The sequence below is a fragment of the Oryctolagus cuniculus genome, chromosome 12 (genome assembly GCF_051225735.1).
Source record: "Oryctolagus cuniculus isolate XC-2025 breed Fujian yellow rabbit chromosome 12, ASM5122573v1, whole genome shotgun sequence".
Classification (NCBI taxonomy): Eukaryota; Metazoa; Chordata; class Mammalia; order Lagomorpha; family Leporidae; genus Oryctolagus; species Oryctolagus cuniculus.
Window position 1 is genome coordinate 74,150,448 of NC_142878.1, and position 121,896 is coordinate 74,272,343.

The 121,896-nt window shown below is 49.9% G+C and overlaps 1 protein-coding gene across 1 annotated transcript; it reads left to right on the forward strand.

Moving 5' to 3' along the window:
- Window positions 1-63,726: 63,726 nt before the first annotated feature.
- On the forward strand, window positions 63,727-121,210 carry GLDN (gliomedin). Its single transcript, XM_002717725.6, has 10 exons — window positions 63,727-64,298; window positions 92,353-92,404; window positions 97,239-97,256; window positions 97,539-97,646; window positions 109,579-109,725; window positions 111,773-111,901; window positions 113,684-113,767; window positions 113,859-113,984; window positions 116,473-116,623; window positions 119,411-121,210. Exons 1-10 carry the CDS (start codon window positions 63,936-63,938, stop codon window positions 119,886-119,888), a joined length of 1,656 nt encoding a protein of 551 aa, XP_002717771.4. The 5' UTR covers window positions 63,727-63,935; the 3' UTR covers window positions 119,889-121,210.
- The last annotated feature ends 686 nt before the right edge of the window (window positions 121,211-121,896 follow it).

A 121,896-nucleotide genomic window follows, 5' to 3' on the forward strand; every position in this document is an offset into this window, starting at 1 on the left:
TACGCACTTTCGAGCACCCCAAGTGGGTTTATAATTACATAATGTTAATTGAATGAGTACAGGTGAAATAATCATTTCTCATCTCCAATTCCAATTTTCTAGAAAGGCATTTAAGTGTGATTTTAGATCCCTGAGAAAACCAAGCAAGGTGCAGATGGTTACAAAATCTCCTGTTGTCACAGTCTTTTCATAAGACACTCGAAACAAAGAGGAAAATGCTTGCTTTTGTGCTATGAAAGAAAAACTAGTCCTTGAATATTTGCCACACAAGACCCACACTTGCTCCTGGAATTGACACTGGATTAAAGAGCTGAAGTTTGGCAGTAAAATTAATTTTGCTACTCTCTTAAATTTTAGCAGTTTAAAAATACACTAGGAAAAAAATAAACTTATCTCCCTAACTTGGAGTGACATCCTGCGTGCTGCTATTTGTGGCTTTTTTCCCCCTTTAAATGCAAATCTACAGAAATCAACTCTGCAAAGGATCCCCCCCCACCCTGCCCACCGCCACTTTCATTCTCACATCTATGAAATATTTTGAGTGAACTGTCTTCTGATAACAAAGTTCATGTCCAACTTGATTCTTAAAGTCGAGAGGCAGTTATTTACAAGAATACATCCTATTATTAAAAGTTAGCCAAGACAGCTTAGCAAGAAAAATGAAAAACTGAAACATGTTTCAAAGAATTTTTTTTCAATAGTTGCATGAGTTTTATTTTTAAATTTTATTTTCCAGGAAAATGTGCAAATATCAAGGTTACCTGAGTCTGCTGGTCACTTCTAGTTTTTGGACTCTTGAAGATAGATGGTGAGTTTTGCTAATGATGCGCGCGGCTGTTTAAGAACCGGTGGCTTTTCTGGCAATCACTCTTTGTGTGCCATCTTTTATAAAGGTGCTTCTTGTTGCTAAGAGATCAGTTGCTTAGAGACCACATCATTAAAAAAAATATATATGTCAGGGGCCAACATAAATTATAACCCAGTTTTGTCATTTCAGCTAGCCCTGTGCATCTTTGGTTTTTGTAATAGATCGGAGCGTACCAAGAGAAGCCAATTACTAGTCACAAAAGAGAAAACGGACCATGGGGAGGAGAAAAGATCTGTGCGTACGCTCCCGTGGACAGAGAGCAAGGCACAGGCTCCCTTCGGTGGAGTCACATTGTGCAAAGCTCTCGGAAACTTTGGTCCCAGACGTAGGCTGCAAATGCAGATTGACACACCCGGGTACCTGTCCCAGGCAAACTTGAGTGTGCTTTGGAGAAGTGTGGAGCTACTTTGCCAAAGGAAAAGGCTACACTTAGGAAAATGTAAGTTGCAAGTGTGAAGTGATCATTGCCAGATGTCTGTGCGTGGGAAGGTGTTTGTCAGTGCTCCAGGTGCAGGTGTGTCCATGCTGTGACCGGGAGAGCACGGGGACCGGGCAGTTACTTGGGTGACTGTCTTTTGTCTTCTCTGCTGTATTCAGATACAGCAGTAGCCAGAAGACAGGAATAAATACAGTTCGTTAAGTTGGGAGGGGGTTCAGCTTTTGGGGTGTTTCTCTCCCCACCCCCACCCCTTTGTTGTGTGACAGTGCCCATTGAGACCCTCTCCTCAAAATAACCCTACATACACCCCTTCCTGGGGATGCTTCCATTTTAGGAAAAGGGTCCAAGTTCTTTAATATTCAAAGGGATGGTTTCATTCCAAGCTTCCAAACAGGCAGGATGGGAGGCATGCAGGGGGCAAAAGAAAGCCAGAGCCAGCCCTTGGCTGTTTTAACTGCAGCTCTGCTTTTTCTGCCTCCTTTCCTCAAGGTCTCCTTGACCCTATGTTAGGTGAGAAGCAAGCAAGCAAATCAGAGACTCAGCACTGGAATCAGGAGGTAACACAGTACAGAGGGTCTTCGAGATTTTTTTCTCCTTTTCTAGCCTCCCAAGGGCTGGGCATGATAGAAGCCTTCGTGCTTCAGACGTGGCTGGCAAAAGCACCTTGTAATGGACCTGCTGTGAGGGAGGAGGTGAGGCTGAGGGCTGGGGAGGGGACATCGAGAGTCAGTTCTCAGTTCATGCTATGGCTCTGGCCTCTGCTAGTGGAGCAGCTCCCCAGTACTCTGTCCACAGTGGGTGAAAAACTGCAGGTTTGGATTTATCTGGTGATCTAAGTATATATCAGTAAAACAAAAGAGGGAAAAAATTCTCCTCCAAGGCCATGGGGCAGATGCTCAGGAGAGATTCATTGTGAGGACATGAAACCCTGGTTTCCCCTCACCTCCCACAAAACTGCAGATAGAATCGGATAATTTGCGGATTGCGGAATCAGGTACGCCAGCTAAACAGACAGTCACCCTCCAGTCTCCGTCTTCCTTCTAATCCCCCAAAGTTCTTTTCAATGGCTTATATTTGGGGAGAGAGATAGAAGCAGAAAGGGAAGGCATCAGAGCTCGCAGGTGTTAGGGGTAGCAAAAGGCAAGAGAAAGAACACTCCTGGCCACACAGTCAGTGCCTAGGAAACACTAGCTGAAGGCATGAGACAGGGCGCTAGACCCAGGAGCACACTCTCATCAGCCTGGGTGGAGGTGGGGGAGACGCACTGGACAGTGAAAGACCCATCCTGCACTGTCAGCGCTCAGTGTGGCTGAAAGAAGTAGGCTTGGCTCCATGAGAGCTCTACTTGCAAATGTCCCAACTGGAAGGCTTGAAAGAAAATCTGGGCACAGGTGGAACTGCTTGTTCAAAGAGTATAATCCGGTGTCGCTCTGGGCCCCCAGTGCAGCAGACACCTGTGCACAGGTGCCTGGACTACAGAGCCAGTCCCTCCCTGTTGGAAGTTGCCCAGCTCACATGAGCTCCATTTCCATTTTGGGAATAGGGGAGCTGCTCTGTGTTCTGTGGGAAGCCAGAATAATGGGTGCCATGGCGAGAGATCGAGCCCCCAAACCCCCTTGGTGAAAGCGGCTGCCACAGACAGGTTCCTATTAGTGGGAAACCAGTGTCTCCTGATGCCATTCCCAGCTGAGTATCTAGAGATCCTGGTGCCTGCCATCTCTTGCCTGCTGCCCACCTTCCCATAATTCTCCCAAAGCTTAGGCTCTTCCTGGCTGAAAACCCAGCAAACACCATTTCTGGGAAGGCGCACAGAGCCCTTTCATTAGCTAGAAGGTAGACAGGCTCCAGTCCTGTCCTGAAATTTTCCAGCGTAGGGACCACACCCTTCCTGTTTCCCCAGAAGAGGCCTACAGAGTGGCCTGTAGAGAAACCAGCCCCTATCAGTATGCAAAAACAAAAGCTGTTGCAAGGGTTTGGCGCCCTTTGTTGGGGGGGGGGGGGTTTCCAGAGAAGCTGAGAGAAGCTCAGGGGCTCCCACACAAGCTGCTCACCCCTAGGCCATTTCTTCTTGCCAGGTGCCTTGTGCCAGGCAGAAACTACTTTGAGAGGCTGAAGCACCCACCTCAGGAGGCAGAAGAGGAAGGCCTGGCCGGAGAAGTGACAGGCAGTTACCGGTCCAGGCCAGCAGCCACTGTAGGGGTAGGATCTGGGCTGAAAGGAGCAGGACACGCCTAGCAAAGCATGGCTGCCGCACGTTGAACTCCAAGGCAACTCTGGGATGGGTGCGGGACAGGGCAAGGGAGTCTGCTCTCCCAGGGGACAGGCACTTGTGCTGGCCAGAGGTGCTGCAACCAAGCTCCGCCCTGTGCTGGTTGCCTCTCTGGGCTCTCTGGCATGCCAAGACCTGAGGCCATGGCCCAGGGTCCCTGAGGACCACATCTCAAGACACGTGGCTCTGGTTGCATTATCAGATCTCACCTTCTCCCAGCCTCACCTCATCCTTGTAGTAGATGGAACCCTCAGGACGCCGTATTTCACAGTCATTTTTTGGCATCAGTTACCACAGTCCACCTTGCTCCCTGAATCCAGATTGCCTCTCAGCTGTGTTGGGCAAACATAGCTCCACACGCACAGCCACAGGGATTATTACCTCAAGAGCAGGGCAAGACTGTAGCACCTTTGGGGGAAGGGCTGTTTTTGGGGGATCTGCCTTCTCACCCAATAATGGGCCTTGCCTCGCTTTCCAGGAGAATTTGCCTATAACAGCCCCACTCTTCCTCTACCTTCCCTCTCCCTCTCCTCCCTTGCCACAGGAAATATGCCTTCCACTCCCACCAAATCCCCGAAGCTCTGATCACACCCAGCCAGCCTGTCGCTGGAGGAGCAGCAGCACCCTCTTCCAGGAAGGCCCCCAGCAAAGTGCACGCAGGCCACTCCTGGGCTCCAGAACGAGCACGCGTGCCCCTACTTCCCAAACATACAGGCAGGAAGCGTTGGGGCTGCAGCCCGTGTACGAGAGCCTAATAAGCAGCCTGGGACAGTCCAGTTTCATCACTTGTCTCAGAGAAAGAACCATGGTGTTCTTCTCCTAGGTTACTTGGCTGTGTTGCCCCTCTTCACGGTGGTCATTTATCTGTAGTTACTGCCTGACAATTCTCAGGTGTGAATTACACCTGAGTAGTGACAGTAAGACAGGCTAGGGGAGAAGGTGGGAAACTGGAAAGAATATGATGTGGTGGGGGCGTGTGGAAAAAACTAGAAGCCAGTTGTCCTCTCTTGAATTTACAAGATAACGTGTCCCGCGCAGGATGCATGCTTAATATCCCCACCAAGTCAATTCCACAAGCAATGTGCAACAATTAAGATGGGCACAGTGCTCACCTGTTTTCTTTGACAGGCAGAGTGGACAGTGAGAGAGAGAGACAGACAGAGATAGAGGTCTTCCTTTTCCGTTGGTTCACTCCCCCAATGGCCACTGTGGCCAGCGCACGGCACTGATCTGAAGCCAGGAGCCAAGTGCTTCTCCTGGTCACCCATGGGGTGCAGGGCCCAAGGACCTGGGCCATCCTCCACTGCACTCCCGGGCCACAGCAGAGAGCTGGACAGGATGAGGAGCGACTGGGACAGAATCCAGCACCCCGACCGGGACTAGAACCCAGGGTGCCGGCGCCACAGGTGGAGGATTAGCCTAGTGAGCTGCAGCGTGGGCCAACAGTGCTCACTTGTAAATCAAACTAGCTTCCGTTCTTCCCTCTGGCCTGACTTTCTGCAATCCATCTCCTCCTGTCTCCCTCTTCTACCTGTACATCCCACCCAGCCATTTGTCATCTGCAGATAAACACTCCCACCTCACCCTTCACCCACATGCTTCCCCCACCCCACACTCCTGCCTCCATAGATCACATCTGTAAATGATCTGGACAAAAATAAAAGCCAATAAGCCCTGAACTGCTCTGTCCAGTTACTTGTGTTTGGGGATTTGGGATTTTGTTTTATCTTTTTCCCTTTGAAGGTTGATTCTTCTCTGAACCACAATCTTCAGCCAGCAGGGTACCAAGTGCTTTTTATTCCACTTAGCATTTCAAAGCCAAGAGTGCCCAGACTACCAGGCATGTCCACAAGCTCAGACATTCTTCTTGGCTGGTAAAAAGAGAATCCTTCCCAAGAAGAGTAAAGACCCTCCCACCATGAGGAGGGACGAAGAAGCTACTCTAAGCTTCCTAGAAGCTACTCCACCCACCTCCCTCCTCCACTCTACTTCATTCCAATCCACTCCAACCCCATTTAGGGTTTCCCGACTGTTTCCATCCTGCAGACTTGCTGACTTGTAAGCACGCAGCAGGCAACCGGTAGAAGATGCACAAAGACCCCTGAGAGAGAAAGGAAGAAGGGGCAGGGAGGGATCCACACGTGAGAGAAACATTGCATTGGTCTCCGTACCCAGGACACCTTGCGAGAGGTAAGCCATGGCTGATTCAGAGTACACCTAGAGAAGGCCTCTTGGGACAGAAGGTGCAGCTCGCTCCCTTCCGGCTAAGGCTGATTTTGGCAGAAAGAGCTTAGATTCATCCTATAACATAACATTTCCATCCTTGGGGGGGGGGGGCATCAGTAGAGGACAGGATCAGCAGGAGTGGAACTTGTCTCCATATGTCCCAGCCATCCATAACTTAGGCTAGTGCCCCCCACCGTGCAGAGGGATGGACTCCAAACCAAAAATGTACCTGTGGAAGTGAGCTAGAAAATGTCAGTCTTTCCTTCCTTACCTGTCCTGTCCTTCCGACCCTGATCAAAATAATGGAAAAGGCATCTTCTGAGGACAGAAGGCTCCTTCTGAGGACAGAAGGCTCTGAGGTGCTATAGTCAAGAGAGCAGAAGGCCTCTTGGCTTCTGCACAGGGTCCGCATGATGGTTTCCAAGAGGCACTGCTAAGGCAACCTGCACCTGGGTGCAGGCATGTGCTCCTCTGGCAGATTAGGGCAGGGCTGTTTGGAAGGGGCCAGGAAACCAGGCCCGCTCCAATCTGGGGCTTCTCCATACCCACTGTCTTGGGTTCTCCAAGTGTGGCTTCCTCTAGGCTGCCACAGGCCTCTCTGGAATCCTCAGGGAGCTGCAGCTCAGACATTAGTACTTCTGCTCTGCAGAAGATGACTTGTCCTCATCTAGGCTGTCCAGCTTCTCCCCAGCTCCTGGGCCCACAGACCTTTCCCCTAACCCCGCCCTGGCCAGCCTCTACCCTACTCTTAAATCTCGTCCACCTTGCCCTCCTCCCCCACAACTCCAGTTGCTCAGTTAAAACCCCCCGAAGTGACTGTTCAGCTGACTTCCGATTTTCTTCAAAGATTCAGGGCTTAAGTCTATGAAATGAAGCATGAACATCCCCTCCTTGCGGTGCTGCCCAGAGCAGCTCCAGGCCGCCTTGGAGCCTCAACCCTGTGTGCATCATGGAGGTGAATTGAAGGTGGAATGTTAAAAAGTTCAATGCCCCTGATGACTGAACTTGGTGTATGAGCTAAAGAGGATTACTGTAGTGAAATGTAAGTAACAGAAAGCAGCTTCCTTAGGCTGAGATAAAAGCTCCATGAAGATGACTATGCTTCAGAGAAATGTGTATTTTCCCCAGTCTATCTCCCCTAAAAAATCATGAGCCTCTCAAGAGTAAGGACCATGTCTTACCCATCTTCCTCTCCTTGGCTGCCCATGCCCGTGGTGCTCAGCGGTTGTTCAGGCATTTCTGAATGAGTGAAACTGTTTACCCTTTGCATCCTGTCCCCAGCCACTCCCCTCCCTGGCCCGCTGAGGTCCTGACAGCAGAGTTATCTGCACACACCATCCTGCTACGCCCCTAGACCCATTCTGACTTCAGATGGAAACTGGGATTCAAGCAGCCTCAGCTCTGCCCTTGTGCAAAGAATGGCCCTGACTCACTGCCCACTCCCAGCAGTCTTAACGCAGTGCTTGATGTCCCAGAGCTGGAAACCTGGAGACCTGCTCCTAAGGCTTCCCTCAGGCACCCAGCTTCATCTAATCCAGTTTCTCCTTGTTCCAGAAGAGCAATCTAGAAAGATAAGCTCTCCGTCTCTGCCCTCCATACCCGTTGGCAGAGCTCCTGTGGCCACTACAGAGAAAAGCGTTCTCCTGTCCTCTTAGCTCCCTCCTTTGCTCTTCGTCTCCATTCACCCTCCCTCCCCACTCTTCTTCTCGAAGCAGAAGCCCTGGTCTGAACCGCTGGCCTGTCACTTGCACACACACCTCAGTCAGTACAGCTGCCTTTTTGCCCTGGCTCCGGGCTCTGCTTTGCTCCTCTCATCAGGCCAAGCCCCCATACCCCTCTCCCTCCCACTCCCTTCTCCTGATTTCCTGGTATTGACCATTTGTTTCAATCAGTGGTGGAGAACTTCTGAAGCCTTTGTCCTCTCAGCTGGTCCTCTATTTTCCGAGAGGATGGGTAGGCGCTGCACTTAGCATCTGGCCCATTGCGGGTGAGAAGGCTTATCATCCCCCAACCTTCCTTGACGGCCTTTAACGAGGCAAAGGAAATCTGCAATATGGTGATGCCCTCTGCCACCAACCTCACCCCCACACACCTGCATTTCAACTTCCTTCTTGCACTAAGCAAAAGGAAGGTGAATAAGTGTATATGTGTGTGTTTGGACTAGGGGGTGGGTAGAGGATGATTCTAAATGGAGTTACTGGTATAGAACTGGAAGTTGTGGTCAGTTACTTTCTCTGTAGCAGGAGAGATGGTACAGGTTCCCCAACAAACAGATGTTCTGATTGTTTGGGGCAGTCTTTGCTGTGCTTCTTCCATTCTTTTCCCTGAAGTCAATTTACAACTCAAATGTCTCCTTAGACTTCACCCAAAACTCCAACATTTCAAAAATAATTCCTTTTCAAATCATAAATTTGAGAAAAAAGAACCCCTGGATGAGTACCTGGCCAGGCTACTTTGTACAGGTTCCTGGGACAGTTCTGGGCATGAAGCAGCTCTGCCTGGGCCAGTGAACCTGCCTCTTGCCCCAAGGCGTCACATCCCAAGAGTCAAATGTCTTCAACTAGGGACATGAACCTGCCTCTTGCCCCAAGGCTTCACATCCCAAGAGTCAAATGTCTTCAACTAGGGACATGAACTTGGCTCTGCTTGCCCTCATTCCTGGTTCCTTCCCACATGAGGCTGCAAACCATTGTCCTGTCTCAGACTTGGGGGGACAGGTCCCCTTGGGACCTTCTGCCATGCTCGATGACAGGGATGTGTCGACAGGGCTCATCCCTTCCTTTACTCCCTTTGCCAGCCAGGTTTCCTGAATATCCTTGCCCCACTTCTTGCTGAAAAGTTTTCCTGAGTCATTCATCTCTTCTTGTAAATGGGAGGCAATCCTCTTAACCTGCACAACACTCGAATTATCTGCATTTTCTGCCTTTTTGGAGTGAATCAAGGAAGGAGAGCCCCCTCCCCCCACCATGGAAGGCATTTTTAGCAGTTAACCCTAAAGGGCACAAGCACGGGAGGGGGCTAAGGATAGAGAGGAGCTTGGGGAAAGGCTGTCTCCCAGCTCCCCTGAGTCCCACACAACACTCAAGATACAAGACTCAGCTGAGGCTGGTGAGATCCCCCTGCCTACCGCGGAGCTGCAGACCCACTGTTGAGTGAATGGACGATAGACAGAAGGCCTGCAATGGGAGTTGAGTGGCAAAGCCGTCATTTGAATGAGGTCCTCCCTGGCCAATCCCTGCCTCCATAAGCCCACGCTCTTCTAATTTCTCAAAGTTTCTCTTTACTCTGAGTTCCTAGACACTTTCACAGGAGCCACTAAGGAATGAGGAAATGTTTGCCTTGGCATAGTGCCTGGCACATAGTAAGCACTCAGTAAATGTTAGTTATTAGTAAAAAGAATAAATTCAAAATGGGATACATGAATGCTTGCATAGAAGCTTCCAGGAGCAGACAGGGGACTGGGAGGTAAAAGGAAGTTAAATTCTCAGGACACAGTGTGCCGTTCACAACGTGTTTCTCAAGTGGAGGGAGTTTCAGTTCTATTTAGAGTGGGAAAAGGATACCTCCTGGCCCAATGACAATGGTTAAGAGTCCCTAAATTTCCGGAAGAGTGAGCAGGGTTTTCTGCACACTGGCTAAGCATTGTGCCTGATGCCTAAGATGGAAATTTACAACCAGAACATCATTGCACCGTCTTCTGTCTTGGCTGTGAAAGTTCCAGTTGGCCAAATGATAGAGCTTTCATAAGATCTGGCAAACTGGAAATGGAAAGAGGTGAGTCTAGTGAGGTGTGTCAACCCATATTAGCAAGCACTGTTTTCAAGATCCCTGCTGGAAGCCAGGGAACAGAGAGAGCAGCAGCTGAGAGTCTGCCCTCAGAATCCAGAATTAGGCCTCCTCCATAAGCCCAGGATGGCTGTGTTGTCTTCTTTCCTCCCGCCGCCCCTCATGTTGCTCTACACAGAGGGTTGGACGTTTGCCTCCATTTTCCAGAGACTTTCAGGATTTCAAACTTGTTCTTTAGTGCTGCCTTGATTTCCAAGTTGCTGACCTGGGGCACAGGCTTTGACCCACTGCCCAGGACTTGCCATGCCCCTTGCCCGGTGCCTTAAGTGTAGGAGAAGCCCTCTCTTCACTTTGAGCATCCCTGAGACCCAATAGCACTACCTCCAAACGCCAGAGTGGGTACCTGTGGGTGGATGCTGACTGCCCTGGCTGCCCCAACCAGCCCCCTCCCCAGTTCTGCATCACTGTGATTGAGCCAGTTTGCTTGTCAGAAAACCAGGTTTGAGGCAGATGTTTAAAAGCCTTGAAAGTCGGAGGTTGGGATTGAGGGTGGGAGCCCTAAGGGTTTTAGAGCAGGGAATTAATATGATCATACCTGCGCTTCAGGTCATGGTGGCTGACAGAGACCATGGGCGGAGAGACTGGTTGCATGAACACAAATAGATCACTCTCAAGATGGAGAGACCAATGTGAGAGATATTTCTGAACAACTGACAAAGATTTGGAGATGCAGAAATGAAGGGAAGTATATGATTAAACAACTAGGCGATTCCAAGCCTGTTTTAGAAGAGAAATGTTCATGCTAATAGGAAGTGAGGAAGACAGAGGCCTACACCCTCTCTGCCTCCTGTGTCATGAGCACTGATGAACATAAGACTAAAGGGCTTGGCCTCTAAGGCAACACAGAAAAGTGTAGAACCAGGATTCCAACCTAGGTGTGTGAGCCCACAGTCTTTTAAAGTGGTTCTCTAAAGAAGCCAGAAGGAGAACGAAACAGAGGGGTGGAAGGGGGTGGCAGTTTGAACAGGTTGAGGGGCTGGGCAGGATAGGCAGCTGGTCCTGTGAGCCAGCAGTTAGAACCGTGAGCAGAGGTCTGGGGTGGGAATCTGGGAGTCACCTGCAGAGCCTTTTTTTTTTTTTTTTTTTTTGAGAGGTAGAGTTACAGATTGAGAGAGACAGAGAGAAAGGTCTTCCCTCCGTTGGTTCACTCCCCAAATGGCTGCCACGGCCGGCACTGTGCCGATCCAAATCCAGGAGCCAGGTACTTCCTCCTGATCTCCCATGCAGGTGTAGGGGCCCAAGCACCTGGGCCACCCTCCACTGCCCTCCCGGGCCACAGCAGAGAGCCAGACTGGAAGAGGAGCAACTGGGACAAGAACTCGGCACCCATGTGGGATGCCGGCACCGCAGGCAGAGGATTAACCAAGTGAGTCATGGTGCCGGCCCCTCCTGTAGAGCCTTTAACTATGGAATCCCAGGGAGTGAGCACAGTCTCCAACATGAAAGATGGAGACAGGGGAAAGTTCCAACTTGAGCCACAGGGATGCTGCCCTCTTAGGAGATAACAAGCAAACAGAAAAGAAGCCACCGAGTACAAGGAAAGCCAGGAGAAGGGTCATTTAGCTGGATTCCAGGAGGGCAGGAGCTTAGAACACTTCACGCTGACAAATAGGTGGGGAAAAATGAAGTGAGGCCAGCAGTTTCAGCAATTAGAAACACACTGGGGTCTCTCATCAGTCCTGTTTATTCAGATGGTGGGCAGAGAAGCTATTGAGACTCTTCTTTCAAGAAAATTGACAATAAAAGAGGGGAGAGACTGAAGAGAATATGGGCAAGGAGTGGAGGAACTCCCCTTTGGACCAAGTCTAACAAATGAACTGGGCAGGTATAGTCACTCAGCCCTTGATCCCTGTGGGATTCCAAGGGAGAAATCATCCTAAATAAAATATCTGTTCCAGGACAGACCACACTTTACTGGCAACAGTTTTGTAATGCCTTTGTTTCAACCCCAACTGCTTCCTGGTAGCAACTTTGCTACCATCATTGGCCATCTCCAAGGTAGTGCTGGACTCTTGGGGATTATCTGCTCTAGCCTTCCAACTCACACTTTGTAGGTGCAAAGAACTGACGGCCGCTGTGAACGTTTTCATCAAGTGGCAAGTCCTATCTTTCCCAGATTCAGCCTGTCACTTGGCTTCTGCCCATTTCTTCTGAATTGGGAAGGAAAGATCCTTCACTTTTGCATGCAGGCAAAAGGAGCTGAAGTCCTGCTCCTGACTTCATGCCATGCTTTGTGCCTGTCCAAGTGGGACACCTTTTCCTAAGCTGCACCAAGGAGCATTGAGCACCTGGGCCCTGCCTGCCTATACCTTTGCAGGGAGAGAAAGGAAGGGTCTTTCTGTACGGGCCAAAAGCAGGCTTCTCAAGAGGAGCCATTTTCTCTGACAGAGGCCCTTTAAAGGACACACGCCCGCCTGGTCCCCGAACACCAGCAGCTCTGGTTTTCCACTTGACACCCAAGAGCATGCCCTGCAGAGCTCAGACTGAGCACTTCCTTGGCCATAATAGTCCTGTGCAACAGAGGTCAGTCTCCAGAGGGAGCAATGGATAAAACTGGGAAGAGACCAAGGCAGTCTGCTGAGTTAAGGGAACAAGTCTTTGGAGTTCAATGCCTAGTACAGAATATCATCATCAACTCCGGGACTCACATAAATGGCTATAAACACTCGACTAGCAAGTCCGAGCCACCGACCCACTGGAATGAGCCAGCTGAGACCAGACAACAAGAGTTAAATCATGTAAAAACTCTCATTTTTAAAATAGAACTCCATTTAGTCAAGAATCACTTGTGTAGGATATGTCTTCAAATCAAATCTTGTTGCCATTTGCCAGAGAAAATGTGCTTTAATTCCTTGATGCCAAAGAATGTCTGATGCATTGTGTAATGAAACTAGAATAATTGGACTGCTTGTTCATCACAAAGATCTGTAGCTGAATACTCAAAATTCCTCAGCGGCCGAGTGGGCTTGGCGTGAATGAACAACCACTCTTTTAAAAAAAAAAAAAAAAAATTTAATTTTGAGGTAGGACACACATTTTACAATAGAATTTTTTGTGAGGCACGGCTGAATGCTTTTCACTCTGAGACGGATCACACACTATTCTTTGTTGATAATGCCAGGCTGATTCAGAAGGACAAGTAGATTAGCAAAAAAAAAAAAAAAAAAAAGGCAAAAAACCAAAAAATATCAACAAAGAAATTCCACAGAGAAGTGCCTCCAACCTCACTCCAGTTGTTTGTTCTGTTTCCTTGGGATCCATTACACCCCCTGGGCCCGTCAACCCCCCTCTATGGAGTTCCTGTCTCACGTCAAAGGCAGAGAAACAGCTGTTCCACCCATGAGCTTGTAGATCCTGTGAAGGCAGAGACCAGGCTTTATTAATATCCCAGTCATCAAAAGCATGCAGCGGAGTACTTGACACCTAAGATGCTCTCTGGAGGCACTGGTGTTGGGTGTATAAAATAGGTTAGAGACTTCGGAATCGAAAAAAACAATAATGGGAAAACCAAATGCAAACTCAGAAAGACTGATGCTTCCTTCACCCCGCCAGACATCGATGATGCACAGTCTCAACATCTTCCCATCTCCTGGGAAGATAAAGCCAAGTTCACGTCAGGCCAGCTCTATCTTGTCCAGGTCTAGCTAGCTTTGGGAGAGCTGCCCACACTCTCCATTGCAAAGCTCTGGCAGCAGAGGAGTTTGGGGAGTGGAGACAAGAGTCAGAAAAGAGAGGAGTGACACAGTCAAAAGTGGCCAGACCAAGAAAGGCAGGTGAAAGAATGTTTCAAGGAGGGAGTGTGGTTGTTTTAAAGACCACAGACAGGTTAAGGAGGAGGATGATGATGACCAAAGAAAGGCTCCTGGATTTCAGGAAGTTTCTGGCTGATTTTTCAGTTTGTCCCCAGAGAGTTGTGAAGCAAGGCAGCAAGAGGGGCTTGGGGCCTGTGGCTAAGCCCACACACTTCTACTAGAGTCAGCTGCAGAAGGAGAGAGTAGGTAGGTGTCTGGGCCAGACTGCACCTGCGGATGAGGAGTGGATGCTCAGGGTTTATTTTGGCAGCAAGCTTCTGGGAAGGGGTTATGGTAGAAGAGGCCTTGAAAGAAAGAATCCGAGGAGCAGAGGAAAAGCATATTCCTCCCCGAGGCTGGCAAGACATAGATAAGGAGGGCTATAGATCTCACGGTCCTGCGTGAATGTCCCTCTCTCAAGTCCAGATGGCACATGAGGGTGTGACGGAGATGGGGGCCTTTGCAACCAGCTCTTTACAGGGTGAACAAGTCTCTAAAAACAACAGACGGGCAGGTATACAGGTCCACGGGCCTTGACCAGATGACGGTGTCACCCCTAAACTGGTGATCCCAGTGTCAATCCACAGACCAGTGTCTGTGATAAAACTTGTCCCTAAAATAGGGACCAAGAAATGCCTTCTTCATGGAGCTAAAGCCAGTATCAAGCACAGTCATTGAGCTTAGTGTAGCTATACTCTCCTCCCTTTTTTGGTATTAAAATGTTCTTTACTGAACATAAAATGGTGATGATAGATCAGAGTTTGGGTTTTTCTCTCAATGTCTTTAGTGACATTAAAAAAAAAAAGTGTTCCTGATGGGTGCCCTCTCTGACCTCCACCACCACCACCACCATTTATTTTTCATATTCCTGTTTGTAGCAAATTGTTGGGGAACTACTGTTCTGAAACTCGGGTTTATACCCCCCCCCCCAAATACAGCTTTAAAAAGCATTGCTTTACAGTGAGGTCTTTTTGAACACTCAACGCAAGACATTTCTCGTGTGGTCCCCTGTTCAGGATTTACAACCTCATGCCAGTGTATCAGCTGGACTGTGGATCGTTTTCTGGGAAGCACAGCTTGGGTATGAGTGGGAAGCCAGTAGTTTTGAATCAACTATTTCCAAAAGGACCCGGAGATGACTTTTATGCACACTTCTCTCCCGACACACCAAGGAACAGGCTTGTGGTGGGAACTGAGTTCATGCAGCCCTGGGAAACAAGACCTTTAGACCTGGAAGGAACTTGAGAATCCATCCAATCTACATTATCTCACCTGAGGCCCTTTCAAAGGGAGCAGGTTTGCCCTTGGCCAGGCAACCAACTGGCTGCAGAACCAACAGAGAGAAATCTGTCTTCCAACACCCCAACCAGCCCTCTTTCCCAGATCTCAACATGTCTTTAGCTCAGGATTATGTCCAGTTCCTCTTCCTTAAGAGGTAAGCCTCAAGTCAAATTATGTGGGTCTGGGCCCAGCATGCTGGGTCTCCTAGAGGGGCCCAGAGCCCCATAGGGTTGAGAACATTGTCTCCTCTGTTACGGTGGCTGTTTGCCTCAAATATTCAATGCCTTCCTGATTGTGCGACTCAGAGCTGCTGCTCGTCCACGTGGGGCGTCTCTTCTGATCACCAGGGGGTCACAAGCCCCCCCCCCCCCGGCTCTCACAGGATACCTCAGCCTCTGCAATTTCCACAGGGCTTTCCTGCCCCCACGGTTCTACCCCTTCCCTCACCTCCCTGCTCAATCCCTACCCCCACAAGTGGCGCCTTATCTCTATGCCAACTCCCCTGGTGTGAGTTCCAGCTCTCTGATTTGACCCAACTTCTCATAGTACTTTTTGAGGCTGAAAAGCTCAGGAAATGTCAAAACACCTCTAGGGCTCGTGGTGGGCTTGGGATAGTGATGGAGAGGCCATACAGACAGTGCCACAGGGTGTTAGAAGAGGGAAGGATTTGGGCCACTCGTTTGAATAGTCAAGGACCCAGGAAAACTTCGCAAAGTAGACATTTGAGCTGGACCTTGCAGCATGAATCAGAGGCGGGGAGAGAACCTTATCAACCTAAAGTAAGAATCGGATTCCAACACAAAGCAGGAGGTGAAAGGGAGAACTGCACTCTGAGGCAGGGAGGCTCCAGGGGGTGGGAGGCAGCCACTGTTCAGGGTTGGGTGAGAACCAAATGACCCTTCTTTGTTGGGACTTGTACCCCAGCTGGTATTATTACAGCTGTCTCTCCACTGACTATAAACTGAGCTCTAAAGCCCAGATGTCATGTAAGTGACCATATTTTTGGCTTGTTACCTTGTTTTTAGAGTTTGTAGAATAGTTTTATGATGTCCACGCTACCAAAAAATGAAATTTAATAAGTTAAAGTTTTTAACTTTTATATTGACTAGTTTGGTGAGTTACATTAACATCTCACCCACCACCTATGCCTTTGGTGATGAAGGTTAAAAGCAAGGCTAGGGCAGGTGCAGAAGTCCTCTCTCGAGGACTGAAGTCTCCTGCGAAGGCGCTCAGCCCCCTCAGGGTTTGGCCCACAGCAGGTGGGAGGGGCGGGGCTCCTGCGAAACGTAGCTGCAGATTTACGTCTCCCACACCTGGGACGGCTTTCCTCAGAGGCGGGGACGACTCCTAACTGAGTGTCAATGCCATGCCACGGTGCTCAGGGCCCAGGCCTTTGAGGCTGAGATGGTGGACGACACTTCCAAGTCTCTCCTGCATAGACCAGCCCCACCGTCTCGATGTGGCCTAGAAACCAAGAAACAGGCCTAGACTTGAGAGCCATTACCTTTGGATTTTGTGGATCACAGGGCCACCCTGGCTTTACAGGAATTGAAAAACCATAGCTTCTATAAAATTGCAAGCCTTTGGATCAGAGAGTCCTATTAAAACAAGTATGAAAATAGCGGTTTGCACACAGACTATCCAGGGCTTCTATACTTAGAAGTATAACGTGTGTCCCATTGTGTTTTTTGGGAAGATACCAGGGATTTCCTGGGTCACAAATAGAAAACATAGTTTGGATGAGTGCTGCAATAAAGCTACAGACAATAGGCGGCGGGGGGCAGGGTAGTGATGATGTATGCTTATCCAGATAAGATATTTATTGTCTGAGGTATGTTGTAAGCCTCTTGTTTTTAAAAGTTTATTGACACTAACAAGAATCCAGAAATATATTCTATTGATCTTCGTAGAAAGAGCGTTCACATAAGCATCAGGAAAACTGACTTGGCTTCTAGCCCTGGCCTAGCTCCCAACACCGACTCATCCCTAAACCAGCACGGACTTTGCTTTCTCACTTGTAAAAAAGAAACAGTTGGGTAGGGAGGGGAAAAGATGGTTTCAAAGGATTCTTCAAGCTCTGCCATGTCTACGACTCAATTTAAGGGATTCCTTTAATCCATAGTGGCCCAGCACATTCCTTTGTGTCACACCATTCCTACCAACCCGTGTATATCCTGTACTTCTTAAACTCTGAATCCCTGACTTCCTCAGGAGCTCCTCACATTGATGGCTGGTTGACTCAAAAAATGGTCAACCACTAAGGATTGCCTGTCCCAGTTTATGGCTGTTGCTGAGAAGGAGCCAGCGGAGTGGGGAGGGGGAGTGAGAAAAGAGGAGCTGGGTCTGGGGCAGAGAACCACCCCTGGTGGAGTGGGATCACTGATCTTGCACAAGTTAGGAAACGAGGTCTGAGCTGGCCGCTAGGTGCTTTTGTCCACGTGGCTAGTGGCAAGTTGCAAAAGGAGCTAGCTGGTGCCAGATCCCCCCATCTGCCTTTCCATGCAGATTTGCAGAGCCAGCCAGGGCATTTTCTTGCTCTTTCAATCTTCTGCCTCAGAAGGACTTCAGAGGTGGGGGACCCTCCAGCCCGGGTGGGAATCCCTCCCTCTAAGGCCACACGTACATTGCTGATAGTGTCTTCTGTTTTAAGAGCAGCTGGGCTTGCTACCACCAGGGTTTCCTTCTGGTCCCTGATGTGCATGATTTTCTGTTGAGCAAATAAGCACACACACTTGTCCCCACCCCCAACAAGATAAAGGCAACTCATTCATAAGAACCACGGCCCAGCTGACAGATGTTTTGGCCTTCTTTGCCCAGCAGCCAGGCAAGTCACTGACCCCAAAGGTGAAAGGCTGTGTCACCCATTCTCATGCCCCAGCTGGCCAGTTGCTACCCAGGATCATCCAAGAATTTTGACATTTGTATTTCCTCTCCTACTCCTGCCTCCACAGCTCTTAGGACAGAGCCATTTCCAAAATGGCCTTTGACCAGGTCAGCTGGAGGATGGAAAAGATGGACCGTGTGGTCAGGGCTGCTTTGCCAGCTGCTGAAATTCTACGTCTGCCTCCTTGTGCCTTGGCAAGGCCAAGGCCATGAGGAGCCCTTTTGTGTGTTTCCCCACACACAAAGAGCAATCTCGACAAAAAGTCGCTTTCTAGGAAATGTAATGGCTGAACCAACAAGTGCCACCTTTCTGGCCTCTTGCCTCAATGGTGGCTGATCTTCCATTCGCTTGTAGTTCACAGCCCAGCAGCGGGGGGTCAGGGGTGAGGTGGGAGGGGATCAGACCTTCACTAACATGCTGTCTTGCTTTTGGAGTGTAGGGGTGCACCCAGGAGAATGGCTGTTGAGCCCAGAGGAGGAAATGTTGACTACCACAGGATAATCATGGAAGGTTCGACAGAGGAGGTGACATTTGAGCTGGGCCCAGGGGAGAAGTAGCATTTCACTGGGCAGGGATAAAGATGGGGGCATTTTCACTTAGGACGTTGCATCTGTGTGAAGGCAGGGGGATGCAGAGCTAATCTGAGCAACAGAGAGAACAGAACAGCAACCAATAAGTCGGAACCAAGGCAGCACAAATACGCTGCTTCGGATTGTCTGCCGGTATACCTACAAGTCCCAAGCAAGGAAGTATTGAGACCAGATGGACTAAAGCTCCTCTTTGGACCGTATTCTAAATACAAGTTTATTTTATGGAGGGGAAAGTAACCCCTTAAAAGAGAAAGCAACTCCATGATCTCAGTTCAGCGCACTGCTCATCTGGGCTTTGGAGCCTTCCAGAATTTTTCTATTTAAGTTCCTGGGTGCTCTATACTTACACCTCACAACTACAGCTAACCAGGGAGCTATAAGCAGCCTGTTAAACTTCTCATCGAGAGTTTGGACATCCTGGAAATCACCCTGGTGCCGTTCCGTTGTTTTCAAAGATCATCTCTGAGGCAGATGGTGGGGTATGATAGACGGTGGCGAGAGTCCCCTGTGGGAGCGTGGAGTGAAACTGACCCTTTGCTCCCCTGGCAATTGTCAGGGCAGAGAGTTTCAGCAAGACCCCAAGGGCCTGTTGCCATTACACCTGCCTGGCCCAGAACCCTGTAACCTCCTGTTCCACAAGCTTTTAGAGTCCAAGCAATGCCACTACCAATTCAGTTCCCCCCTCCCAGGTCCCTACCTTTCTCTCTCTGATGAGCCACAACTCTTCCCCCAAATTATATTCATCTTCTAATCCTTTCTGTTCCTGCAATGTTTTTGTTTTAAAAAAATATATAGTAACAAGGACGTTTCCCTAAGAAAATAATCACCCTCCAAGACAAAGTAACAGTAGGGTGTGAACTGGATACCAATGATTGAAGGCCAGCAAAGTGCAATCAGAGAAACAGCAGGAAGAGGAAGAGGTGACGAGAAGTGAACAGAAAGCTAGGAGGGGAAAGCGCCTCCCCTGGGAAGACAGTGCAACCGGTTCAGTGTCACGGCGCTGTCAGAAGAAAAGTCAGAACCAAAGGGAGCTGCCACATCGGCTGCCGAGAGGTACTTGGCTTGGGCTTGGAATGGGCAAAATAAAGTCAGGCTTTCTGAGGCAACCTGCTGCAGGCTGACGGAGCTGCAAAGACTGTGTAGAGGCTGAAGGAATTCCTCTGGGGGGAGACCCCAAAGAGGCAGTTTCTCAGACAACTTTGGCGAGGTTGCCACTTACACTTTGCCTCCTCTCTCTGATGCCCTGAGATTATTCACACTCATCTAGTATTCTTCCTGCCTCACTCAAGGGCAGGCAGTGAACATGAACCTGGAGTGGCACAAAGTTTCCTTTCCTCATGAAGTCAAATTGAGCTTTTCTGATCTTATATTGACCAGAGACAGATTTGGCCTTCTCTTGGATGTAGGGACTCTACACCTTCAAGGTCCCAGCTCCTTCCACCAAACCAGGTGGTCGAAACTATCAAGCAGAGAAAGAATGCTCCTTCCGTCTGGGAGCCTCAGATCGGGGGCCACAGCCCTGCCTATTGAGCCAACACCTGGTCTTCCTTTCCCTTTGACCATCCATGAGGGACTGAGACTTCCACTCTTTTATCTTTTGACTGTGCCTGGTTTATCTGTCAGCCTCCTTTCCACGAAGTATCATTGTGTTGCTTCATCTTTACAAGGCCAGGGTTCTTGCTGGTCAAATTCAGCTCACTGGGAATGACTAGAATCCTGGCAAAACCCTGGTTATGCTGAGATTTTAAAACAAAAGTCCAAGGGGTGTGATGGCCAAAGATTAGACAAAAAATATTCTGGAAAGTTGCACAGACTTTTTTTTTAGAAGTTAAAGCTTCAGTAATTATTTCCCTGCTAGAGAAAAAATTTTAATGATATCCACAAAATGGTAGAAGACATGTAGATTTCTTACACTTCCCTGTTTATTAAGTAGCTTCCCCCTCTTGACCATTTTCTGGGTTCTCCTCCTCCAGTGTTGCCATCAGTCCTCTTTCTCACATCTATCGGCCCTCATACTCCTGAGAATGTATGTCCATACTGATTTTCCTGGCAGACTTGAACTAAACATTGAGACCGCTGCAAATTCAAGTCAGTGGCTCTAAGCATATCTTTCTTTGGGGTCCTTTCTCCCATTATACCATGCAGGGGCATTATTCTCTTGAGGGGATTCACTGATGAAGAGATCTTTCCTAGACCCAAAGACGTGACCTCCTTCAAATCATAGACTCAGAGGGCTCTTTTCAAATCTACTGTGAGTTCTCAAATTTATCCTATAAACAGTGACCAAAAACGACAATACTTAGTGTCCTCTCACTAGAGAAGGTGCCTAGTGTCTCCTTGGCCAGCTCTGTCCACCTCCCACCTCCCATCCACTCCAGCCCCCACAGTCACAGCTTCAGACTGAAGGCACATGCCACCATAACCAGCACTATATTAGATCTCTGCCTGTGGAAAGTTCACATCATCTTCCAAGGTCCAGCTCAAATGCAACCCCCTGTGGCTAGCCTTCTTTGATGTCCAGCCTACATCATTTTCTCTTCTGAAGTCCTGTGACCCTTGGAATTGCCTTTGCTATGGATTTGGCACTTTGTACCACAAGGCAGTAGGCTCCTCGAGGGCAGGATCCATGTCTGATTCATCTCTGGGTCCCCTGCAGGGCTGGGCCTGGTAGACCCTCCGGGAGACGTGCAGAAATAGCTGGGGAACAGAAGGCTCTAGCTCTGCCCCAAGGTACCCTGCCAGTAGGCTGAAAGGAGCTCGCATCAAGTGTCAAGCTCCCACTAAGGCTGGTCATTCCCCTTCCCTCTCCTCTCACCCCCAACCCACTCTTGAAGTGCCTCTCTCTTGCCCTGTCTTCAGCCAACTGTCACCCAGGGACCGAGTCCTCTGGGAAGGAGTCAACTGTTAACAGCTTAGAATGTTGCTGTTCCCAGGGGTCTCTGCATTGAATGGTAGAGATGGGCAGGAGGTGGGCCTGGGGGAATGTTGGAAGAAGAAGAGGGTGGCAGGCACTCCTGTTGTTAGGACAGGGTGGGCAAAGGGGAATCTGGAGGGTGAAAGTGTGGATTCTTGACACCCTTGCAGTGCCCCTTAGTATCTGAGCTAACTTTCTTCCCCTTTGGCCCTTTGGCTGGCACAGAGTAGCCCTTACACAAGTATTAATTATTATTCTTATTGCCATTACTAGAAAGCCAAGAACATAAGCAACATAAACATGTGGAAACATCCATAGCCCACCCTCAACACATGAATGCTTGGCGATGCCAAGTCAGAGGTGTAGATGAGTTTGGTTAGGTAGAGCTTGGGAAAGGCAGTGTTAATCTGGGTTTTGACCTCTGCTTTCCTGGTGGTGAAAACAGTCTGAACAAAGACAAGGAAGTGAAAATGACAAGGTTGTATGGGTACAGGCAGTGGCTAGTGCTGCAGATACCCATACAGAGACCCATAACGAAGCTCATTAGAAGCTCATTAGAGGTGGTGGAAGGGGAGAGAGGAGCCAAGCTGAAGGGAGGGGCGGAGCTCTGGCATAGCCAGTAAAGCTTCCACCTGCGGTGCGGCATCCCATATGGGTGCCAGTTCAAGTCTCAGCTTCTCCACTTCCCATCCAGCTCCCTGCTGATGTGCCTGGGAAAGCATCAGAAGATGGCCCATGGGAGACTGGGAAGAAGCACCCACCTTCAGACCTACCCAGCTCTAGACATTGCAGTCATTTGGGTAGTGAACCAAAGGACGGACTCTCTCTCTGTCTGTTTCTCTCTCTCTCTCTCTATCCTCTGTGTGTGTGTGTGTATCTCTGACTCTCGCTCTCTCTCCTGTCTGTCTCTTCCTTTCTCTCTCTGTAACTTTGTCTTTCAAATAAAGTAATTTTTTTTAAAAGCTGAAGGGAGATATGATCTTTGAATTCAACTTTGAGCTTCAGCCAGAGGAGTTCATAGGTGAGTAAGAGGAAGTGTCTTCTAGGAACCTGAAGACCCCGGGCTGAGGATGAGAAGGGGCCACAGGGAGGGAGTGGATTATCCAAAGTAGCAAGAGCAATGGAAAAGCCAAGTTTGTGCGATGCAGTGGGCTGTTTGAGTGGGAGAGGCAGGGGTCATGATGGTAGTGGCAGTGGTGGCTGCAGCCCTTTCTTGTTTTTTGTTTTGTTTTGTTTTGTTTTGTTTTGCCAGGCAGAGTTAGACAGTGAGAGAGACAGAGAGAAAGGTCTTCCTTCCATTGGTTCACCCCCAAATGACTGCTATGGCTGGAGCTACGCCGATTCAAAGCCAGGAGCCAGGTGCTTCTCCTGGTCTCCCATGTGGGCGCAGGGCCCAAGCACTTGGGCCATCCTCCACTGCACTCCCGGACCACAGCAGAGAGCTGGACTGGAAGATGAGCAACCAGGACTAGAACCTGGTGCCTATATGGGATGCTGGCACCACAGGTGGAGGATTAGCCTAGTGAGCCACGGCACTGTCCTGCAGCCCTTTCTTGTTACCCATGTGCAGCAAGACATCCTTAAAGAAAATCCCAGGAAGAAAAACCTAGGATGAAGAAGGGGAATGTCATTAGAAACCTTCATGTGCTCTAAAGGGCAACGTTGTTAACGTCAGTATCGACCTTGTATTTATCCAGTTCCTGGTTAAAAAGTTAACATTTTTTTCCTTGTTTTCTGAGTTGGAAGGTATCCTAAGGAGTGCTTAAATGTTGCACTTCCCACTTGGCCTGTACCCTTTGGGGGCCATGGTTCAGACATCACTCTTGGCCCATTCAGCTCCCATCAACAGCCAGGCAGTACATCTTACCAAAGAAAATCACCTTTGCATGACTTGAGCTTCTCCTCCACCCAGTAGCACTAAGCTAACGTTTACTGAGGAGGAGTAAAACTCTGTCCTCATTTTTTTTTCCAACCAAAGCCCACTCCCAAGTCATGTTAAGAGTAGTTTTTCGGCCGGCGCCGTGGCTCACTAGGCTAATCCTCCGCCTTGCGGCGCCAGCACACCAGGTTCTAGTCCCGGTCTGGGCACCGGATTCTGTCCTGGTTGCCCCTCTTCCAGGCCAGCTCTCTGCTGTGGCCCGGGAAGGCAGTGGAGGATGGCCCAAGTGCTTGGGCCCTGCACCTACATGGGAGACCAGGAGAAGCACCTGGCTCCCGGCTTCGGATCAGCGCGGTGCGCCGGCCGCAGTGGCCATTGGAGGGTGAACCAACGGCAAAGGAAGACCTTTCTCTCTGTTTCTCTCTCTCACTGTCCACTCTGCCTGTCAAAAAAATAAAAAGAGTAGTTTTTCGGGAGGTAGTGAGATTATGGGGGAATGTTGATTTCCTTTATGTTTTATACATTTTCCAAATATTGCTTCCACAGTTAATTTTTTTTCTTTGTTTTAATGGAAGAAAAGTGAACTGGAGGTTCTTGGATTTATCAGCCTAAGTTGTGTTCTAGGAATCCTCCTAGGCCAGGAAATATGCAGTGACTTCCCCTTGATGTCTCTCAAGAGAAGACCCTCAGCATAATACTCAAAGTTTTCAATTTTTGTTTTCTGATGCTTAAAATTTTTTAGTCCAACATAATGTTTGTATTTATTTATGGGATACAGTATAATAATGTGACACCTGTACACAACATGCCATGACCTAATCAGCACAATTAACATTTCTCTCTGCTCAAATATTAGCCATTTTTTTTGAAAGCCATGTGAGCAGAAACTCAACAAAGGGGAGCTTTGGCACTGTATCCCACAGTGGATTGTCTGTTGCCCCAAGTGACTGCCTCTCCTCCTCGGGACATAGGGTATCACTCAAGGGACATTGCCTGTCCAGTGCACTACAGAGAAATGTGGACAATGCCTGCGCACAGAGTTGTGAGGACATGACCTGTGTCCTACGCCTGGGAGAAACTCACCAGGCAAGAGTGGAGAACATTGTCAGAAGGTCATGGTCATCTCAAAGCCAAATGCAGAAGGTATCAGCTCAACTCACAAAGCGCAAAGTGCTGCTCACTCAGCTCCCTTACTCACCCTCACCCCTGCATACCCAGGGCAGCCAATGACTCTCTGGCATCCCCACGCTCTCCCTGCTGGACTGCTGCTGGGCCTCCATTCATTGATCCAACCAGGACATGCCCTTTACTGTGGTTTGGCTCTGAAATGACTGAAATGGTTGTGACAGAGGCCTGGCCTTGAAGAAATCTTAGGAGCTACGGGGAGAGGCAGCCACACCAACACCCTGGTCAGCAGATCACTGCTGGAACGCGAGGCATGGCTGGAGGCTGGGGAGCACAGAGAGCTGTGAATTCTGCTTGGGAGGAGGGCTAGGGAATACAGAAGGAAGAGGGTCACAGAGGAGGGGACACTGTGTTGATTTTTCAGCTACACTGAGGCTGGGGTGGGAATGAGGTAGTTAGAGAGGATCGGGTAGGAGGCCAGAAGGGAAAGCAAGGGGATCTACCTGGAAAGAAGGGCTCAGAGATGGGATTCATTCTGCCCAGATGTGAACAGAAGGCTGAGTCCAGTTGACCTCAGACAGGAGTCAGGTAGATGTGACAGGCGGGATCCTAAGGTGGCCCCTAGGATTCCCGTCCTTGACACATTCGCCCTCAGCAGTGGGCAGGACTTAGGAACGTGCTGCAATTTCATTCCCACGGCGATGTCACCTCACATGGTAAAAGGGATTTTGGAGCTGTAGCCAAGGCCCCCTAATCAGCTGACTTTTGAGTTCATCGAAAGGGAGGTTTTCTTAGGTGAGTCCAACCCAAGCAGGTGACCCTCTAAAGAAGGCCCAGACCTTCCTGGAAATCCGTGTGATCTGAAACATGTCACAGATGGCCTCAACGAAGCAAACCTGCTGTGATGTAGAGAAGGCCACGGGTCAGACAGCTGGTCAGCTCCAGGACGGAGCCTGAATTCTGCCAATAAGCAATGAACTTGAAAGAGAACCCCAAGCCTCACAGCCCCCACCAGCACCTTGGTTTCAGCCTGGGGAGACCCTGATCAAAGAATCCAGCTAACCTCTTCCTGTACTCCTGGTCCATGTGAGGAATCATTTTTTGTTGTTTTAAGTTTATTAACTCTGTGCTAGTTATATAGAGTAGAAAACTAATACAGCAGGTAAAGAGATAAATAGATGTTGAAGACTGAGGAGGACATAAGATCTAGAGCCCTAGGAGAATCTAGGAAGCAAGAAAGCATCCTGGTGAGCTGAGGTCATCCCATGAGAAGTGTTGGAATAAAAAGCCAGAGTGCCCCCTCAGGAGGACTACTTGAGTCCATAGGAACTAGACCCAAAGTCTTCCCTTCCCAAGAATGCCCAGCTGGGTGGGTCTGGCTGCAGCTCCATGACTTCCGCCCATCAGGAGGCTGGTGCAGAGTGGCACGTGCACGGGGAGGAAATTCGCACTCTCAGAGGCCCACAGCGTGCCCAAAGGCAGGTGCTTCATTTCTTCCCATGAAACTCGGAATTTCAGAACTTTGTTGTTTGCTAGAACTTAACTTTCACCTTGGTGCTTGCTCCCAAAGGCACAGAAACAGCTCCCCATGCGTTGCCATTTCTTTCAAAATGTTAAACATATAAAAGATGTTAGCTTATCCCCCCCCCAAAAAAAAGAGCCAGTATTTGATCTGTCTGTCCATCTGTCTCTCTGCCCTGCTACCCTCCTTCTTTCCTTCTTTGTTTATATATTCATTTTTATTTTTGGAAAGGTCTCAGCAGTTTTTTTTTATTTGACAGGTAGAATTATAGACAGTGAGAGAGAGAGAGAGAGAGAAAGGTCTTCCTTTTCCGTTGGTTTACCCCCAAAATGGCCGCTATGGCCGGCATGCTGCGCTGATCCGAAGCCAGGAGCCAGGTGCTTCCTCCTGGTCTCCCATGTGGGTGCAGGGACCGAAGCACTTGGGCCATCCTCCACTGCCTTCCTGGGCCACAGCAGAGAGCTGGACTGGAAGAGGAGCAACCGGGACAGAATCCGGCACCCCGAACGGGACTAGAAGCCGGTGTGCCGGCGCCGGAGGCGGAGGATTAGCCAAGTGAGCCATGGCACCGGCCATGGAAAGGTCTCAGCAGTCACTGATGAATCATGTCAATGGTTGAATCATTTAAAAGGGGTTCAGAGGGACTAGTTTTTTAAACACTGAAAAAGTTAAGGGTTATATAATATGCACTGGAGGGACAAATAGCTTTCATTTAAAAATGTGCTCTTTTAAAAACATGATCTCCTAAGGTGGCTTTTCTCCTTTTAAAAAAATTTATTTATTTGAAAGGCAGAGTAACAGAGGGAGAGAGAGAGAGAGAGAGAGAGAATCTTCCATCTACTGGTTCACTCCCCCAAATGACTACAATGGCCAGAACTGGGCCAAGCCTGAGCCGGGAGCTTAAAACTACATCCAAGTCTCCTACATGGGTGGCAGGGCATCAGCCACAGCCTTCCCAGGTGCATTAGCAGGGAGCTGGATTGAAAGTGAAACAGTCAGGCCTCAGACTGGCACTCCAATATGGGAACACGTGCATCACAAGCAGTGGCTTAATCTTTGTCTTCGTCTTTTGCCACTGGAAATACTAAAACATTTATGGTTGCAAAATTATGAAATTGCAAAGCTTTAGTAGACTGAACAGTAAGATACTAAACACCTATTCTGTGAGGAAAATATGGCCTGTTGTGGCTGTCATGTCTGTGTGTAGACACATATCACGGGCATATAAGGAAAATTAAGAATCCAAGATGATTGCATGTGGCACAAGGAGTCCAGACAATCACGAGTGGAAATTCCTAGAACCTGGGTGATAGATTTGAGCCCGTTTTTGAGGAAAGGTTATCTTCTGTTAGTGATGAGGAATGGGAAGGAGAGGGCTAAAAGGGCAAAGGGTTAAGTTACAGGGGTTGGAGAGGTGTCAGCACATTTGTAGCAGTAAATAAACTGCTTGGGTCAGAGGCAAGATTGAGAACAGGAAGTCAAGGAGATGTTTGGACAAAGCCACCAACGGTGAAAGGTTTTGATTGTGGACTCTGGGACTTTCCTGTACAAAATGGAAAGACTCTAAAGGCTTTGGATCCAACCAAGGTCAACACTTCACAAAGATCAGGTAGTATTTGGTTTGAGTTGGTGACAGGGAGCCAGATGAGAGTTTATAGCAGAAGTGAAGAGGACCCAGCCAAGGCAGTAGCAGTAGAAAAGGAGAGGATAAGCTGGCATTCAAAATGCAATCACAGAATATCCAAAGGAGGTGGTGCTGGGCCAGCGCCATGGCTCACTAGGCTAATCCTCCACCTGTGGCGCCAGTACTCCGGGTTCTAGTCCCGGCTGGGATGCCGGTTCTGTCCCGGTTGCTCTTCCAGTCCAGCTCTCTGCTGTGGCCCAGGAAGGCACTGGAGGATGGCTCAAGTGCTTGGGCTCCTGCACCCGCATGGGAGACCAGGCGGAAGCACCTGGCTCCTGGCTTTGGAGCAGCACAGCGCGCCAGCCACGACATGCCGGCCACAGCTGCCACTTGCGGGGTGAACCAAAGGAAAAGGAAGACCTTTCTCTCTGTCTCTCTCTCTCTCTCTCTCTCACTCACTGTCTTACTCTGCCTGTCTAAATAAATAAATAAATAAAAAGGAGGTGGTCTGTCCCAGGAAACCCACTGGCATCACAGTGATTCAAAGGTTTTGGCTGGGCCCTGCCTACTGGATGGGGGACAAGTGGTCTCAGGCATCTGTCCTCTTCTTCCTGGCAGTGAGTTTACTCTGAAGTTCTAACCATAACTGGTTCATGACTAGTTGAGAATTTCAGAGATTAAGAAATGAGTCACATCTGGAACAGAACATTGGAGTAGTGTGAAAAAACTGCTGTGGGGCAAGTGTGGACCAACTTTTAAAGACACTCTTTGGATGCAAATTGGTGACCAAAGATGCTGCTTGAGTTCTGAGTCTCCACAGACTTCCACATACCTTCTTGCTTGGGGCCCAGGCAAGTTGTCAATGTCTTATATTCCTCCTTATGGAAATGGTACCTCAAAAGAGCAGAACCCTGAGGAATGTGTGTGAATAATTTCATGCTAACACATTTTCACCCCATCGTTTTGAAAGCATTATTGTCTCCTCTCCACAGCAATTAGGCAGCTGAGTGATTGCCCACTGCTTGGTACCTGGCAATGAGGGGTATGAAGGAGATGGAAATGGTAAGGGTAGCTCTCACTGAGCCCCTGGAGTGGACCAGGACCTCTGCTAGACACTCGTGAATATTTCAAGTGTTGGCATGGTCAAGGCTCAGTCAAGGTTCATTTCCTTTCTCCCTGCTATTAATTTAGAAAGAGGGGAGGTGGAAGGTAGGAGGAAAAGCGCTTAAAAGGCAGTTGGGAGACTGGCAGAGAAGCTTTGGCTGCTTGGGAATGCAACAAACAGATTCTCCCAGTCCTTCCGGGGGTGGGGGGGAGAAGCTGCCCCTCACTGACCACTCAGGAAGGAGAGGAGGCTTCCACATCAACACCCCAGCTCTCCTGTGAGGACAGGCAGGGAACTAGGGGAGATGACCTTGCTACCCTAAGGCTGCCTCTGGTCCCCACAAAGCAATCAGTCTGCATCCCCAAATCCCCCTGCTGACCAGAGGAAAGATCCTTGCCTTCCCTCACTTTTTCTCTCCTAGGTCCCATGATCAGTTTATTTTCTATTTATTAAAGAGGAGGGGTTAAGCACTTGCTTGAATTATACTCCAAGGAGATGTAGAACCAGAGAAGCTGGGACCTGGCTTCTTAGTGAGTGGACTTCTTCCTATCTTGTGAACCTCTGGACCCCACTGTCAGTGGTAGGGTCTTTTTTTCCTCCCAAACTTCTCCCCATTTTAACTCACATATTGGAGACTGTTGTGACTCTAGTGATATGAGAAGGGAACACATTCAAACCCCAAAGTCTTAGAGGCTGATGCAGGGGGAGAAAACAATGCGCACTCATTCCCCCCTTGGAATGCAGTCTAAATTTTATAGTTTTTACCCTGAGAGAAAGATCACATCACCTCTGAGTCTTGGTCTCCTGGTTTGCCCTCTAGGAAACCTAACACTTACTGCACAGGCTTGCTAGATCTTCATGAGCATGATCATCGATGATGCACAGAGCACCCTCGTGGACACATGACGCCAACCTGTGCCAGCTAAACGACTGGAACCCTGTTCTTTCCTCCTGCCTTCTACCTCCATGCAGATTCAATGTTCTAGGTATTACTTCAGTACAGAAAGGGAGGGCAAGTGCTTTCAGAGAGAAAAGGCAGCAGAGATGGGCTGGGGAATGTTGCGTCCCTCGCACCCAAATTCCTATGTTGAACTCTAACCCTCAATGTGGTGGTTTTAGGAGTTGGGATCTTTGGAAGGTAATTAGGCCATGAGGGTAGAGTCCTCATAACTGAGATTAGTACCCTTAGAAGAAGTGACTCCAGAGAGCACTTCAGTTCTCTTTCTGCCATGTGAGGATAATAGTAAGAAGTCAACAACAGGGGCCAGCGCCATGGCTCACTTGGTTAATCCTCCGCGTGTGGCCCTGGCATCCCATATGGGCACCGGGTTCTAGTCCCAGTTGCTCCTCTTCCAGTCCAGCTCTCTGCTGTGGTCCAGGAGGGCAGTGGAGGAAGGTCCAAGTGCTTGGGCCCCTGCACCCACATGGGAGACCAGGAGGAAGCACCTGGCTCCTGGCTTCGGATCGGCGCAGCGCCGGCCTTGGCTGCCATTTGGGGAGTGAATCAACAGAAGGAAGACCTTTCTCTCTCTCTCTCTCTCTCTCTCTCACACTGTCTATAACTCTACCCCTCAAATAAATTAAAAAAAGAAAAAAAAATTTTTTTTGACAGGCAGAGTGGACAGTGAGAAAGAGAGACAGAGAGAAAGGTTTTCCTTTTGCCGTTGGTTCACCCTCCAATGGCCGCCGCAGCCGGCGCACCTTGCTTATCCAAAGGCAGGAGCCAGGTGCTTCTCCTGGTCTCCCATGGGGTGCAGGGCCCAAGCACTTGGGCCATCCTCCACTGCACTCCCTGGCCACAGCAGAGAGCTGGCCTGGAAAAGGGGCAACCAGGACAGAATCCAGCACCCCGACCGGGACTAGAACCCGGTGTGCTGGCACCGCAAGGTGGAGGATTAGCCTAGTGAGCCGCGGCACCGGCTTAAAAAAGTCAACAATAAGAAGTGCAACCTGAAAGAGGGCCCTCACCAGAACCTGTCCCTCCTGACACCCTAATCTTGGACTTTCAACCTCCAGAACTATGACAATAGAAGTTTGTTGATTAACCTATCCCATCTATGACAGTTTATTATGGCAACCTGAACTACTGAGTCAGGGAGATAGTTCCTCTGCTTTATGAAAGATTATCTTCTTGGCAGATAGCCTCAGCCTCCCCCACTCTTTTTTTTTTTTTTAATATTAGATTCAACCTGTTTCCCACTTCAAGGTCTAATCTGGACACTGCCCAATGTCTTCAATTCCCTATTGAGTTCTAGAGGCTCATACCAGCCTGTGTTATCTAAGACTATGTTTACTAGGCCAGAAGATGGTTAGAAGTTGCCATCTAGACTTTCTGTAGATTTCATAAAAACTAAAAGTAGCATTTTATTTACTGTTGTGCGGAAATACTTTGATGTTGGTGCACCTCAAAGGAGAGAGGCAATCAAAGATGCTTCTAACAGGCAAAGCTCCAGAATCAGGCTTAGAAATGTTCTCTGACCATGAGTTGTGGTTCTGGGGCCACAGGACAGCATGGGGGAAAACTCTCTAGCTTGGATCCTGAATTTTTGATCCAAATTCCTGTCATGAGCTCTTAGAAGAAGGTACAGTCATTCATGTATGTCTCCTAAAAGTTCTCCAAAAGTTAAAAAAATCCACAAAGTCAAATTCTAATGGTATTTGAGAGGTAGCACCTTTGGGAGGTGATTGGGTTATGAAGTCTCTGCTCTATCATCAATGGGTTAATCCATTCGTGGACAACTGGGTCATTGCAGGATTGGCTTCATTAGAAATGTGAGCTCTCTGGGGCTCATTTGCTATGTCAAGCTAGCCATGTGATACCTTTTGCCATATTATGTAACAGGAAGGCTCTCACCAGATACTTAACAGTATGCTCTTGAACTCCCTACCCTCCACAACATTAAGATAAATAAACTTCTAGTATTTAAATTACCCACTCTGTAGCATTCAGTTATAAAAACAGAAAATGGACTAAGCCATGTGGGGAGCACATTTTAACCATTTTTTTCTATCTATAGTACATAGCACATGGCAGGCACCCATTACATTTTTGTTGAGGTAACACTGAAGATATTTAATCATTTCTTTCAAATATGTATCCGAATAATGTAGAAAACTTGGAAACATAGATTCCTGGGACCTGACACCACCAGGCCAGGGCATAGGATTCCCAAACACAGATCCTCTCAGTCGGCCTCATCGAGCAGAAGTGCTAGTGGTGGGGAGTACAAACCACAAGAGATGGATATCAAGTGTGTAGCCAGCCCTTTCCATTCAAATACAGGGTATGCATTGCTTCTGTCTCTCTTACTGATTACAAGTAGCACTCTGAAAAAAATAGAAAATGCAATTAACCTAACAGCTAGATTGAAGAGAGAAATCAAAATTAGAAGAATGACCAATAGGGCAGTAGTGAATTTCCTGGAACTGTTTTTCTCCTGGCTTTGACCCCATAGTAGCTGAATCATGAAACTGTGTGGCAGTCATGGACAGCAACAACCCCCAGAAACAGCCCATCTTTGTGGCCAGATGACCTAGAAAAAGGGTCCCTGCAAGCCAGATAATGTGGGAAAAATCTTTGACTTCTTTCCTCATTGTTTTCTCAGCTCAAGCTCCAAGGCCAGATACAGCCTAAAACTATATTGCCACCACCACAGCAGCATTTTGGGCACTAAAAAAATCCCTGGGAGAAAACCTGTCCCTCTGGTTAAAGAATCTGGGAAAGGGGCCCCTGTTACGTAAAGAGTATGGGGGAGTCCTGCCACTTTTCCCTGAGGGCAGGCCAAGTGACATGAGATTTTATGATATCATCAGTGGCTCTAACTCTGTGAAAGACCCATTTTTTTCTGGACTGAGGACCAGGGAAAGTGACTCTGGGAAGCTGAAGAATGTGAGGAAAATCTCATAGAGGAAAGAGTGGGATTCTGTGTGTGAACTAACATGCAAGTGGTGTGCATACTTCCAAGCTGCACCCATATGCAACATATCCAAACAGCATAGAAATGGCTTTGAAAACTGAAATTGCATTGGAACCACTGTCTGTAGAAGGTGAGACACAGCTTGAAGTCTGGACTTAATTTGTTTGAATGTATGCTACAACAAAGCAAGTATCTTAACAGAGCCCAGAGTTTCATTTATACACAATGTCTAGAATACAATCTAAAATCACCCAACATTATAAGAACCAGGAAAACATGCTAATTCCTGAGGGAGTAGACAAAACAATGTGGGAATATTGAGGAAAAATACCCTAAGGCAATTATTATAAGTGTCCTTCATGACAGAAGTGAATACTGTTGAAGTAAATGGAAAGGAGATGTTCCCAGTAAAGAAACCAACTCCAAAAAAAAAAAAAATGGCAATTTTAGAACTGAGAAAGACAATATCTGAAATTTAAAGACTCATTGGTTGAACTCAATAACAATGCATGAGAAAGAGTCAGTGTACTGGAAGGTAGATGAACTGAAATTGTTCAACCTGAAGAACAGAAAGTAAAGTTTAAAAATAATTATAGGGCTTTGGGGATCAAATGGTCTAACATGTCATTGGAATCCTTGAAAGAAATTGATATAGGAAAACACAATGGCTGAAAACTTCCCCAATTTAATGAGAGACATAAATTTACAGATTCAAGTCACTAGGGAGTCCCATGAAAGATAAACTTAAATAGGAAGTAACATCCTACCACTTCCTACCTTCTTAGTCACCAGTGCCAACTGGAGAAAGCACCAACTCCTCTAGCTTCCAATTTTGTTCTCCTTTGCCACCACCAAGATCCAGAGTCAATGCCGGAGCCCTCTCTCACCAGTGCCCTGCTTACCTGCCTGGACCCTCAAAGCACCCATGTTTTTGACCTTGGGGTAAGGGCAGGAGCACATGAAGAGCAGTCAGACTCTTGGGGATTAATCCTGGCTGAATGACCCAAGTGTGAGATCTAGAGAAAACTCATTCCCCTTCCTGGGCCTCAGTTCCTCATCTGAAAATTCTCGGGGTTGAACTAGGAATCCTCTAACTCCCCTTCAGCTCTAACATATCCACCCTTTATCAGCAACTATCTGGACATTTTTTGCTCAAAAATAATATCAAAACCTCATTCGACAAAATGAGGCACTTAGCACGTTTCTGCCAAATGTCTTTCTAATTTTCATAATGTGAGAATGGTCACAGAACAGAACCAAAAGTGGAGTTTCATAGCAACCAGGATGGAAGTCAGCTTTTTCCAGTGGGCTCCCACAGAGCCCCACAGGCACTACGGGAAGGCTGAAACTCATTGGAAAGGACAGAAAGCTCTGTAGCCAACTTTCCAGTGGCAATAAATACATAGCCAATGTCGTGTATTTTATATGCTAGAGAATGGAATATAATGGTCCCATTGCCTTGGATTCTGAGTTGGACATCAGGTCTGTGAGACTGTGTTAAGTCACCCATGTCTGTGAGCACATTGGTCACTACCATCTGTATAGCATATTCAGTTCTGCACGTTATTTCATCCTCCTAATCACCATCCCCTGAGGCTGGTGGTAGCAATCGTCTGTTTCCTCAGAGGACATAATCCAAGGTTAAGGGTTTTACTCCAGACTCTTTTAGCGTCAACTCTTCTAGCTTCCAACTTTGTTCTCCGTTGTCACCACCCAGATCCAGAATCAGTGCAGGAGCCAAGCTGAGCTGCAGCCCTGGGCAAGGGGCCAATTATGTCATGTTTGAAGAACAGACTGTAGTGGATTCAGATCCTCTCATTCCTCTAGAGAGGAACACGGTGTTGAGACTCCTTCTCTCATTCCCTGATCTGTCCCCCAGCCAGACTGCTTGGCCTGGAGCAGCCACTTGATGTTCTCATTCGCAACACCCCACTACCTCCACCAAGACCACCACCACCATATTTGATGGCTCTGTTGAAAACCCCTATGAGAATCTACTGCAGCTCTCCAGCTACATGAGAATCAACTGCAGCTTTAAGTCAGGTGGGCTTGGGAATTAGTGGTGCTTCTTTAGGTTTGCCACTGATTGGCCCCAATGTCTTCTTCCACTTGGCAGAGAGGACTCTACCAAGGAGCTGTTGTTCCCGCCCATCCGCGCACACTCTGCCCTGATGCACCCGAGGTCACTCTACACCCCTCCCTGAGCCACTTTCACCTCGTTTGGTCACATGGTGTCTTCCTATTTTCAAGACAAATGCAAAGTCGAGTCTGAGTATGAGAACTCTTGAGTCACTTGATACTGTCATCATTTCAGAACAGGAAAAGTCAAAAGGTGGGTGGGTTCTTCTCATTCACTAGGGAACAGACCTTCCCTTCTTTGTTTCACCCAGCATGACTCAACCTGAGCTAAAGCTGAGTAGTCCTGGCCTTCAAATAGGAGGCTGGGAGTGGGGGAGCAGCATGTAGGCACCACTGCAAGTGGGGTCACTGGCCCAGACCCCAAGAACCATGTTCATGTGGCATACAGTATACAGAGGAGACTGAGAAAATAAGAGAGAGAGAGCATGGTGGCATGCGGAACCCTTGTTCATATGTGAACTACAGTTTCCCCAGCTATAAAGACCGTAACATGATCATACAGGAGTAGGCTTGGGAAAGACTGGGACGCGTGGCCTCACTGTGGCTATAGCCTGGAATCACTGTGCTTTCTTACTTGGTACTTGGAACTTTGCTTCAGAGGAAAGTAGTTCAGTTCTCACCCCGGTTAGGAACCCGGAGAGATGGAGAGAGCAGGCTTTGGCGTCAGGCAGATGTGGGTTTGGATACCACCTCTGCCATTGCCTGACTCTGTGAACTTGGAATAATTACTTAGCCTCTCCAAATCTTGATTTTCTCTTTTATAAAAAGGGAACTGCAATACTCATCCTGGTAGAGCCACACAAGGGTGAAATATAACAAATGTGAAATGCCTAACAACACCTGCCTTGGTCAATATTAGTTTTTACTCACATACAGGATGGATAGAAGAGTGCACAGATAGGCCAAGCATTCTTGGACAAAGTCATTTCATATTTTAGTTTCTTCATCAGTAAAATGAAGATAATACCATGGGCTTTTGCAAGAGGGTTATGAGAACTGGCAATAATGCCACAGAGTCCAGCATGGCCCTGGGTACCAGGGGTACACCTATATAATTACACTCACCTTAGAGGTCATCAGCAGATCCCTAGCAAGGAGTACCTGGGAAGGTGGCAGAACTCTAGATCAGAGCCTAGAGCCTGGGCCGGAGGAGGCTGGGTGTGGATCTCGCTAGACGAGGACCAGTATCCAGAGGTATAGGACAGGGTGTCCAGGCAGGACATGGCGTCTGGCAAGAGACTCGCCCCTCAGGGCCAGAGCTGCTGCTTCACATACCCAGTTACACAGCCATGTCTTCCAGAGCCTTGGATTCATACACCCTCCCTTCATGCTCTGCGGGGAGTGAGGAATAGTGAAGCCATACCACGGGACAGAAGCATGCAGCACTGGGTAGGGGCGGGGGTGGGGGAGGGGGACCATTTACAGCAGGAGACCTGTGAGCATGAACTCATTACTCCTGGGCAAGGACATTTTGTCTTTTTCATGGTAGAAGCCGTGTCTGTGGGGCTTCAGTCATGCTAGGCTGTCTAAGTCATACAAAAACCCCTGGAGCTTCCTACACAGGTGGCCTTGGTATACAAAAAGATCTCTATGCCCTTCTGGGTGCACCATCTTCCTGGGCTCTCCTTTCAACAAGGGAGCTAGTACCCAACAGAGTACCAGTTATTTGGAGTTTTCCCAAAAAAGCCATGACCAAACACTCTGCTTAGCAAATCCCATTTGTTCTAACTTGCCTCATTGGTCAGCCTCGAATGTCCCTTCCATCCATCAAAATCCTACCCCCACATAGGGCCCAGCTCTAATTAGGAAGTTCTTTTTGGAAGCCCTTTAAAATCTCACAGCTGTTTTCCCTTCCTTAAAACACGTGGTCATACTGCCAACTTTGTCCTGCAAAACGCCTGCTACTGCTTTGTTAACATCTACCTCTGCTACTTTTAATTTTTTTTTCTTCTTGAGTGTTGGTTTCCTCCCTCTTTCTCATTTCTTATTTCCAGCCAGTCCCTGGATCCTGTTGCTTGTACTTCTCAAAGATCCATCAAATCCACCAACTTTGCTCCACCTTCCAGGGCTATTTCCTGGTTCAAGCCCCCATCACTGCCCGAGCCTCCTTCTAACTGGCCTCCCTGCATCTGGTTCTACCTGCTCTGAATCCATTTTCTACTCTAACCAGAGAACCCTTTCTAAGACTCTAACACAAAAATTGCTTCGAGCCCTTTATCCCATTGATCTTCAGGTAAAACATGAACTGTCCAGCGGGCCTTTCAGAGTCCTCTGTCTCCTGGTCCCATTTCTCAACATTCCTCATCCTCTTGTCCACCCCCATCACCAAGGCCTGAAACATCTCGGTCTCGGGCTCCTCACACATGCCACAAGCACAGACTCCAGCCGGAATACTTTTCCTTCCTTCCCACCCACCATGCCATTCATGCAGTGTGTGCTTGGCCCCACACACTCAGTCTGCAAATCTCCAGTGTTATCCTGCTAAGCCTTGATTTGATACCCCCCTACCCCAGTCTGGGTGCCAAACCTAGAGTGCCCTGTCTCCTCCCCATCACTGCAGTTTTTATTCTGCTTTGTAGCTGCCTGTGCCCTTGCCTCTGTCTTTCAGCAAATCACAAGAAATTTGAGAACCTTATTTGGACAATTTACTATTATATCTTCAGGGTTAGGCCCAGTGTCTACCTTCAGAGGATGTTCAAGAATAAACAAAAAGCAATGAATCTGTCCATCGGAATCCTCCTGTGTAGTAACCATTTCTAATGCTTCTTGTACCTCCTTTCAGTTCCTAATCCACAGGGCCCTGTGCATTGTAGGGTTAAAGGAAGTGATTATTTGCTCTTAGCAAAAAGACCTCATTATTATTTATTATGTTAATAGCATGCTCCTCTGTTTCTTGATGTTTTCCATCTGTTCCGAGTGAAAGTTTTTGACCTGTGTGCTGGGAATGCAGCTGGCAACGTGGTGATCTAGAGCTACCTATGGGGTGTTGGTTTTGTAGGGTCTTCAGCCAGGGTTAGGTGATTCCTGGCAGAGCCTGAATGAGCCACTCTTCATGGAATAGCTGGGAAGATCCTTGGGGGAGCCTAGAAACCCAAGTTCCTGCGCTGGTTCCTCACGGCTCCTTCACTATTTAGCTGCATGGCCCCAGACAAATCATTTAGTCGCTCTCTGATCTTTCCTCATTTTCAAAGTGTGGAAAACGGAAGGACCAGTAACTCATTTTCACTTACAAGCCTGAGTTACTGTCCTATGACAAAATATATCACCATGTTCCCATCCAGAGGGGAAGCAGGATTAGGCTCTTTCCAGCCCCCAAATCAAGACACACATATCATTTCATGAGTTAAGTGCTTTGTAGTAATAGTCTTGTGTGTCATACATAGCTTCAAGCTCTGTAGTGAGTTTTCATCATCTTCATTCTTTCCATAACAGTGTGGCAGAGACAAGTATGGTCATGTTCTGAGAAAAGTTTCAGGGGGCAATTTCTTTTTTTTTTTTTTTTTTTTTTTTTTTTTTAGACAGGCAGAGTGGCCAGTGAGAGAGAGAGACAGAGAGAAAGGTCTTCCTTTGCCGTTGGTTCACCCTCCAATGGCTGCCACGGCCGGCACGCTGCGGCCGGAACACCGCGCTGATCCAATGGCAGGAGCCAGGAGCCAGGTGCTTTTTCCTGGTCTCCCATGGGGTGCAGGGCCCAAGCACCTGGGCCATCCTCCACTGCACTCCCTGGCCACAGCAGAGAGCTGGCCTGGAAGAGGGGCAACCGGGACAGAATCCGGCGCCCCAACCAGGACTAGAACCCGGTGTGCTGGAGCCGCTAGGCGGAGGATTAGCCTAGTGAGCCGCGGCGCCAGCCCAGGGCAATTTCTTTTTGTGACTTTATGGGGGTATTTACACAGACCATGAGGGCTGTGGAGGAGGACGTTGGCCTAGAGGTCAAGCCATGCTTAGGATGTCCCTGTTCCGGATCAGGGTGCTTGGGTTCAGTGCCCACCTCTGGCTCCCATCTCCAGCTTCCTGCCACCCACGTGAGAGACCTGCCTTTAGTTCCTGGTCCCCAGTGTCAACCTTCTGGTGGGATGGGAGCACATTCTGTCTGTCTGTCTGTCTCTCTTTCTATCCCTCCCTGTGTGTGTGTGTATGTGTTTGTGTGTGTGTGTTGCTCTCTGTCTCTCAAATGAATAAATAAATGTTTTAATGATGGCTGGCTATGATATGACTAGACAATATAATCTTTTAAAAATATTTATCTGTTTAAAAGGCAGAGATAGAGAGAGACAGGGAAAGAGATAGAGATAGGGAGTGAGAAAGGGAGAGAGAGAGAGAGAGAGGGAGAGAGAGAGAGAGAGAGAGAGAGAGAATCTTCTCTATCTACTGGTTCACTTCCCAAATGGCTACAACAGCCAGGTCTGGGCCAGCTGATGCAAGGAGCCAGGAACTCTATCGTGGTCGCCTACATGGGTGGCAGGGGCCCAAGTGCTTGGCCTTCTCAGGTGCATTAGCAGGAAGCTGAGTCAGAAACAGGGTATCCAGGACTTGAACCAGCACTCCCGTATGGGATGCCAGCACCACAAGAGGCAGAATAACCCGCCGTGCCTCAACACTGGCCCCTAGTTGATGTGATGCTATGAGCCCATCATCCTAGCTGCTGTCCATCATTGACGGAAACGTTGTTACTAGCCACATTACCACATATGGGGATGCCAGTATCCATTCTCCCCCTCTTCCTGGTCATTGTATTAGAAATGGCAATCAATGCATTTAAAAACCACCTTTCACCACGCATCAGACACAGTGCCGGGTGCTTTGTTCACCTCGTCTGATTTACTGTCCTCCACAGCCTGAAAGAAAGTGATGCTGCCTCTGTTTTTGCAGGCGAAGATGAAGACACGGAGGCTCCACAAAATGAAACTGTCTGCCCAAAGTCACCCAGTTAATGGCAGAGTGGAGGTACAAAGCCACATTTGTTCAACTCCAAAGACAAGGCCCTGGAACCACATTCCGATGTCTCCCTAACCCCGGAAAGACAGAGCAGTCTCCTGTTCCTGCTCAAGTGGCCACTAACCAAGAAGGTATTTGAGCTCAACAATTACAATGCCTTACTTCCCACTATTTTTATAAACTCCAGCTTCCAAAAACTTACCTGGTTTGATGGGCTGATGAGAGCCAGGTTCCAGATCTGCACATGCCCCCTGCAGCCAGGAGTCAGAGTCCCATCTCTGAGTCGCAATGCTCACACCCTGCCCATGACCCCAGATGGCTCAGACATCTCCTGGAGTGGGGGCAGGCCCTTGGACACCCAATCTCCACAGCCTCAGTGGCTCCTACTCTTGGCCAGCCATGGACAGGGTTGTCAGCGTCCTCCCAGTCGAGTTCTAGAGTTCACAGATTGCAGAGGGCTATTCCATGGGATCAGGGACACGTTGTTCTTTGTGTCCTGTCTGTGGCTATCATGGTTCGAATGCATTTGTTATGATTCAAAGCCACAATCTTTCAGAAAACATGGTCATTGGAACTGAATATTCTATCATTGCCAACATTTGGAAAGTTTAATTTTATTTTGTCAGCCACCCAATGTGCATCTTTCCAGTAATGTGGTATTTCCAGTAGTCTAACATAAACCACACATTCCCCCAAGATGACCATACCCCTTTCTTCTGGAACGTCCACAGGGAACACCCTGAGATGTAACCTGCAGAGGAAAGGGTGACAGGTGGCCCCTGGCCCTCTTACTTTCATTGTCCCCAGTTATGGGAGGCTAAGCACTTTGCCAGGCTTTGCCCTGGGTTGTCACCAATCCATGCCATTTCTGTCTTGCACAGCCTGCCTTACCATTGGCCACATTTTACCATTCCTTTCCTCTCACCCCTTCACTCTCTCCTCTAATCAGGAAGACTCTGGAATGCACTCATCTCAGTGTACTATCATTCAATGCATCAGGCTTAGCCTAAGCTCCAGCACATTTTAGTAGGCATCAAGTGACAACCACCCGTCCGTTTCCTCATAAACACTGTGATCAACCTTCCCATCCTCACCTGCACCACTTGACGATCAGACATGAAAGAGTGATTTAAATTCATTCATGACATAGCTGTGAAGATATAGGCAGATTTTGTCAGACACAGAGGCACACGCAACTCTCACAAACACGGTCAGGCACTGTGATATCATCAGAGTACCTGGCCAGCGCTTGTCATCGCGCCTCGTAGACATTGCTCAAAACAATTCTGATACAATCTTCAGAACCCATAGTAACAGTCCGTGCAGTAGTTGCAGCCACATGACTACAAAGACCTGCCTCTTCGTTAGCTACAGCAATCTCAAGAAAACCGTGACGTACATGTTTCGTAAATAGCAGCACTTTGTGTTTATCATCCCTGTCAGCAGAAGCAGCAGTTGGTGGATATGAAAGGCCTTTGGAACTCGGTATTTCACTGTCCATCAGCAAGTTCCTCTTTTACATAGATAGCAAAGGACAGTGGCAGAAGTCAGGAGGGGCTCCGCACCCAGTTCCACCTCGGAATAACCATGGGATCTCCATTAGGTCATTTGTACTCTATGAACCTCAGGTTTTTTCTCCATCTGTAAAATTGAAATTAGAACAGCATCTGCCCTACTTTGAGGTTCATATGAGGTGAAAGGATGCAGGCCAGGAAGCAACAGTCAAACGTTAGCCGCTATCTTTTCACATGCATAAACTCCCAGCGTTCACAGCTCTAGGAAGGAGCAGATAGCATCTCCCCTACTAGAGATGCAGACATGCACCTGAGTAAGTACTTGGGCGCCTGAGGTCCTGAGTAGGAAAAACAAAGTCAGGTTCAGTTTCTCCTCCTCCATACACAGCACAGCTCACTTGTGGGACCTCAGAATGTCTCAGGATGTCTCCTCACCAGCAAGCAAGCAGTGAACTCAGCTGTAGCAGGTACCAGCTGAGTGCCACTGTCTATCTGTAGGTAGCATCATATGCCACAGGTTGCAAGCCCTGACCTCTGTCACTTCTGGTTGACCGGCTGCAAACTGGCGTTCCCTCCTCAGATTCAATTAATCTGCTAGAGTGGCCCACAGAACTCAGACAAGCAATATAGTCACGTTTACTAGCTTATTATAAAGGATATTTGAAAGGCAACAAATACACAGGCAGATAAAAAGATACCTAGAGCAAGGCCTGGAAGGATCCTGAGTGCAGGAGCGTCTACCCCGTGGATTTGGGCTGCACCGCACTGGTTCTTGTTCACCTTCCTGTAAGCCTGTGTGTGCTCAGTTGTCCAGAAGGTCTCCAGCCCCTGTCCTTTTGGGCTTTTATGAAGGCATGGCTGAAGTAGGGACAACCATGCAGCAATATGATTGGACAAAAAGAATGCAGTTAATGATAATAGATGGAGTAAGAAATCCCAGCAAGGCCTGTCTGTTCAGATTCTTCTTGGTCCCTCTGCAAAACATTCCCGCCCCCAGGGTATGGGGCAGGACCCTTTAGGATATGAGGGTCTTAAGATCTACTATCAAAGTGGGGTAGAGGATTCTTTTACATCTAGCTCCAAAAAAGGAAGGGAAAGAAATATTAGAATATGTTTTTAGTTTCTAGGACCCACATTAGGGAAGAAGACTCCAGTTTCCCTGACCTGCCTTGGGGAGAAAAGGGAACAGGTGAAAGACGGGCAGGGAGAAGTCAGAGAGAGGGTAACTCTGCTTTCTGAAGCCTGAAGTGCTCAGCATTTTTCTAGTTACTTAGGAAATAATGAGGACTTTGGAAGTTTATGAGCCATGGCTGATGGAATAATTATGTTAGAATTTGTATTAGTGTATAATACTGCTTGTTTATATTTCTATAACCCCAGGGTCCCACTTGATGCCCTTTTCCCTCTGTGCTAAGGTACAATATGTGACTTCCTTCCCTGGTCACAGGTACATCATCTGCACACTGCAGGCATCATATGGAGTCCTCGACCTGAAGTCTGGAGCAGACCAGTTGTCAAGAGCCACATGCTGGGCAGAGGGAGACCGAGGACAGCCAGCCCAACCTCCATGAGCTGTGAGTCCCACCTCTTCACCCAGCAGCCCAGCTCCCCCTAGTATGTTTTCCAAGCACCTAGGGAGCACTGGCTACACAGCTCTAGGTTGAGCAAGTACTGAGGAGAGCAGATAAGGGTCAGTAGCACTGCCCTGAGAGGTGCTTCAGCTTACGGAGGCAAGAACTCACAGACACAGGAAAGCAACAGTCAAGCACAAGACAGCACGTGGTCAGGTGCCAAGTGAGTGCCAAGGCCCGAGGGAGTTTCTCAGATGTCCTGTGTAGGCCACTGACGTCTCCATCCTTTATCCCATGTCCCCCACCGTCACCCCCATGACTGCCGACTGTTCCAAGAGCTCACCTGTGCCTTTCTCTTCCCAGCCTGTGTGCCCCTGTCTCTCTCTGCCTGGAATGCCCTATCTTGATTTGTCAGGCTCTTATTCGCTCCACAATCCCCTACCCAGCTGCCATCTTGTGCAGGAACTCCTTCCTCATCTTCTTTTTTGAAACCAGTTGGTCCCCCTCAACGTTTCCAAGCATTTCATCAGCCCTCTTTGAACATCATTTGTTCTGTGCATCAAGCAGTGTATTAGCTTTTCTTTGCTACAACAAAATACCCAAGACATCCAAACTTTATAAAGAAAAGAGGTTTATTTTGTCTCACCATTCTGGAGACTCACAGTCAAAGATCAAGGTCCCCATTGGTTTGACTTTGGATGATGGCCTTCCCACTGGCAGGGTCCCCAGGGGGCACAGAGCAACACATGGCAAGAGACTGGGAGCACAGGTTTGCCGATATTTATCCTTATAAAGCCACAGGGTTCAAACCTGGAGTCTCCACTCATGACCTAATCAGATCTCATCACTTCCTATATGCCCACCTCTAGTCAACATCATTGAATTGAGTTTTCACCCTTAGTACCATTAACATAAGACTCTGAGGACTAAACTCCTGAGGTCAGGGGGATAAATATTCAAATCTTAGCAAGCCAGTAGATGATTTCTTGGGTCTATCAGAAAAGACCTAACACAATGACATCTCTCCCTGTCTTGTGGGTGATTCTTTTTAATGATCCCATCCATCTCCCATGCTGGCCTACCAGCTCCACAAGATCAGATGCCCGACTTTTCCACTGTTGCCTTCTCCAGGCACAGACCAGGCCTGCTCTTCAGTGAGTATCCACTGAGTTGGGCAGATGTGAACACAGCAGAATGACAGCACTGGGGACCTGGTCACTGCCCCAAAGGCCCACGATGCGGGGCGGGGTGGGGGGTGGGGGCTCCAATCAAAAAGGAAACAAAGTTGCTAAGCCTTCGCTCAACAAGGCCACGAAGCCTTTGCTGGAGTTTGCCGCACTTCCGCATCCCAGTGACTCAGCGTTCCCAACAATCCAAGATGGCCTCCCGGGGGAGGTACCTAGCCTGACAGGAGACTTCCGTATTCGTGAACAGTATTTGTCCTCGGCTGTGATAGGCCCTTGAGGGCGTGCCCGGCTCGTGTCCTGCCTTACCTTTCTGCTGGTTGGCTCAGTTCCCTTGTGCCCTGGACAGCCCCCTTTCTGTGTCTATAAAAGCTTTTCCCCCTCCCAATAAAGTCGAGGACCCGGCTGCGCCCTTGGCAGTGACTGATCTCCCGGCTCTGGTGTGGTTCCTTTGCCGCCAACACTCATCATCCCGCTCGGCCCCCGAGCTCCCCAGGCTGGCCCTGAGGAGCTCTATCAGACCTGCTGCCCCGTGACGAGTAGCACCACGAGAGGACATCCAGGCAGGTGGTACTATGTCCTGGGTTGAGGGATGGCCTAGGCCCTCATGGAAAGAGGAGGAATCAGCAGAACTCCTTGGGAGGAAGAGAAACCCATCAAAGTCCTATGAACTAAATTGAGAGAAACTATATAGAGTAGGAACACAATGAATAAAACTCCTGATAGCAACAGCTTAAGTCAGGGAGTACTCTTCCTCTTCTGCAAGATAAAAGGAAAACAGAGCCACAGTTCCTTCCCCACGTGTCTGTCTGGTGTGCCTTTCCCCACCTGAGCCACGGGCCAGAGCTGGGCTCTGCAGACAGCAGGGTGTTTCCTGGACTTGAAGTAGGCTGAGTAGCAACCTGTTTGTCCCTTCCTGCCCTCTTTGGTTAGGGGGAGGAGGAAAAGGAGGCGTCGTGAGTTTGGAGACCCCCATCCTCTTCACAGGAAGGACCCTGATCACTGAGTGGGGCTGCTACTCTTCCCAGGTCTCCAACTGAGAGAGCCCAAGCAGAGAACAGGCAGAGAGCAAGGCTTTTCTCTAACCCTGCAGCCCTTACCTGATTTGCAAGCACAAAGGGACAGTTAATAGAGAACTACTTTATGCAAATGCCTCCCTTTGAATACTATATTTAGAGAAAGGAACTGATTTGGCATTTAGAGATAAATTTTATGTAAGAGTTTGCTGCTGCTGCTCCTGTTGTACTGTTAATCATCCAAACAATAAGAGCAAACTGGAAATACTCAAATGTCAGTACACCCCCAAATGGCTTAAAAATACATCCCAGGCCCCCTTTAGTTGTCACATTTTTTTAATTCTGGAAAAATACTTGGCATAATCCAATGCTTAAAATGGTTTCCAACCCTCCCTCTCCAATCTCCTCCATTAGAGTTTTACAAGGGCATTTGACCGCAGCACCTTGGGCCAAACTAACTCCACTGTGGCCATGGGCAAGTCCCTTACCTCTGGGTCTCACCCCCTGAATGCAGGCCCTCTAAGTGTCTCTCTTGCTGTGGAGTTCCTTCTAGTGCTGTGAGTCCAGGACCAGCGATCCATCCCACTAGGAAACAGTGCAGCCCCTAAACTTAGAGGTAGGTGTACAGGAAACACCACTTCTGACTAAATTGTTCCTGAACTGCTGCTCACACAGACGTTCCAAACTTTCAAGCCTAAGTAACGACTCCAAGGAATTTAGTGTTTTCTCCTTGAACCAAATGAATGCTGGAGCTGTAAGGGCCCTGGACAGGCCTTAGTTGGCCCACTAGCAAGAAGGAAATTGAACTTCCACCCTATTCCTGATGTCCCTTCCAGGGGCTTCCAGGACCACTATGCCTAAATGGCCTCCTAAGCCCCTATAAAATGTCATCACCATCCCTGGGGTGGCAAGCAGTTGCCCACCGCCCTCCCTCAGTCCCCTCATTCTCCACCTGTTGAGAAGCTACTGTGGAGGAGGCTCCACCCAGGTGGAAGGGCAGCCACGCTCCGACATAAAGCTTCCCAAAGAATTCAAATCAGATGTCCCATAGGAGGGAAAAAATCCAAGTTTCCAAAGAAATGAATTTTGAATAGTAGAACCTGAGTCCTCCCAGATGAACTGAGGGAAATATGTTTTGTGGCACAGGAGCTTTCCAATCCGCAAGTTTTTAGTTTGGGTGTGGTTCTAGTTTTTTCTTTATTCAATTGTGTGGTCTTGGGAAATCCATCTCTTTTTCTTTTTTTTTTTAAATTGATTTATTGGGGCTGGTGCTGTAATGTAGTGGGTAAAGCCACTGTCTGCAGTCACTGTCTACAGCGGCAGCATCCCATATGGGAGCCAGTTCAAGTCCTGGCTGTTCCACTTCCGACCCAGCTCTCTGCTATGGCCTGGGAGAGCAGCAGAAGTCGGCCCAAGTCCTTGGGTCCCTGCACCTGTGTGGGAGATCCAGAAGAAGCTCCTGGCTCCTGGCTTCAGATCAGCACAGTTCTGGCCTTTGCCACCATCTGGGGAGTGAACCAGCGGATGGAAGACCTCTCTCTCTCTATCTCTACCTCTCTCTATAACTCTGTCTTTCAAATAAAGAAAAATAAATCTTTAAAGAGAGAGAGACAGAGATAGAGATATCTTCCGTCTGCTGGTTCACTCCTCAAATGGACACAATAGCAGAGGGTGGGCCAGGCTGAAGTCAGGCGCCCAGAACTCCATCTGAGTCACCCACATGGGTAGCAGGGGCCCAAGCACTTAGGCCATCTTCCCCTGCCTTCCCAGGTCCGTTAGCAGGGAACTGGGTTGGAAGTGGAACAGCAAGGACTCCAACCAGTGCTCATATGAGGTACCAGTTTGGCAGGCAAAGGCTTAACCTTTTGTGCCACAATGCAGGCTCCTAGGGGGAAATCCATTTCTCTGACTACAAATGGCCATTTGTAGTCAAGATAACAAGAAAGCACTTGCAACAAAATGGAGGAATCTGGAACACATCATGCTGAGTGAAGTAAGCCAGTCCCAAAGGGACAAATACCATATGTTCTCCCTGATTGGTGACAACTGACTGAACACCAAAAAGGAAACCTCCTGAAGTGAAATGGACACTATGAGAAATGGTGACTTGATCAGCATAGCCCTGACTGCTAATGGACAACTTAATACATTATCCCTCATAGTATTTTTTTTGTCTGTTCTACTTAATATGACTGGTTTAATTCTGTAATTATCACACAGTTATTCTTAAGTGTTGAAAATTAACTGAAATGTGATCCCTGTTAAACATAAGAGTGGGAATAAGAGAGGGAAGAGATGTATAATTTGGGGCATGCTCGGGCTGACTTGCCCCAATTGGTAGAGTTGGAAACATACCAGGGGATTCCAATTCAATCCCATCAAGGTGGCATGTGCCCATGCCATCTCACTATTCCAAGTGATCAATTTCAGTTCACAATTGATCATAATGAAAGGACTAAGAGTCAAAGGGAGCACATAAACAAGTCTAGTATCTGCTAACACCAACCGATAGAATAAATAAAGGGGAGAGTGATCCAACATGGGAAGTGAGATACTCAGCAGACTCATAGAATGGCGGATGTCCTAAATAGCACTCTGGCCTCAGAATCAGCCCTAAAGGCACTCGGATCTGGCTGAAAAGCCCATGAGAGTATTTCAGGCATGGAAAGCCAAGACACTCTGGCAAAAAGATCTCTGTGAGTGAGATCCCAGTGGAAAGAACAGGTCTTCAAAGAGGGAGGTGCCTTTCTCTGAAGGGAGGAGAGAACCTCCACTTTGACTATGACCGTGTCTAAACAAGATAAGAGTCGGAGAACTCAAGGGGCTTCCATAGCCTTGGAAACTCATAACTGGTGCATAGGGAGATTACTGATGCCATAAACAGGAGTGTCAATTGGTAAAGTCAACAAGAGGAGTCACTGTGCACTTACTCCTCATGTAGGATCTCTGTCCTTAACGTGCTGTACACTGAGGCTTAATGCTATAACGAGTACTCAAACAGTATATTTCACTTTGTGTTTCTATGGGGGTGCAAACGATTGAAATCTTTACTTAATGTACACTAAACTGATCTTCTGTAAAAAAAAAAAAGAAAAAAAAAAAAAAGAAAAAGAAATTATCAATTCCCAACTTGACTCTCACTGGGATTAAACATGACAATAGGTCTGATCTGATTTCATCATCATTTAAAAAAAATCATCTATTATTTTTCACTTTATGTTTCTGTGTGGGAGCAAACTGTTGAAATACTTACTTAAGGTATACTAAGCTGATCTTCTGTATATTAAGATAATCGAAAATGAATCTTGACGTGAATGGAAGGGGAGAGGGAGTGGGAAAGGGGAGGGTTGTGGGTGGGAGGGACGGTATGGGGGGGGAAGCCATTGTAACACATGAGTCGTACTTTGGAAATCTATATTCATTAAATAAAAGATAAAAAAAAAAAAAAAAAAACAAGAAAGCACTTGCAAACTCTAAAGTTCAGCGCAGATTTCACCACCCAAATCCCCATCCCAGCGTCTGCCTCCTCCTCCAGGGTGTCTGTATACATCGCACCCATTTCATCCCCATCTCCAATCCAACTTGGACAAACTCTGCTCCAAGGAGGAGAGAGGTTTCCAAAGAAACAGGCTGCAGCGCTTTCCCTTCCAGCCCTCCCCCGCTTCCTCCCTCCCCACCACAAACTCACCACAGGGATTCCAAATGTGGTTTGATATGTGTGGATTTTTCTCCCAAAAAACACTCCAAGTTTCCAAAAGCTACAGGCTGGACTTTGCTGCAGATCTTCTGACACGACGACAATAAATTGCCAGGACAGAAGGAAGGAGGGAGCTTTTCTGTGTCATGGACAAAAACCAGGAGACATTGGGATCTGCCTCTTAGAAATTAGAGATTGCCCGTCTGCTGGCTTACTCCCTAAATGCCCACAACAGCTGGGGCTGGGCAGGGCCAGGCTGCAGCCAGGAGCCTGGAATTTAGTCTGTGTCTCCCAAGTGGGTGCCAGGGACCCAATTACGTGAGCCTCCCAGGAAGGCTGGAATCAGGAATTAGCAGGAAGCTGGAATCAGGAGCAGAGTCGTGACACACGCCCAGGCACTCCAATATTGGATGCGGGCATCCCGAGCAGCACGTTAACCACCTTGCCAAATGCCCGCCCCATCCCTCTTTTTGAAATATTTAACTTCATATACCTGAGAGGCAAAGCAACAGAGAAACACACACATATAAGTATGTTCCATCCGCTGATTCACTCCCTGAACGCCCACAACAGCCAGAGTTGGGCCAGGCTGAAGCTGGGAGCCTAGAACTCCATCCACATTTTCCACATGGATGGCAGGGGCCCATGAACCTCAGCCATCTGCTGGTCTGCAGGGTGCATTAACAGGAAGCTGGATCAGAAGCAGAACTGGCACTGTGATACGGAATGCAGACCTCCTAAAGGCAGCTTAACCACTGCACTGCCGTGCTCCACCACCTTTTGAACCTACACAGAAATGTGTCCCTCTGACAAGACATAGCATCGCTGAACATCCCAGGAGACTGGGAAGTGTAAGGACAGACATGGTCCTGCTTTAAACGCAAAAAGCACATGGCAGGGGGTTACTCCCACACACTGAAGGCCAGTCAGTAGACAGCCATCCAATCCCCAGAGTGGACCTGCTTGTTTCTTTAAGTGTAGACAAAGATTAGTCAGTTATATAGCCATAACTTCCTGTGAATTATTCAAGATACCTGGTTAGCACTTGGCTCATAGGTAACATTTTGTTCCTAAATTAGTTTGGGAATTTTTCTAAAGATGCTAACATGGAAAGCAGAGAAAACAAAGCCAATTCATGGGCTATTAGAAGAGGGACCAATACGTTTCTCAGGCTCCGGTTTGATGAGCCTGTGTGACAAAGTTGCGCTTTGATCCAGTTCTTTTAATCTAGCTCTTGGATGGTTGAGAATGAAATAATGATAAAATAATATGAGCTAAAACAAATTTATGAGCCAAAATATAAAAGGCAACTTGGTAACTGGTTTAAAACCAAGCCTCTATTTAAGTTCAATTATGAAAATTAAGTGAACAGGCCGGCAACACGGCTCACTCAGCTAATCCTCCACCTGCAGCGCCGACATCCCGGGTTCTAGTCCCGGTCGGGGCGCCGGATTCTGTCCCGGTTGCTCCTCTTCCAGTCCAGCTCTCTGCTGTGGCCCGGGAAGGCAGTGGAGGATGGCCCAGGTCCTTGGGCCCTGCACCCGCGTGGGAGACCAGGGGGAGGCACCTGGCTCCTGGCTTCAGATTGGCTCGGCATGCCGGCCATAGCGGCCATTTGGGGGGTGAACCAATGGAAGGGAGACCTTTCTGTCTTCTCTCACTGCCTAACTCTGCCTGTCAAAAAAAATTTAAGTGAATAAAAGCATAAATTAAAAATGCAAATTTCAGAAAAGTAGAGTAAATGTTAAATGCAAGGAAATCCTTTTTAAGCTGTCCACTGATCCCAAATTTTTACTGTCAGACCTGGGTGGCCATGTGGGTTATAATTCTGAGGTGGGAATGTTATGTATTGGGAAAACAAAAGTCAGAGACAGAACAAGAAAACTCTCAGGTTTGTGTTTGACACAGAAGTAGGGATGAAGAGCTCGTTTTTGGTGAAAATGACAAAGGAGAATAGAGAAACACTTTTTCTCCTTCCCCACAAAAGTGAAGAAAATGCCAGTTATAGGAAAACAAAGCAATTAACTGAACCCCCAGCACAGATAACATTTCCCACTTTGATTAGCCTAGGTATCCAAACCAAGTTGCTCCAAGGCATGGCCCTTTTAAGTGATTTTGAAATGCAAGCAAGAAATGAAACTGGAGTAAAACTAATAACACAACATGGACCATACAGTACAAGGATTCTTGTTGGTAGAATTTTCAAGTGCAGTAAAAGGGAGAATGCAGCTCCAGTTCAACTATTATACTGAAAAATCCTGGATGTCTGGACTTTTACTCCGGGTTTTCTTTTTTAATCAGAATTTTTCAAATCATGTGAAGTACCTAAAGAAAGGAACAGTGTACACATGACCCAGTGGTGTCCTGAAAAGTCAAAAATCACATTAGGAAACATGAGAGTACCTTGAAAGATTCATAGAAAATGAAATTAAAAGGTAAGCTTACTTTGGTGCAAAAAATAATTAGTAATCTATGTATAATTCTTTCATAATATTCATTTTCCATCACCTTTTTGAAGATCCCTTATATATGTAGGATTCAGAATTTTTTGCACCAAAATAAACTTACCTTTTAATTCTGTTCTTTTGTGAGCTTTTTGAAGTGCTCTCATACGACAGACTGGTGTAATAGAAAATGCCCTTCCTGAAGCCTGTCGGCAAGAAGCAGGATTTTGAACCTGAAAAACACCTTAATACAAGACCCAGCATTAGGCTAGTGATACCACCTGACAGAACGAGGCACGGAGCCTTGGGAGGGGCTGGTGCTTAAGGAGCCTGAAAGCTTAAGTGTGTTAGCTTCCTGGCCTGTCTACCAAGAACCCAGCCATATAATTCCTTTAAATAGCTGCTTACTGCTTTTTCTTGAATTAAAGATCTTTAAACTGGAAAATGTGAACTGACTTGTCCGTGGCCGTATAGCTAGTTGGTGGAAAAGTCAGGGGGTCAAAACCAGCCTTTTGAATCCAAATCCAGAACTGTTTTCCCCATGTGTACGACATCCCCACCTACTTTTCATACACCTCAAATCATCTAAAAGTGGCCCTTTATTAGCTATTTATTGATTTTGGCCTTAGGAAGTCAATAAAAAGTCTTAATGACCTAACATCCCAAAAGAATCAACACTTCTAACATTTAGAAGCTTCCTAGGGACTCAGTCCAGCCCCAAACGGCAGCCAGTGGGTGACACATGGCACCATATGTCAGGCTGGTGACAGCCCAGATCTCTCCTGCCTGTGCTCATTGCTGTTCCCCACTTTCTTCAGAATCAAGTGCCAGGGCTAATTAAACCCTGATTAATGCCCACGGCACCACTGGGAGCTCAGCTTGTAAGCTGGCTGGGGAGAAAGCACAAAGTAGTCCCTGCTATTTGATTTCTACTGGCCCAGAGAGTAACTTAATGGAGCCAGCAAATATTTTCCTAGAGCACGAACATGTTCACTCATCCATCCTCAGTCATGCATTCGTTCACCCATTCATTTGACATTCTTAGTGAATACCGTGGTGCAGAGAACACAGTGAGGCATGTATAGTCCATTTAAGGAGAAAAGAATTCAGGAAAACAAGTTAAGATGGAGTGACTGCAGGCAGACAGGACAGAAGATGAGGGTCAGTGCTTCCTCCAGACAGAGCTTATCTGATCAGGAGGACTTCAAGGAGGGCAGACAGAGCCTGCCAGATCCCGGGAAGACCTGGCGTGGAGCCTCGAGCGCCTTCCATCCCGGGGTTGAATAGACAACTATCCCAGTGACGCAGAGGAGCAGGAAAAATTAGCCCCCGTTGCTTGGGCACGTGTTAGTTCCTAATGGCTCCCCACAGTGCAGGAGAAGGTCACAGGGGACCGGGTGTCCTCACTGCACACAGATGCCCTGGGACAAGGCTTTAGTCTGGAAGACAGACCAGCCTTTCCTCAGAGGGCTGGTTTCACCACCATAGTGGCTCTCGGCCACATCCAATCCAGAGCTCCTTCTTGTAGCAAATAACCAGTAGCTCTCCCTCTGTCATACTGGAATGAAACCTATGGATAACATAATCTACCCACACACAAAATTTCCACCCCAATCCGTAATACTGAAAATATATCATGTATTCACTGTGTTATAATCAAGAAATGAAGAAGAGCAAGTTAATATAAAAGTAGTTGGAGACCTGAAATACCTGGTGCACAACCACACTAGAAGATTTAATGAAGTCCTATTGGAGGACTTCAAAAAGTTCTTGGAAAATAGAATTAAAGGGTAAGGTCATTTTGGTGCAAAAAAGCTTTTGAAATCCTGTAGAATGGCTTTTCCTGCATCTTGAGTCCACTGGGCTTCAGACTAGACCCACACCATTGCTTCTCCTGGGTCTTCCAGCTTGCTGACTCAGACTGCAGGTCTTAGTACTTATTTTCAGCTTACATAATCGTGTCAGCCAATGCCTTATAATAAATCTCTTTCTCTATATATCCTATTGGTTCTGCTTCTCTGAAAAACCCCCAGCTAAGATACTCCCACACAAGTCTGGATCCTGTCATGGCCCTGGCCTGCTTCTTGCCTTCTGTTCCCTGACTCTGGGGTTCTGGGCTCTCAGCTGTTACAGTTTTAGTTCACCCTAACCTGGACCTCTCAATCAGAAGGCTTCAGCTTTGTCACCCAGGATTCCATCCCAAACTCAGCAGGAACCAGGCAATGGCAAACAGGAAGGGAGGGGGAGCACCAACAAGGCACCATCTGTGAGTTGACTGAGCCTCAGACTTCTACCTGTTTTCAGTGTCTGCACATGCAGGCTTGAGGCCTCTTGTGGAACAGGGGCCTTCAGAGGAAGGAGTCCAGTAGTGCCCCTCCAAGAAATGCAACAGGCACATCCGCAAGGTCAAGGTCAATAATTTAGGTGTGCAGGTGTAGAGAACCCCTTCAACTCCACCTGGGATAGAGAAAGAGGGAGCAACATATGTCCTACAGGGCAAGGAACAACGAAAAAGAAAATGGTTGTACTTTCTCCCATCATCTGGATGAGGTTTGTTTGGTGTGGGTGTGGGTGTGAAATATAGGAACAGGAGACTTCAGGAAGATTTGGACATGTTGACTTTGAGGTCCCTTTGGGCCTCTAAGTAGAGCTATGCCATTTGGTAGTTGTCCTTGTGAGTGAGCCCAGAGCTCAGGCCTGGGCAGCAGAGAGAGGGTTTGGGGTTTTAGGTGGTGGTCAGAAACTTTGGGAATCACCAAGAGGAGAGGCATCGACAGAGAAAGGAGGAAAGGGAGAACCCTGGCGAACACTAGCAGTTGAAGGGGACAGCGGCTGGACAGACCATGGAGGCTGAGGAGGAACTGGCAGAAAGGGGGAGGAAGACCAAGGGAAAGTCATCTTGGAGAAGCCGGGGAGGAAGTGTTGCTGAGTCAAAGGTTGCAGAAAGTTCACATGCAACTGACTTTCAGACTGAAAAGTGTTCACCATACTTGGCAGAACAGTCAACAGTACACTTGGCAGGATAGGTTGAACACTAGGTGGGAAGAGAGGCTACATGGTTATGATCTAAGGAATGATGAGGGGCGAGGAAGTGGAGACAAGAAAAGTACAGCAACACCAAGAGGGCTGGCTGACACTGAGAATAGGTGGTGTTGGATTGTGTGATTTTTTTTCACATTTGATTTTTAGCACATACTAGTTTAGGATTTCTTTGTAAATGATTACCTTATCATTACATTGCAATTCTCTCTTATTAGTGCTTTCAACTTGAGATTTCATTTTGCTGAGTAATAATATAGAACTGTTTCCTGTTTTGTTACTTATATTGCATGACCTGGTGCTATTTTATTTTTATTTAAACTGTTTTTTTTTAAGATTTATTTATTTGAAAGGCAGAGAGACAGGTAGAAACAGAGAGAGGGGCTGGCGTTGTAGCATAGCAGGTTAAGCCCTCACCTGCAGTGCCAGCATCATACGGTTGCCGGTTCGAGACATACCTGATCCACTTCTGATCCAGCTCTCTGCTATGTCCTGGGGAAGCAGTAGAAGATGGCCCAAGTCCTTGGGCCCCTGCACCCACATGGGAGACCTGGAAGAGGCTCCTGGCTCCTGGCTTCGGATCGGCGAAGCTCCACCTGATGCAGCCATCTGGGGAGTGAACCGGCAGATGGAGGACCTCCTTCTCTCTCTGTGTAACTCTGAACTCTGACTTTCAAATAAATAAATAAATCTTTAAAAAAGAAGAAGAAGAAGAAAAGAAAAAGAGACAGAGTATCTTCCATTCACTGGTTCATTCCCCAAATGCCCAAAACAGCCAGGACTAGGCCAGGCCAAAACCAGGAGCCAGGAAATCTGAGTCTCCCATGTGGTGGCAGGAACCCAAATACTTGGATCATCAACTGTTGCCTCTCAGGTACATTAGCAGGAAGCTGGATTGGAAGCAGAGTAGCCAGGAATCCAACCAACCACTCTTACATGAGATGCAGGCATCCCAAGTGGTGGCTTAACCTGCTGTGCCACCATTCCCATGCCTATCTCAACATTTTAAACATTTTATTTATTTATTTATTTGGCAGGGGAGGAGGGGTGTGGAGGGTAGGGGAGAGGTAGAGAGAAATTGTCCATCTACTGGTTCGCTCCCCAAATGCCTGCAGTAGTTGGGGCTAGGCTGAAGCTTGGTGCCAAGAACTCCATCTGAGTCTCCCACAGAATGAGTGGCAGGGACCCAAGTACTTGAGCTATTACCTGCTGCTTCCCAAGGGGCACATTAGCAGGAAGCTGGAATCTAGAGCAGAGGGAGGACTTTAACCCAGGCATTCCTATACGGACGTGGGTTTCCCAAGCAGCATCTTGCCTGTTATGCAAACACTTGCCCCCTTTTCAACTTTTTACAATCATTTTTGTTAAATGTGTTTTTTCTTATATCTAATTTTGCTGGTTTTTTAAAAAAGGAATAATTCTGTCCACATTTAGTATAGCAAATAATGCAGTTGGCTTGATTTCTTGTAATTTACTTATGTTTACTACTCAATTGCCATCCTAGATCCTTGGTATTAATTAGCTCATATTCGCATTCTTGTGTTTCTCTTGCTAATTTGGAAGCTCTACTCGGTTTTTCCATTCTGCCAGCTGTGTCTTCTTTTTGTCACATGTAGTCAGACTCATTCTAAAGATTTACTTATGTATTTGAAAGGCAGAGTTACAGAGAGGCAGAGGCAAAGGCAGAGAGAGAGAGAGAGAGAGAGAGAAAGAAAGGTTTTCCATCTGCTGATTCACTCCCCAGATGTCTGCAACAGCCGGAGCTGCACCGATCTGAAGCCAGGAGCCAGGAGCTTCTTCCAGGTCTCCCAGGCCCAGGCCACAGCAGAGAGCTAGACAGGAAGAGGAGCAGCTGGGACTCGAACCGGCGCCCATATGGGATGCCGGCACTGCAGGCGGCGGCTTTACCTGCTAAGCCACAGTGCCGGCCCAATCAGATTCATTCTATTCTTGTATTACTTGAAGAGTCCGACTGTTTCCCCAAATTTCTATTCCCCTGCTGTTCTTCCACTCCTCTCTGGCAGAATGAACCCTTTAGAATGCTTTCACTTCCCACTCACACACCAACAGGAGGCCCGTGGAAAACTTCTGCTTCCCCTCTTTCTGCTTTGGTACTTGCGATTCCTTTCTCTTGAAATAAGTCTCTTCTATTTTCAGCCCTTATATTACAGTAATCATCTGACTGAACTTAGCTCATGCTGTATTGTAAGGATCTGCACACATCACTCTCATTTCCCCTTCCTATCCTCTCTCCTGAGGCCTGTAAGCTGATTCATTGATTGTTCGGGTAGATTTGGTCTAAACATCTTTTTTGTCTGATGGGAGATGTGGGTGACATGTCCTTGAAATCCTTGGATAACCTCAGACTTGTTTGCTTTACCCTGCCAGGGCTGAGGTCTTGCTGTAGGATTCTTGGTGTGTAATGTTTTCCTCTCAGTAATCACCACTGAACTCGCCTCAGTCTTCTCTGTGTCGGGTGGTTACAGAAGAAAAAGTTGATCCTCTCATGCTCTTTCTTCCTCTATAAGGAACTTGGTCTTCTTTGCTGGAAGATTGTAAGGTGTGGATCCTTAGACTTCAGGAACTTCCCACCTTACAGATCATTCGTCCTGCTCACAACTTGATGAAGCCTCCCAATCTACAGAGTCAAGCCCTTTCTTTAGCTTAGGACATTTGCTTCAGGTTTGCTATCATCCCTTTTTCTAACACTTTCCAACTCTGACTGAAGGTTTTGTCTTTTGGATCCAGAGAATCTGGTGGTGATCTACCAGAATCGTTGTGTCCTGAAGTTTTCATTGTTAACTTGTCACTGTTGTCCAGGGGCTTAGCTCTGTGCTAAGAAACATTGCTGGGTTCTCTTGGTATGATGGTCACGGTTTTGGTTTTTTGTTTGTTTGGTTGGTTTCCCTTCTGGACTCAGTGCCAGTGGTTGGGCTACCTTAAGAGGACACAGACCCACCAATGGTTCTATCATGTCAGCAGGGGGAAGACTCATTTCCCTGTTCTCTTCCCTCTTCCAGCTTAAGGAGTAGAGCTAGATACAGCACATCTGTACAGCTCCCTCCCTCTCATCCAGCTGGGTCTCTGCCAAGGTACCTGCTGGTGCCCAGACACTGGTATCCTCTAATGATGGCAGAATTGGGGGCAGTTTGGAGACAGCTGTGTATTTACACAGCTTTAAAAAGTAGTTGGCATCAGGGAAGAACTTCATTCTGAACAATTTTGGCCTGGAATACTACTCAATTCTAAAATCACAAAGCCAGTTTCAAAAAGAGCAAGAAGAAAATGAAGGTAGCATGGGTCCCATTCAAGAAGTCACCTCAAGGGCAGGTGTTGTGGCTCAGGGGCTTAAGCTGCTGCCTGCCACTCTAGCATCCCATATGGGGGCACTGGTAGGAGTCCCTGCTGCTCCACTTCCAATCTAGCTCCTTGTTAATCTACCTGGCAAAGCAGAGGAAGATGGCACAGGTACTCGGACTTCTGCCACTCATGTGGGAAACCCAGATGGAGTTCTGGGTTCCTGGCTCTGTTGTGGCCATTTGGGGAGTTGAACCAGCAGATGGAGGATCTCTCTCCACCCCCTTCCCCACACCCCCATCCCTCCTTATAATTCTGCCTTTAAAATAAATATTAAGAAGAAGTCATCTCAGTTCCAGGCCCTCAGCCTTCCCCCAGCCGGGGCCACTCCTCCAGTTCCTGGCCTGAGTCTGGCTCCGCAGATGGGTACAGGTTTGATATTGCTGGGACTCTTGGTCCCTCCCACCCTGCCCTGAAGAGGCGAGACCCGTCTCATCTGTGCAACCCGGCTTTCCACTCCGGTTTCTGAATGCAGGGAAGCAAAGGTCTTCGGCTGAGATGACGGTTCCCCTGCCTGCTCTCAAAGAAACCCTGCGCTCATACCATTGCTCCCTCAATGCCTCCACAGAGTGCCGGGGCGAAGGGGCCTGGCTTACGCACAGTAGCAGCCAGTGCTTGCCGTGCCTTTGTTCTGAGCCTTGGAGCCAGGAGCTGCTCTGAGCCTCGTCCACTTCCGTGGTTCAACTCCTTTGCCTGCTTCCCACCCATCAGCTTGAGCATTCCCAGCTGGCCTAAGACTGGGGCCAAGAAGTCTCCCACTTTGGGTTGGCAGGGCATGGGTGGACGCTGACGGAGCTTCCAGTCTGACCTTGGGCAAGTCACCTGAGCCTCCCGAGGCCTGGCTTCCTCATCTGGGGAACGGTTCTGCAGCTGCCCCGCCCACTTCACAGGCTTATTATGGGACTCCAATGCCATGAGAAAGTACTTTGAAAACCCAAGTGGTCTGCACACGGAAGGTTTTGTTTTATCTGTTCAAAAACAACAGCTCACGTTTCATAAGTGGGGCTTTGCGGTATTAGCTTACTTCCGTGGGCTTAGCAGTTTCAAATTCAGGAGTGAGTCTCGTGATCTCACAGGACCCACTCTTAGAGCTTCCCTTGGTATTCTTATTGTTTCTGAAGACAAGAATTTTTTTTTTTAATTCATGGAAAGGCCATCATTCCTGATAAAAAAGAAAACGACTTCCACAGTCGGACATGGCTACAGCTGAAAGTCTGCTGATGCGGGAACTGGCAGGCCCGTCTCCAGTGCTAATCAGATGGTTGCTGTGAACAGGAAGATGTGGCCTGGTTCGCCCTTCATGGAGGGATTGGTGGCAGGGATGGAGGTTTGTGTATGTCTCATCTGGCCTAGGGTCACAGCCTCCTGGGAGCAGCTCACATTTTTCCTGTCACCAAGTGAGCTAAGGGTAAAGGCCCAGCCACCGTGGCCTGACCTGGGACACTCTGATGGGCAACTCTAAGTCGGAGCTCCCACGTGAGCTGGCCAAGGCTTTTCAGCACTGCATTGAGTTGGATTTCTCCCTGCCCAGTCCTGCTGCCTTTCACCCTTTCAACTTCATAGTTGCTGATCCCCAATAAACGTCTTGCACCACAAGATCCATCTCATCATCTGCTTGCACACAACCCACACTGCGATAAGGCTCCAACGCACTAGAAGAGTGGGCTGGCATGGAAACACTGTCTGCTGTGAAGAAAGGAGTCAGAGCTGGTACGGGGGACCTGACACAGCCCCTCTACTACCAATATGGACAGCTCCACAGATCGAAGGGCCTGGAACTCTGACAGGTGGGACTCTGTCGTTACCTGCCCAAGTAGGGCCATAATCTCACAGGGAAAGCAATAGCATCTGTTCTTACTCCCAGCCCTAGAGATAAACTGATTGGTGCTGTCACATTGAAATACTAAAGGCTGACTTGTAAGAAAATGCAAAATCATGCTGGGTGTCAGACAATCCCTCCTCCCCCCGCTGGCATCAAGGTTAGCCAATAATCTAAATGTTTGCTCAAAGTTCTGGTCTTCAGCTGTCTTTATATGTGCAGATGAAAGAAAGAGAAGCATCTTTCTAGAACTCAACACCTTCTTATTTCATTTGGAAAGGAGATGGATCCTAACGGAGGTCAGAGATTGACTGAAGACACCTCTAATTCTGGCAATAAAAGATAATCTGCTAAAATGAAGATCTGTCATCCCTTTACCCAATCCTCATCCCTCTACCCAATCCTCCCTCTTACCACCCCCACCCAACACACACACACTTAAAATTCAGTAGCTTTCCATTGCTTTTACACTAATAACTCCAGGCTTTCCAAGCCTGGCCCCTGGCACCAGCCTGTGTTCACTCCCTTCTCGCTCCCAGTGTCTCCGAACTGCAGCCACATTGCCCCCCTTCACATGGATACTCAAATAAGCCACGGCACCTCCTGCCTTGGACCACGAACATGCTGTTCCCCAGGCCTGCAACCCTCTCCACACCCCGTCTACCTAGTTAACAGCTCCTCCTCTTCAGATTCCAGCTCAGGCAGCCTTTGCCAACCCCCGCCCCCTGCACCGAGTGCAGGACAGGCTCCTCAGTGACAAGATCTCAGAGAATTATGTTCACTTCTTTTACAGCATTCATCTCACAGTCTGGTTCAGAATTATACCTGCATGTCTGTGATGACGCGGTCATTCTCTGTGTCTCTACTTCGATGGTGGGCTCCAGGGAGGCAGGAATGCTGTTCTTTCTTCTCCATTCTATTCCTGTATCCTGCACAGTCCCTGGCAGATAGTAGGTGCCCAGTTAGCATTTATTGACTAAATGGATCAATGAATAAGCAAATGAAAGAAAAAGAATTGCTGGCTGTGGTTAAGTGGCTTGGCATTTCTTGGGGTTAAGGTATGAGAATGGGGAGTTAAAGCCAAAAACAGCTTGAGTGGGAAATAAACAAGGTGGCCACTCTGAGACAGACTTTCTCTGTAATCAGCAGCAGGGGGGAAGGGTGAGGTGGGCAGGCAGCAAAGCCCCATCAGAAGTCACAGCATAGCTGCCACCCTCATCAAGGAGTGCCAAAGGCCCAAGTGCCAGGCCTTAGAGTAAATGAGAATTACTCACTTGACAATCAGGAGGGAATGCTGTGAGCTGGAGTTGGAGTATATTCTTGAATTGGATTTGATTCTCCAGAGCCCTGAAGTTACCTAGCTGGAACCATTTCTTAAGGGCCATCCTATTGAACCTTTGGAAATGAAGCATCTGTCTTTTAATGGAAAAAACCTATTTCTCATTGTAAAGATGGCACACAATGTTCCTGCTGCTTTGGTCTTCAGAAAAGAGAATTCAGATATCTCCCTGTGTCCCTACTTTATTTGAAGCCCCCTATGTCAACAAAACAGCCCAGACTGATTGCTAACTTTTTTCTTTAATAACAAGTAGAAAGTACCACCCATCCTGAGAAGTACCAGGCAGGACAGACTATGCAGACGTTTGTCTCTCAAGAAGTTTCGAGAGGCTTAGGAATCCACAGATTGCAGGGCCCCGCATAACCCATATCAAAGCCATTCTGTTCAGACAAGAATCCCAGCTGACCATGCATTTAAAAGTCCTGTCCCTTAAAAAGCATTAAGGAATGTGATTAATTAATCAGTTAATCAAATATTCTTTCATAGTACAAGTCCCTGTTGTGAAGGACGCAGTGAAGGTGGGTCCAGTCCCAGCCATAAGCATACTACAACCTGACCTGCAGAACAGAAACGAGAAAGAGCTAAGTTGTTCGGCAGCACAAGGTGCACCGTCCTGTCTGCAAGTTCATACGGTCCATACCCAACAGCACTGGCCCACGTTGAGAATTTGCTACATGCCAGTGTTTCGTATGCATTTTCTTGTTAAAACTTTACAAGCCTAGGATGTAGGTACACCTGTCGGTCTCTTTAGAGACATTGAGCAAGGCACCCAGAGTCACACAATTGAAGAGCAGCTTCAAGCTCAGGTTGGTCTGATCCCAAAGCCCATGCCCCTAAAGCTTGCAGAGTTCAGGGCGAGGGAGAACTTGGAGCTGGCAGAAGGCAAGGTTTGCTGAGAAAGGGAGCTCCGAGCTAGGCCTTAAAGGGGGGCAATACTGAGTTAAGCTAGTGAAGGAGAGACTGATGCATAGCTCTGGGGCAAAAAGAGGGTTGTAGACAGAAGACAGGGGGAAGGGGGAAGAGAACACACAGCAAAGCTGCTGCCTGGATGCAGACCCCTTGGAGTCAGAGATGAGGGGCAGCATCTGCCTGGCGGGCCCGGGCACCATGCTCCACCCCTCTTTCTTTGTCAAATGCTGCAACCCTACACAGAAAGGAGTTGGAGAAGAACCTGGGAGAGGAGTTTGCCCTTTCCTTTGCCCTCATTCTACCTCTCTCTTGGCCCCAGTGCAATATCCCAGGCTCTGCACGCACCCAGCCCACTAGCGGAGATGCCACGAGGCTTTTGAGTCCTCCATCTCAAGAGAGGCAGTTTCCTGGCCCGTAGCTTTCTGAAACAGCTGGGCTGCCTCCAAATGGGCTTCAGCGCCGCTCTGTATACTGGTTTTGAACTGAGGTGGGAAGCATTTCAGGCTACCACGCTTTCCCTGACAGCCTAGCAAGGAATGCAGAGGACCGGGCACCAGCTCTGTCACATGCCACCACCACCTCACAGGGTCCTGCATGGCAATACCCTCACTCTGCAGCCTTCCACCCACCCATTCATGCACTCCTTCAGCAGGAAATTACTGAATGGTGGTTTCAAGCTGTGGAGCGTGCTGTGTGATGAGGGTGATGGGTTGAGACACTGTGCAGCCTCTAACCCCGGAAGCCTTTTATTCTGGTGGTGGTGGTGGGTGTCGGTGACAGATGGTCAGTCTGCAGTGATGGTAATGAATGTTAGGATTGAAAAGAGCAAACAAACCCAGAAAGCCCCATGCTGTTGTAACTGCTCACATTGGAAACTGCTTGTCTCGTTCACTTCTGTATCTCCAGCAGCCATCATGGTGCCTGACACACAGAAAGTGCTCGGTAAGTGTTTACTGAATTACACAAAGATCTTAGTGGTGCTGAGCCCAACTCTGGCTCTTGCTGGCTTCTTCCCATTGGCCCTGACACCTGGATGAGAAGAAATAGAGGTACAAGGTGAAGGATACGTGACAGTTCTTCAATTGGGCCACAGCATGCTAGAATCATTGGGAGGAATCAAAGCTAATGACGTCACCGTCATCCTCTGAGTGTCATCCATGTCCCCACAGTGAGAGTCCCTTGTGAACCACTGGGACAGTCATGCTTTTTTGACTCCCTCCTCATCCTGGGTGCTCTTCTAAGGATACTCAAGTTGGCCAGTGTTCCTGTTCAAACTCAGAAATCCAGACCTGGACTCAGAACATCTGATTGACCTGTAACTTCTGTTTTCGTGGGCGTTCTCAGAGGCTCAACCCTGGCTCACCTCGGAGAGTAGGGAGCAAGAGGTCTGTTACCACCCAGACTTGCTCTCCCATGCCAACATACCCACCTGCAGGAGCTGGATGCCAATCTGTGTGGACTAGATGCTTACAGAGCTCCCGTCCTTGGTCTCCCCTCTGTCAGAGGAGGCCTCTCCCCTTGACTGCTCCAGCTGGCTCGATGGCAGGGGATAACCCCTCCTTGAGGTGTTGAACCTCGGAAACAGCTGTCTTGGTTTCTGGTTGGGTCTTCCCATATGAACAGAGCCTCCTGCAGGGAAGCAGAGCTAGGCTGGGAAAGGCTGAGAAAGACTGAGTGGAGAGACCGCAGGTGGAGTGTCTCTGAGGGGCACAGTGGTCCCCAGGGCAGCTGTTGTGAAGAGTTCATCAGGAGGCCTAGGACAACTGCAAGGCAGGCTGGGTAGGTCCCGACGCTGGCCAGGCCCTCCAGCCCTGCAGCCCGACGGTACGGCGGCATGGTGTGCCCTGCCAGCTGGGTGGTGGCAGAGTGGCATCACAACTGGAGCTCCTGATTCCTGAGGTGGCTTTTGTCTTGTTTTTTCCCCCCTCATCACCTGGCCACCTTCCAGGTGTGGGTCTCCTGGGAAACCTTGGAAGTCTCCCTTAGGGTTGACTCCTGCTTGCCAAGGAGACCTGGGCTTTCCCAGTTCTGATGGGTGGCCACTGAACCCTCCAATGCCACTGTATCCTGTCCCTGCCCACCCCCTTCCTGAGAGGGATCACCGGGGGGGTCTCCAGTGGCCCCCAGGGAAGAGGGATGAGCAGCCGGGCAGGGGGCGGGGGAGGGCAGCAACAGACGGTAGGGACAGCAGGCACGTGCCTTGGCATCTAGGCACACTGTGCCTTTTCTCCAAAGAGGCAGTGTTGGGGGAGAGGGAAGTGGAATCCAGAGACTTCTCAGGCCCTAAGAATTCCTGCCCTCCCCCTCAGTCTGACCCCTCTCTCTGCCTGTCTGGGCCACAGCAGTGCCCACGGAAGAACAGCGAGAAAAGGAGGGAGAGGCGGCTTGGCTTCGCTGGTTCACTCCGCCGCCAAACCAGGCTCCCGGAGCGCAAGCCATGCCTGCCCCTCCTCCGCGCGCTGTCTCCACTGGCTCCTCTCCCCCGCTGCCCGCCTGTCCCTCTGGGCTGCCCGGGCGCCACCACTGCTGTCCCCAACCCGCCCCGGCAGACGTGCCAAAGGGCAGCGTGACTCACGGCGCTGCCACCAGCCCACGGCTTGCCCCGAGACGTATAAAGGCTGCTCTGGCCCGGGGCTGCCTAGCCGAGCCCTGCCCTGCCCTGCCCTGCCTGGCGCGAGGCGCGCAGAACATGGCCCAAGGCGAGGAACGAGGGCGCGGGCCCGCGGGCTGGGGGCTGCGCGGCGCCCTGGCAGCCGTGGCGCTGGTGTCGGCGCTAAACGCGGCGGGCACGGTGTTTGCGCTGTGCCAGTGGCGGGGGCTGAGCGCGGCGCTGCGGGCGCTGGAGGCGCAGCGGGGCCGGGACCAGCGGGAGGACGCCGCCCTGCGCGCCTTCTTGACCGAGTTGAACCGCGCGCCGCGCAGGCCGTCCGCGCCGCCCGCGGACCCGGCGAGCGCCGCGCGCAACAAGCGCAGCCATGGCGGGGAGCCCGCGACGCACCTCCGCGCCGAGAGCCAGGACATGCTCATGATGATGACCTACTCCATGGTGCCGGTAGGCGGGGCCCCGCGGGTGGTGTGCGACAGGGGGCGTCCGGCGCCCTCCTCTCCCCTGGCCAAGAGGCGAGGTGCCGTCGAGAGGGCCCTGGCTGTGAGTCTGGCTGGGGATGGCGCTTTGGCAAGCACCGGCATCAGTTTCCTCTTCTGTTGGGGGGTGGGGTGGGGGAGTAGGCTTCTCGCACCTCTGACAGCATTTGAGCCTGCAGGTGTGTGGGGGGGAGGGTGTGCGTAGGTGGTATTTTTAAGGTCCTTCTTTCCGTCCCAACTTCTGACCAGTTTCCGCTGCCACCTGGTGTGAACGCAGCCCCGGCGACCTTCTGGGCTCTCTGAAGGGATGGAGGTTCCTGAAAGCGTGCAGGCTCCCTCCACAGAGGGCATTAACCGTCTAGCGGGCTGGCTTTTCACCTGGCCTCGGCTCACCCCACGAGATGGCCGACTTAACGGCCTGCGCTGCCCTGAAAACAGTCAGCCCAGACCTTAACGCTCGCTTGTCCGGGACCCACGTCCTGCGGGGATCGCTCCTGGCTGTCAGACAAAGAGAAAGGTCTTCCTTTTCCGTTGGTTCACCCCCTAAATGGCTGCTACAGCCAGAGCAGTGCGCTGATCCGAAGCCAGGAGCCAGGTGCTTCCTCCTGTCTCCCATCCGGTGCAGGGCCCAAGTACTTGGGCCGTCCTCCACTGCCTTCCCGGTCCACAGCAGATAGCTGGACTGGAAGAGGAGCAACCAGGACAGAATCCGGCGCCCCGACCAGGACTAGAACCCGGGGTGCTGGCGCTGCAGGCGGAGGATTAGCCTAGTGAACCGTGTCACCGGCCAGCTCTGCCATCTTGAATCAGGTGTTAGTGGAGCTTTGGAATCTCGGGTAAATCCACTTAAAGCTTCAGTAAGAGAAGCTTTTAGATACCTACCACCAGCTGCAGTTTTTTAAATTGCATCCAAGTGCTGCGCGCTTCTACCGCATCTTGAGAGAGACAGTGTTCCATCCTGGCTTCATTTTTGAAACCTATATTGTCATTTTAAAATCTGGACCTCAGCAAAAATTTGAAAAACACCTTACTGGGGGGTTTCACCCCTCTGTCTCGCCTCTTCCGCGTTTAAAGTGCTTTTGAAATTCTCAAGAAGGGATGAGCCAGGTCAACAACGTTTTCTATTTTTAACCTGCTTTGGGGTGGAGGGTAGAGTTTTTGTCTTCAGATTGCCACCTGACTAGTCACCAGCCTGTGGAATGGAGAGACTCCTTTCTGGGTCGTCTGAAAGCTTCCTTTAACTCTAGGCCATCGGCAGTGCCCCCAGCAGCCCTGTTACAGGTCGGGGAGCAGGGGAGACTTTTAGGGAGTATCATCAGCTCATCCCCCACCTGCATTGGGTGTGTTTTGACCTTTTCAAGTCACTGAGGAAATTTCCATGAGGCCGGGAGAAGGCAGCCGTCATAGGGCTGACTTTCCTCTCGGGAGCCGTTCTCCACCAGTCGGCTTAGGGATCACCTGGAACCGCATGAAGCATGCAGATTCCAGGGTCCCACCCCCAGACCCACAGAATCTTCATCACCGATCTGCTTTCCCCACCCTCCCATCCCCTTGGTGAGCTGGAGGCAGGTGGTCCCAGCCCGGCACTTTTAGGAACACTGCGCCTCTAGCTGCCTGACGCACAGAAATATCTTGGGGATATCGATTCTGAATCGGAAGGTCCAAGGGGAGGCCAAGATGCTGCGTTCCTGACAAGCCCGCACTGATCCCAGCGTTGCTGGTCCGAAGACCACACTTTGAGTGGCAAGATTCTTGAGCACTGGTTGAACATCAGAATCATCTGGGAGTTTTTAAAAAAGAAATCACTGATGTCTGAATTTCACCCCTACCCCCCAGAGTCTCGCAAGTAATTGGTTTGGGTTTGGCCTGGGAGTTGGATGCTCCCCACAGCAGAAAGAGCCTTGGCCTGACTTCCTGATGTCAGCTCTATTAAGCATGTACTTTTTTTTTTTTTTTTTTGACAGGCAGAGTGGACAGTGAGAGAGAGAGACAGAGAGAAAGGTCTTCCTTTTCCATTGGTTCACCCCCCAAATGGCCACTACGTCCGGCGCGCTGCGCTGATCCAAAGCCAGAAGCCAGGTGCTTCCTCCTGGTCTCCCATGCGGGTGCAGGGCCCAAGCACTTGGGCCATCCTCCACTGCCTTCCTGGGCTACAGCAGAGAGCTAGACTGGAAGAGGAGCAACCAGGACAGAATCCGGCGCCCCAACCAGGACTAGAACTTGGGGTGCCGGCACCGCAGGCGGAGGATTAGCCTAGTGAGCCGCGGCAACGGCCAGCATTGTACTCTTCCAAACACCCATGAAAACATCACTTCAGAAGGAGAAGCCAGTTTAGTCACAAAAAACCTTTTACCTTATTCTCGCAATATGCTCACCATTTACGTTCACAAATTTTCCTATCTCTCTGCTTTTCTCAGAACAGAGAATTATTCAATTGAGAAAACATTGGCTTTGTTTTTGTTTTTTAAACAAAACTTTTTAGACAGAAACTTTAGAGAAGTGCTTGAGAGAATGCTCTAGTCCAAGGGTACTTCGAAAAGTTCATGGGGAAGATAGAATTAAAGATGAGCTCAGAGTCGGGTATTTGGCCCTGCATTTAAGATGCAGGCTGGGACCGCCATGTCGGAGCACCTGGGTTCTGGTACTGGCTCTGCTCCTGATTCCAGATTCCTGCTAATGTGCACCATGGGAAGCAGCCAGTGATGGCTCAAGTAGTTGGGTCCATGCCACCCCTGTGGGAGACCTAGCCTGAGTTTCTGACTGCTGGCTATGGTGGGCATATTTATTTATTTATTTATTTGTTTTTTGACAGGCAGAGTTAGACAGTGAGAGAGAGAGACAGAGAGAAAGGTCTTCCTTCCATTGGTTCACTCCCCAAATGGCCGCTATGGCTGGTGCACTGTGCAGATCTGAAGCCAGGAGCCAGGTGCTTCCTCCTGGTCTCCCATGCGGGTGCAGGGGCTCAAGGACTTAGGCCATCCTCCACTGCCCTCCCGGGCCACAGCAGAGAGCTGGACTGGAAGAGGAGCAACTGGGACAGAACCGGCACCCCAACTGGGACTAGAACCTGGGGTGCCGGCGCCGCAGGCAGAGGATTAGCTTAGTGAGCCGCGTCGCCGGCCATATGGTGGGCATTTGACTAGCAAATGGTAGATCTGTCTCTGTCTCTGAAATAAGTAAATAAACAATTTTAAAATAAATAGAAAAGTTTATTTTGGTGCAATTTTTTTAAAATCATAGTTTGTTTTTTTAAAGATTATGTATTTATCTGAGAGGCAGAGTTAGAGAGAGAGAGAGAGAGGGAGAGAAAGAGAGAGAGCTCTTCCATCCTCTGGTTCACTCCCCAAATGGCCACAATGGCCAGAGCTGGGCCGATCCAAAGCCAGGAGCCAGGAGCTTCCTCCAGATCTCCCACGCAGGTGCAGGGGCCCAAGGACTTGAGCCATCTTCTGCTTTCCCAGGCCACAGCAGAGAGCTGGATTGGAAGAGGAGCAGCTGGGACGTGAACGGGTGCCCATGTGGGATGCTGGCACTGCAGGCAGTGGCTTAGCCCACTATGCCACAGCACTGGCACCCATCGTTTTTTCATAATACACATTTTCCTTCAACTCTTTGATGTGTTCTTGTATTTATCATGGAGGTAGGCATGCACCTTGCCCCAGCCTTCTTGTCCAACACCAGATGAGATGCTCACCCTGAGTTCCTGTGTCCTCAGAGATCTAGGAACAAAGAAATAAACTTTATGCCGACTGATATCAACATTTCACACAGGCTTCCAGAACGGTTCAGTTATCCCCGATGAGCCGCCTCAAGTTTCTGAGCTTCCTGCTGAAAGTGCACCTGCTCAGCATGGCCATTCTGATGAGCACATTCCGACCAGAAAGTGGTTGGCAGCTGCAAGTGACTTTGTTGAAAAGGCAAGACAGTTAATCCTTAAGGACAGTTAATTTGGTATAGTCAAGTACATTAAATGTTTAAAAACAAATGGGTACCCCAGGGAGAAAGTGATAAAGGGGTCCTGCCTGGGCCCTGGTGATCCCTGAGCCAGGCCCGTCCTGGGACCAGGGATCAGGTGAGGGGTGGGACTGGAGGAAATCGGAGCCGTCTGCCGCTGACTCCGGAAGGCCCTGCTGCTTTATCCCTTCTCCCAGGCTCCTATGCTACTGCCTCCCTCCCCATCAGCCACTCTGTCACCCCATCCTTTATATTTCACCCTTGCTGATGTTGTGGTAGCTTTATAATCTTGTCTTTATCTGCCCCAAATCCGGAGCATCTAGGCGTTTTGTAAGTATCAAGTTAAACATAGAAAAGGTCTAATTGAGACTGGTCAGTATGTCTCCACAGTAACTCTACTTGGGGGGACTGGTCGTGTTTCTATGCCCAGAACAATGCACCTCCTTAGCAAAGAAAATCAGAATCGTTTCCATGTGTGGGTTGCAGATATAAATGATAAATTCAAGGAGCCTAAATATAACTCAATGATTGTCAAATGATAAGGAAACATTTGACAAAATTTAACACATGTACTTAATGTACAAGAAGATAGGAATCAGTTGTTATTCCATAGCGTGATAAAATGCAGTTTATATCTCTCACCCCAAACCCAGCTTTCTGTTTACCAGAGAAACCTGGAGACGGCCCTACTGAGGTTAGTGTCAAGACTGGGATGCCCGCTCTCAGCACTAGTGTCTCACGTCATCCAAGAGGACTTGCCAAAGCAATTAGACGTGGAAATGTGGTCTAAAAATGCTGGGGAGAAAATGTTTGGCTATGTTTAGATCATATGGTTATATACTTGGAAAACCCAAGAGAATCTATTGGGTAATCTACTGCAAAGAGTAGCGGAATCCATTGGGAATTAAGTTATAAAAGTATTATAATGATATCAGGAGATTTTTATATCCAAACTGTTGAAATATATAATAGAAGAAAAGACATACAAAACCAATGTGTATATCAATATCTTTTTTCTTTTGCACTAAGAAAGAGCTTGGGGACCACTCTTGAATATTGCCTAAGATTCAAACAAATGCAAAGAAATCCCATGTTTTGGGTTATGAAACTTAGTGTTAAAGTGAGTTAACTGTTTTCCAATTAATCAATCTCGTCCCACCCCAACATAAAAATATCAATAGGGGTTTTTCCCCTGGGAGTAGACAAACTCATTCTAATATTCACATGGAAAAATAAATAAGCACACGGAGCAAGGAAATATATGAAAAAGAGCAATGGGGAGGACAGATTCTACCAAATATGAAAACATAATTAGGGCCCGAGTAATTAAAACAACGCGAATGTGAATAGACCAGTGGGATGGAACAGAACGTCTGGAAATACCAAATAGAGCAATTTAGGACACAATAAAGACAGCATCTTGCATCGGTGGGGAAGAATAGATTTAATAAATGGTGTTGAGAGAGTGGGTCTGCCCTCTAGCAGAAGGAAAGGGTTGGAAAAGGGTAGTTTTATTCTCATAATGTGCAACTTAACTGGCTCTAACAAGATCAAAAAAATGAAACTAAAATCATCAAAAAATTGCTAAAATAATTTTTAAAAGATTTATTTTTTTGAATGGCAGAGTTACAGAGAGAGGGATCTTCCATCTGCTGGTTCACTTCCTGAGTGGCCACAACAGCTGGAGATGGGCCAATATGAAGCCAGGAGCCAGGAGCCAGGAGCTTCTTCCAGGTCTTCCTGGGGCCCAAGCACTTAGGCCATTCTCTGCTGCTTTCCCAGGCACATTAGCAGGGGGCTAGATCAGAAGTGGAGCTGCTGGAACTCAAATTAGCACCCACATGGGATGCTGCTATGCCACAACGCTGGCCCCACTAAAATTATTCCTAGTCTTGGGATTGAGAAGGCTTTTGAGATTGAGAAGGCTTTTGTTTCAAATGATAACTCAAAAGCCAGAAGCAAACAATAAATGAGTAAATTTGACAGCATTTTAAAAGCATACAGAGGCTGACGCTGTAGTTCAGTGGGTTAATCCTCTGCCTGTGGTGCCAGCATCCCATATGGGTGCTGGTTCAAGTCCTGGCTGCTCCTCTTCTGATCCAGCTCTCTGCTGTGGCCTGGGAAAACAGTAGAAGATAACCCTAGTGCTTGGGCCCCTGCACCTGATAGGACACCCAGAAGAAACTCCTGGATGCTGGCTTTGGACCAGCTCAGCTCTGGCCATTGCTGCCATTTGGGGAGTGAACTAACAGAAGGAAGACCTTTCTCTCTGTCTGTCCCTCTCACTGTCTGTAACTCTACCTCTCAAATAAATAAATAAAATATTTTTTAAAAAAGCATGCAAAACAACAACAAAGCTTCCACATGACAACAACAAAAATACCATAAACAAAGACAAAAGATAAATGGCAAGTATTTGCAACACATATCATAGCTATATACTTCATACACACACACCTGGGGGTGGGGAAAAGGGGAGAGGGAGAGAGAGGGAGCGCTCCTAAAAGTTGATAAGAGGGCCGGCGCTGCGGCTCAACAGGCTAATCCTCCGTCTAGCGGCGCCGGCTCACCGGGTTCTAGTCCCGGGTGGGGCACCGGATTCTGTCCCAGTTGCCCCTCTTCCAGGCCAGCTCTCTGCTGTGGCCAGGGAGTGCAGTGGAGGATGGCCCAAGTGCTTGGGCCCTGCACCCCATGGGAGACCAGGATAAGTACCTGGCTCCTGCCATCGGATCAGCGCGGTGCGCTGGTTGCAGCGCACCGGCTGCGGCGGCCATTGGAGGGTGAACCAACGGCAAAGGAAGACCTTTCTCTCTGTTTCTCTCTCTCACTGTCCACTCTGTCTGTTAAAAAAAAAAAAAAAGAAAGAAAAAGTTGATAAGAAAAAAACAAGAATTTTATAAGAAAATCAACAACAGAAATAAGAATCCAAAAGGAAAATGGAATGTTCTCTTTGAGAACAGAAATACAAATGTCTCTTGAATATATGGGGAAATTTCTGTTAATTTATAAACAAAAGTTACAGAAAATACAGAAGTATAATTTTTGCCTGTCAAAATGCCAAAACTACCAAAGTTTGACAACACACCCTTGGGGAAGCTGAAGGGGGACAGACATGTTTTTACATTGCTGTACAGAAAGCAATTTGGCACAATCTGGAAAAATTAAGAATGCATTTTCCCTTTGACCCAGCAACCTCCCTTGTGGGAATTGTTTATCCTCCCAATAGACTTCATCCCCTATGAGTGACATATGTACAGCATCATTCATTGCAGAATATCTGTAAAAGCAAACGCTTATAACCCAGGTCCATCAACCTAGAATCGGCTAAATAAACTGACCTGTACACCCCTGGAATGCTAAAACTATACAGCAGGAATGAGGAAATTCTCCGTGTAGTGCCTGGCCTAATCCTCAGGATATTTTCTAAGTGAAAAAAGAAAGGCAGAGAAAAAAGTACATATTGTGTTACCTTTTATAAACAAGAAAGGAGTGCTTATGGGTGAGGATGAGGAGGGGAAGATCCTTTTCACTGGGTAATTTTGTATTATTTTTGACCTTTGAACCATGTGGCTGTGTTATTCTCTTTTTGACATTAGTGAAAGATCTATAACCACACATTACAGGGCAGCTGTGACCGTACCGAGGAGCAATGGGGCACGGTGGGGATTGTACAAACCTGAGGTTCTGTCTTGGCCCATGTTCTGTTGCTGCAACAAAATAGCTGAGAGCAAGTCATTTATAAAGAGTAGAAGGTTGTTTGGCTCACAGTCCTGGAGGCTGGGAAGGCCAAGGTCGTGGCTCTAGCATCTGATGGGGCCTTCCTCCTGCACCTACCACGGCAGAGTGCATGACATGGCCAGAGGGAGCCAGTGCACTGGCCCAGGCCTCCCCTCTTCTTATAAAGCCACCGTTGCCACCATGGGTCTCCTTCATGACCTCACCTGATCTAGATGAGTTCCCAAGGCCACCTCTCTGAATGCCATTACCATCGGAACTTGGGGCTTCAGTGTTCAACACATGAACTCTTGGAGGACGATTCAGACCGTAGCAGGTTCACATGCTGTTGTCTGCCGGGGATGCTCTTGCTGATGGTTGCTTTACAACAACCAAGCCGACTGTGCCTCATCTTTTGATTATTCTTTCAAGAGAAATAAAAACTCCGAACTTTCTTGTGAAATCTATGGCTTTTGAATATTGACAACAATTAAAAGTTTTTCATCGCTGACAACACTCGCATTGTTAGGGGCTGTGTTAGGACTTCTACACATGAGTTCGTAGCAGTCTCACTTTATAATCCTGAGTGATTTTGAACAAAAGTGTCTTTATTTAGTGTGACCACAACCCCTGTCTTTACCAGCCTGATTCCGAAAGGGCATCAGTAGCTGTGACTGATCCTGGTTGAGGGAACAGTGATCCTGTTGTGTGGGTTTTGGGGTGGCCTGGGTTTTGTTTTGCTTTTGCTCTTTCTAAAATTCAACTTTACCTTCCGTAGATGGACAGTTCCTGTCACTATGGCTTTTCCAAGTCTGTGCTGCCAATTCTGAAAGTTACTCTCAGGAGGACAGTCTAGCTGGGTTAAGCAGTAACATTAGTGTAGCAAACATACATCTTTTCATGATGACTGCTATGAAGTACACCTCTTTGGGTCTGTAGATTCTATTGTTTATGTTGGAGACAGATGGATTGTAGTCACAGTTCCCATTTGCAGGGGTGCTGTATTTCCCGAAATCGACTGTGCAAGGGTTTGCTACCTTTTCCCATCTCCCTGGACTGGGTTACTTGTGGGTGGCCTAAGAGCTGAGGATGTAGACCAGGGCCCGTGGGCCAAACCCAACCCACTTCCTGTTTTTGTCCCACCTATGAAGCAGGAGTGGTTTTTATACGTATAAATGGTTGGGGGAGAAAATCAAAAGAATATAAATATTTTATGACATGGGAACAGTGTATGAAACTCAGATTTCACTAACCGTAAGTAAAATTGCACTGGAATCCAGCCATGACCTTTTGTCTCCATGTTGTCTGTGGCTGCTTTTGCACACTTTAGCAGGGTTGGGCAGTTGCAAAGGAGACTCTGAGGCTCCCCAAGGCTAACATACTTTCTGTCTGGTCTTTTATAGGAAAATTTGCTAACTCCCCAGTTAGACCACGGTCCACTAGGGCAGCACTAAGCAGCCCCCACTGTTTCAGTTATGGTTAATTCTGAGGTCTGGGGAGGACGCTGTGGTGCAGCAGGTTAAAGCCCTGGCCTGAAGCGCTGGCATCCCATATGGGTGCTGGTTCGAGTCCCGGCTGCTCCACTTCTGATCCAGCTCTCTGCTGTGGCCTGGGATAGCAGTAGATTGGGCCCCTGCAGCCACATGGGAGACCCAGAAGAAGCTCCTGGCTCCTGACTTCGGATTGGCACAGCTCCGGCCATTGCGGCCACCTGGGGAGTGAACCAGCGGATGGAAGACCTCTCTCTCTCTCTCTCTGCCTCTTCTCACTCTGTGTAACTCTGACTTTCAAATAAGTAAATAAATCTTTAAAAAAATTTTTTTCTGAGGCCTAAGACCCCTCCCATGGAGACTGAAGGCAGGACAGAGCCAGCCCAGAGCCCCTCCCAAGGAGAGCTGTAGGCTTAGCCGAGCCATAGGCTTCCCAGATCAAGAGCAGTCAAGATCGGGACAGCTTCTAACCCATTAACCCTGAATCTTGGCCTTGCTTCATCCTCCAGCTGTTCTCTTCAATTGAAAGAGAGTTATACCCCATTAGTCGTGCTGTGTGGGCCTTATGGAGATTAGAGGCCTGATGCAGGAGGACAGAAAAAAGCGCAGCAAAGTCATAGACCGGGAAGCAGAGCGTGGGAGCTGGGTTTCCGTGGCCCTCCTCCCAGCAGCACGTGCACTTGAGGTGTCAGAGCCCGTGTACTCGGAGCGCACCTGACGCCGTCTCGTTGGTTGCATGCCAGAAGCCATCCCTAGGTGTCAGTTAAGGGTAGGGAGGGAACTTGAAGCTACGTGTCTGCCGAGACTGTGTCTCAGCAGTGTTGCTGCTACAAACACATTCGTGAGCCCAACTCATGTCTCAGGTGATGGTGCTCCACTGAGGAAGACCGCTGAGCGCTGGCCCCTTAGCACCATCCTGCAGGCACCTGCTGCATCAGCGCATACGTGTCACATGCATGATTAAAACAGTCCATGTAGACACGGTCAGCCTTCTCTACCCGGGGTTGCATGTCCGTGGATTCAACCAACCTCAGATCCAAGTGTTCAGAAAACAAAATTGTGTCTGTACTAAACAGGTTCAGACAATTTTTTTTTATGAGTGTTCCCTAAATAGCATAGTCTAACTGCTATTTACATTGTATTATGTGCTATGAATAATATAGAGATGATTTAAAGTGTATGGGAAGATGGGCCTGCATTACATGCAAATGTGAGTGATTCCAATTTATAGAAAAGACTGTCCTGAAACCAGTACCCTGCCTGTGTACTGAGAGACAGTTATGTATAACCAAGGTGCCAGTCCGTTCCTTATCGCATTCACGAAGACCGTGCCCTCATGGCCGAATCACTCCCTGTGGGCCCCACCTCCTGATATCAGCACAGTGGCGATTAGGTTTTAGCACATAAATTACGGGTGGATGAGAACATTCAGACCTTAGCAATCGCTGTGACTTTATCATGAGCCCTCCTGCCCCCTGCTCTCGGCAGTTTGCTTCTGGGTTTACTCTTTATTTCCAGTTTTGGCAGCGTCCGTCTGTGCTTTCGTCAGCTGCTGCCTTGGATTTAATATTCGGCCCCTAAAGCCTGGGTTGGCATCACACCAACCTAACACACGTTGTCTTGGATCACAGAACAGGGTTCCCCCTGATATGGCAGTAGGGCTTCTTCAGCAGTGGAGGGCTTCCCGGTTCCCACCCCGTGGTACCACCAGTGATGAGGAGGTTTGACGCCTGCGGGACAGGAGTCATCGCCACCCTTTTCTGACCAGCTCAGCTGTAGTTCACTTGTATTGATTCCTGTTGGTGGCTTTCCTGCAAAACATTGTGTACGCTTGGATTTGGAAAATGGAGAAAATGTGAAGAGAAGGTAGAGGAACAACAACTAAGAAAGAAGAAGCGTTTAGATCTTAGTGATCTTGTCTTCTCCAGGGTATGCTTACCTGTGTGAGAACTGTCAGTCTTCAGATTTGAAGACTTACGTGATTTAAAAAACAGCAACAACAAAAGACTTTCTTTTGTCTGCATTCCTCAAACTGCCCCCCCTCCACCACCACCAAAAAAGAAATCCTTGGGCAAATCTCGTTGACATTCAAGCTTAATTTACATGCATTTTATCTGCAGATGAAAGGTCATGCTGTATGAAACAAGCTAAAGCTTTTAGGTTGTGATTCAGCTACAAAGAGAACACTTTTCAGCCCATCAGCTGCTTTTATGTAAATCTTTTTTTACAGCTCTTTATTTTAAATAGATATAATTTATTTCTAGTTTAAAGTTCAAGACACAATTTTCTTTACTGAAAGACAGAGTTGAAACAATAAGACAAACTAAAGATCATTCAAGATGCAATTTGTAGAGTTTGTTCTGAATGCAGTAAATAGAGTAACCCCTTCATCTAACTCTCAGAAAAAGGTTCTTGTGGTTTGCCCAAGTGCTGGGAAGTTTGGACGCCTTGCCTAGGCTACATGTAAAGGCTGTGAAGTAGTTTGAAAAGGGTTGTGGGTAATGTACCCAACCTAGAATACCAAGCTGTTTGTTGACTGCAAAATAAATCCCCAGCTTTTCAGTAACTCAGGAGATGAGGGTTGGAGTTAGAATCTTTTATGGCCAGCGCCGCAGCTCAATAGGCTAATCCTCCGCCTGCGGCGCCGGCACCCCAGGTTCTAGTCCCGGTTGGGGTGCCAGATTCTGTCCCGGTTGCTCCTCTTCCAGTCCAGCTCTCTGCTGTGGCCCGGGAGTGCAGTGGAGGATGGCCCAAGTGCTTGGGCCCTGCACCCGCGTGGGAGACCAGGAGAAGCACCTAGCTCCTGCCTTGGGATCAGCGCGGTGCGCCTACTGCAGCACACCAGCTGCAGCAGCCATTGAGGGGTGAACCAATGGAAAAAAGAAAGACCTTTCTTACTCTCTCTCTCACTGTCCACTCTGCCTGTCCAAAAAAAAAAAAAAAAAAAAAAAAAGAATATTTTACGCCAGGAAGTGGGGAATACTCCCTCGTGATAGGCAACCCTTTGTGACTGCTGGCCTCTCTGAACAGTAGGATATATAGAAGAAATTCCTCTGCAGAGAGTTCTATGATGAGCGTGGGGGCTGTGAGGGAGAGAAACAGAAAATGGGTCCTCACTTCGGCGATGGAGGAAGGGTTCGTGGAGGAGACAGAACCTGATGTGGGCAACATGGGTTGGGTGAGGTTTGGGCGGACTGGGAGGATGCCTCAGTCATTGCACGTGCATTTCACTTCAGTCAAGGCCTGAGGGCTGGTGTGAAGATGGCACAAGTCAGCGAGAGCACTGAGGAGTTTGGGCTGGGGGAGGGGAGCTCCAAGGTTGGCTAGACTAGAGAGAGGCTAGAATTTCCACTTTGGAGAAGTTGAGAATGAACCCAATGAGCAATCAGGAGTCATTGTATACCCTTTACCAGAGGGAAGTCACAAAGTGGTTTTCTAGGGAGACAGAGCTAATGGTACCACGCGGCAAAGACTGAAGTGGCAGAGTCCAGAGCAAAAAGAAAAGTTTGGAAATCATTCTATTAATCCAGTCAAGAAGTGATTTGGATCTGGCTAAGGTAGTGGCATGAGGTGGAGAAGGGATAGATCCTAGAAATATAAGAGATACAAGTGAATGAAACTCGGTAACTAATTGGCTGTAGGAAGTGGGGCAGGCATTTGGCACAGCAGTGGAGTTGCTGCTTGGGGAGCCCACTTCCATACTGGAGTGCCTGACTGGAGGCCGAGCTGCTCCACTTCTAATTCAGCTTCCTGCTGCTGTGCACCCTGGGAGGCAGCAGATGAAGGCTCAAGTCTTGGGATCCTGCCGCCCATGGAAGAGGCCCCAGTTTATTTGTAGTCTCTTGGCTTCAGCCTGGCCCAGTCCTGGCTGCTGTGGTCACTTGAGGAGTGAATCAGGAGATGAAAGATCTCTCTCTCTCTCTCTCTCTCTCTGCCCCCCTCCCTTGTTCCCTCCCTCCCTCTCTCCCCCCCACACTTTCTCTCTTACTCTCTGTCTTTCTAAATAAAATGAAAATTACTAAATAAAAATTTGAAAAATACAGAAAAGTTGTGGCATCATGGCACAGCAGGTAACTGCCACTTGCGATGCCACATTCCATGTTGGAGTACCTGGGTTTGAGTCCCTATACTGAAGCTTTTTTTCTTTTCTTTTAAGATTTATTTATTTATTTGAAAGACAGAGTACAGAGAGGGAGAGACAGAGAGAGACAGAGAGAGGAAGAAACAGAGGTATCTTCCATCTGATGGTTCACTCCCCAAGTGACCACAATGGCTGAAGCTAGGCAGGTCCAAAGTCAGGAGCCAGGAGCTTCCTCTAGGTCTCCCACATGGGTGCAGGGGCCCAAGCATCTGGGCCATTTTCCCCTGCTTTCCCAGGCTCATTAGCAGGGAGCTGGGTCGGAAGTGAAGCAGTCAGGACTCGAACCAGCGCCCATATGGGATTCTGGCTTTGCAGGTGGCAGCTTTACCTGCTAGGCACCAGCCCCTCTATGCTGCTTCTGATCTAGCCTCCTGCTAATGCACACCCTGGCAGGCAGCAGAAGATGGCCCAAATACTTGGGTCCCTGCCACCCACTGGAGAGACCCAGAAGGAGTTCCAGTCCCCTGGCTTCTGGCTGGCCCAGCCCTGGTTGTTGTGGGCATTTGGGGACTGAATCAGCAGGTAGAAGGAAGGTCAAAATTTCTGTGTCTCTCCCTTTCTGTCATACATAAAAGTAAATCAGTACAACTTAAAGGAACGGAGCCACCTGGTCCAGATATACGCAACCCTGAGAGGGAGGGTGGAGACATGGACAGGAATGAGGACCTGCGGAAGCAGGTTAGTTTAGAAATGAAATTCTGGGTTGGGGAATGAATGTGCCATGAGGCGAGAGAAAAGAAGAAAGGAAAACTGCAACAGGATGTAGAGTTCCAGGAAAGAGCATCCTGCTTCCAAGAGCTGTGCCTTCTCCCTGAGAGAGGGCTTCACACGTCCACACTGGGAAAGGCGCCCCCAAGGTGAGCTAAACCTTTCCCAGTGGTTGAGAGCGTGAGCACTGGGACGGGGCTGTGCATTACTCCTGGCCCTCCTATGGCTGTGGCTGTGTGAACTTTGCCAGATCACACCTCAGTTTCCTTATCCTTAAAGAGGCGGCAACAGCTCTATCTAACCTAGGTGCTACCCTAAGGACTCAATTCAGTAATCCATGCAAAGTCCTTAGCATGCGCTTATAACCCAGCCAAGTTCAGTCATTGGCTTTGTTATTCTAGTCTTTCCCACTGGCCCCCTTTCTGTGCTTTGGGGAATTCAGAAGCCTTGGAACAGGAAGAACTTGCAGATGGACTCCAAAGCACTAGCCAGAAAAAGGACGAGTATAGGATGACTCTAAAGTTTGGAATCCTGGGTAATTGTAGCAACATAGAAAATTCTAGAAAAAAATACTGTTTTCTAGAAAGCTGTTTTGATGCTTAATGTGTACAAAAGGAAAAAAATGTATTTGTATATCAGATTTAGGAAAGTTAATTAAGCTAAGTGCAATTTACAGATTTTTTTATTCACTGTGTATCCATGCATTCATTTTTTTTTTTAAGATTTATTTATTTTACTTGAAAGAGTTACACAGAGAGAGGAGAGGCAGAGAGAGAGAGAGAACTTCATCCACTGGTTCGCTCCCCAGGTGGCCGCAACAGCTGGAGCTGGACCGATCCAAAGCCAGGGGCCAGGAGCTTTTTTCATGTCTCCCACGTGGGTGCAGGGGCCCAAGGACTTGGGCCATCTTCTAATGCTATCCCGGGCCATAGCAAACAGCTGAATTGGAAGTGGAGCTGCTGAGTCTCGAACCGGCGCCCATATGGGATGCCGGCATTTCAGGCCAGGGCATTAACCCGCTGTGCCACAGGCCCCACATTCATTCTTGCATGCACTAAATCTGCGTGCTTGTTAGACCGAGGGTCCCATGCAGCCAGGGTTGTGATACTAACAGCTTCAACAGTTGTTTTGTAAGTAAACATCTCACTACAACCTTGAGGGATTTACCCCCCCTTTTTTTTTTTTTTTTGAGTAACCGCTTGTAGATACTCCCTTTGCTAAGGAAGGAGGGACTGAGCGCAGAGCAGGTTGCTAAGACATCTTCTGCACACACGTCTTTGCTATATATAAAGAGTGCTGCAGGGCAGAGATTTGGGATAATGGTTTAAGTCTTTTTCTATTTCCTGTGACACAGGTAAGTCGCTTAATGACAGTGTCTGCACACTTTTGAGAGAAGAATGCTGAGATAAGAATCCAAAATTACAGGCCGGCGCCGCGGCTCACTAAGCTAATCCTCTGCCTGCGGCGCCGACACCCCGGGGTTCTAGTCCCGGTTGGAGTGCCGGTTCTGTCCCAGTTGCTCCTCTTCCAGTCCAGCTCTCTGCTGTAGACCGGGAAGGCAGTGGAGGATGGCCCAAGTCCTTGGGCCCTTCACCTGCATGGGAGACTAGGAGGAAGCACCTGGCTCCTGGCTTCGGATTGGCACAGCGCGCCAGCCATAGCGGCCATTTGGGGGGTAAACCAACGGAAAAGGAAGACCTTTCTCTCTCTTTGTCTCTCTCTCTCACTAGCTCTGCCTGTCAAAAAAAAAAAAAAAAAAGAATCCGAAATTACCTGGAGATGCTTGTTGAAGGGAACAGTATGAACACACAATACCGCTAGTGGCAGTGAAAGATGATTCCATCACACTCCTGCTTCAGAAACTGCATGAGAGGCCTGGGGAGACAAGTGGTTCTTAGCTCGCTTCAAAGCACTCATCTCTTCCTACCTTGACTGCTTCTGCACTTACTCGTCTGTGTCACACAGCTCAAACTGTTTCTGTGCAGTTTGGGGCTTTAATTTGCCACCATTAGTCACCTTGTCTCTCTAAATATGTCTCAAAGTTCTTACCCTGCCTCTAGTGAGGTATTTGATGAACACTTATTGATTGATAGATTGATCCACAGCCCAGCAGATACTAATATAAGTTCAAGTTTATACCCGTTTCTGAGCCTGATTTCTTGCCGTGGAAGTTTTGGAGGTAGATCTTGGAATATAAAAATTCTTACCACTATATTCCTAAAGTGGTACCAATGAAATTTGCATTCATTAAAAGCTTTAAAAAAAAAAAGAGGAAAAAAATTCCCTCCTAGAAATTTGTGCTACCCACCATCAGGTATTGGTAAGACTGAGAGACCTGCTCCTCTCCCATTCAGAGGGAAGTCATGAGCCCCTGCTATGTCCCAGACACTAGTGTAAATACATAAGAAACAGTTGAACAAAACATACAAGTCCTGTCCTCTTGGGGTTTAATTCGGAGACAGAGGGCCACACAAAACCCGTAGCAAATCAATAAGTTATCTACAGTATTAGACAGTGATAAACAGCACAGCAGGGGTGGGAAAAACTGGGGGCGGGAGAATGGGAAGATGTAACTGGAAGTCGTGTGACTGGGGAAAGCCTCCTTGAGAAGTTATCACTGAGCAAAGACTTGAAGGAGGGAGGGAGTGACCCGTGGGGCTGTCTGGATGCAGGGTCATTTAGGCAGAGGGAGCAGCATGTGCAAAGGCCCTGAGGTGGCCCTGGGTGTCCAGAGAGCTCAGAGAATGGCAAGGAGACAGAAGCAGAGTGAAGCAGGGGCAGAGGAGTAGGAAATGAGGTCAGAAAAATAACAGGGGAGAAGAACGAAGGAACCTGTGCATGCAGGCCCTTGCAGGCTGTTGCAAGAACACTGGCTTTTATGGGAGGTTTGTGGAGGATTGGGGCAGAGCAGTGATGTGACCTGACCTCTCTGTGATGGAAATAGACTCTACATGTAGACAGATCTCGTAGCAGACATAGGAAAGCCATGTGTATAGCTGTTGCAGTATTGTAAGTGAAAGAAATGGTGGCTTAGACCCAGGTGGTAGCAATAGAGACGCTAAGAGGGAGGCGGTGTCCTGATACAGCTGGTGGTTGAGTGCGGGCGGGCACAGCATGGAGTGCCCCAAAGTGAGAAGGAACCCGGAGGAGGAAGCTCCATATCAAATATCAAAATAGTTTATTAAGGAAACTTACAGCCAGGATGGTAGCCAGGACAGAGGGATGGCCTGAGGACATGAAGCATGGTGGTCATGGTGTTTTTCCACACAGCATGGCACAAGGGTCAAAGTTGTACACGTTTCCAAGTCATAAGGGAGCTGGGGGTTGGAACTTGTGTTCAGTATCCCTTTCCTGTTCATTAGGAATCAGCCCCTGGGGCAGTCCTCTGGGAGCCTGGGCCTGAGATAACCTTTAAGGGTGTGGCTGGATGACTGCACCAGCTAGGTTGGCAGGTGGTCCAGACAGAGGCTGCAGGATGGTGAGAAGAATGGTTTGCCATCACACAGTGACACAGTGGAGCAAATGGAATCTTCTGACAGTGAGGAAGGGGGGAAAAAGAGTTAAATGACTTCAAAATCAGTGGCTGACCCATAGGAGGGAAGAATCGCCATTCACAGAGATGCAGAACCACAGAAGGAACAGGTTTGGGGGAAGATGGGGCATTGAGTCTGGGACATTGTTGATGCTGAGGTTGCCAAGAGATGTCCAGATGAGGGTGGGGGAGAGGTGTCTGCACACGGGAGGCCGGGGGGGGGGGGGGGGGGCACTCAGCAAACGCTGGAAACAGTGTGTATGGGAGGACCCCTCTCCTAGGCAAGAGAAAGCTCTCATCCAGCCTGTCTGCTCCTTAGTAAACCCGGACTATTTAAAAATAAAAAGCTCTTCTATAAACCACCATATTAAAGCAAGTAGCTGTATTGTAAGCCTTTTGTTAAAAGCATCAGGCCTAGTTTATCAAATATTTGCTACTAAACAAATAGGTGCTTCTAAACCAGTCTAAGAGATCTTGGAGGGGCTGGCACTGTGGTGCAGCAGGTTAAGCCATTCTTTGCCATGCCAGCATCCTGTATCTGAGTGCCAGCTCAAGTCTCAGCTGCTCTGCTTCTGACACAGCTCCCTGCTAATGCACCTGGGAAAACAGCAGGCAATGACTCAAGTTCTTGGGCCCCCGCCACCTAGGTGGGAGGCCCTGATGGAGTTCCAGGCTCCTGGCTTCAGCTTGGATCAGCCTCAGCTGTTGAGACCACTTGGGGACAGAACCAGCAGATGGAAGATCAATCGATCTCTCTCTCTCTCTTTCTGTCTGTCCCTCTCCCTCTCCCCCCCTCCCTTCAAATAACTAAATATGTCTTTTTAATCCACTTTTTCTTTTCAGCTTCCACATATGAGAGTGAACATATGCTGTTTGTTTCTGGGTCTGTTTGTTTTACTTAGCATAATGTCCTCCACTTCCATTCACTTCCCTGCAAATGACAGGACCCTATTCTTCATTGTGGCTGAACAGTACTCCACCAAGTGTAGACCAAATTTTCTTTCTGCATTCATCCATCACGAGCAGCTAGGTTGAAGCCATCTCTTGGCCATTGTGAACAGTGTGGCAATGAACCTGGGAGCGCAGATAGCTCTTTGATAGGCTGAGTTCATTTCCTTTGCATAGCCGGGTGTAGCCAGGAGCTGGGGCATGTGGCAGCTTTCTTGAGGAGCCCGCATACTATTCTCAGTAACTGCTGTGCTAATTTGCATTTCCACCAACAGGGCCTTAGGGCTCCCTTTTCTCTATATCCTGTTGTACCTGAGCAAGTGCAAACAGGAGCACCACACCTTGATACAATTTGACCTTTTTTCTGGTGGTGGTGTGCGGGCTCATGCCCTAAAGAACTCTTCACCCTGGAGCCCAAAGCAACAGGGTTTATAAAGGCAAAAAAAAACACCAAAATTGGAGGGGGAATACATGGTTACTAGGATCAAGCTAACCTAAAGCCTACACAAAACTAATACCAATTATGATCTAATTGTAATCTTGACATTAATCCAGGTATTGGCCTAAATCATATGTGGACATAGACAAATTACAATCTTATCATTAACCCAGGTGCAGCCGATCTGTTTTTAAGATTAACCGATCATGTTAGGGGGTTTCTGTGCTTTGCCAAGCGTGATGCAGTTTACCAAGTGCAATGTAGGGGACTGCTATTGTCTGAGTGTTTTAAATCAGAGTTTCAGACCAGAGTCTCACAGTGAGGGGTGCTTTCTCAAGATGGAGTCTCAGGTGCTCCAAAATGGAGTCCCTACTGTCAAGGTGTTACTTCAATCTTTGCCAGCATTTGTTATTTTTTTGTCCTTTTTATAATAGCTGTTCTTACTGGAGTGAGGAGATATCTCACTGTGGATTTTAATTCTTTTTTTATTTGAAAGACGGTGTGCTCCCATGTGCTGGCTGTGGCTGAGGGGGTCCTGTAGCTTGGAACTTGCAGCCTCTGGTCCAGCAGTGGCATGTGGCAACATGGTTCTACCCCGAATGTCACTGTGCCAACGCAGCCTGGGCTCTGGGGGCAAGAGGGGGAAATGATGCAAGAACCTTGCTCATGGGTCCTCTAACTGGGCTCCAGTTCTGAGACAGCTGTAGCATTCTCCTCTTGCTAGCGATGCTGGCATCCACAGTTACCAGCTGGGGAGCTGGGCTGTGGCTCTCTGTTGTGCCTCATTCCACTCTCCATGCCACTGTCTCAGGTGTGTGTCTTCCAGGGTTTCCATCTCTCCCTGGCTGGGCTCTCTGCCACTTGTCCCAAGATGCAGCTGCGTATTTGTAGCTCTGGTCTGTGGAGGAGATGAGCACTGGGTATTCCATTCAGTCATCTTGCCCTTTCTCCATTTTGATTTACTTTTTAATGTTTATTTATTAGTTTCATCTACTTGAAAGGAAAAATAACAGAAAGAGAGAGAAAGAAAGAGATCTTTGGCCCAGAGCAAAGCCAGGAGCCCAAGACCCCGTCCTGGTCTCCCACAGAGGTGGTGTAGGCCCAAGCACCAAAGTCGTCATCCACCACCTCCCAGGATGCATTGGCAGGAAGCTAGATCCAAACCAGAGTAGCCAGGACTCAAACTGGCACTCTAGTTGGGGATGTGGGCACAAGACCTGCCCCCCCTTTTTTTTGTTTTTAATAAAAACCTCACATTCCCTTTGAGTTTTCAGATTGCCTTCCCTACACATTGGCTACAGCCTGAATTCCTGTTTCTCCCAGGGATGAGTCCAGAACATCCGAGCTTAGCTTCCAATCCCCTTCCACATCCGTGGTCTACCGTCCAGTGCCAAGCAGCTGGCCCACCACCTTCACAACCTCGTCTCTCCAGCCCAAGGAATCTCAGTCAATGGCAGATTGATTATCAGCTCCCTGGAGCTTTTTTCTAACATGTACAAAAATAACAGCAATTTGCATAATGAGGGAGATTTATGCATAGCATTTAATGGTCTAAGAGAGTTGGAATTTAAGGCACTACATAGGTCAGATCTGGAGGGTAACTCAGAATTTGAACAGTTTTCCAATTAGCAAAGCGGGGCCTGTGCTTGTGGAACTTCAGAACAAGCAGGACTGGACCAACACGTTCTTCCAGTAACACAGAAACCAGAGCAGGCTGGTGGCACTGGGCAGGCTTGTTCTCTTGCTTTTTCCTGAGTTAATCCCAAAAGTGAAAGGTGAGAGGAAAGCAGTTCAAGAAGGCAGCCAACCTGCCTCTGCCAGGCTTTGGATTCGATGGGCCATGGCGGGTGACTGCAGTTAGCTCTACTCATCCTGATGAGAAAGACACACTTGCAGTGGAAGCGTTCACCTTTGCACAGACATGGACACATTTCCCACCACACCTTTAGCAGTGCAAATCTAAAATCCTGTGCGTTTCAAGCTGCATTCAGACAACTCTTTGTGCAAAGGCTCAGCAGTGAGGGTAATTCAATAAGGGGTGGGGGATGGCAAATTATTTGAGAAAGATGAAAGTCTTAGGGCCAATGCATAGTTTCAAAGAGAGTGGACTAGACAGCTGTCCTCATTCTTTCTGTCCATTTGTCTAGAAGCAACAGAGGTCTGCATAAGGTATTTCAAGTGCTGGGTCCTTGGACCCATTGTTTCCCTGGCAAGTCCTTCCTTCCCCCTCCCCCTCCACCTCTCCCCCAACCCTTCAATCACTAAAAGCACAGCAAAGTGTCAGTCAGGTCAGCCGTCATGGTGCAGCAGGTTGAGCTCCTGCTTGGGCCACCCACATCCCATTTTGAGGTGCTGCTACAAGCCTGGCTGTTGTGCTTCTGATCCAGCTTCCTGCTAATGCAACTGGGAGACCTGGTGATGGCCCAGGTGCTAGGGTCCCTGCCTCCCACATGGGAAACACAGATGGAGTTCCTTGCTTCGGACTTCTGCCTGGCTCAGCCCCAGAAGTTGTGGGCATTTGGGGAGTGAACCAGCACATGGAAAGCCACTCTCTCTCTCTGTTTCCCTCCCTCTGCCACTCTGCCTTTCAAATAAATCTTTTTTAAAAATCACCAAAATATCTTTGTAAAACTATATAAACAGGGGCCAGCCTTCTGGCACAGCAGGCTAAGCTGCTGCCTATGATGCTGGCATCCCATATCAGAGCACTGATTGGAGTCGCAGCTGCTCTTCTGATCCAGCTCCCTGCTGATGTGTCTGGAAGAGCAACGAAGTATGACCCAGTACTTGGGCCCCTGCCACCCACATGGGAGGCCTAGATGAAGTTCTGGGGCTCCTGGCTCTGTTGTAGACCAGCCCTGGCCATTGCAGCCACTTAGGGAATGAACCAGCAAATGAAATAACCATCCTTCCCTCCCTCCCTCCCTTCCTCCCTCCCTCCCTCCCTCCCTCCCTCCCTCCCTTCCTTCCTTCCTCTCTCTCTCTCTTCCTTCCTTTCTTTCTTTCTTTTTTCTTTCTTTCTCTCTCTCTTTCTCTCTCTCTCTCACTCTGCCTTTCAAAACAAAATAAATCTTTTTTTAAAAACTCAGGACCAGCAATGTGACATACTGGTCAAGCATCCGCCTGCGGCACCAGCACCTTATGTGGGTGCCAGTTCAAATCCTGGCTGCTCCACTTTCAATCCAGCTCTTTGCTATGGTCTGGGAAAGCAGTGGAAGATACCCCTAGTGCTTGGGTCCCTGCACCTGCGTGGGAGACCTGGAGGGAGCTCCTGGCTCCTGGCTTCAGATCAGCCCAGCTCTAGCTGTTGTGGCCATTTGGGAAATGAACCAGCAGATGGAAGACCTATCTCTCTCTCTCTCTCTCTCTCTCTCTTTCTCTCTCTCTCTGCCTCTCTTCTCTCTGTAATTCTGAATTTCAAATAAATAAAATAAATCTTTGAAAAATATTTATTTATTTACTTGAGAGGCACAGTTACAGACAGAGAGCAAGAGAGAGAGAGAGAGAGAGAGAGAGAGCGAGCCCATACGGGGTGCAGATGGCAACTTAACCCACTACTCCACAATGTCAGCCCCAGATAATCTTTTTCAATCAGAAAGTTCATTGTGCTATGTGGCTTGGTCTGCACCTTGCTTTTATCACTGAACAGCATGCCGGAGCTGTCTTCCCAGATAGCACGGATGGACCTACCTCATCCTTTCTCATGTGTTTGACAAGTGTTCCTTACCGGTTAACACTGAGATCATCTGGGCGTTTTTGCCACAGTGTTGCAGCGAGCAAGCTTAGTCACATGTCTGTGTGTGCTCTTCCTACCAGTGAGATTCCTCACTCATAGCATTTTCTTCCTAATGCTGCCAAGCTCTGTTATATCTCCATTTAATTTGAATTAGGGCCAGGTCCAGCCATCTGAGGCCAGATGGTGCTTTCCCCTGGGGTCCTTGCCCAGGATCCCATGAGTTCTGTTAACCCAGTGAGAGCCAGAGAGAAAACCGCGAGGGCTGCTCAGACTGCCGGCACGCCCGGCCTCGGCTGCCTCCTCTAGTGGCTCCCTCGTGCGGCCGGTGTGGGGGTGGGAATGGGGGTGAGCGCTGTCACGGAGAGCCATAGCCGATATCCCTACCTCAGAAGACAAGACTGCAACAGAAGAGCGTAACAAGCGTGGGCTCCGGGCCTTTGGATGGAAGACCTCGAGTCTCAGGGCCAGCCAGCCATTTTATGAAGAATGGGCAACCATTGAGCAAAAAGGGTGTGACCAAGTAGGGAAATGCAGCAGGGCCTGCCGGTCCTGATTCTTCTGGGCTCATCTGCACAGCATCCTTCCCTGCCATGTACAGAGCAAGAGCCTTTCTGAGATGAGGATTTTTTAAAAAGATTTTACTTACTTATTTGAGAGGCAGAGTTACATTTAGTGAGAGGGAGAGACAGAGAGGTCTTCTATCCACTGGCTCACTCCCCAGATGGCTGTAATGACTAGAGTTTAGTCGATCCAAAGCTAGGAGCCAGGAGCTTCTTCCAGGTCTCTCATGGGGGTGCAAGGGCCCAAGGACTTGGATCATCTTCCACTGCTTCCATAGCAGAGAGCTGGGTTCGAAGAGGAGCAGCCGGGACTTGAACTGGCACCCACAGGGGATGCCTGCGCTGCAGGTGGAGGCTTAGCCTACTAAGCCACACTGCCGACACCTGAAATGAGGATCTTAAGATCCACCATCAAACAAGGTAGGTCAGAGAATTTCGTTATGGCCAGCTAAAGACAGAAAGGCAGCGGAGGATCGGAATAGTATGTTCAGGCTTTAAGGCTTGCTTTGGGGAAAAAAGGGGTTTTAGTGCCCGTGACCCCTTTGGGAAGGGAAACTCTGGTTCCTATGCCTTGCCTTGGGGTGTGGGTGCATAGAGAAGAGAGCAGGAAGCCAGAGGACAGGAGAGGGACAAGGAGAACTTTGCTCCTGGGGCCCTCACTTTGGGGTATTGGCTTCTGAGCCCCCCAAAATTATCAGTGCTGAAAGTAAGTCCCTGCACAGTGCAATGTGTCCTCATCCATGGCTGCGCTGATCTTTTCATCCGATGGGGGACGTCCTGGCCACACTGTTTCTTCTTGAGGTAAATTCACCTCCTAGCAATGCTCATGGCCACTGGGGCAATAAGCCTGAGCCTGGAGGGCACTGTCCTTTGCCTTATATTCTGGGTTACAGCTGTTGTTCCCACACAGCGGGTCCTCCAGGTTAGAGTGGCTGGATAGGGAGGAGTCTCTCACCACTCCCCCAGGCCTTTCCCACTGCCTCCCGCGTTCCTTCACAACACGGTCGGAGTCTGGTTCCATAAGCCCAGGGAGCACCTGGTTGTCACCCATCTCAAGGCAGGTCCTCCCTTAAAGAACACAGAGGTCCTTTCCCGCTTGATCAGTTTCTCCCCAGTGGAAGCCCTAGGCCCGGCCCAGTCACTGTCCTCTGTCCTGGACACAGGGCGAGTCGTCCTGCTCTCAGAATGCTCCAGTTCTCTGGAGAGCAGTGGCAGGTAATAAATGCAAGCACAAGCAGGCAATATTGGAGCGTAACGGGTGCTGCCAAGACAAATGCCAGGTGAGGTGATGGAGCGACTGCGTGGGTTCCTTTTGGTGGGTATTCAGAGAAAGCGAGACTTGAGGCCTCACTGATCCAACCAGATGAAGGTGGAGGGACCCGGCATGACACATGATGGAGGCCTGTATGACTGGAGCAGAGACACAGGGGAAGAATGTTGAGACACAGCCTCCGCAAAAGGCTATCCATGAGGCTGGCATTGTGGCATGACAGGCAAAGCTGCAGCCTGCAACGCTGACAACCCGTGTGGGCACCGGTTAGAGTCCCAGCTGCTCCACTTCTAATCCAGCTCCCTGCTAATGTGTCTGGGAGAGCAGCAGATGATGAACCAAGTACTCGGGCCTCTGCAACCCATGTGGGAAACCAGATGGAGTTCCAGGCTTCTGACTTTGACCTGCCCCAGCCCTGGCTGTTGTAACCATCTGGGGAGTGACCCAGCAGACAGAAGACCTCTCTCTCTGTGTCTCTTTCTCTCTGTAACTGTGCCTGTCAAATAAATAAATCTGGGGGTGGGGGGGTGGGGGAGTGGAGAGGCAGGCAGGCTGTTCTGGGCTGGATCAAACAAATACTCCAGGGCAGTGACCTTGAAGGCCTCTTCCAGCTCAAATGTCCTCAAACCTCAAATAAAGATCTAGGGAGCCCTGTCAGCCAATCATGACTCCTGAATCTGACCATGTAGATTTTGTGATTTTTAATTTTTAATTTTCTTTTTTTAAAGAGTTATTATTTATTTATTTGAGAGGTAGAGTTACAGACAGTGAGAGGAAGAGACAGAGAGAAAGATCTTCCTTCTATTGGGTCACTCCCCAAATGGCTGCTACAGCTGGCGCCGCGCCAATCTGAAGCCAGGAGCCAGGTGCTTCCTCCTGGTCTCCCATGCGCGTGCAGGGCCCAAGCACTTGGGCCATCCTCCACTGCCTTCCTGGGCCACAGCAGAGAGCTGGATCAGAAGAGAACAGCTGGGACTAGAACTGGTGCCCATATGGCATGCCGGTGCCACAGGTAGATTAACCTACTGTGCCATGGCGTTGGCCCTAATTTTTAATTTTCTTATTTTCATCCATTCAAAGATTTATTTGAAAGGCAGAGTGATACACAGAGAGAAGGAGAGTAGTTTCTGCCTTTTTGTCTCATCCTTTTCATACTGTGTTTTCCCTCTCTTATGTAGCCTGCGTTTGTTAAAGAAATATTCCCATTTTCTGGTAGATATCTAAGCTGACTCTTAGCATTTAAGTGAAGCCAAAAGGTCAGGAAATGCAGACTCCTTCTTCATGGCTGTTAGCTGTGCCTGGCCGGGGCGTGATGAGCATCAGAGAGAAAGGCTCATTTTCCCTATTGATGCACCTGCTGTTTCCAACTAACCCCTTGTGCTGTGATTCCCCAGGCAACAAACGAAGCATTGTGGAGTCTTTTCTGATCTTCTCAATGGGCAATTATACATCTTTAAGACAATAAATTTTGTCCGTAGAGCTGCTGATTACATTCACTTCTGAAAATGCCTAAAAACAATGAATCAAAATTTCTTCTGCCTCGTTACATTGAGATGCTCATCAGAGACGTAACAGAAGGTACGGTGGACCTGGAAGCAGGTGTCCTGGAGCGTGGCTCTTCTGGAGCCAGCTGTGGGACTTGGAGTCTTCAGCCTCACCTCCCCAAGCCTGGGGTTTCTTACCTGTGTGAAAGCAAGAATGCTGCTCAGAGAGTTGTCAGGGGTGGGCGGGAGGAAGCTTGCGAGGCGCTGGTGTGTTGCCAGTTCTTAAGCTTGGGTGCTGGGCAGTCCCTTCACACCTGCAGGGCCTTGGTTTAGGAACCTGCTGAGCATAACAACATCTGAAGATGTGCAAATCCTTTATAAAGAATAATATAGGGGCTGGCGCTGCGGCACACCGGGTTAAGCTATGCCTGCAGCACCGGCATCTCATGTGGATGCTGGTTCAAGTCCTGGCTGCTCCAGTTCTGATCCAGCTCCCTGCTAATGTGCCTGGGAAAGCAGCAGAAGATGGCCCAAGCACTTGGACTCCTGCACCCGTGTGGGAGACCTGGCTCCTGGCTCCTGGCTCCTGGCTCCTGGCTCCTGGCTCCTGGCTATTGTGGCCATTTGGGGAGTGATCTAGCGGATGGAAGATCTCTCTCTGTCTCCTCCTCTCTCTCTAACTCTGCCTTTCAAATAAATAGATAGTTAACAAGAAAAAAACAGTATAGTATTTGCATATAACCTACACATGTCTTCTGGTATGCTTAACATCATTTGAGATGACTTATAATACTTAATACAATGTAAGTGCTGTGTGAATCATTGCTACACTGTTTTGTTTAGGGAATAATGGCTGGACAAAAAAAAATCTGTACAAGTTTAGTACACTTGCATTTTTTGGATATTTTCCATTCCTCTGCTGGTTGAATCCACAGATGTGGTACCTGATACAGAGAGACAACTGTATGTGTTTGTTCTGCTGCTCAGTTTTAAACTGTTTTACACATTTTGTACATTTATGGGGTATATGACGTATTTCACATATAAAGAAGCAGCAGTAGGTACCTGCTTATTCTTGACAGAAATGGATGCATTTTCCTGGATCTCCTGGCAAATGAAATGAACCACGATAGAAGAGACATTCCGCTTTCTCAAATCAAAGCTCATTCTTTTCCACCTGGTCCAACTGAAAGAGTAATCAGTGAACATTTCATGAGGACAAAGGGCACATGGCGCTCAGTGCGGCCCCTTCCACCGTGGCCCTCCACACTCCTCACTGGAGTTCGCTTAGTTTTCTCAGAAATATGCCAGGAAGCAAAGCACAGAGAGAGTGTCTTAAAAGTAGCAAGAGAGAAGCTTCTAGAAGCATTTGTGGGTGTACCTCTATTCTACAAGAAAGAAAGCGTGTTATTCATGCTGCTCTATACTTCGCTTTGTTGTTGTTATTGTTTATGTTATGTTATGAAAAGATCTTTCCCTATCAGCCTACGGATTTGAAGCGATCAGATCTGGTTTGGTGAAGCTCATGGGAGCAGTGTGGAGCATGGGTGTGGGGTGCCACGTGTGGGGCCTGTTGACCACACTGCAGCATCCACTCCACTAGGGACAGTTTCCAGGTGCTAGGGACTGACCTGGCTTAGATCATTTCCATTTTCTGAGCAGGAAACCAGAGTTCCTGCGGCCACCTGGTTAGTCTGCATTTGCTCCTGACCCCTGGGCTCACCTCCATCTCTTTCCTGAGGCCAGCAGATTGAACCTTCAGATGCTGGGGAGCTGGCTCATTGCAGTACTGGGAATTGAATTTGCTGGTGCTCTCACCACCCTCTCTGTTCTCCGAACTTGAGGGGAGTCAGGGCAGTGGTGTTGATGCCTCTGATGGGTGAACTGCTGATCCCAAACCCCCTGCCATCTCCAAGGGCTTCTTTCTGCTGTGGTTGGAAGGTTGTCCTCAGACTCCCTGTGACTCCTGTAAACCCTCCTGTTCCATGGTGGACTTCGGTGACTGCTTTCTCACTGTCTGCTGTTAACCCGCTCTCATCCCTGCAGGTGCGAGTGATGGTGGACCTGTGCAACAGCACCAAGGGCATCTGCCTCACAGGTAGGCTGGCCGACCACCGAGCCAGGGCCACCCACAGCACATGCGTGTGCTGGCCAAGGGGACCGTGGCAGGGTGTGCACCCGGGGACCCTGTGTGTTATGAACATGCATGTTTGTCTGCTTTCACCACATGTCTTGAACATGCTGAAAAGCAATTGTAATATAATGAGGAAAAATTAAGTCTTCAGGATTCCCATGGAAATATGGCCATGGAAGATAACGAGGACCTGGGTGATTAGCAAAGTGGGGTACTTTGAACCTGGTGTCTTTCTTATCCCCATTGGCTTTAAAAAGGGAAAAGGAGAAAGGGCCCTTGCTAAGTGATAGAGTTCTTTGATAAGAAGCAAGTATGTCCCTATAGCATAGGAGAGGGGGCTTCAAAAAGTTCGTGGAAGGTAGAATTGAAAAAAATGTTTATATTGGTGCACAAAAATTTGAAATTCATTCATATGAAGGATTTTCAAAAAGTTCAAGAAAATGTATATTATAAAAAGTTATGCATGAATTTCAAAAAAATTGCATAAAAATAAAATTATCTTTTTAAATACATATGTATAGGTATGTATGTATGTATTTGAAAATCAGAGTGATAGACAGATTTTGCATCTGCTGGTTCACTCCCCAAATGGCTGCAACAGCCAGGGCTGGGTCAAGACAAAGCCCGGAGCCAGGAACTCCATCCTGGTCTCCTGTGTGGGTGACAGGGTCCCAAGTACTTGTGCCATCCTCTGCTGCTTTCCCAGGCAGAAAGCAGGGAGCTGGATCAGAAATGGTGCAGCTGGACTCAAACCAGAACTCCAATATGGGATGCTGGCATTGTGATCGGCAACTTAACCCACTATACCACAGCACTGGCCCCAAACTTATCTTTGAATTGCATTATTCTATGAGCTTTCTGAAGTACCCTCACATATAGCTTGAACATCTGCGAGCTCATTGGGGCTGGAGGTTGGATCCCTTGGCGCAACTGGAGGTTGCACTCGGTGAATCCAGGATCCAGCTAGCAGACATGTCAGGCCCTGGGGACCAGGAAGGGCTGATGGCTGACAGATGGGAAAAGGAAGAGATGGCGTTCTATACCTGAGAGGAGCGCCATTTGCCTCCCGCCTCCGGAAGTGAGAGCCCAGAACAGCCCTCGTTGTCCCCCACGCCAGAGAAGGCTCTGGCCAGGCGGAGGACAGTCCTTTGGGGTGGATTGGGGGCACTGCCTTTCCTGCCTCTCCAAAGGGCATGGAACACCCTGAAGAAATGAGAAACTTATTTTCTCCTAAGAACAGCCCGCTGGGCTCACACTTCAAAAGATCACGAGACTATGAAGCCACTGGAAGTTTGTGGGGCCCAAGTTTGTGGGGCCCAGGTGGTACGGCCACAGGGTCTGGGGCAGTTCTGGGCCCTCCTCCCCCAAGGAGCAACCGGGTCCAGTGCATATGGGGTGTGAAAAGCCTAGCCCCTTGCCATCTGCTGTCTCCCGGTTCCCGTCATGCCTGAGGGCGAGTTACGAGGGTAACTCACTCCACGAATTTGTTGCATGCAGAAGCCAGTGGTTCCTGTGGTCAGCCGCTGAGAGAAACTTGTCTCAGGAAGCCCAAATCCAAGTCTGACTCCCATTCGCTTATTTTGACCCTGGAGAGGAGAAATGGATCCTGTGGCTTCTTGGGAAATGCTAATTGCATTACTCAAGTCACACTTGGGCCCTCACGGGAAATTCAATATCTTCAGAACAGCTCGGTCCTTTATTCTGAAACCCTTGAGACTTAAGCACCTTTCTTCCATCTGTGGAAGTCCCCTTTCAGAGTCCCCACGTGTGACAGCGAGGAGTGCTAGAGAAATGCTAAAATGGATGGAATTGCAGGCACAAAAGCCTTGTCGAGAGGCACAGGAAAAGCATCTTCCTTTCTGAGTTTTATAGTGACAGCCCTGAGAGCCATCGAGACCACTTAGAGGAGAGCGATGGGGAGCGCGGGTCCCCTCCGCGCTGGAAATGGGTTGAGTAGGTGATTCTTCGGCACCTGCAAATGCTTGTCAAAAGCCAGCACTTTCTCCCTTGAAATTAGGTCTCCTTTTGCGCAGAAAGCTCTTCGATTAAAACTTAGGTGTGAAAAGTATGAGTTACGAAGCCCTGGAGCCAGGGAGCCCGGATTGCACTGGGCTGCTTTGGGCAGAGGGTCTTGGCTGGGGCCCAAGAGGGTGCTGAAAGGCAGGTTGCCTGGGGGCTGGTGCCCTAAAGCAAGACGTAGCTTTATGCTGGGTTCAGATGCATGTAACTTGAGTGTAAAAGAGTGTGTAACTTAAGGCTACTCCAGCTATGCCAGCAAAATTCCATTCCTGTCCCTGATGGAAAATGTCTAAACAGCACTGGCTGAACATGTATGTTAGGGCCAAGGCACTTCAGGTCCTCACGGCCAAGTGCCCCCAGCCCAGGGATGGCACTTTGTCAACACCCCCCACACCCCCTGTGTTATATATTAATGTTAGCCATCGCAAAACACACCAGACACCGGAGTAAGGGAAAGGGTTTATTGGGGAACACCTTACAGACTGGAGTGAAGGGGCGGTGAAGGAAAAAGAGAGAAGGAGACTGTAAGAGAGAGAGACAGAGAGGGAGAAGAGAGACAAGAGGAGGAGAGGAGCCAAGAGAGTGCAGGAGAGAAGGACCAAGAGAGCACGTGTTCAGGAACAGGCCCTTTAAACCTTTGCCTGAGGGCGGGCAGGGAAGCAGGAGCAGTGAATCCCATTAGGATGGGGGTGGAGCCTGGCTCAGGTAGCTGGGCCTTGTGGCCGGCCACCTGGCTAAAACTGCACCAGTTTCCTAACACCCTGCACAGGCCAACTTCATGTGGATCCCAGTTACTGCGGAGCCTGGCCTCGTGGCATTCTTCTCTAGTCTTCCAGAAAGCCATGACTCATTGCTTGGAGTGGGCACCTGAAAGAAAACCTGTCTGCCACCCCTTTTGTCATTTCTTAAGGCTCCCATGGTTATTGTTTGAAGTTGAAATCCCCCAGTGAATGGGACTGAGCTGAAGCTGCAGTGTACTGGGGATGTGTGAGCAAAGATGCCTTTCCAAGTCAGGTGCCTGCCACTAGCCCAACAGCTGGTGGTTGGCCCTGTGCCAGGTGTACCAGTGCACAGGGGGTAGGGCTGAGGCCACAAAGCTGCAGCCAGTGCGACACTGGGAAATAAACACGGCGGCCACACGTAGAAACCGCTCTGGGGGCTGATTGTGTTTCTGCTCAGCTAAAGGCACCCACCAAAGCTAGCTGATTGCTTTAGTGTTGGGAGAATCAGCCTCCAAGCGTGAGAGCTGCTCAGGTCATCTTACAGAGCACGCCTAACTCTCGTAGGAAAGGAGGGGGCACCACGCGCCTTTGGGCCTGAGCCCCTGTCTAGCCCTGAAGCTGGTGTTGGCGTGAAGGCCAAGTCCTGGCTAGGGGGGAGGAGGAGGAGGAGGGGGAGAAGAAGAGTCAGGACCAGACCTCCAGACTGGCAGCCTCGAGTTTATGGAGCTGCATCGTTCGCTAGCTCAGTCTAAGACAGCAGAGCCAGGCCTGGCTTTCCCAAGTGTCGCATTTGGCTTGGTTTGGCTTCCTCGTTTCTTCCATCAGAAGAATTTGGGAAATGCGTAGCCTCTGCCTCCCTGGTCGCTGCTGGGCTAAGCAGGTGCCTTGGTTTCGAGAGTGCCCATTCAACAGCATCCGTGGGTCACAAGGGAGGCTCCGGGGGAGAGAGGGGGGAGACTGGAGGTCCTCGGGGGTGAGTCGCTTCCCCTTGATTCTGCATGGCCACTGTGGGAAGAGCCCGGTGCTCAGGGGCCTGCTACGTTGGCCACTGGCCAGTGCCCTCATGCTTGTCTCTATCACTTCCACCCCACAGCTGCGGAGCCTGTATTTCCTATCTGAATTAAGACTCTTCTGGCTGCTAGTAGTAGAAGCCCACTAGAGCTTACTTGAGAAGAAAAGCCAGGGTGTGGGGGAGGGGCAGGGAAAAGGTATTAAACATTATTGTTAGAGGGAGTATCTGTCAAGATGAGTTAGGCCAAACTTTGGTGCCGACCAAACCACAAAACCTCAGTGGCCTCACCCAGCGAACGCTTATCTCTCATTCCACTAAGTGCAATGGAGTTTGGGTGAATCTTCTAGATAGTTCTGCTTCCGCCAGGGGCTCAGGGAGCCAGGCTGTGGGCTGGAGAAATGGAAGAAACTCAGTTGCTCAGGTTACAATCTCGTTAACTTGTCTGAGTGCTCAAGCAGAATGGTCCACAGTAGGACACGCCTCTGCAGAAGCACAGTCCTTTTGCTAGGCTGTCTGTAAATGATTCATCTATCCTCTTAGCTTCCCGGGGACTGACCCACTAAGGGGAGGTATCTGTTACCCGACCTGAGCTCGCAGCTTTCCTTGGCTGCTTCAAGCAACAGCAGAGATTCCCCGAGCCAGCATCAACAGTTCCCCTCAGCGGGCTGGACAGCACTGTCCTGGGCTGACACCCCTGTGCCCGGGCTGCACCAGGGCCTTGTCTTGCATTCATTGGCACTGATTAGATTGATGGCTCGAGAGATGATTAATAGATGCATCTATGGTGAAGCCAGCTCAGTAGCTATTCTCGGTGCATTGAAGCTAACGCCAAAGTGGTTTGCTTGGCATATGAGTCTCTGCCAGTTTGTTGTTCAGGGTCTTTGGGGCTGATATAATGAGTTCTAGATAAAAGGCCCGGGATCGGTTTCTCAGGGTCAGCGGGTGACTGGGGCATTCGGAAGGGGGAGGGTGCTCTTCGGTGGCTGCGGTGCTGGCTTCTCTATTCCGCTGTGGTTTATCATCTGCATTTCTTTTTCTGTTGTAGGACCTCCCGGCCCCCCAGGTAAGAGCCCCTGGACTTTCCTACTTCAAGGGGAGGCTTTAGGTGGCTGGGTCCCTAGGATTCCACTGCAGGGACAGGGGAAGGGGAGGAAGAGAGGAGGGGTGTGTTGGCAGCCCTGGCTACGTCCTTTTCTCTCTCTCGGCTCCTCTCACTTGAGAGCCTGTCATCACCATCCCATCCCCATCTCTGCTTCCAGAGAAGGAGGGAAGATGCAGAAGAGGGTGCAGAAAAGGCACAGGTGCGGATGTTTCTAAAATGTTCCTGTCCCGTGTCTTGCTGCAGGACCTCCGGGAATCGGTGGCTTACCAGGGCACAACGGATCTGATGGACAGCCTGGCCCCCAGGGCCCAAAAGGAGAAAAAGGAGCCAACGGGAAAAGAGGGAAAATGGGTATTTTGGCAGCTCTTCTAATTAGCTTCTTTGTGGCTTGTCTCAGTGGCTTCATGTGGGATGGGCTACAGCGGGGCACAGCGGAGTGAGCTGCTGCTTCTCCAGGCTTGCCTGGGAGCCAGGCCGTCCTGGCTCACCAAGGGCGTACTTTTCAGCCCATCCCTGACGAATGTGTACGTGACGCCGGAAAATCTGTCTCGCTGGGAACAGATTTCCAGCTCTGCTCGCTCTGATGCAGGTGGAGAGGTGGGAGAGCAGGAGCAGGCAGCCCTGGGAAGCCCTGATGGGCCCTGGGCAGCCGTCACTGCCGAAGCCCCACGTTCTCTCAAGGTTCAGCACCTGCCTTGCCCACTCTCGCCTGCTCCTCCCCAGCGAGTCCTAGCCTGGTTGAAGTTCAGCGGCTAATGTCAGCCCTGGGAAGGTGTCGCTGGCTGCAGGAACAGCTCCCAGTGTCGAAACAGAAAGGCCATGAGAGGGGCAGGGTTACACAGAGAAGCCCCAAGCAACCTCACCCAAAGAACGTGGCACCTGCGTGGTGAGAGACCCCTCGGGGGCCCTTCTAGGAAAGCCCTGCTCTTAGCCAGTCAGGGCCACTGCTAAGGGCAGGAAGAGATGACTTTTAGTTGCAAGTCCCTATGCCACCAGGCACAGCTTTCCTGTTTGTGTTCCCAGAGCAGGGACGAATGGAAATCTCTCCTCCACCCGCACAACTTTGCTGGGATAAACAAAGACAGTCCAAGCAGGAGAAAGGCCGTGCCCAGGCCACAGCCCAGGTGGTGTCCCCGCACCCGCACCGTCCACAAGCTTCTGTCCCCTCCTTTTCCATAGGGGAGGAGGAGACAGGGAATGGAGACAATGTTGAGGGCTTGTGCAAGATGCCTGGGGAGAGTGGCTGGTGCAGGAAACAGATTAGCTCATACCAAGATAACCACTGGAATTTGAACCAGCCCCAGGAGTCCCTCCAGGTGGGTCATCTGCAGTCCCCTGTAACAAAGACAATTCTCCAGAGCGATGCAGCCTGTGCCTGGGCGGCCAGAAGCTTCATGGCCTTAGGGGGACCCCGATTCTGAGCCCGCCTCTAATGCCTTCAGTTTCCTTTTGATTGTACTGCTCAGTGGGCCACAAGGTGCTACTCTGGGGGTGGGGGCGCCGTTCGCTGGGTCCCAGCACCTTGGTGAAGTTCTCATTGCAGTGGGGAGGGTGGAGAAGTGGGCCTGCTGCACGGCCAGGGCAGGCGGGCAGAGAGGAGGAGTGAAGGTGGGGAACTGAGAGCAGAGGGGCAGCACGGCCCCACCGGGTCGCCCTGGACAGCTTAAGCACAGTGATTTGCTGGCCAGCGCCGTGGCTCACTAGGCTAATGCTCCGCCTTGCGGCACCAGCACACCGGGTTCTAGTCCCAGTCGGGGCGCCAGATTCTGTCCCGGTTGCCCCTCTTCCAGGCCAGCTCTCTGCTGTGGCCAGGGAGTGCAGTGGAGGATGGCCCAGGTGCTTGGGCCCTGCTCCCCAAGGGAGACCAGGATAAGTACCTGGCTCCTGCCATCGGATCAGTGCGGTGCACCGGCCGCGGTGGCCATTGGAGGGTGAACCAAGGCAATGGAAGACCTTTCTCTCTGTTTCTCTCTCTCACTGTCCGACCTTTCTCTCTGTCTCTCTCTCTCACTGTCCACTCTGCCTGTCAAAAAAAAAAATTTAAAAAAAAAAAGAACAGTGATTTGTACTCGGAGCAAGGTGGGGAGGATTTTTGTGGCACAGGGCCAAGCCCTACTCTACTGGTGAGGGGGAGCCCAGCAGCCATGCTGAGGGGGGCTGTAGGAGGGAAGGGAGAGGCTTGGAGCAAGGCAGTGCAAAGGTACTGGGGTCTGTTTGTCAGTGGGGCTCTGTTTCTGGGAAGGCCTCCTAGGGTGGGCAGCGTTGGCCTCAGATGCCTCACTGGAGCTGGGGATGGAACGTGAGTCACTGAGGGCCCCGCTAACCCCGTGCTGGTTGAATGATGTCAAAGCCAACCCTTGAGATGGAGGGCTGCTGAAAGAAAAGGACTTACTGGGCTGAGACCATTTTTCTGTAGTGAACGTTTAGGGAAGGAAGGGCTAAGCTGTTTATACTGAGTCTACCTTGGCTGTCGATGTGGGGGCAGGGGTTACATGAGGGAAGAGGAGGGCTTTGGGACAGGAGGGCCATACAGAAGAATTCATTGCTTTTGTTGTTAAAGATTTACTTATTTATTTGAAAGGCAGAATTACAGAGAGGGAAATAGAGAGATCTCCCATCCAGTGGTCTACTCCCCACATGGCCACAATGGCTGGAGCTGGATCAGGCCAGAGCCAGGAGCCTAGAACTCCATCCAGGTCTCCTCTGTGGATGGCAGGGGCCCCAGCACTTGGGCCGTCTTCTACTGCCTTCCCAGATGCAGTAATAGGGAGCTGGGCCGATAGGATTTCAGTCAAGCTTTCAACCTTAACCACCTTTTTTATCTCTGCCCTGCTTCTCTCCTTGTAATTAAATTTAGGTCATCTCAAATCTAAGACAGGGTTATCTGAGGCTGGCGCCACGGCTCAATAGGCTAATCCTCTGCCTGCAACGCCAGCATCCTGGGTTCTAGTCCTGGTTTCTGTCCCGGTTGCTCCTCTTCCAGTCCAGTTCTCTGCTGTGGCCTGGGAAGGCGGTGGAGGATGGCCCAAGTCCTTGGGCCCTGCACCTGCATGGGAGACCAGGAGGAAGCACCTGGCTCTTGGCTTCGGATCAGCACAGCACGCCAGCCGTAGCGGCCATTTGGGGGGTGAACCAATGGAAAAGGAAGATCTTTCTCTCTGTCTCTCTCTAACTCTTCCTGTCAAAATAAATAAATAAATAAATAAATAAAGACAGGGTTATCTGGAGAGCCTGGCTTTATGGAAAGGGGTTGCTGGAAGCAGATCAGCCCTGGGCCAGCCCAGGCTCCAGAGCAAGGGCCACCCTGCCAGAGCCCTGCCACAGGCCCTGTGGCCTTGCTTCTCCGCCCCCCCCCCCCGCCCCCACTTCTGAGCCCCTGGAGGGATTGCCTGCAGAGCAAGAAGGAACCAGGTGCAGGGCCACAGCAGGGAATTGGTCTATTCTAGCACAGTGAGTGACAGGATCGGATCTTTCTAAATACTACGGTGGCTGCTGCTGTGTGGAGAGCACATTGGAAGTAGCACACGAGAGTGGGAGTCAGGGCAGGGAGAGCGTGCAGATGGCACCTGTTGGTGCAGGTGGAAAGACTGGCGGGTGGCTGTGGGAAGACTGGTAGAGCTGAGTGCTACTTACAGTTGAGGTCAGCAGCTCCTGATGGTGGTGATGTCAGGAGTGAGGGAGTGGGGAGGCACCAGCACTGACGCCAAGGCGATGTCCTGCCTTGCTGGCTGGGTGAACTGGTCCTCCCTGAGTTGGGGAGCCCTGTTCCCCCAACTGCGGGCCCAGCCTGAGATGTGCTGGCTTTGACATGCCTTGGGATGCCTGGGGAAGTATGTCAAGGACCCTGAAGATACGGATCTGCAATCAGAGTTGACCTTAGGGCTTCAAGGTGCACACAAGGGAGTTATCAAGGCATCCGGCAATGTTTGCCATCTCTTAGGGACAGGGAGTGACTGGAGAGGAGAGGCTCTGTGGAGCCCAGAGACGCTCCAAGGTCTAATGACCCAGCCGAAGGAAACGAGCTGGCCAAGGAGGCCGAGCGGAGGACTGAGCCACTGCAGGAATGCCGGGAGAGGGTGGGCGTGATCATGAGCAAACACTTCCTGAGCAGGTTTCCAGTGCGGGTGGGGAGCCAGCCTGAACCGTCAACAGCGAGCTACACCTACAGCACCACCTGAGACCGCTGTGCGCGGGAAAGGCTGGGGTGCTCCGAGATAACAGTGCGGGCCGGGGAGATCGCCTCCTAGGTCAGAGCTGGAGGGTGAGAGTCAAGGACAGGGGAGCCCTGGGCGAGGGCACAGCACACACCAAGACCACCAAGCCCTTCCAGAGCCTCTCTGGGTCTCGCTGGAGTGCCCCCGGGGCCCCGCAGGGTCTTAGGGAGAAGGCAGGGCCGGTGTGTCAGCTGATGGTTAAAGGACCTTTGGTTTGCTGCAGTGGGGAAGGGGGGGTGTGGGAGTACATTCCAGAAAGAGAGAACAACAAGTGCTGTTTCCAAAAAGGGGAGAAAGGGACAGGGGGTGGGACGTGCCCTCTGGCGACACTCCCCTAAACAATGGCAGACAGCTCCCAGGGGCTGCTGGGCGCTCTGCTAGAGGTCCCGCCGCACACTGAGCTCATCCGGGCCTCATGGTAACCCCTGAGACGGAGAGGCTTTGTTAGCTGTGTTTGTAACAGATGAAGAAATCTCTTTCAAAACATGTGTCCCTCTCTGAAAGTGCCTCCCGGGTTGGCTGTGGGTGTGCTGGGGCTGGCATCCCCGAGTAGAATGTGATGTCCCTAGGAGCGCAGGTCTCACCTCCAGTGCCTGAGATGCCCAGCGAGGGAACTCAGTGCATTCGTTGGTGAGTGGATGACCCTGGTGTGTCACACATCAAAGGGCAAGTAAATAGGGAAGCAGGACTTGAATCCAGGTCCCTCTGACTCCTGGGCCCTGCTCCTAACCCCAACAACACTCAACTGCCACGCTCAAGGGGCCCAAGGGGCGTGAGCCTAAGTGGTGAGAATAGGGTTATTGGAGGTACCACGGGGCAGAAGCAAGCAGGAAGGTGGGGCTGCAGAGCTGGTGCAGTCGATGGAGGAGATAGGGCTTGAAACAGCCTCCAGCCTCAACCCCAGTGCTGTCTCATGGGGAGGCCGGGAGAGCTCCAACCTTTCCTAGAAGTCTGCGGGCCATCAGTGAGGAATAACCTGTCCATCAGGCAGACTGACCAAGGCGGAGAGGAACAGTGGAGGGAGTTCTAGGAAGACCTGCCTTGGTTCCGACTGCCCCAGTAGCCTCGGACAGGTCACCCCATCACTGGGCCATGAGGTACTCGTCTGTGCGCTGAGAATGTTGGGTTACAACTACCCTTACGTGGTCTCCAGTTTTAAATACACCGCTATGGTGTTGGTCCTTGAAGGCTGAGACTGGGCTTGAAGATTTTATTACCCAGCACAGCTCTTAGCCAGGCCTCAGCAGAGGCGCCCTAATTAATGAACGGAGAGTGCATGCATGCATGATGGAGAAGACTAGAACACAGTGCACGTCCATAAGGGCCTGCAGGGTGGTGGAAGGCAAGGAATGCGTACTCCACAGCCATGGCCGTTCTAGTCGGGACACTTCACGGCAGGCAGCGCTTCCCAGGCACCAGCTGGATTTCCAGTGCACACACCTGGCACCTAGGACCCTACATCAAGGACGGGTTGGGCAATAGCGCTAGGTGTGGCAGCATCTTGGAAGTCAGTAGAGGGGAGGTAGGGAGGGCATTGCAGGGAGAGAACAGAAAGGCCTGGGCTCGTGGTTGTGAGGTCACCCCTAGGTATTGCTGGGGCCCCAGGTGCGCTGGAGTGGGAGCCAAAGGAAAGCAGGGCCGGGGGCTTTGGCTCCACGGATGTAAGAGGCAGTTAGAAGCCGCTGTGGGCTCCTACGGAGACTAGCCTGATGGAAGCTGCAGCTGAAGATCTGCAGCTCCACAAGTGCATCCAGGAAGCTGGAGTATCCGAGGGCCTCGGTGTGTGACCTCAGAACAATGCTGGAATGGCGTGGTTTGGGACCTGGGTCTTCAACCGACCAGCTGTGCACCCTCGGGCAAGTTGCTTAACCTCTCTGTGCCATAGTTTCCTTCTTTGTGAAACGGGAACAACCTTGGTATCATCCTCACAGTGCTGTTAGGAAGGCTGAATGTGCGAATGCATATTATGTGCTGGCTTCTGTTAGGGCCTGGCATCTAGTCAGCCTGTGTTTATGTCTGCTCTTCTTTACTGTGGTGGTGCTTTGTAAACACGGGGAAAGAGAGACTTGGTTTTAGATCGAAAGGATCAAGGGGTGTGTCCGCCCTCATCTGAAGCCGCCGACTTGGATCAAGTGAAGGAGACGGCCAAGTTCTCGGCTGCGTCCCTGGCACGTTCTGTGCAGTTTGACATCCTGAGGCTCAAAATCCAACACCGGCTTGCTCTCCTGCCGTCTCTCTCCTGGTCACCTAAGAGGTGATGTGCAGTGCCTTCTCTAAAAATCGCATCCTTAAAAAAGGCAGAAATAAGCCTCCTCCCCCCACTTCCATGTGTCTCGGGACTGGGTTCTGTGTGACACCCTCTGGCCCCCTTTCTCCTGCCTTAGCGACAGACAGATGGCACTGCCAAAAATAAAACGTCCTCGCTCAGCCCCTGTGGCGAAGCCCGCGGGAGTGGGCCCCAGCCTGGAGACACACAGCCCCAGCCTCGGTGCAAGAGAAGCCGTTTGTTTTGTGTGGATGACGCCCGGGAAGAAAAAGTAGCAGGAAGCCACTTGCAGCACCGGAGTTAGTGAGGCAGGCAGAACCCGGCCTGTCTCCTCTTGCCGGGTGTGCAGACTCGAACCCCAGCCAGGAGCCCAGGGCCAGACGATGCCAGGGTCCAGATGCCACGCGGGTCACTGGGCACGGCTGACAGCCCTGACCTTCCAGGGTCGGGGCAAGATAGAACGCCACACACACCACAGCCCGTGCATGGCCAAGGCGATTCTGCCAGCAGAGACGAGAGGCTGCCTTGTTGCTCACAAGAGGCCCAGAGCAAACTCTGCAGGGGACACGCTGCCCGCACCCTTCCTTAATGAAAGCCCCCAAGCAGTACGGCGCAGCCCGGCCCAGCTCAGAGCCCCAGGGCATCCTGGAGCAGAGGTCTTCCCCAGCTTTCAGTGCTTGCCCAGCGGAGGGCTGCCTTCCGGCAGAAGCCTCCTCCCATTTCACCTGCGGCTTTTCGGAGGAAGAAAGCAAAAGGCCTAAGAGGAAGGGACAGAGAAAGGCAGGAGAAGCTGGCTGATGGCGCAGGAGCTCTCCTTGTCGCTGATGCGCGGAGCCAAGCTTGCAGTGGCCAGCAGCGGGTGCCATTGCCCCGGGCACGGCTAACTCCGGCTCGGGTGAAACCTGGAGGCGGTGTTGGTCCCACCTGGCGCGCTGCGCTCTACGGCAACTTTACAGCCCTCTGTCTCCTTCAGAGCACGTGCCACATTGCCCATTGAAAACACTGACCAAAGAATGGCTTGTGTGAAAGGCCCCACTACAGCCTCTCCTCCAAAGTGACTGCCCAGGTTGGCAGCCAGACGTCCTGGTTACGTGGCTGAGGGTGGCTCGGAGCCGTGGGTTTCCCGTGCTGCTGTGAGGGATGCGTTAGGAGCCATGACATCCCCAGGAGGCAGAGAACGTGTTCCTCCTCCGCCTCGTCGCGCAGGTGCACAAGGCCACCTGAGTTTTCCAGGCCAGCGGCCCAGAGTGTCGTGGTTTTCATGCAGATGTTTTGTATGATTGGCTGAAATGTAGCAAACGTCTGTCGGCTACACTTCCCAACAGCTATCAGTAGCCGAAGTCAGTTTACGCACCGCCATCTTACTTGAGACAGCCGGAGGGTGGTCCCTTGAATCTGGAAGAGCAGTTTGAGTGTTAGTCCTCTCGGGGTGCGTGGAAGTGCTGAGAGCACATTTGTTTAAGGGAATAGCAGAGTGCTGGCTAATGATAAGATTCTGTTGTTTAGAGTATTTGAGTATGGCAGGATGCGTCATGATGTGATAACGTCCCCATGGCTGAAGGGGCTGGGGCAGAGCCAAGTGAGTAGCACAGAAACCCGGTGGGATTGGTGGGAGGCTGCTCTAAGCGGCCTCTAGGTGGCGCCTTCCAATCTGGACTCTCTTGGAAAATGATATTGGAAGCGAACAGGACTGGCAGGAGCTGGTGGGGGATGGCAGGAGCGTGATCAGATATGGCTTTAAATCTGCAGGGGAGACATTGGCAGTGCCACAGGATGACAGCCCGCGAATGGGAATTGGCCAGGTTGGTGGAACGTAAAAGAAGGATCCTGAGCAATCATTCAGCCAGAGACTGTAAGAAGGGGCATGGGGACTGGCAGGGCAGAGAGAAGGGTCAGAAGTCCTCTGGGTCGTGGACATTGAGAGCAACTGAAGACTGGTCTGTGTAGGGGCAAAGGGCAATTTCTCCCCTGTGCTCTGGGATTCGCTGGCACAACATGACGAAGACTCGGTAGGAGAAAAGGCGCAAAGGAGACAGTGGGGGCGGGGGACCACAGCACAGGGAAACACAGGAGTGGGATGATGCACCAGCCAGCCTCGTTCAGAAGCTCATAGACTTGGTTTCCTGTAGGAGAGAGGGAGAGCGGGGAACGCAGCTAAGTTGGAGGGATTGGGAGCCATCACTGGCGAGAGTCTGTCCAGGAGATAGCGGTCCGCTTATGAGAAGATTCTCTCGGGGATCTGAGCGATCCCAGGACGCACATTATCCGGCTCTACTTCCCGGTCTTCCCTGTCAGACGGTGAGATTTCAGGGTGAGGTTGGAAGGCAGCTGTGTTCCCTTTTGCAGTCCGGTCCCAACGCAGACAACGGATTCCCGATGGCCCCTCCTTGTGCTTAGGTGGGCAGAGAGGGCACGAGCTTCTCCTTTGGGTCAAGTGCATAGCATGCTGGGGGTGCTGTACTTCGTGTCCCGTCTTCTGAAGCCCAGCGGTTGCACTGAAACTTGCTCTGGCTTTCCTACGCTGCCCGAGGCCTCTGCCACTTTGAGCCACATCTCTACTGCGCAACATCTCTGGAAGCTGTTGTCCGAGTCTGCAAATACTCCCTGAGACCGGGGAGCTGTTGATTGATCCGTATCTGTCATCTGCTCCCCGGGTACCAGCACAGCTGCGTAGTCATGATAGCTTTTAAAAGATTCCTTCACAGCCGGCGCCGCGGCTCACTAGGCTAATTCTCCTCCTAGCGGCGCCGGCACACCGGGTTCTAGTCCCGGTCGGGGCGCCGGATTCTGTCCCGGTTGCCCCTCTTCCAGGCCAGCCCTCTGCTGTGGCCAGGGAGTGCAGTGGAGGATGGCCCAGGTGCTTGGGCCCTGCACCCCATGGGAGACCAGGAGAAGCACTTGGCTCCTGGCTCCTGCCATCGGATCAGCGCGGTGCGCCGGCCGAAGCGCGCCGGCCGCGGCGGCCATTGGAGGGTGAACCAACGGCAAAGGAAGACCTTTCTCTCTGTCTCTCTCTCTCACTGTCCACTCTGCCTGTCCAAAAAAAAAAAGATTCCTTCAGATTTTCTACGTAAACAACCATGTTATATGCAAAAAAGGACAGTTTGAGTTCATCCTTCCCAATCTGTATGGCTTTTCTTTTTTTTTTTCTTGCTTTATCTCACCAGCTAGGACCCCCAGGAGAGTGTTAAGTAAAATTGATGAAAGTAAATATCTTGGGGCTGACGTTGTGGCAGAACAGATAAAGACACTGCTTGTGACACCAGCACCCCATGTGGGTGCCAGTTCGTGTTCTGACTGCTCCACTTCCAACCCAATGGAAGATCTCTCTGTCTGTCTTTCCCTCCCTCTCTCTTTCAAAATAAATGAATTTTTTAAAAAATTTTTAATTAAAAACGAAAGTAGATATCTTTGGGTTATTCTCATTATTAGATATTAAGCTATTCAATGTTAAGGATGTTATTAGCTGTAGGGTTTTTTTTTTAAGATTTTTTTTCCCTTTTGGAAGGCAGAGTGACAGGGAAAGAAAGAGAAAGGCATCTTTTTAACAAATTTATTTATTTATTTATTTGCAAGGCAGTGTTCCAAACAGGGCGAGACAGAGAAATCTTCCATCTGCTGGTTCACCTCCCGAATGGCTACAACAGCCAGGGCTGGGGCAGGCTGAAGCCAGGAACCAGGAACTCCATCCAGGTCTTCTACATAGGTGACAGAGGCCCAGTTCTTGGGCCATCTTCCACTGCTTTCCCAGGTGCATACGCAGAGAGCTGGATGCAAAGCAGAGCAGCCAGGACTGGAACTGGCGCCCATGTGGGATGCCGGCACTGCAGGCAGTGGCTTTACCTGCTACACCACAGCACCAGCCCCTCAAATCTTGATTTTTAATATCCTGAAGTCCATAAGAACCCTGTAAAATAGCACTACAATGCTGGCCCCTAGCTGTAGGTTTTTTATAGATACTCTTTTGAAAACTGAGCAAGGACTGTTTGTTTGAATTTATCAAATCCCAATTTTCTGCATCTGTTGAAATGATCGTGTGGTTTTTCTTGCTGAAATTGTTAACATGGTAAATGACACTGAATGGCTCAGATCTTGGCCTTTCTTCTTGCAGTCACTTACAGATCAGTTTGAACCTTTCAAAGCTTGATTAAAAAAAAAAAGATTTATTTATTTATTTGAAAGGCAGAGTTACAGAGAGGCAGAGAGAGAGAGAGAGAGATGGCCACAATGGCCGGAGCTGTGCTGATCTGAAGCCGGGAGCCAGGAGCTTCTTCTGGGTGTCCCACGTGGGTGCAGCGCAGCCTCTGAAAGCGGGATTTTATAATATCTTTAGGTCCATAATGGCCTTTTTCCCATGGCTAATCTAACTCCACTGCAAAGACAAGACTTTCCAAGAGCTCTGCCCAGTAACCTGTTAGTTTGTGCGATTTCTCCAAGTTGACTGGTAAGGATGAGAACTCTCTGTGTGTGAGCTCCAACAAAGGACAAACATTTATCAAGCTGTCTGAATTCTTGTCTCGGCCTTGTGGAGTTCATTTCAATCAAAGACTCAAGGGTGCCCTCTGCAGGTCTCCAGGGTTTTCTACATCGTGCTGCAAATTCTAGCCACTTCCACATCTGCAAACCCAGATTTTTGGCCCCCCACTCCATGAGGTTGCCAGGCTCTGTTTGGGTTCCCCCTCCCTGTACCACTGGGGCCTACTTCGAGGCAGTGAGTTGGGATAGAGGGAGGGGGCCCTGTGCTGCCCGTGGCCCAAAGCTGACATGAGCTATTGCCTAGACCTCGACTGATTTCTGGCTGTGTATGAGTGGATAGCAACTCCTTGGGGTGTCAGTCTCCCAAAGAACAGAAGCAGGAGTGTCACCCCTTACTTTGTTCACACTGTTACCATACCTGCTGAGGGCTGTGCTAAAACAACCTTCCACATTTCGCTGTTGCGATTGAAAGTATTTTGCACTGGACAGTCCCAGTGATGGCAGTGGAAAGGGAATCGGAGGCCCTTTGGGGCTCACTTGACAGTGTCAGGTTTAGCCAATGTAGGCCTTGGTCTCGACATCTGTGAAATGCCAGGAAGGATAAGTGCTCAGACGACCTCGCTGACAGGTTGTGAGGCATAAACTTAAGTACTGCAGGTGATACATGCTGTTGCGACACCAAACAGACCCCACCCAGTGACCCAGTGACTCTTCGTGGGGACAGTGCCAGCCTTTTTTTTTTTTTTTATTTAATTTTATTTATTTGAGAGGCGGAGTTACAGAGAGAGAGACAGAGAGAGAGGTCTTCCAACTGCTGGTTCAATCCCCAAATCGCTGCAACAACTGGGGCTGGGCCAGGCCAAAGCCAGGAACCAGGAACTTCCTCCAGGTCTCCCATGTGGGTGCAGGGGCCCAAGCACTTGGGTGATCTGCTGCCGCTTTCCCAGGCACATTAGCAGGGAGCTGGATCAGAAGTAGAGCAGCCAGGACTCAAACCGGCATGCATATGGGATGTTGGCGCTGTAACCAAGGCTTTGACCCACTGAGCCACAGTGCCCTCCCCATTGCCAGCCTTCTAATCAGGCCTTCCCACCCATTTCCTCAGTGGCCCTCATCCCTCTGGGGGCTCGCTCCTCTGCCCCACACAGCCATCTACCTGGAAACAGGATTCCTTGCTGAAGGCGTGGCTCCCTGCTGCCCCAGCAAGGTTCCATGTTTTCTTCTTCAGCTACTTTGCCCCTGAAGTGCAAAACACAATGATCGCAAAGTGCCATACCAGGATTTCTTGCTCAACAGACTAATATCTGTTTTCTCCTCCCACCCCCAGGGCTACCTGGAGCCATAGGAAATCCCGGGGAAAAGGGAGAGAAGGGGGACGTCGGTGAACTGGGCTCGACTGGCAACGAGGGCCCGCCGGGACAGAAGGGGGCCAAGGGAGACAAGGGAGACGCGTCCAATGACGTGCTTGTGGCAGGTGAGAGGGCCCAGGGGCCCTGGGTGCCTGCAGGGTCTGTCTGCACCCACGCCCCACACTGGCTTGGTGTGGCCATCTGGCTTGCAGGGTGTTTTGCAATCTGTGTTTTCAAAAAAAAAAAAAAAAAGAGGAAAGCCAGTTTGTATTACTGCCTGAGGGCAGTACCAAGCTGAGAGCTACACAGAAGCCCTCTAATTCAGATCTGAAAGCTGGGGCGGGATTGAATGGGCTGAAGGAAGCTTCCTTTTCCAAAGACTTAGTGAAATGCAGTACAGTCTGGAACAAGGTGAGTGACCGCAGATGTCACAGAGGACGCTGGCCAGAAAGTCACGGCTGAGCCCACCGCAGACCCTGGGCCTAAGACTTTGACGTAGAATTGGGGCAGACTGCAGAGAGTTAGCATCTGTAGGGCAGCAAGCCACAAAGTCACCTGGCGGAGAGAAGAGGTGACAGCTGATTATTGAGGACAGAGAGGCAGGAGAATTTGGAATCCACAGTCCTCTGAGACCACTGCATCCTACAGACATAACCATCCGATTAACTCCGTAAACCCTGGATACCCAAGACCAGCATTCATGAACCAGGGACTTTGCTGGTGACTAGAAATATGAATAGGAAGATGAGCGAGGTGTAGTATCTGCCCTCAAGGAACAAGGAACAAGGATGGTTATAGGTGCTCAGAGCAATGACCCTGAATCAGGCACCCACTCACCATTCAAAACAGATTTCCAGGCACTGCATCGAGGATGTAGATCAAATGATGTTTAGCACGCTTGGTTTCATAAACAGGTAGCATTGCCAAGCAAACTGCATAACACTGAAAAAGTGTTCTGACGGTGTCATGTTTTTAAGTGTTTGAAAAGCTGAGGTTGTGTTACAATGGGAAATCGACACATCTGGTATACTACAGCCCCTAAGCCGCTGCACAAGTGGGGGAGGCCTGGGCGGGGCAGAGCCGGGCGGGGGGGGGGGGGGGGGGCGGGGAGCGGTGGGGGGCGTGATGACAAACCATCCTCCAGTGGATCCCAATTGAAGAAACCAGGCCGGAGCAGAGTGCGCCCCCTGTGGGGAGTAGAGGAGGTGCAGGAGGGCTGGCCCACATCCACTCTGCCCACAGATCTCTGCCCCTTCAAAGTAGACAGAGAGCCATCTTCAGCCCCGGTGGCTCCCATCTGCCCACTCCTGGCAGACTGAAAAGGCTGAATGGGAAGAGGCAGCTAAAGAGACCTCTGCTCGCCGTTCTCAGCTCAGGACAGGAAGTGAAACAGAGCCCGGCAAGTAATGTGCTCCTTAAGAAAGCTCCAGAACAATAGTCCTTGCCAAGCACTGCTCCCTCCTTGGCCACCTGCGGTTAGAGGCCTGTCTGCCTGCAGGTGTGTAGGGAGCGGAGCTGCCAAAGCATTTGTAGCAGTGACCTCATGGGTTTTCTCAGGGCAAGGGTCATGATTCTCCATGAGGGGTTGATTTTCCTGCCCAAGGTCACAGAGCTGAATGGAACCCGAAACAACATGAGCTCCTGCTTTCTTCCACCCTTCTCATCCCTGACCACATGTTGGTCTTTAAAAGGTGCAAATGGTCAGCCCCTTCCGCCTCCCCCAACACTTGATGCAGTTGGTCAGGGGTGGGGTACGGGCCCTAGAAGGTTATTAGAGCTCCTTAGATGATTCGAATGAGCACTCAGGGACAAGCGCCCATGAAGAGAGGATGCACGTGGAGTGAGCACACCTGGAGCCGAGTCCCAGTGCTTGCCCAGGCTGAGACCCTGGGCAGATCGATGAACCGTGCTAAGACTCGGTTTCCGGAGAGGATCCTCCTCCCACCCCCAGAGCGGTTTGGAAGAATGATGGGGAGATTGGTCAGACTTGGCACAGTTTTTGGCACGTGCCTGGTCCTTATCCCAGTGTAGACAAGTGCTGAGGTTACTTCCTCTGGGAGGGGCCAGGCTCCGTGAGGCTCCCAGGAGCTGATCACAAGTTCACTTCTTGCAGGTGAAACGCAATCTCTGTTTATAGCTCTTCATTTTTTCTTTCTTGCTTCCTCTCTCCAGGTGCCAAAGGTGACCCAGGCCCAGCTGGCCCACCTGGGCCCCCAGGCCCCCCAGGGCCTCCAGGGCCCCCTGGAAGCAGAAGATCCAAAGGCCCTCGGCAGCCAAACCTGTTCAACGGCCAGTGCCCAGGTCACGAACCCCTGCCCGGCAAACCCACCTCTTCACCACATGACCCCCAACTCTGGGTCTGCACCCCAGGACTTGGGACCAGCTTTTCTAAAGCAGAGGGAAGAGGGTTTGTCCAGATGAGTGCTGCCCCTTGCAGCATGCTCATTCAGCCTGGGAGACGCTTAGCAAAGACAGGGCGGGGCAGGCAGGTAGTCTCCTTATTTTGCTGATCAAGAAACCCTTTCAGACCATCCTGAGAGCATCCCTGGTGACAACAGAGAGGCCGCCTGTCTGTCCAGCACCCACAAGGTGACATGGACCCTGCGGAATTTGTCAAGGCAGTGGGCCTGGCCTTCCCCAGGAAGCCCCAACTTCCCCCAACCTGCCCCCAACCAGTATCTCCTCCAGGCCAAGGCACCCCCTGTCATCCTCTAGCCACGTCCTCCCCCTCCCGCTGCCTTGCTTCTGCCACCCAAGACACCTGTTCGCACAAGGTCCCCATGAAGCCCACTCATTAAGGGGCACATCAACAAGCCAAGGGCGAGGGATGCTAGCACAGGTGCAGCCCCTGTGGAGGCCCCATGCCCCATAGGTCTTCAAGCAGGGGAGCTACAGGTGGGAGATGGTGGTGTGGGGCCTCCCACAGCCCCGAGCCGGGCTGCCTCTGGGTTCCTTCCTGTTCCTTCCTGTCCTGAGGCTCCATGATTCCTCTCCTGATGCCTCTCCCAAGAAATCGCCAGGCCAAGTGGGCTCCCAGTCCCTCCCACCTGCTTCCCTGGTAGTGACACTCCCTCCATGACAGTGCCATCTGTGCTGGTGATGCTGCCCACAAGCCTGTCTCTCCCTCAGATTGCTGAGGACTGGAAAAGCCTGGCTCAGGCCACTGTACCCCTTTTCCTGACTGCTGGGGTTTGAATGCATTGCCCAAAAGGCACGTGTTGAAAACTTAGTCCCCAGCTGCAAGAGTGTTGAGAGGCAGGGCCTCTAAGAAGTGGGTTAGGACCCAGCAATTAGGTTTAGCTGAGTTGGTGCCAAGGGTGCTGTCCTCGTGAATGGGCTCCCTGTGAGGGAGTCCAGCTGTTCTCTCTCCCCATGTAATGCCCGCTGCAATGTTAAGAAAGAGCAAGAAGGTCCTGACCAGATGGAGCTACTCGGTCTTGAACTTCACAGTCCCCGGAACATGAACCAGATGGATACATTGCTGTCTGTTATGAATCACCCAATCTGGCAGGCATTTGGCCCAGTGCTTAAGATGCTGCATCGCATACTGGGCTGCTTGAATTCAAGTCGTGGCTCTGCTGCGTATTCTAGCTTCCTGCTAGTGCAGACACTGGGAAGTAGTGGTGATGGCGCAAGTATTTGGGTCCCTGCTACCCACATGGGACATCTGCATTGTGTTCTTGGCTCCTCACTTCAGCCTGGCCCAGCCCCAGCCATTGCAGCCATTGGGAGCTTCTCTCTAAGTAAAATTCAATTTTCAAAAAAAATAAATTATTCAATCTATGATGTTAGGTTATGACAGCACAGAGTGGAATAAGACGTTGCCATCCTACTGGGAATGTATCTTACCAATTACAGTTATAGAAAGTTTATTGAGAACTTGCCAAGCAGGGAACAAAACTGGAAGAGTTCAATTTAGGCTTGTTGAAAAGCGAACAACCAAGAAACTCTGTGGGCTTCTTGCAAAGGGGTGTTCGTGGGACTAGGTCTGGATGAGGTGGGGGAAGCAACAGTTATAACATTATGCAAATCTCCCAGAGCCAGCTGTATTTTCCCTGGGTAATGTCGCTGCTGTCATTGTAGGCGAGACATGTGCCATACCCAACGATGACACCTTGGTTGGAAAAGTTGACGAGAAAGTCAATGAGCATCACTCCCCCAAAGCAGGTACAGAAGAAATCGTCCTGTTTTGAAAGTGGGTGCCTTAAAGTCAGAGTTGGCACGTGACTCACTCCTCCTCTTCCCCTTCGGCTGGCAGAATCCACGATCACGTCCATTGGGAACCCAACACAAGTCTTCAAGGTCAAGGAGACTTTTGGGACTTGGATACGAGAGTCTGCAAACAAGAACGACAGCCGCATCTGGGTGACTGAACACTTTTCAGGTACTTTCACGCGACACGGGCTCTGCATCTGTGTTATATTCCTGGTTTGCTTGTTTTTTAATCTGTTACCTCTCTTCAGGCTTGTTTTTTTTTTTTTTTTTTTTTTTTTTTTTTTTTTTTTTTTTGACAGGCAGAGTGGACAGTGAGAGAGAGAGACAGAGAGAGAAAGGTCTTCCCTTGCCGTTGGTTCACCCTCCAATGGCCGCCGCTGCAGCCGGCGCACCGCGCTGATCCGATGGCAGGATTCAGGCTTGTTTTCTGTCTGTGTACCTGAAACCCCTGCTGATTGGTAAAATAAATTGCTCCTTATTTCAGGAAGCACAAGTGAGTGGCCAAAAAAAACAACTTTCTCCTTTTGAACTTGCTATCGGCGAGCTCTGCAGCTCAGGTCGCAGGGGCCCGGCTGGGGGACCCACAGTGGAGCCTATCTAATTTTAGGCAAAGTACCCAGAAGGAAACTGCTTGATGAGCTTGATGGCTGCATGCCTTCCAAACCACAAAACCACGATGTGGAAGAAATGTCAGAGATAAATCCTTGTGTTTTTAAGATTGATTGCTTTATTTGAAATGCAGAGCAACCGAGAGAGAGAGAGAGAGAGAGAGAGAGAGAGAGAGAGAGAGAGAGAGAGGAGTTTCCATCTGCTGGCTCACTCCCCAAATAGTCCTGGGTCAGGCTGAAGCCAGGAGCCAGGAACTCCATTCTTGCCTCCGGCATGAGTGGCGGAGGCCACACCCACTTGAGCCATCATCTGCCACATTCCCAGGAGCCGTAGCAGGGAGCTGGATCAAAAGCAGAGCAGCTGGCACTCAAAGTGGCATTCCTATATGGGATGCCAGTGTTGGAAGTGGCAGCTGAGCCCACTGCGCCACAATGCTGGCCCCGGAGATAAATTCTTGGTGCACTGCCCATCTTTCTCTAAGTTCGGACCCCTCCCAGGAGAGTACTCTTGGTCATCTTTCTCAGTTATCAGTTGGACGGAGATCCCAGCCACCTTACCATCACCCTGCCTCTACACTTGACCCCTCCCACTGTCCCAGAGATCTGTGGTCAGGGTTGGTCACGGCGCCGACAGTAGCCTCATCCCAGGAGGCGTCTGGCCAGTCATTGGTTGGAGAAGCAGCTGCTTTGATCCACAGGTTTGGCATGTCAGCTGACAGTAATCACCTGACTTCCAGTCAGAAGGATTTGGGGGCTCAAAAGGAAAGAGTAGGGGCCGGCGCCTTGGCATAGCAGGTAAAGCTGCCACCTGCAGTGCCGGCATCCCATATGGGCACCAGGTCAAGTCCCGGCTGTTCCACTTCTGATCCAGCTCTCTGCTGTGGCCTGGGAAAGCAGTAGAAGATGGCCCAAGTCCTTGGGCCTCTGCACCCATGGGAGACCCAGAAGAGGCTCCTGGCTCCTGGCTTCAGATTGGCCCAGATCCAGCAGTTGAGGCCATCTGGGGAGTGAACCATCGGATGGAAGACTTCTCTCTCTCTCTGTCTCAGCCTCTGCCTCTCTCTAACCCTTTCTTTCAAATAAATACATCTTTAAGAAAAGAAAAAGGGAAAGAATAGTGACACTGGCGCAATAGCCGCTGCCGCAGAGGCAGGAAGAGCTCGGGGAGGCCTGGGTAATCGCAGGAGCGCCAGCTTCCTGCTCTTCCTGGGGTGGGCCTCCGCTGCTGGGGGGAGGAGGGAGCTCGCCCCTGTGCCCTCAGAGGGTCGCTGGGATACAAGGGGAAGGATCCACTAGAAGAGGCGTATGGACTGCTGAGCGGGTCTGGGGGCAATGGTAGGGGCGTGGTCCCCCCAGCCCAGCGCCGTTCAGAGCGTGTGCACCCTTTTTCTGGGGAGAACAGAGGTTGCTCATGCTGTTGAGGAGGGGAATGAATGGCCCAGCAGACAGGGATTCGCGTGTGAGATTCTTTCTAGAACTTGAATGAGCCCAGCGGACGGACACGGGCGCGACCTTGGAAAGGCTATCACCTGGCAGGTTGCCTTTCTCAGTCTTCTTTCCTGAGACATAAGGAGGCGCGGGGCGGGGCTGACGGCTGCGTGCTCCGTCTTCCGGTCCTGTCTGGAGGTAGATGAGGGAATTCCAGGGAGTGTCTCCCTACACCTGCAGGGGCAGAAGCAACACAAGCGTGTCCTGAGGGCCAAGCGCTTAGCAGGGCAAGCACGCCATTTTCGGGGTACGGCTCTCTGAGCCCCAGCGCTGCTCTGGTAGGACGTTTCATATACACCGCAGAGATGGGGGAGGAGCATCACTCTCTACAGGGGAGCAGAACCGAGCCTGTGGCTATGGCATTTGAAGGACAGTTTCGGGTGCCACCGGGAGAGCTGGACTTTGAGTTTGGGACTCTTCACCCACGACAAGGGACCCTGGAAACATCTCAGTCTCAGCTCCCCTCCCCTGAATGCCCCGACTGTCCGCAGCCGGGCACCCTGGGCAAGCTGTGGTTGCTGGAAAGTTGGCCGCAGCTTCTCGCTGGCTTCCCTCCCGCAGGCATCATAGTGAAGGAGTTCAAAGACCAGGCCGCCCTCCTGAACGGCAGCTGCACGTTCATCCACCTGCCCTACTATTTCCACGGCTGCGGCCACACCGTGTACAACAACTCTCTCTACTACCACAAAGGGGGCTCCAACACCATCGTGAGGTGAGTCGCTCGGGACCACAGCCCCTCCCCCGTGCACCCTGGCAGCGAGGCATGCGGCCCAGGCAGCATCCACTGCGCATGCGTGCGGTGCTTTCCTGCGCTACTTGGGAGTCAGGACTGCGTTTGCATCCCTTATCTGTCGTCTGCATGTTCCCCAAGCTGACCTGTGGCCCGGGAAGGCCAGAGCCAAGGGCAAGTGGACTTAGATGGGCAGGCCCAGCTTTCTTGGGAGGGTGGCCCCCCTGATGGCAGTTTTGTTTGGAAAACCTTTGGGTGTGAAGAATTTCTTGTCAGACCAGGGACTGTAACCGGAAGTCAAGTGGCTTTGCCTTCAGATTCCCCTGTCATCTGGAGGGAGCCCCGAGGCCAGTGCCCCCTCCCTCTGCATTTCCAAGGGGCCGCCTGGATAGGCTGTGCCCAGGACAGCAGCTGAGCCTTCCTGTCCCCCACAGGAGTTTTGTCCTCATGGTTCAACAAGCTTGAGTCACCATGGGCAGATCAAAGGAGCAGTGCGCGGAAGTCAGGGTGCCTGGTCCCTGGTTCCAGCTCTTCCGCCCTCTCACTCTGTGGCCTTAGCCACAAGACACAGCTTCCGTGGTCTCCCCGTCCTCCACTCAAACAGGAGACAGACCAGTGCCTCGGAGTCCTCCTGGCTCTGCCCCCTGTAGAACAGGAACCCCGGGCTTATGGAGGCCATGATCCTGATCGTTCAAAACCAGAGGCGGTGACAGGAAGGAGGCACTGAACCCCTGGGCCCCTCCTCCCCTCGGTGAAGCCCAGGCTGCCTGAGTGTGGCGTTTGAGTGCTCAGGCTGAGATGGGGATGGTTTCCTGGTATGGTGTGCAGTGAGATCGGCCAGGTTAGACAAAGGCATCAGTCGTGGCGGGGAGGGGGGAGAGGGGGGTGCCCCTCCCTTACTTCATTCCCCTCTACCCAACTCCCTCGTCATCTCTACCCATTTGGACAGAACTTGTGCCAGCAGAAGTGGACAAGTGACCACCCCTGCCACACAGAAGACATAGCTCCTGAGCCACCCTCCTTCCCATGACATTCCTGCCATGTTGTAGGGGCTGTTGTTACACAGAGGAAGAGTAGCAGTTCTGGGGTAGATGAGCCCCAGGATGAGGATTGGCCTCTTTAAGAGCGGGTGTCGGGGCCGGCGCCGTGGCTCACTTGGTTAATCCTCTGCCTGCAGCGCCGGCATCCCATATGAGCGCTGGTTCTAGTCCCGACTGCCCCTCTTCCAGTCCAGCTCTCTGCTGTGGCCCGGGAGGGCAGTGGAGGATGGCCCAGGTGCTTGGGCCCTGCACCCCATGGGAGACCAGGAGGAAGCAGCTCCAGCCATTGCAGCCATCTGGGGAGTGAAACAGCAGATGGAAGACTCCCCCCGCCACCTCTGCATCTCTGTAACTGCCTTTCAAGCAAATAAATAAATCAGAGAGAGAGAGAGTCCTCTAGCGAAGCGAAGCTTGTGATGGCATAGTTAGGAGACCTGTACCCAGCCCCTGCTCTATGCCTGGCCACAGGCTGGGAGCCGAGGGAGAGCAGATCTGAACTGGAGCCTGCTCTTGCTGGGAGAGAGAAGTCTTCCTGAAGTGGGCAGCCGCCAGGGGCCGGTGGGACCGGCCACATGGCAGGAGTAAATCCCAGGCATCCAGAGGAAGAATGCCTGAGTGCTGAGGGGGGCAGGACCTCCCCACGCACCCCCTCCCCTCTAGCTCCTTCTCAAACTTGCTGCGAGGTTTCTGCATCAAAGCTGAGCTTGTTCCCTCAGATGCTCAGCCGCAGTCCCAGGGTTCCCACCTCTTGCGCTGCTCAATGGCACCCTCTGCTGGTTCTCTTTTTCCTTCAGCCGAATTATCCCTGAATTGTCATTTCTAGAGTTAGTAACATTTTGAGCCATAATTCCCTTTTTTTAAAGAATGCAATCTATAGTTTCCACCTGCCACATCACACGGCCCCCAGGAGCGGAGGGCCTGGGACCCTACAGCACTGTTTATTCTGTCCACCCATTTCCCGGGCAAAGCCCTGACTTCCGTACATCCCTCATGAACCAGTGACTTTCTTCTGAATCTTGAGGGCGATGAGATATTTTCCTTAAAATCATAGCACAGAATGAAGAACTAACCCCCATATGGGCACGGGTTCAAGTTCCAGCTGCTCCTCTTCTGATCCAGCTCTCTGCTATGGCCTGAAAAAGCAGTAGAAGATGGCCCAAATCCTTGGGCCCCTGCACCTGCATGGGAAGACCTGGAAGAAGCTCCTGGCTCCTGACTTTGGATCAGCCCAGCTCTGGCCATTGCAGCCATTTGGGGTGTGAACCAGCAGTTGGAAGATCTTTCTCTATTTCTTTCCCACCCTCTGTTTGCAACTCTACCTCAAATAAAATCTTAACAAAAAAAAAAAAAAAAAGGATTGGGCTGGGTCATCTGCCACAGGGGGCAACAGTGACCCGGGGGCTGGTGAGGTTGGGGCGTTTTCCCAGGGCTCGGGCTGGTGAGTGGTGGCTTCCATGTGAATTCATGCTGACTGCGGGAAGTGCTCTCTTTACCACCACCCTGCTGCCCGCCCTGCACAAGCTGGTCACGCACTGACCTTTACAGCCTGGCCGCCGGTAGCCCAGGGGGAGGGCCAGTGCACCAGGCATTACCAAGGCCTTGTTAGAAGTGCAGAATCCTGGCCTCACCCCAGACCGGCTAGCTCGGTTTAGTTAGAGGAGCCCCATAAGCCACCTGTGTCCACAAAACTCGTGACGCGTGTCTGCTTCTTCTCCTTAACACATTTCAGATTCGATTTTGGCAAAGAAACATCAGAAACGCTAAAGCTTGAGAACGCCCTGTATTTTGACCGCAAATACCTTTTCACCAATTCCAAGACGTACTTCAACCTGGCTGTGGACGAACAGGGGCTGTGGATCATCTACGCGTCGAGCGTGGATGGCTCGAGCATCCTTGTCGCACAGCTGGAGGAGAGGACCTTCTCCGTGGCACAGCACATCAATACCACGTACCCCAAGTCCAAGGCGGGCAACGCCTTCATCGCCCATGGCATCCTCTACGTCACAGACACCAAAGACACGAGGGTAACGTTTGCCTTTGATCTGTTAGGAGGGAAGCAGATCAACGCCAACTTCGATGTCAGAACTTCCCAGTCCGTTCTCGCCATGTTAGCCTACAACATGAGAGACCAGCACCTGTACTCCTGGGAAGATGGCCACCTGCTGCTGTACCCAGTGCAGTTCCTGGCAGCTCCATTCAGCCAGTGATGTGCTGCGTTCTCTTCTCCTCACTGGATCTCACATGTCTTCTGGGACCATTTTTGTCTCATCAGAAAACCTGTCTTTAAAGGTAGCCGGGTTCTTAGAGCTTAATCTCACATCATGTGCATTCCCGTAGTCAGCGCGCCCCCTGCAAAACCCTAGTGCCCGCTGTGGGGTAGCATCAGGCTGGAAGTTGCAATGGCCCTGGAGCTTCCTCCATGTATGAGTTGGCCAGGTTGCCGCCCCTTCCTTGGGCCTTGGTTTCCCCATTGGTACTATTCAGCAGGTGACCAAGAAAATGGGCACAGTTTTCTCTACCTACAAGAAATGCTGTGGGTTTTGGTTACCGCTACTCTCACAGTTTTTATAGACCCGTTTTCTGTTTTTTTGTAGCCGGGTGCTAAGTAAATTTACCTGTAAGATCATAGCCCTGTTGCTTCAACAGTGAATTCTGCAGTGCTGTGAGAAAATGCGCTGAGCCTTTATGGCTTCGAAGGCACCATGCCGTCCATAATTTATTACTTTTCTCCACATTGCACCTGCTGCTCAGAGTGACCCGACCCTCTGCCCTTGATTGCAGCTCCCCGATCAGCAAAAGCCAAGAGCAGCTACATGCCCAGGCTTCTCAGTGAGACAGCATCGGCCCTTCAGGGTTTCTATCCATTTCCCATCAGGCTGACTTGCAGCAGTGGGTCTCCAGGGCGCTCCGGCTGCTGCTGCTCCTTTTTTTTAAGGGAAAGGGTTTACTGATGGAAATCCGACAGATTGGAGGGAAGGGGCGAAGAAGAAAGAGTGGGGTCAACGGAAAGAGACAATGAGTCTGGCTTCTTCTACCACAGCCACAGATCCAGAGTAAAGGGGCCCCCCTGCCCCTGCCTTAGCCATGGTTTCAGTTCCCACAGTTAACATAGTCCAAGAATACATCCAGTACAAGGAGGGATTAAGATATTCAGAGTGACACGCAGAGTGAGAGAGGCCACATTCACATAACCTTTATTACAGCATATGGTTACAGTTCTCCTTAGGTATTAGTTATTGTTGTTAATCTCCGCCTCTGCATCATTTATAAATTGAACGTTATCATAGGTATATGTAGGAAGAAACCATGGCCTATATAGGGGTCGGCATTGTCTGTGGTTTCGGACCGGACAGCAGGGGACTGCTGGACTACATGCTGTGGGAATGGACTGTGTCCGGCCGGAACTGTGACACTCTACAATCTTTGGAAGAGAGGTACCATTTGTGAGTTTATCTAGATCGGGGGTGGGAAAACTGGCCAGAAGCCAGTTCTTCACATGTTCTTGTAAATAAAGCTTTATTAAAACAGTCCCCTTCATTTGTTCATGTATCATAGACAGTCACTGTTGCTCTGTAGTAGTGGACAGGAGCAGGTGCAGCAGAGGCTGGGTGGGCCCACAAAGCCTAAAACATCTACTATCAGCTTGTTTCGTTTTGTTCCAGACTGAGAAGTGGTCATTGCTGCGGTCTGGGGTTTAGGCAGAGGGGAAGGCTAAGAACAGCACAAAATGCAGGGGCCCTGTGTGAAGCCCTGAGTGAGCTGCTCTTTGCTATAGCTAATTTTAAAGGTGGTGATCTAGGGTCCTTGGAGGGCAGGTGAGACTGCAGGTGAACCAGCTCCTAAGTGCCGTACACACACACGCACATTTTCTGCCGGCTCAGTTCTTTGTGCACCCTGCGCCGAGTGCCCTGCAGGGCCACTGGGAGTAGAGAGGACGTTGGGAAAAGGCCCTGGGCGCTGCAGCCAGGCACGGGAACTAGAACAGTGCTTACATAAAGCTCTGTCAGCAACTTGCCCCAGCCTGTGGGTGTCCTGAAACTGTCTGGACCCAGATTCGTTTTCAGTGGCCTTGAGTCATCGCTTTCTACCGTATTAACAGAAGCATTTTCCAACTTCAGGGAAGAACAGATCTAATGGTTTCAGTCTCCCCCACTCTCCGAAGATACCTGGGCAGCTGTTAGCAACTTATTTGTTGTTGTGTTTTAAGATAATGGA

Bases quoted from the DNA above. Each gene is read 5' to 3' on its own strand.
- GLDN (XM_002717725.6), top strand. From the start codon at position 63,936: ATGGCCCAAGGCGAGGAACGAGGGCGCGGGCCCGCGGGCTGGGGGCTG. The intron at 111,902-113,683 runs GTCACGAACCCC...CTGTCATTGTAG, and splicing joins GTTCAACGGCCAGTGCCCAG to GCGAGACATGTGCCATACCC. The intron at 113,768-113,858 runs GTACAGAAGAAA...TTCGGCTGGCAG, and splicing joins GCATCACTCCCCCAAAGCAG to AATCCACGATCACGTCCATT.